Here is a 144179-nt window from a genome sequence, read left to right on the forward strand (position 1 = left end):
GATATCTCAAGGATTTTTTTGTTTTTTTAAATCAAGATAGCGTTCCCTCCATTTAAAGTATTAATTCATTGTATCAAACATTTGTGGACGTTGCTAATCAAAGGGAAGATTCCATGCAAAATTGCTGAACATACATTTATATAAAATCAACTCCCTCAAATGGCAATGCTAGAAAAACTTTTTTTGCCACACTCATAAAAATAAAGCTACATAATCACGACACATGGGTGAATCCCCATGCTAAATTTTGTTCAAACTTATATGAATGAATTTAATTATTTAGTGTTAGCTCATGAGGGTGGTCAGGAACGCGATATATGTATTTATTTTTTAGCCTACGTCTAAGCTAAAATATACTTTGTGTATTAATATTAGCTATTTCCAAAAAGATTTTTCGTTACTATATAAATTGCAAAGAAGAGAGAAATCATAGGTAATCCCACCAGTGAGTCTTCCATTGCACCACCAGTAGTGTGGACCTTGTAGTTCCAATTTTATCTTAATTCATCGAATAAATAAAATTTATAATCGACAGTTTAAATACTTGATAAATATGTCTAAAAAAACAAAGGGATAGTGTTTTTTTTGTTTTGTTTTTTTTACCGGAAATTTAAAATTGTTTTTTTTTAGATTGCTTAAAATATCCTCTTGTGCCCGAAAATTAGAACTATCATTGAAATTTATTTTAAACACCACTCCCTAATCATAGTGCCATAGAGTACCTAGGATGTTAAACAATTTATGCCTGATCAATAGAAATAAATAAAACAAAGGAGTTCATAAGAAAATATTATTTTTGAATGTATTTCATAAATAAAATATTACTACATTTTTTTCTTCATTACAAATTACACCATTTAATACATATAGTGACCAATAGTTATACTCATTATATTCCAATAAATAAATATGTTGTCTTATACATTTTTTTTGAACAAAATATAGTTAATTTGAATAATTTCTATAAACGTTAGTAAATACAAAGACCCTCGCGTATATATAAAGTTAAAAAATATATTCTTCTTGTTGAACTTCATATTCCTCGTCAGAGTCTCCATTCTTTTCTAAATAAGGGGTCAAATTTATTTTTATGTCCATTGCGTTGAAAGCTTGTTGTGTAGGGATCATATCATTGTCTCTTATATTAGCATCCTTATCTGGTCCAAGAAATTGCAACATTCTGAATCGATGAAATACAGAGAGATGTTGAGATCCGTGGATGAAACTGGGTCCAATCATATCTTCAATAAATTCTAGACTTAATTTTCCAGTGCTAAAACTTCTAGCCTTATATTGAGTCTGTATATATGTATAAAGGGCTTCCGTTGATTGTATAGATATGACGAGAGACAGCCCAATGGAGGTGGGCTTCATGCTTTTTGGACCGGGTTTAAGATCATTTTTTACAAAAGACACTTTGGGAAGTAATTTGAGTAAATTGGCTAAGGACTTGGATTGAACACTGAGACGATCTCCATAGAGAGGTGGTCTATTCTCAGAGCTGTTCATTACATCAAACCAATCATTTAAAACCTTAACTAGATATGATTGTTTCTTTTTGCCACAATTAGCAAGAGCTTTTGAGCTAGACCATGACAACAACTGAGCTGCGTATGAAAATCTTTGCTCTTCTTCGTCTAAATGTTCTGAAGTCAAATGATCACATTGCTTAAGGATTTTTTTAAAGTCTTTTACGTTGACCATTTTATTATATACAGTTATTTCCCTTGTCAAAATTTCATTTCGAATCAATTGAAGGATTCGACATGAATCTGGAAAGGCAAATATAGTTTTATCAGGATGGTGAGGATTTGGAAAGGAGAACGTGTTTGAATCAAATCCAAATCCCGAAATACAACTTGAAAGACTTTCAGGAGGAAAAACTAAAGCGCAAATATTGAGTCCTCTCTTCTCCAATTCTCTTATTAATATCTTGATTTCTTCGTGGTCCGTTTTAGTCTCATTAAAATATACAGGTTGTTTCCAATTTTTAAAGAGACCACGAGCAAATCCAACCGTTACGACTTCCTCAGATCCTTTTCTTACAGGTATTTCATCTATACCTAAAATACAAAGTCGATCTTTTGATTCAGTATAAGCTCTAATTCGTTCCTCTATAACATCGAGTGTGTCAATTTGAACACCTTGATGCGTTCTAAACGTTTTCATCCACTTATTTTGATGACTTTCCAGAGGATTATGAATCATTCCCCTATTGCACAAATAATTGAAGGCTTCTTCAGAAATTGACTTTAGAACTAAGATTTTGGTGATTTCTTTTTTATCGTAGGGGATATTAACCACACCAACATGCAAAGGAGATGACTCCGTCTCTGGCGTTATATGAATGATGGTTTCCTCTAATTGAGAATCGGAACTATCCATAAAATCCTCTTCTTCTTCCTGAATGATTTCGTTCCCAGGACTGGATTGAAATGACACTATAAAAATAAATATAAATATATTTAAGTATCAGAAATAAGGACAAGAGACAATTATAAAAACATACATCTGTCTGACGATGTTAACTCCAGGGTCTTGATATTTGTAGTCTCTGCATAGTTATGGATATTGGAGATATCGTATTGAGGTATAATAGTATTTGCATGCTGCTCTTCCATTTGAACTCCCTCGGGTAAGTTGATGGTTGGAATAGCATAGGGCTGGAGTCTCCGTATGTGTCTACAGCCCAGGAGTTCGGATCGCAAATCTCGAACAAAATCTTGTGGCCGAAAATGAAGTCCACATATCCTGGCATTGGCAGTAACAGGGGTCTTACGACCACATGCCTTCATCCAAAGATCTCGTAGTCGAGGTTCCCTTGGAAGTCTATGGAAACTCATTTCTTGAGGACTTCGGCATGTGCTCACAGCACAAACAGAACGAAGTCTGAATTTCTTAGCAGGAACCTGGCTGCTGTTGGACATCCTCAAAACTGGAACAAACTTTTACTCATACTACAACTATTAGGGATGACGGGCCAACTTGGATTCCTTCGGAAGATAATCTGCTCAAAATCTTCTAGATTTAAATTTTATTTCTCGTCTGCTCATGTCAATATGTTGGAGTCTGTGTGTTTACGTTCATAGATGACGTCACATCATCACGTGATTCCCATCTGCTACTCATAGAAATTTCAAATTTCAATTGAATTGGCAATTCCCTCTTTCGTTCATAACTGATTCCGATTATCCTCAATATGAGAGGGAAAGCTATTTTAAAGATGCATACAGTACTTAATTCGTTTTCCTGCATAGCATTAGATGTTTAAAAAGAGACACATTCAGAGCAAGAGGTACATTAAATGGATATATTAGTCATCAAATTCCTGTTACATTTCTACACATAAAATTAATAATAATCAATTAGAAAAAGCTTAAAGTCGTGGTCCACGGGAGAATTTTCCAAAAGATGTACTTAGGCGCATAGTGGACATTCTTGGAAAGATAAATATATGAGTAGAACATGTGCAAAATTTAGCTCACGTACAAATTATTAAAACTTTTCAGCTTCAAAAGTCAATAAAAAAATGAGTTTCTTCTGTATTATATTTTGCGTAAGAGTGGTACGCCGCACACTACATTAACATTCGTTTTGATCTAGAGCTGCAATTAACAAATTTTCTCAAAACAGGCCATTGGACCTTAATTGAAAAAAACAGGGGTAATTCCATATCAAATCGGCGAGGGCATGTCACCTGACCCTCTCAGATTTGGATGATTTTTGGCACACAACCTTAAATTCATTAGTAGATTAAGTGTGCCAAATTTCAGGACATATTTCTGAGCCGTTCATGAGATACTTGTCTCAGTGCTTTTTTGTACCAAAATTTTCAACGTCGCTTTAATGTCCAATTACGGGACGCTACTTTTTCTTGTATATTTTTTTATCCAAAAGAGCTCTTGAAATTTGGTACTTAAATATTTTGAAGTCTGAAAATTCCAAAATAAAAGTCAGAATTAGAATACATTAATTTTTCATGACCTCAATTTTGATTTTAAAAAAATAAAATCTGAAATACACTTGGAAATAATTTTAAGTAATTGCTAGTGTATTTCAGATTCAAAATAAATCAAATCAAAAAATGGATCAAAAATAATAAAAAAATTGCCCAACTATTATGTATATGAAAACTTTGGCAACATGTTCTACATATGTAGGGGTATCACTTTGCCGTGTTTGCTTTTTATCTTAGCTCCCAGAGTAGGATCTAAAAGTCAGGTTACTTTTCTCTGGAAATTTGGTAAATTTTATGTACGTGTTTATATCTTAATGACTTGAATTGCTATTTCAGAGCTCTCCTGTATTTTTTCAAAGAAGATAGCAATAAAGGAAGTTCTTGGATTTGGTGTTCTGATTAGGCAGTCCTTTTCTTCTTGTATGTCGGTAACATAGGTAAATAGAGAATGAGTATAGAGACAAGTGAGGAACAGCATGTCTGATGGAGTTGACAACTCTCCTTTGCTCATTATGTCAATGAACTTGCTCATGTCAATTTGTTTTTCTTCCGAGACTGCCACAAGCAGATGTTCATGTCGTGGAATATCACAAGGCACTTTATTTGATCTTCTTTTCTGCTTCCAGGATTTGCCTGACACTGATGTAGTAGTTGGCTCCGTTGAGTTGTCTGTTACAAACGAATATTTCTTCAATGTTGTCGGACTGGAGCATTACATGCAATATGTAGACGAAGTCTTCATCTGTAAAATGGAGGCTGCAGATTTTTGAATTCTTAGTTATTGTCTAAATTGTCTCTTGGCTTTTTTTGTTAACTTATGATTTTGGAATGGCTATCTCCCACTTTGATTGGAGCTCTTGATCAGGGGGCACATTGAAGCCTGGGAATCTGTGAAAACTGATGCCAGGGTTCTTGGGAGTGCCAAAATATATCTAATGGGCTCCAGGGGCTCAGCATTTTCAGCCCCATCTTCTTCGAAGTAACGATGATTCGATCACCAGGTAAAAAGATACAAAGCTTCGTAGTTATCACTTTTTATCAATACGAAATGAAACAAGCTAAATATCTAGGCCACCTTCTGATACCTGCATACGTTTCTTATTCTAAGAGAGCAGTCCATATGAATTAAGAGCGTCCTTGGATTCAGAGGAGAAAAAGAATAATGCTCATGACGTTTCATTAGATCAACTATAATCAGCTGTGACAAGAGAGGAAGGAGAAAAGGATATAAACAAGGAAATTTGCAGGAATTACTCCAATGTCGATCCCCAATTCTACTCTGAGTCCAACAAGGACTTACAATTATAACTCTGAATTAAATTAAGGGTTAGGCTCCGTCTTTTATAAACACACACGAACGTTCAAACAGGTTTATAATATAATTGAATATATTTAGGAGAGGAAGTTCACTTCTCAGGAATTAAATAATAATGACAACTACTAAGGAAAAGAACATTCATTCTTTATACTACCAATTACTACTATTAATGACTACATATATTGGACCAAAAACTGTTCATACCAATAATTAATCATTTCTAATTTTTGAACACGTAGAAAAAGAGAGTGCTGGACTGGTCTTTGTATTTAAATGTGCACATTTGTTTTCCTTTCCAGTAGTTATATAAATAAAATTGTATAAAATATGGCCTAAAACACGTGTACAAGATTTTTTTTTCTAGTTGGAAAACTGAACAATCTTATTCATTTTCCAAATCTGATAACTGGAGAGAGGACATTTAAGTATAAAGCAATTAATAATACATGTTCTCATGAATAAAAAAAGAGTATTTGTTGGATAGCTATAAGTGTAAGCCCACACTAGACTCAGAGTAAAATTGAGGATCGACATCTGACCAGGCCTGTAACCGATGAGGGAAAAAATTACGATCTGATCAGAAATTCACTGCGATATAGTGATATAACGATCAGTGCCATTTACAATCAGCGATACCATCAATTTAATTGCGATCATATTCAAAAATACAATTTCTATAAATCTATATATGTATATATATACACCTTTTAACTTAAATAAACGATTTATATACATTTTTCAATTGTATTTTATTTATAAATATTTAATATAGTAAAAAAATAAAATATATCTAGAAAGAAAATAAAATATAGTCTGCCGGCGAATAATAAAATATCTACATAGATCATTTTTCGTCTAGCTCTTTATTTGACATTAACAGGAACTGCTTTTCAAAGTTGTCATCTCTCACCCTCTGTCTAGGATCTGTTTGCCTTGGAGAACAAACACTCGCTGCTGGCACTGCTATTTATAAATGTTGGCCAAAATCAATTCCCACGAGATGTATAAGGATTGAGACCAAGTCAAGACCTAGGTTATACAGTTTTAGACGAAAATCAAGACCGAGACCAAGACGAAGTGTATTAGACTTAATACTAAGACCAAGACTTTGATGTGTTGAGATCAAAACGAGACCAAAACCGTAAAAAACAGTCTCGAGAGCATTCTCTAGACAAAGGCCGGTCTTGAGAACCACAGCAATATTACATGATATGTAATTTTGTACAAATTGATCGGATATAATGTGTTTTGCTATTTCTGTTGCGATATAAAGATCAGGACCGATTGTGATACTGCGATAAGCGATATAATATCGCCATATCGAAATTGATCGGTGATCAGAAAAAAACTGGGGATTTGTTTATATTTACTTCCTCTCACAGCTGTTTGCAGTTGATTTAATAAACATTCATGACAGCTAACCTATTAAATTGTTAGGGTGGCCATGTTATAAATGGGTTTCTTTCTTTAGTATACAAGCAGATCATACATTTATACAACTCTATTTATGAAATATTTTATGATTTTGTATAATATGATTTCGTCCTCCCTATTTTAAAAATTCAAATTTCATTAACATTCAAGTAACACTGTAGTCTATAATGGATAATGATCCATGTCAGCACATATGTAATGTCTCTCAAGGTTACCATATTTAGCATTGGCATTCTCTCAGGGATGGTTTTTACAATTGCAAGGATTTCAAAATTTTCACATCTATAGTAACAATTGAATATGTGCTGAAGAGTTGAAAATGTCAATTCCTGCTCATATTTCTTCTCCAAACACAACAATTATTACTTCGGTTTACTAGTCAAAAAGTAGAATTTCTGAAATGCCACTTTTAATACTTAGAAGTATAATTCAGAGTCGATTTACACTTCTAAGGAAGCAAATAGAACCAAAATATAAAAATTAATCTTACAAGTAAAAAGTCATTTTCTGAATTTAAGAAACTGTCTTGGAAGTTCCGAAAAAGCACGCTACTTTTAGTAAATTGTAGCTTTTCATTTTTTTTTTTATTATGATGATTTCAAAAATATCGTTTAATAAATTATCTATAAAAAACCAAAAACTTTTATATCACGGAATTAATTTCTTTCAAAAGGAGTTTTATTTTCAGAGAAATTGATGATTTAGAATGTGAGAAAGTATTCAGAATTTGAGTACAACATGGACACATTTAATATACTTATTGAGAAATTCATTCGACGATTTTCGTCAAACAACACAAGACTATCGAAGGCAATGAAGACATTGTCACCTCATTAAAAAATATAGCTTTTATGACCTTTAAATGTTTGTATATTGTTAAAAATTCCAACCATAAATGAACTTGAGTAAGGAGTTCTTTTTTTCTTTTCTTTTTTCCACTGAGTCAAATTGATACAGCTCAGTGTGGCTCAATGAAAAATAAAAAGATTCGAGAACAAAGTTCTTTTGAAAAAATGTGCACTTTGATAAATTTTTCAGCGTTAGGAAGTCAAGGGAAAGAAAGCTGGATTCGTAGATTTTTAATATATTATCCCAACATTTATATCATCTTATTTAGTATATATGATTAGTAGATTTGTAGGGTATAATTTTTTATTGTATGACAATCTAAATAAAGCTTATATTTTCTAAAGTCTGTTATGATTCTTATTTAATTAATAATTATTGAGGAGAAAACATCTATATTCTATGTTAAAATAGCATTGTTTGTATGTTTGTCGACGTCTCCATTTTGAGTGTGGGCTCAATATCTAAGAACTGAGGGACAACTTGAAATTAACTAAGAAATTAAAATGTAGTAACCAGCTTGTGTAGCTAAGGCTTAGCGTGTCATTAAAAAAAAGAAATGTAGATGACCACAGGTCCATGTGGTTATAAAATTGAACTGTGGAAACAAAACTTTTCTTTAGTTTTGCCTCATCGATGAGACAAGTTGGCTCAATTTCAATTTGGCAACATTAAAATTCATTTTATAAATAAATTAATATTAACTTTGTTATGAAATTGTTGGTCAAAGAGTTACATATTGTTTTGAACTTTAAAATAAAAAAAAACTCAGCTAGATCTCAATATCCTTTCTAGAAGCTGAGTAAAATGCCAAAAGGTGAAAAGTGCGCCAACTAGTCCTGCTCTCCCGTAACTCACTCTTCTGTAAGTACATACATTCTATAAATAGTAATGAAATATGTTTATTTTAGGCCTGTTAAAAAAAGGGGAAAATCAACATGGTAATCCTGACAATTTGAAGAATAGTTTGTAGGAGAGCAGCCTATTTGTCATGATGTTTCATTAGAGGAGCAACAATCAGCTGCGACAAAGAAGGAGGGGAGAAGGAAATCCATAAGAACATTGCCAATAATTACTCCGATGTTGATTCTCAATTCTACTCTGAGTCCAACAAGGACTTACAATTATAACTCCACAACAAATCCTCAAGGTTTCTATCTGTCTTTTATGAGCAAACAGGAATTTTCAATCAGGTTTGGAATATAATTGAAGGAAGTAGACAAGGAAATTCACCACTCAGGAGTTAAATAATAATGACAACAGCTGAGGAAAAGAAAATTCATTCTTCAGATTACCAATTCAAAATAAAAAATAAATGTGCAAGCTAAAAAATACATTGGATTTTCATTATTATCTATATATCAGTAATTTTGGTCCTGACGTATTTAGTGAGCAGAATTTCAAAAATAAATATATTTTATTTAATGATTATTTATTTTTTGTTAATTTTCTAAATATTCCACTTTGTCACCTTACCACCAACTGACGTGATTTGACTTGGATCTAGCATCCATTTATTCTATTTTTCCTTCTAATAATCTATTTTAATTATAAATGCATTTTTCCTAAGCCTGAAACAGTGGAATGATCAATATGGTTTTATTAGTATAAACTTGATATTCGTAAATGTTTTGATATATATATTAATAATTATATAATATATTAATAATTATTTTTATAAGCACAAAAAAAAAAAAAAAAAAAAAAATGCAACCATGTTATGATTTCGAGAGATTTAGGATGCTTCTGTTTGTTTTTCGATGATTAAATATTCTATTCATCCATAACTTTGTCGAGATGAATATGTCTATTGTAAGTAGATCATTCAATAAGATGAAAGAATATAGGAGCCGCACAACAGGGTTGGCCAGGGCTTCCCCACTTTTTGAGAATTTTCAATGATCATATAGCAATAAAAAAGAGATTTGATTTCACTATAATTATTCGCTGCCCCTCCCACCACTATCAAAAACTGTACACGGAGCCTTGTATAAAATGTATCACAAAATAATAATCTTTTATAACTTATGAAGTTCCATTTGTGCTAAGTCCTGTCCGCATATGCATTCAGGACAGGACCATGATTTTTTTCATAAATAAGAAAAAATGCATTAGATGTTGGTATAATTAACCTAAACTGTGTTTTTATGGCAAGATTGACATTATACCCATTTAGATGAGACATGGATAAGATCATGAGGATTGTCACAAACAGTCTGGATTTGAATTATAAAAAGAAAGCTAATAATTCACGAGCAAATTACAGTCATTAGAGATATAATATGTATTTAATTATTAGCTCCTTAACCAAGGTAATAGAAATACATGGTTATACCATCAGAATCAGTTACTAGAATTTTCAATTTGATGTACCGTACCAACTGTCTAGCAAAATAGACAGATTTTGACGTCATAGAGTATAACAACGTTACCAGGGGCGTCCCAGGATTTTATTTGGGGGGGAGGGTTGCTTGGTTTTTTCTCACAACGAATGACCTTTTTTAGAAAAGAGATGATAAAAAATTTTTTTTTACTTAAATGATTAATTTTTTTTATAAAGGAAAATCTGTTTTCTTCTTGATGAACCTTTTTTTTAGAAATAAAGGTCTTAAATGGATTTTTTTCTAGAGGTGAGACTATTTTTTTAATTTTTATTTCTCCATTTTGAGGTGGCTCCAGCCAGTCAATAATACTAGAAATTATATGATTAACAGTAACAGTATATTATACTCTTTGACGTCACTATTAAAAAGCGTGGTAGAAGTCAAACATCAGTTGGAAAAGCGTTATTGTATTGTAGCTTTGTATTACTATTAACCTTGCCCTGATCTCTGATCTATTTATTATACCCCTCCTGCCCTCGTCACTCACAAAGAATAGAGGGTATGGATAACTCAGATAAATGTAGATAAAATCTAACTTTGAACCCACCATAATTAAAACCTGTAAATGTTCGACGCATTAGTTGACAAATGCATTATCCCTCCAAAATATAATTAACCAATTTAAGTATTTCATTTCGATATTCATGACTCTATTTCCCTGGATTTAAGGATTTATCCGACTAACCCTTCTGAGATATTTATTATAGTATATTTTTAATATCTACATAATATGTACTTTTTCAAAAATCCTTAAATTTATCGAATAAAGTAACCCATTAAAAACTATTGTTTTGCCATAGGAATATAAAGAAATTTTGATTAAAAATTATGTTATGCATTAGTTGAAACAAGTGCCTATTCCAAATGAAAAGTATCATTATTTTAGTTTAAAAATTTTATGATAGGGTAGAAATATTTTGCCATGCAAATTAGAAATAACAGAGAGACAATTAATGATGTTAGATGTAATTAAAGAAGAAACAAAAATGTACAAACTATCCACTAAGAACCTGCTACTTTATTTTTCTTTTAAATTGCATTTATCCCACAAGTGAGGTTGCCCAGTTACATCCCCAGTAAGTACCACTCCAGATATTTATAGAAGTCATTTGGAACTATTCATGAATATCTTCAATTCCTCTATCGTAACATAAATATTTTAATTATGTACACTCTACCGGATATGGGACCAAGTCACCCATGTGCTAGTAACAAGTAAGTCTCAAGTCCCGACCATCTAGTCAAAAGTATTATTTTCTTAGACAAGTCAAGTGAGTCGAATCGGTTTATTAGAATTTTATTATAACATGTGAGGATTGAAATCTCAAGTTCAAGAAAAATAAGTTTATTTCAAATCACAAGTTATGAAAAACGACTTGAGTTAAGTCACTGTGACTCGAGTCCTCATACTTGTACTCTAATACCTAGAGTGATCATAATGAAACAAATGCATTCTATTATTTTTTTTTTAATCAAAGACCAACCGTAATTATCGCTATTAATCGGAGGTGGTAAAAAGTCCCTATAATGAAAGTCCAAATCAAGTCTCAAGTTTTTCTCAGAAGTCCAAGCTATTGACTATTTTAATCCAGTTCAGAAATCCATAATTATAATATAAGGTCCATAGTGTTAAGGCTTTTCTTCATAAGTTCAGTATAAAAAAGTTTTTAAGTCCAAGTTGAGTTGCGAATCTTTGATTGTAAGATCAAGTCAAGCCACAAGTCTTCAAAATATGAACTCAAGTTCAAGTCCCCACCTCTTCTATTAAAGACATAAATTATAAATCTTTGGCCTTATACTTTTTTTAATTTAAATAAGTTATAGAGTACTGTGTACCCATGAAAAAATGTACTAATTCTTTAAATGAAACCCATGGCCCATGAATCATGATATATATATATATATAAAGATAATCTTTGATAATGCACATATTTATTAATTCGTAATCATTGAAAATGAGTTTAATGATTAAAATCTAAAGATAATATTTATGAAAAATAACAATATCAATAATTTGGTTTGATCAATTATTGTTAACATAAAGAGTAGAATAATAATGAAGGAGGATTATCTTAATCGTTTATGAATAAATTGGATGATTGTCGTTACTTTAATTTTTGAGCAAAAATGATTCAGAATTGACTTATTTTTTATAGAAGTTATGATATTGTACATGCAAGTATAACTCTCTTAGCTACGGGGGTATTCTTTCGATCCGTTCTGACCATATTTGGTTCACCACCTTCCACAAAGCTACAAAGAAACATATGCATCTGACTTTTACCTAGAGCTGCCCATTTAGTCATTTCTACCATTTCAACGATATTTGGATATTCCCTTAAATGTATCTTCGAGTACACTACTTTTTCATTCAAGAAGTATTCAAAGCAATCTATAAGAAGTGTGTAGTAAAATAATTGTGACTATTTTAAAAATAATTGTTATTAAGGTATGAATTATACAAATCATACCGAGTTGATATACCTACCAGGATCCTTTCCCAATTCAGTAGTAATTGAGACATTTTCAACAGTTTTTCGAATAGTTTCAAGCAACTCTTTTGCCTTTTCATCCCCATCCCTGAAATTAAATAAATCCATACATTTTTCTCAAGAGTGAAAAACGTCTTACACATGTTTGAGATGAACATTTAAAGGCTTCCCTGGGAGATCATAATTATCCCCAACCATCCTCACTGATGTTTGTTGACTTTTAGTTTTTTTGTTGACAATAGGAGATAAGGATTTGCTGCGTCCATACATGATAGCCCCGTCATCCATGTCTCTGATCAAAAAGTGTTAAACCCCCCTGAATTTATCGATTTCACCCATTCCTTTCTTAAAAGAGTATTTTCAGCCTCTCCCCCCTTTATGATTCATAGCTTTCTTCAGCTAAGAGAAGGCCGGAGTAAAACTTATAACGTAAATTAATTATATATTTATTATTGTCTCCAAGCCAAATATAAAATATACAAGAATTTCATTAATAAATGTGAGTATATTGATCAGGATGAAAATAAAAATTAAGCTTCTAAATCCTGTCGGTTGCTCTAAGTTTTTCTTCAACTTGTTCAGCTGATGCTTCGGACTCGTCGGTGGCCTTCGAAAGAAAAATAAAATAAAGAATAATAAGTTTATAATGAATCATATACCTGTATATATTTTTGAACACCAACTAAGCACTTTTTCAATGCATCAAATGAAGAGGAATATAACATTTTCTTTTTGATTTTAGCAGTATCAGGACACCAGGACATGAGCAATAATTTTTCTTTTTTGGTACTGTCTGTCGTTCCTTGACATTGATGCTCATATTCAAAATCGAAGAGCCCATACCGACAATCCTCTGGACCGCAGATCATTATGTCTGCCAAAAATGCATCGTATGTTGCGTCTCTCCCAGCTACAATAGGAAACACTCATTTTATAGATTCATATAATTTAATGATCTTATTATTCAAAGCAGATTCCCACTTAAGTTCATCAAACGGACTCAATAAAACTGAAAACAACTTACCTTTGGGAGATTCTAGTGTCAAAACAGTGAAAAACTAGAAATTATTAACATCCTGAAATACGGGGAAAGGGGGGAGGCTGAGCCCCAACTATTTTTCTGCGATAACAGTTATCGAACTAAGTTGCTCAACTCCCCTCCTGTGACAAAAACGACCCATTTAACACCCCTATCACAGTATATATATACTATGGTTTGAGACAGTCAATAAAAATCCAAGCAATATAATCACTCATTAGCCTACAACGGTTTCCATAGATTTATGGACTTGAGCTTGGGGTCACAAATAAGTTTAACGAACAAACAATAATTTAAAAAATGAAGATATCACTAATGGTAAGTCCCACGAAAAACTAACATTTCAATAATTTTGTTAACTCCCTCAGACAAGACTTTAAAAAAAGAGAATGACTGATAAATCTAATTAATCTTTCGCCCAAATTTTTTTTAGGGTTTGAAACCGCTGTAACTATGGGATAGTAGAAAGAAAGAATCTGTATCCTACAGACTTTCATGATCAGCGAGTATTTATCTGAGCTACAGGTATTAGAGAAGTAACTGTGGTACAGCCACCGAAATTCCACTACATATTATTAAATACAAAAATTTAGACCGTAACTAAGTAACACAAGATCCGTCAGTAGACAGATCCCAAATTTATAAACTCGAATTATTGATTATAACTGAAATATTTGATACTAGACGACGTTTTACAAAAATAGGACTAGGATGAAGATCTATATCTAATATAACTTAAAACTTTTCACGCAAGAAACCATACAAAAGCTCAATAACAACTAGCTGATGACATTTATTGTCTCATTTAAGGTAAAATACAAAATACGTTAGAAACTCTAACTCAAGAACAACAAAGCACTTCAATGCAAACGTGTAATTTGAGATGAAGATGTAATAGGATCTCTAGCCGATGAATATCACTCAAAACAACTCAAGCTGTATTATAAAACTAAAGCAGTCAAAATGTTAGTGAGGGAAAATCTGTTAATATTAACACAAGTAAAAATCAAACACATCACACATCATATCTACCGATTTTCTCAACTGCGATGGTTCTTTCGTCTTTAATATAGAATATAAGATAACGATGATTCTTCTTTTTCTTGATTTCATCAAACTTCACTTTAACATCTTCAGACACAGATACACCAGATGCCTAATAGTGCCGATGTTTATGAATAGAGAAAATACACAAGTTAATAATATCAAACAGTAAACTCAAATAATAAACATGTATGTTAATCCGATAGAAAAAAGTTGATATTACAAATTCTTAAAGATATTTTGGATATCATGACATTTTTACAAATACATAAAAATACTTTTATTTATTTTCCGCAACTCATAAAACGGGTAAGAGGGACATTCCTCAGCCTATATCCCGGGTGAAACAAACCAAATGCTTTTGTATAGGATCAGTTCATTTTAATTAAATAAAAAGGAATTTAAAAAAAAATAACAGGACAAGGGAGGGGGAATAAGTTTTCCCAGGGACTTGAAATTTGGATGAAATATTGGAAAACTTTTTATTAGGCCCTATCCGTAGAACGAAGTTTATCTTCGACACTTTCTCTAGAAGCCTCGGCTGCGTCAGTTGCCTGCAAAAAAAAAAGAAGATAAAATGGATATTAATAATTGAATAATCAAAATCTATTTGTTACTTTTAAAATAATAGAAAAGAGAAGCATTGAAAAACACAAAAGCCCGGAAAGCAAAACCCATTTAAATCAGATCTACAGTTAATTTAACAAGAAATTAAGTTGTTCTTTAAGATCGAAAAAAGTCCTTTCAAATTGATAAAATATTAAAATTTACTTAGTATTTTTTTTCTATGACAAATTGTAATTGAAATGGCTCAACTTATATCCAATGCTTAGTAACTTCAAATTAGTGATCAACCCAGATTTAAATATTAAAATCTAAGTTGAAAAGATAATCCCATTGAACAATAAGACATAAAAGGCTCACCTGAATGTATTTGTGAACTCCCAATAAGGATTTTTTCAAAGCGTCAAACGAAGAAGAATACAACATTTTTTGTTTGATTTTTGCAGTATCCGGACACCAACTCATAAGAAACAGTTTTTGTTTCTTGCTCGTTTCTGTGGTCCCTTGACATTGATGTTCATATTCAAAATCATAAAGGCCGTATCTACATTCACCCTCACCTCCCTTAGTCAAATCGTGCAGGAAGTCATCATATATGGCGTCACGTGCACCTTAATTAAAAATAAAACTTGAGCAATGAAATCAAATTTACACGAAAAATAAAAATAGTCTGTTACTGCATGAAAACTTCCTAGAGTGCTAGTTCTTATACCATTCTTTATCAGCAAAACAAAGCCCAGCTTGTTATCTTGGACTTATAGTAAGTGAATTATTAGTAAATGCACACAAGGAAAGCCAATAGACTTGCAGTCACAACAAAAAACTAACTTACCAACAGACTCGACTTTGATAGTTTTTTCATTTTCAATATAGAAAACAATGAATCGGCTCTCTTTGGCCTTCTTGATTTTCTCAAAGACGATTTTGCATTCATCCCCAACTGCAACTCCTGAAGCCTGAAATGGTCATTATCAATTTAATTAGTCTTATTTTAAATATATATAGAGAGAGAGGAAGAGAAACAAAGATAGAAAAGCAGGAGGAAAACCCACTATTTCTACCACCCTTCCTTTCATTGTCTGATTTAAGGGGTGGGGATGAAAGCAAAATGGTGGGCTTACTACGACCCTCTCACATGCTTTCTAAATGCATCGCTCCTCAAAATAAATCAAATAGAAAAAAGGAAGGGGTGGAAAAGCGGTTACTCCGAGACGGGAGATTGGGGATTATCATTATTATCAAACACACTGAAAATGAGTTATAAAAAGGGGGAAAAAGAGAGAGTTATTTGGATCTATGTATATCTATACGTGAAAAAGGAGACGAGGATGAGTCATCCACCGCTTGCTACAACTTTTCTACTAGTATTATATATAGATCTACATACATTCAAAAAGATATATGAGTCATCGAAAGCTGTACAAACTGAGGTTAGTTCAAGGATCTCATGAGAAATCCATTTCTGATTAGCACACCATTACCTCCAAAATCCCTTGACGTAAGGAGAGTCACCGACTGGCCCTGAATTCACTAAACAACGAAGAGAAGGAGGAGAAAGATCATTCACCTTCTCATTGGACGAGACGAGAGTGAAAGGAAGAGAAAAAAGAAAGAGAAAAAAAAGACAAGAAACACCGGGAAGGGAAGGAGAATTAAGAAACAAGAAGAGGAGGGGAACAAGAAAAGAAGAACAAGGGAGGGAGGGAGAGAGAGAGAGAAAGAAAGAGGGGGGAGACAGGCCGCCGCCACTGCTCCAACTTCTTCTCTAAGGGCATGGCTCCTCTCCAGATCCCCTCCTCCTTCCTATGTTACATATCCCCTTCCATCACCGATATTAGTATGTCGTTGTTCACCCCAACACCCATTGGGAGTGGCGCCTTCCTTCATCTCTGTCACGCACACACCTTCCCTCCCTCATTCACTACATCCTAATCCGAGAGAGGAAGGCACCGTGAATTAAATATTAGACCCATCACCTTTATATCTATCGGATTACCAATGCACATACATGAAATGATTAGACAATGATTCTTACCATGACGAGCGGATGAGGAAGACAAATTCAAATTACCAATTCAAAAATACAAGGATGATAAAGTCCCAGAAGAGAATACAATACAACCGGCCGCTATGGAACAGACAGAGAACTGAGGTCTGTTAAAAAAGAAGATAAAAAACGGAAAAAAGAAGAAATAAAGAACCGGAAAAAGACAGTGTGGCAAAGAGAACATCATTCACGTCTATAGCTGAATTATATCTCTATTCTTCCATATCAATCTAGCCATTTTCACACTTTTCAGTCATTTTCATTTAGCTATAAATAACTTTCCTCCTGCTTTTCGGTTTTTTATGATACTCCTCCTCCTTCAATAACGTCTCTTCCTCCTCTCCTTAATTTAAATTTAGCGAGCCTGTGAGGTGTTCCTTCACTTCAGTAAGCATTAAATGAAAATGAGTTGGATCCGATACTTAGTTGGGATACATTTTGAGTGTATCAAGCCGAACTCCCATTTTGATATTAATGCATCTCGTAAAAAACGAATTCGGGTTTTCAATGATACTTTATTTCTCATGAAGATGAACATATTATTTAAACACATTTGAAAGTGCATATGACAAAGTCCTCAATTTACACCCACTAGTATTTAACTGTATTTTAAACAACTTTACCATGAGTCATTCCTTTTAACGAATGAAAGGAAACATTGATAAGTGAACATCGCCTTACAGTGAAGCTTAACTGCTATATAGTATATTTTATCAATATATAGTACAAGCTTGAGTGTCACTCGATTTTACAGATGACTTCATAACTTTTTACTCATTCTCATAGAAAGTTCCATATTTACTATGGACTAAAATCAATCTTGCCCATTTTTTACCAACCTGAATGTACTGCCACATTATTAGAGTAAAGCAAGATCTAATATAATTGTTAACAATGCATTATATTAAAATATAATCTCCTTTCTGATGTATTCGAAATGACCAACTAAGTAGGAATTAAACGATTTATTTTGTAGTTGCATTTTTAAATATGAATCTTTACTCAAATAATTTATACAATTTCATTACAGGGGGAAGAACAGTTATTAAAAATGTCTAACTAGAAGGTGCCATACAGAGTGAAACTGCTGTTGCAAGCAGAATAAGAAAGTTGGTGAAGTAATCCCATCTTAAAAAAACTAAAAAGTCTCTCTTTGTTTCAATGGCAACTTTAAGCCTGAATTTCCATAGAAAAGAGCCTAAAGGAGTATGAACTGATTGTGATTCCTTCATTGAAAAGTCTTTAAGAGTCCAGGAAGAATTGTCTGAATCCCTAGAAAAAGTTGTATTAGTGACAATAATTTGTCCCGAATCATACATTTGAGCTCTTTTATTGTTGATATCTTTTATCTTCGAGTTTGTTAACTTTGGACGAATTACTTCAATATTCTTTTTCTGACTAACAAGTTCACTGATTTCTTTTTTCATCTCTTCTTCAATTTTAGTTCTTTCCTTCATGTTTTGTTTCATTTCAGCATACCCTGGAAATGACAATGCAACAAATTTGATTTGGCTTGCCTTTTCGACATTTTGCACTCCTTCTATCCATGAAAAAAATATATCCTCGGATTTTACTAGTAATTTTTCTCTAGTTTCATCATTTAATTCCGTCATTCTGCTTTTAAGCTTATCATATATTTCCTTTCCGAACTGCAATGATAAAATTAAAAATAATACTTGAATATTTTATTAAACGTTTTAATCGTTAAAATAAGTATATATTTGAAATGACTAATCAATGCATTTCAGTTTTAAAAAAAAAGTGGGTTTAGAACCCATTTTTACATACTTTTGAATAATTAAAATTCAATTCCATTAATATTTGATAAATAAATTACAATTTTTTGACATTATTAGTTCTAATAATTCTCTGGGTAATATTTTTTTAAAAGATTTACTCGACCACTTTAAAATGTCTGACAAAGAGGGTTTTATAATTGATCTTTTACATATTATAAATTTTAACCCCTGCTTCAATATTATTTAGTTACACATACTGAATATTGCATTTTTACAAAGGATGTTTTAGATTACCATGTCAGAACTATCTTCCAAATTTTCTGCAGCCAATACTTCAGTTGTTCTTCCTATTGCATATTCAGCCCCATTAAAAAACTGTTTCATATCAAGTCCAGGAAGATCAAGAGGTATTGTGGTGCCGTTATAGACAAATGATGCAATGACACCCAATGACGGCCTTGCAATAAAATTGTTATCCACTCCTTGGATCCCTGGAAATTGCGAACACAATCTTCGGCTAGTTAAATAATAAGTTATTATAATAACAAAATAATAATATTATTATTAACATTAATAATAAATGTTAAAAAACTATCTCAAAAGAAAAAAATACCTTTAATTACCCGATATCATTTAAAATAGGAAATCCGAAACGGATTGTAGCCTTCTGCCTGAATAAAAGAGCCATGACTGTATAATTTAAATATGTTATTAAATAATACTTGCAACATTATGAGCTAGGAATCCATGTTGCATTCTGACGTCATTAGTGCTCATGAGTCATACGCATTGGTTTCAAAGAATTATGAAAGAAACTAGAGATTCAAGGTTGGGTGAATTCGACATGTGTAAGTACGTGTACTTTCTCGTATTTATCCATTATGCCTACTGCCTACTATAACTGGAGTTTATAGACTATCAAATACTTAATTAATTATTAGGCACACAGATTTTATTACATTTATAAATTCTGTACATATTTATATTCTATAACATAATATGATATTATTATTTAGCTAGATACGTATAGCTAGATTTGTTTGTATTCTGAAGGATTTATATTAATTTCCATGTCTTCGTTAAGCTCCATCTATTGCTTTTCATCTAAACTAATGTATTTTTCACTTTTCTGACTACACAGTAAAAAATACTAAGGATTTGATTTACAACAAAGTGTGTTGAGGTTGACTCTTAAGTAGTACTCTAATTGACTGCATCCTTGGTGAAACCCGTGGTTGACGTTTTTCATTAATTGAACATCCGTTGTGCATCATATATAGGATGTCCTCTAGGGCTCTTCGACGTTTTCAAGGTAGTGACGAATTCATTAAAGTTGGGGGAGACCTGAAGGACGAAGAAGAGGATGAGGATCTGGATACACCCCCAAGGAAATTTAATCCCTTTGCTTTGGTAAATGTTCACTAGAATTTGAAGTTCCCCCTATTTCATTTGAGATTTTTTTTTACTTTTCAGCTGAACAATGATGAAATTTCTCCTTCCGAGTCGGAAGTGAAGGAGGATGATGATCAAGAAAGTCGATCTGAAGTTAATTTGGAGCACTGCAAAAATGCTGAAAAAACCAAAAAGCGGAAGAAAAATCGTAAAAGAGCTCCGGGAAAACATATTTCTGCTGCTTTAAAAAGCAGTGAAGATAATCTCGAGGTATTTAATGTTATAGCCATTTTCAAAGCCCTTAATCAATACATGAATTAACTACATTTGATAAGATTGAGGATGAAATTGAAAAAAGTATCCGTGACGTGAACAAAATCCTGGGAGATTCGAATGAAAATGATCCATCAACATCTTCTTTCAAACTTGGAGTAAATGTGAAAAAAATGGGAACAAGTCTTCTTTCCATTGATCCCAAAAATTTAAATCATGAAACTGAAATGAAGAAAATATTTGGTTCCAGGGTTGTTCAAGCAGAACAACAAAAGCATCATCATTACCACCATCATGGTAAAGCACGACCCAGGAATCGTCCACATCATATCAGATCCAATCATTGGCTTGTTGTTCCCAAGTCTAATTGGCCAAAACCTGGAAAAACAGGATTAATGATGAAGTTTTTGAAGTCGGAGGATGATGGTGCCCAATATTTCACTTTTGATCATAATGAAGAATATCGAATGGTTCAATTGAAGTTTTTTGAGGCTGTTGATTCGCTGCATCCTGATTTCATTGTACAGTTGCTGCACGAACATCCGTATCACATTGATACAATGCTTCAGCTTAGTAATATATGTAAAATGAGTGAAAATACGGATATGGCAACTGAGTTGGTAGAACGAGCTCTCTTCGCAATGGAATCTGCATTTCATCCTCTTTTCAATTTAGCCGTGGACTCTTGCAGAATCGATTACAACCGCCAAGAAAACAGGTAAAATTCTTTACAAGCATGCTAAACATTTTATATGTCTCTTTAATTAACGATCTAATATTTATTTTCAGGGCTTTCTTCATAGCACTATTCAGACATTTAAACTTTGTGGGTTCCAGAGCATGCTATAGAACGGCTTTGGAATTTTGCAAATTAATCTTAAGCTTAGATCCGGAGTCAGATCCTCTTGGAATTTTTTTGTTAGTTGATTTTTATGCCATCAGATCCCGCCAATTTTCTTGGTTCATAGATTTTTTCAATGAATATGAACAGAGCAGAAATTTGATTCAACTACCAAACTTTGCCTATTCTATTGCTCTTGCCTATTTTCATTACAGTCAAGAGAAGAAAACTGAGTCTGCTGAACTTGAGGCTAAGGCGGATGAATATCTTCAAAAGGCTCTCATCATGTTTCCAGGAATACTTTTACCTCTTATGGATAAATGTTCTATCGAACCGGACGTAGAAATATCATCTGAAACTTTTTTCATTGACTCCCAAATTAAGTAAAGCCAAGTTTCTCTTTCATTTGTATGAAATTCTTATATGTATTTATATTTATCTCTTAGTCAATCACCAGCTCTTCAAATTTTGTCTTCACTCTATATCGGGCGCTCATATCATTTATGGAAAGAGCCTAAGCTTTTACCTTGGTTGAGTAAAAATGCACAAACTGTTAAGTCCATTGCTCAAACCAAGTGCAATAAGCTAATTGAAGAATCTGCGGAAAAAAGAAAAACTCGATATCAAGGAACACCACGCAATATTTATCGACACGTTATAATGTCTGAAATAAAGGATGCAACAGCTTCCCTTCCTAGAGTAATTATAAAATTAAAAAGGATCTTTTTTAATATTTTTTGGAATTATTTATCTCTAACCATGTACAGGAATTAACTGAGGATCCCATTTTGAGTTACGATCCTTTACCTCCAACTGACTCCATTGACGCCTATGTAAGAAATGCAAAAACTTCTCAAAATGAGGACTCGAGCACATTTCAAGCGTTTTTCCGATCTTTGTTACCGAGCTATAACATCCGTGACCAACAAACCAATGAGTGGGTTCGCTATAAAAGTCGTAATTTTGTTATATATAATAATGATTTGTTATTTAGAGCACCAGCTGGCGCAGAAGGAGGAGCGGAAGGTGAAAGAGGGGCCCTCCAAACGCATGTAAATACATTGCTGGATGCTATGCAAAACTTACTAGGAACTCTGCATTTACCTGAGGTTCCTAATGATGCAGATGCTTCTGCAGATTCAGAAGGTGGAGATGTTGGATCTTGGGATTAATTCACGTATAATATAACATGTTATGCTATACCAAATTTGTTAAACTATTTTTTAAAAGAATTTAGGTTATATTTCACACCGAATTATTTTTCAGATGCTTTCCCATTTTTTATCTTTATTAAATTTCATTTATTTTTCTATGAATATTTTTTAGGAAATAAATATAGCCCATAGTTTATAAAAATATTATTTATGATTTTGTTCCTCACTTTATCCATAGATATAATTAAATACATAAGTTTGTTTCAAATCTAAAAAAAATATATAAATTAGATAATAATAATAAAGGAAGAAGTTGGAAGCTATTTTTGGAAGTCAACATATTAGACTTAAAGGATTATAACTCGTGGGTTGACACTTTGCCTAAAAAAATAATGGATATATTTGATAATATTGCAAAACTATATAATTATGATTCCATTTTTGAAAGATAAAATGGTAAAATTATATGTCACGATTTGCAATCATGAAGTTTTCATTAATTAATAATTGATTCATTTCAGACTTCCTCTCTTCTTAAACATTTTTTCTTCTAATTTATTTATTGATTGAACAATTGTCATGATTTTTTTTTTTTACAAATGTTGAAGCATCCTTACAATGAAATGAATTAATTATTGCAATTGTTAGCAGATTATTTAAAAATTGGAGTAACTTGAATGACAAAGTATGTCTAGAACCATAAATAACCATTGATAATGAATTTACTCTGTGTTTATTTGACAGAGCATATTTTTGAAGTGAGAAAATTAAAAAAATTACTTAAGTAATATACCATAATATCTATAATGTATCTATTGTGATGATTATGGATTGCTACAAAACTTAGCTATTATTATTCACTGATATTTAAATTCTACTAGATATTAATAATAGTCTCTAGAAAAACAAGAGAAGGAGAGTTAGAAAGAGTGAATTATCATTTATCACTAATCAGTAATGACTGACTGTAAAAAAAAAAGAAAAAATGGTACGTTTTTTTTAAAGAATCAACCTTCAAAGGAAAAAATAAGAAGAAGAATAATCTAAGGCGTCATAAGATTTACTTCAAGGCACAGTAAATGGAAAAGCAACAGGCTTTCATCTTGTGAATCAATACTGTGTAATATTATCACACTTAGTGAAAGAGTAACATTTTAAAGCGTTGATCAAATTATAGAGAATGGATATAGACTCTATATATAGTTACAAAAAAGATAAAAAAGAAGATTATTATAACATATTGGGATGTGTTAGAAGCTCCACAAAAGAGCAAATTTTAGCTGAATATCGTGCTCGAGTCAAATCTGTTCATCCAGACAAGCAGGGAGAGTCAGAAGAAATTTTGAATAAGTTTAAGATTCTTGCAGAGGTTAGTAAAGTACGTTAATCTCAATATTATATATTATTAAACAATATAGGCGAAGAGTGTTTTAACGGATGATAAGAAACGAAAGGACTACGATGCATGGAAAAGTTCTGGAATGGCGTTAACTTATAAGGATTGGTGTAGACTTAATGGATCTGTAAAGACATCAATGCATTGGGCCGAACCCAATACAGATGGGAAAATGATAGAGTGCCAAAAAGAATGCAATAAAGGGCAATTGAAGGAAAAAGAGGATGATTCAAAAGAGGAAAAAGAAAATTGTATGGATAATCCCTCTGAATTATTATCACAAAAACGTCAGCTCTTTGCAATGAATAGAGGAGATTCAAGTCTGAACTCTATGGTATTAACAGACAAAATAAGTGATAAGGAAATGCGTCGAAGGTTTAGAAATTATGAAATTTAAATTCTAACTATGTATATGGATTGGCATTATTTTTCATATCTAAATTGATTTATATATTTTTTTTTAAATCTTTAGCTCATGTTATTAAATTGTATGTACACTAAATGTGATTAATCAAATTAAATAGGAGGAGTAACCCCTAGTCATGCTGCTCATGTTTTGGCAAATAAATTAGTTGCATTTAAATGTTAATTTATTTGTACGACCGATTTTTTTGTCTTTGTCAAATTGTAAGTATAATTTTGAAGAGGGTTGTTTAATGAAGAAATTTTTTTCTGATTATTTATTAAAATCAATTCTTCGTTATATATTGGTGGGATAACTTATTTAATAATAATAGCCAACCAGACCATAGAGAAAATGGACATGACTCATCAGCAAACTAAAAAATATATATTATTTGCGAGGTGGTGTGACAATTTGTAGCTTATGAAGACAATATAAATTTTTCACAGCTACATTAGTAACATTGAGTTACACTATACTATCACCATGTAATAACTAATAAGTTAATATGACCAAGATACTTAGAGACAAGTGTCACTAAGTATACTGATTATAAGAAGGTTAGTCATCAATGATTTTAAGTTCTCATCATTGAAAATGTACAGGCATATAGCGTTGGATCACTCCTAGGACTGGTCGCCTTATCAGTCTTTTTTCCACGCCCCCCTTCAATCTTTTCTTTTTATCAGTTCGATCTTTTGAACCATTCAACAGTCCTACGGCCCTAGCTATTTTTTATATTTTTCACTCATTCTCTATGGCTATATAACGTACAATAATACGTTCTAGTCAAACATCTCCTACATATATCTTGTCTCTTAGAAAAAGGTAATGAATTATGATGTAACTTCATTGCCTCAAATGACGTAGTTAGTAGTAACTACGTTATTTTAGCTGTTGTGGTTTCTACAAAATACCAATTACGACTGGTCCTAGGACTGACAAATTTTAATGGGACCGGACTGATAGGACCGTAGTCTTTTTTTTATAGATGGATCCAACACTACTGGCATAACGGATGACGACATTGGGACCCCAAATACAAGAATATCGTGATGAAGACTTATTAAAAAACCCAAATATAGCGTTATTAAATAAGGAATCAATACAGAAAATAAATTTAAATTACTACTTGGCTATATGTTTTTCTTTTTATTTATTACATTTGGGCCATAGATAATTTCCAAGGTGACTTGTATATAAAGGTGAGGCAGCAAGGAAATTCTATGTTATAAAATATGGAATTTTCTTTCCAGTTTGGACAGGCCGTCTCCATAGAGGAAGAAATACACTCTCCGTCTCCCCCAAGTGAAAAGTGAAGAATAAAGGTGGCTGCGTCACAACAATAACACGATATTATAGATCGGTGTTAGGAACATAGGGAAAGAGCGGTTCTGGGAAAAATAAACAATTCAATCAAAAGACAAGTAAGATTATGTTCCTAACACTGACATAAAATATCATGTTATTGTTGTGACGTATTCCCCCTTATTCTTCACTTTTCACCGAGGGGGAGACTGCCTGTTCAAACTGGCTGCGTGTCTGGAGGAACATGTAGCAGCTTCTAATTTTAAGCTAATCAGAATTAAGAACTACTAAATCCTAGCTTCCTTGCCTTGAGCGTCTACTCTTTACCTAGAGTCCTTTAGTTTTCCTTGTTTTTATATTCAATTGTTTATTTTTCCCTTAACCACTCTTTCTCTAAAGTCCTTTAGCAATTATAATAAATAAATCACAAGGTCCAACATTTGAAAAAATTACTTTATATTTACCAGAGCCCTATAAGGCCTCTGATATTTACTATATTCAGTATTTTCACTTATATGTCAATTATATGTTGTATTTTCAACAGTGTCAAAAGGGGTGCAAATTTGATTATATTTATATCAAATGGGGCGAAAAAATATTGTATACTTAGAAATTTACCATTTATATAATTTTAGTTTATAGTACATCGTTTTAGTTTAGAATTTTTACATAAATAAGCTAAGGATAAATAAAATCTTTATAATTTTTCATTGGCTATCTTTAAGATAGCGCGTTTGTACTAGCACTTAATAAAATAGTTTTATATTTTAAATCATGGGCAAAATTGAGTAGTTGCCCCTATAAAAAATTATGAATTTTCTGGCATATGTATGCAATAAATAATTGCTGTGTTATTTAGTTTTTAAATGTTTTTTTGGGTTATCATTTATTCAAAAAAATAGCAAATACTGTGATGAGTAAATTTTATAATTTAAAATAAAATATTAAAAAATACTTGTAACGATGAATATCTTAGAATCAGCCCTTCAAAGACACGTAGTAAATATGCTATTATTATATATAAGGCAAAATTAATTCATAATATTTAGTGAAAAAATGAAAATGGGACGTACACAATACTATCTACTATAATATTAATATTATTAATCAAGTATGAAGTAATCATGATTCATCCCTTCGATTCTCTCTTTCTTAATTCACTATTAAATATTTACGTTAATTATTATACTAGCAAAAGATTACCCGGCGTTGCTCGGGCCAAGGAGGGAGACGGAAATCACATTGAAAATTGTCCATTTTGTGGAGAAAATTAAAAAAATACTTATATATACTAATAATTATAATATGAATGTTTCGTTGTTGTCAAAAAAATCCTGATAATTTTAATTCTAATTCTCTTGGATTCTTCATACTATAACCTGGAAAACCGAATTCAAAGGAAGATGTATAAATCTTATTGACTTATTTTAGAAAAAATATCCGAATAAGTCCCGGGTCTAACTACCAGATGGCGCTCCTAACAAAATAAAAAATATTTTTCGGCAGTACAAACATTCAAAGGTTCAGGTTACTGTCAAAATTTCATGACGTTTGGTTAATTATTGATTGAGTAACAGTGGTATTAAGTGACGGTACTTTTTTAAATATTTTTTGATTTTAAGAACGATGGATTCAAAGCAATTTCGTGTGTTGATTTATCATTGCTTTTTGATGGAAAAAAAACACCGTTCAAGTCCAAGCTTGGCTTGAAAAATGTTATCCGGACTCTGCCCCCATCGAAAACAACCATCAAACGATGGTTTGCCGATTTCAAACGTGGTCGTACGTACACCAATGATGCTGAACGCCCTGGTCGTCCAAATGAGGTGGTTATTCCGGAAAACATTGAAAAAAAATCCTGGGCAATGGCAAAGTGAAGTTGCAAGAAATAGTTGACACTCTGAAGTTATGAAAAGGTAGTGTTTACACCATCCTACACGCAAATTTGGGTATGAAAAAGCTGTTCTCCAAATGGGTGTCACGTTTGCTACACCAGAGCAAAAGCAACATCGAGCAGATGATTCAAAGAGCTGTTTGGAGATGTTCACGCGAAATAAGAAGGAGTTTTTGTGTCGTTAGATCTCAATGGAGGAAACATGGATTCACCACTTCACTCCAGAATCAAACGGCAGTCTGCTGAGTGGTGTGCAGACTGAGAAAGCCGTCAAAAGCGTTCAAAAACTCAAACATCGACAAGGAAGGTCATGACCTCTGTATTTAGGTATTCGGATGGAATTTTATTAATTGACTACTTGGAACATGGAAAAACAATCAACATCGACTATTATATCGGTTTGTTGGATCGTTTGAAGACCGAAATTACACAGAAAAGACCTCATTTGAAGAAAAAAAATGTGCTCTTTCACCAAGACAATGCACCATGTCAAACGTCAATAAAAACAGCCGCAAAGTTGGTCGAATTGGGTTTCGAATTGCTACCGTACCCACTTTATTCTCCAGATCTGGCTCACAGTGACTACTGGCTCTTCGCAGAACTCAAAAAGATGTTCCATGGAAAGAGATTTGGCTCAGATGAGGAAGTGATGGTCGAAACTGAAGCATATTTTGAAGGTCTCGATAAATCGTTCTACACCCTTGGTATCGAAAAGCTAGAGAAACGTTGGAGTGATTGTATCGTTCTAAAAGGAGATTATATTGATAAATAAAAATGAATTTTGACAATAAAATGTTGTTTTCCTATCTAGGCCGGGACTTATTCACCGATGTTTAGAGGTATTTTCACTCGCGCTCAATGCCTCTAACCATAGACATATATCAATCCGGTTAAGTAAGGAAATCCACCAAGTAAAAAAAAAAAAAAAAAAATATAATAATACTCATATTAGTGGTTATTGTAACCTTACTAGTATTATTATGAATTTTAAAAAAATATTGCGTTTGTAACTTCAAATAATATACCAAGATATATGCATAAAAAAAAACAGAAATATTCAGAAAATGACAGATATTTCAGTTGAACATCAATTTTTATTAGTCCAATTGATATGCAAACGAATCTCCAGACAAATTTCTACGAACTTTATTTATTTACTTATCCAATATTTGTAAGTTCATTTTTTTGAGCCTGAAAAAAAGCGAAATTGCAATTTTCACCGATTTCTTTTTTTTGCCCATTACTTTTTTGATTTTAAATAATTTTAGAAAATGTAGGTATTCGTGTAATTGTTTTTTGAAACGCAAATCACTTTTTAATTTATAACTCAACCCCTATCTAGTCTCCTTGAGCTGCAAAAACGGTTTTTGTGTTTTGGATATAACATAAGAAATCTTCTAGTTGTCTTTGCCTAGGTTCAACGGTGTGGGTACCTACAAGGTTAATAGAAATGCATTTCTTTTAACCTTGCGTACCTATATAAAGAACATACACACATTCTCTTTCATTTATTTGTACAGATATTGTACATCGTTTGCAAAGAAGATGACGCCTAATTTTAACGGATAAAATGTTCGATCTAAACTTTACTTTTGTTAAATTTTTTGTAATTATCTTGTAGAAAAATGTTAAAGATAATGTCTGTAGCAATACCAGGTTGAAATATTAACTCTACGCAAGTTTTTTAATCAAAAACTTTTTTTATTTCAGATCAAAAATGTTGTCTTCGTTGAAGAGATATTCATTGTAGCATGTGACATGTCACATACGACATGCCAGATAGATTATTTGATAAAAAATACACTTGCCCCTTACATGAGGTTAAGTGATTATTCCTTGGTTCAGTCCAGATATTATATAGTAGAACTATATGCAATGAAATTGTTTGTTTTGATTCCTCGGGTAAAAGAAGGAAAGTGCCTGTAAAAACTGAAAGCTTCTTTATTTATGTTTTACGTCAACGTGTGAAGACCACACTGACATATTGACCACATTGCTACACTAACTTTAAGAATGTTTGCTCCTAATGGACAGAATAACTCACACACCTTTCGAACAAAATGCCCAAAAAGAAAAGAAGACCTCTCATCTTTGATGACTCAAAGTCCCAAAAAGGTTAAAGATCTTTGTTCTCTTCTTCAAGAGGCTCCTGACTTTCAAAGCCAAATCAATTGCCTACAAAAAGTAAAAGAAACACCTCAAATTTTAAAGAATCTTATCAATTTATTTCCTATATTTTTAGTGGAAGTCGGATCTCGAGTCTGTAGCGTCTCTTTTCTTTTTACTTCCACTCAAGTCCTCACTTCGACGGTCCATCGCTTCCAAGATAAAGAATTACGCAGATTCAGAAGAAATCCTCACTTCCTATTTTTTAAAAGAACTTAAGAAATATGATGGAAGTGCTTTTATAAGCAATGTCATTAAATGCTGTGATGATAATAATGCTATCCTTCGCCAACTCCCAACCTTTCTTTCAATCGAACCCTTTATGAAAAACATAACACAAACTTTATCTGCAAATAATGAATCGGAATTATCAGAAGTCTTGCGAGCTTTATCCTATGCAAGGGTGAATGCTCAAAATTCCATCTTTGAAACTCATCCTGATTTAAAAATATTGCTTCATAAAATTGTACAAAGACAATGCTTTAGCACAGATACTAGAGGAAAATCTGCGAAAATTCTACTATCTGAAGAGATCCTTTGTCAACCTGGATATGACGTACTTCTAGACGTAAGGTTTCTGTGTCCCAGCTTGTAATTTTATTTTAATATAGTTCCTTATTTCTTAGATTATATCACTTATTAAAAATACTTCATCTCCCTATTTTTGTACAAATATTGAATGTGAACTCATCTACTACTACGGTATTGTGACTTCATCTTCATTTCTTTGCATTATTAAAAGGGTTTTGCTTGAGTATAAGAAAATAAGCCGTCTAAATGATTTGTGCCCTACATCTGTTGTAACTCTTAGTCGAGGCTTTCTGAGGTGTTCAAATGTTCTTTTACCAAAAGCTCAAGAGTTGAATGATAAAGATATATGCTGTATCGAACAATTTATATGTGATTATTTGGATCATCCGATGGACTCCGTCAAATATAACGTTAAAAATGTACTAAAAGATTACATTAAAATGAAATATCAAATGGGTTCTCTGGAAGATCTTGCTCTGAAGGTCTTAAAATGGGATAAACAAGACAAAAGAAGATATGTCGTTTTGACTCCTGTTATCAAATTTGGAGGCTTCAAAATAATTTGGTTTATATTAAAAAAATCTGCCAGCTTCAAAGAAATGGTTATAGGTATTTAATGAACTTATTATAAATTAATAAAACATGAAATGCAATGATTCGTAATTATGGCTCAATGGTATTGTAGAAAATTTGAGTGACTCAATTCTTCGTTCATCGTGTACCGAGTTATATAAGACTTGCTTAAACCACGTTGAAGACTGTGAAAAGTGGACTTGGCTTAAACCAGTGATAGATGGTTATAAAAATGATACTGGGAATTTGTGTAGAAGGAATCATTTAGACCTACTGGTTAAAGAAATTATCAAACGAGGAGGTCCGTCCATTGCGGATGCATTGATTAATGATATTCTTAATGAAGATAATAGAAGTCCCACATCAACGTGCATTGCATTGCAAAGTTTGAAGACAATTAAACTTTTAAAAGGATCGGAATTTCATTTTGAAGATTCTTCTTTCATTATTGAATGTATGACAGATTTGAGTGATGAGGTATGTATGATTAAGCCTTATGATATTAAATTTTAGAAGAATAGTTTAGTTGTATCGTTTTAGGTTCGGTTGGAAGCCTTTGATTTTATTGTTTCATCTTTAAAAACGTCTGAAGTGCTAGAAAAAGTTGAACTAAATTTGATTTTAGAATATGGAGTTAAAACTAATATGTTACTATCCGACCCGCCTCTTCAAATGCAATTCTTATCTACAATAAAGAAGGTACAAAGAATAAACAAAGATATATGCAAGGATTTTAAATTGAATAATTATTTTTTACAGTTTTTATGTCGGTTAAATGAAAGTTTTGTGGCAAGTAAACGTGTAAACGATGAAAATACTTGCAAACTTTACATTGAGAGTTTAAAGAAACTAAATGACTGGATTGTTATGGAGAATTTATCGAAACCTTTAATACATCTATATTTTCGCACTTTGGGGTATGAAATTTTGTTGATGTGCTGTGAAATCTTTGGCAAAGAAAACAAGCTATATAGCCTAAACTCTGAGCATGGTATTGTTCTAGTTGATTGTTTAAAGAATGAATCTCATGACAAAAACTGTGATAATATCATAAAAATATTACATAAGTATTATGAAGGGAATCGTAGCATTGTAAGGTTTTCCACTGAAACTATTATAAAACTTCTAAGAACACCTATGCCTAGAAATGCAACCATTGCTCAATATCTAACCAATGTTTTAAGAATTTGTAAATATGATGAAGAGTTTGAAAATGTTTTATTTGAGGAGTTCGTAAGTCAAGTAAATCGAGCCAAAAGTTCTTTGGTCAATGCATCTTTTGAAGGACCTATATATGGTGTGTTAGGCTGTCTCAAGGGGGGCCCCTTGATCAAATCTCTAGTTGAATATTGTTATGAAATATGGAATTTAGTGTCGCCAGTTGTTAATGATTCTTCCCCGGAAGGATTTTCTCAGGAAAGTAATAACTCATTAGAATGTGATCCTCAGTTGTTGCTTCTGTTAGCGTGGAGAACGACTAAAGAAGTATGTGATTTATTTCAAATAGTTGCTACTCGAAATGATGTCAATACGGATATTTTGAAAATTTCAAAATTTTTCATTCAAGTTTTTAGTGAAACTAAACATCGCGGTGTATTTGAGAGAGCTTATACTGGATTTTGTGCTATTTGTAATTTATTATGGTTACATGATGACTTGAAAATTCGACAATTTCCCAGAAAATTGCTTGATGAAACTCTTCAAACAATTTCGCTTGTAAGAGATGATGTAACGGTTACAAGAAGAAGTGCAGGCTTTCCTTTTCTTATACAAGCCCTGATATCCTCTGAGCCTGGTATGTCTAGTTTTGATCATGTTATGAAGCAATTATTAGGATGGTCATCTTTATCTTCTTCGAATATATCCTTGAAAGTCCATGCTTACAATATCCTTCGAGCAATATACAAAGATTCTCTTTTAGGAGATCAAGTCATGAAATATATTTCGTGTGGAATAAAAACTGCTATATTGGGATTTAAAAGTAGTTTCTGGCCGGTAATTATGCTTTTTTTTTTGAAAAGTTATTTGTTCTCCCAATTTACATTTGAGTAATTTTAATATAATTAAAAAAAATATTTTTAGATTGATGATCGGTAATTATACACACACATTTTTTCTATTATTTAAGTGATAAACTAATTGTGATCGTTAATTTGTTTTTCTTCATGCTATGAAGCAAATTCTCAAATGTTTAAGAAAAGCTTTATTTAACTAATTATATCAATGATCTTTTTATGGATATTTACATCATAGATTCGAAATTCCTCAACTTTGTTATTCAGCAGTCTCATCACTCGCCTGTTTGGTGTGAAAAGAGACCAGGATGATCTCTCAGAAAAAAATGGCAGTTACACCTACAAAATATTTTTTGAAAGATTTCCTGAATTATACAATTTCTTCCTTGAACAATTGGATACATCCAAGGACAAGACATCTCCTCCGTCTTTGAACTGCACAACAATTTTCCCTACACTTCTTATTCTGGCTAAATTAAAAACGACGCCCTGTCTTGTTTCATCTAAAATAACTGTTGAGGTAATCATGTATTTTTTTTTTAATATTAGCGATAATGAGTTTTATTTGCTTGGGTTAGTAGGGGCGTCCGTAAAAACAAAAATCGTGCGGATACCCCTGGTTAGTGTTATATAAATTATTTTTTAAACGTATAAGATTATATACATATAGCTATATCATAAATATCTTATCAGGATTATTCACCAATCATTTTTTTTTCATTATTGATAAGGCTGATAAATTATAAATTTAAGGTATTTGTGCTTATAATTGATAAGCATTCTTTGTGAAAATGTCGATTTTTGATACTAGAAAGATAGAATCCTTGGATATAATTCATTATATTGTTTTTAATGGTGGTCGTGTAACCAACAGTGATTTAGTAAAGCAGTTTAATCCTTATCTTTGTAAAAATGTGGAGTTGTCCGAAGTGAATCGTAGTATTTTACGCAACATACTCAAAGAAATATGTTTTATTCAAGTAATTCAAAATCAGAAGTTCTTTGCCCTACGTGAGTCATTTCTAGGATTAAAGCCCAGGATCATTTTAGAAAGGTTAGAAGAAATAAGTAAAACAACAAGTTTTTCACGATCCCGAAACACTGTTTACGAACCTTCTCTTCAAAATGAAAAGTCTTACTTCGTTAGACCTTTATTGTCTGATGTCTCAGTCGTTGCCATAAAAAACGAAGATGAAAAAGTTCCTAGTTTAATCAAATCATTTGATCAACTTAATGTTCAATCTTTAGAAAATAAGTATGTCGATCGCTCAGCCAAATCAAGAGTATCACTAACTAAATGGAGAAGAATAATTAGGGAAAATGTGGAGTCTGAAGAGCGTCTCTTTTTGCTTAGTGAAAAGAAAAAACGCTGGTTAATCAATTCAGCCATGAATAAAACAGAAGTAATCCTCAAACTATTAGAAGAAGATCCTTCCATGGTTGAAGCAAAGGAGCCATTGAGTGGGTATACTGCCTTACATTGGGCTGCAAAACACGGGAACTGTGTCCTTCTATCAGAGATAGCCTCAAAGGTGGAAGACATTAATCAGAAATCCAATGGTGGTCATACCCCACTTATTTTGGCTGCCATGAACAATAGGACAAAGGCTTACAAGATGCTAATCGAAAAATATAATGCAAACATAGATATAAGAGACCATTCTGGTAACAAAGCGTTGTTCTACTTAAAGAAATCCATGATGAATAAACCAAAAAAAGTTACTTTCTCAATACCCAAGCAAATACAGACTACTTTATAAATGTTAATAAACCAATTGTTACGATTTTCAAATAGATTTTCTCTAATACATAGCTTCATCACTTCCATAACCAAATTATTGGCTTCTTATCCCATCCTGTTCTTAAAATACGACATTTGGCCTCATATGCTTTATGTGCACTATCATCTGAGGAAAGTGAGCTTAGATTGGCCAAAGCTTTAATTGATCATATGACCACTTCTTGTTCATCATCAAATGCTTTGCATGGAATTTTATATTCTGTAAGCGGTTAATAAACATATATTAATGGCTGTACGTATAAATCATAAATAATTTTATTTCTAGCTCAATTTAATGATTAAAAAGAACCCCAAGATAAAACAAGTCATCATGTCTTATTTTCAAGATCAAGCGAGTGCTATTCCCATTCGATCTCCTATGATACTCACTGAAAGGTTAAATTTGCTTGGATTATCCGAACCAAATAAGGTGGATTTAATGCAGGAATTGTCTCAAATCAAGGGATCTGACTTTCCACATCCTGGAAAGCATTTATATTACAGTCTTCTCTTGGAAAAATCTGTTGAATGGACACTTTTATCAAGAAATGAGAATATGGCTCATTTTCTTATGGCTCACAATACTCCAATGTATTTTGAAATACTCCTTACAAAATATACACAAGTTGAAAGTTTTGCTCTTTGTCTAAATGAGGAAAATAAGGAGAAGCGAGTAGAGTTATGCAGTGATCTTAATGAATTTCAATGCTTTCTGAGATTGTTTTTGAACACGGATGAACTTGATTGTCCAAGTTCTATATGGAATAAAATGATCCATTTATTGGAGTCTCCATCAATTATGTCTCCAATTAATTTTGAATTTTTACAACTCTGCGTAAACGCATTTACAAAGCTTATCAAATCTTTTAATACAACCCATGTAGGTTTAAAAAAAAAATATATATATATATATTCATAATTATTTTCATTATTTTCATATTTTTAGGAGGAACTACGGATGTGGGGTTCAATTATGAAGAAGTGGGTCTTATTAGACGGTAGCATTGTTCTTAAAAGGAACATATCCATTTCTATTTCTGAATCAATTAATCATCTTAAGTCTATAAATGAATCAAATTCAAGTATGTAATATTTTTTTAAATTTTTATTCAGATTATGCGTGTTTCTATAAAATCTCCATGCAATTTTTATCATTCTCTTAACTTTCATTGAGGTTTTTTATATTGAATTTATAATTGGGGAGAGCCTAGTGAGTTCGTGCACCTGCACATTCTTTGTATCATGAAACATTCATTTATGGGCCAAATAAAAAAAAAATTATATATATATATGTAGTATCTCCAGAATAATACACGCTTCTTATAATTACTAAAACATAAGCTGTATTCTCGAGTAAACGTAAATGACTGATACAGTTTATACAAAATAATAGATTAAGAAATACTCTCGGGAAGAACGTAGAATCAACTTGTATAGCTGAACTCTACATATATATATATCCATATGAAATAAGAGCTATTTGGTTCCATTTAATCATTAAAAAAATTACGTTTTTTTTCATACTATTTAAAAACAAAAATAGTTGTTAAAAATATTTGAAGTCACACAAACCGTCAGGTGATGATATCGTTTTTCTTTTTTTAAACAATAAAAATCCCCTACTTTTTCAATATTTAACCCATTCTTTGACTGATTTTGATTCATTTTTAATTTGTTACAATATAAGTATTCCAATTGAAGTATCATTGAAGTATGATAATTTTATTTAGGTCAAGCCATTTTAGGGCCTTAAAAATAGACAAGTTTAATTCGTATAAATTTTGAATTAATTGAGTGTTTGTTGTCAACCGCTGTTCAAATATCACCACCCGGTTCTCACCCATCTAATTTACTTTTGTTGTTTTTAAAAATTTAAAATTCATGTTTTTCAGCACTTGTGGCTCTTTTGTTATGGTTTGTACTTCTCATCTTATCCTGTGAGGATGACTATTTTATTCAAAAGATTATTTACAAAATTTTAATTGAACTCTGGGGCACGAAGAAGCTTATTGTTCCAAATCAAATGTATATGGAACTTTGTGATTGGTTGTTGACAAACTCTTCAGTTTATGTATCAGAAACAAAATATGTTCTCTACCAAGCTTTTGAAGCGGTAAATAGTTGATTAATTTCTTTATATAATTTCTTATATCACTTGATTTACTTTTTTTTATCAGATGAAAGAGATTGGTCAAAATGAGAAAACAAATGATGATGAACTATCGAGTCTTGCCTTTGAAAAAGGGAATGAACATATAAGATATGACGTCATCTATAAAGTACAGGAAAAGATACGGAGTCATTATGGTGATAATCAATTAAAGAATGAAGAGTTTCAATTACAAATGTTTGCAGATTTTTTTCATCTCCCCTAATGTCTATAAAATAATAATTTTGATAAATAGATTTATACTTTGTCAATTAATCCTTGTATTAATTTTGCACCCTTCAGCTTTAAAAAAGCTCTTCATGATTGGAATATTCGTAAGGGAGAGTATGGTGGGTACTAGGGTTAACCATTTCTCGCGAAATGGATTTGGATCAAGATCCCGTGAAACAAGTTTTTTGAAACAAATTACAGGATCCTGGGAAATATATTGATCTAGAAACCCTAGTGTGTACCTAACTCACATAATTATTTGTTTTATGGAAGGTGGTGTATACTAATATTGTCTAAATAAAACGGTTATTCTGAGACTATCTAATTGAATAAAAGAGGATTTAAATTAGCTTACTCATTAATTTAGTGAAAAAAAAGTTTTTACTTATTTATCTCATGATAAGGTTCCCTAGCAAGAAGCCAAGAGGATACTACTAAAGGACAAAGATTGGACACTCAAGGCAAGGAAGGTAGGGTTTAGTAGTTCTCAACTCAGATTGGATTAAAATTAGAAGCTGCTACATGTTCCTCCAGCTAGACATGTAGCCAGTAGGGGTGGGGGGAGTGAAGGAGTTAGTCTCGCCCTAGTGAAAAAAGAAGAATAAGGGTTCCTACGTTAGGAATATATTCTTCCCTGTGTTTTCAGATTGAATTGTTTATTTTTCCTTGGACCACTCTTTCCCTGGAGTCGATACTACATGTTATACTGTATTTTGTTCTCAGCTGTGAATGTTTCTGCTTATTTTCCCCAGAAAAGTGTTCTGAACGTTGATTGGTTGAATTAAAATTAGCTCTTGTTAGGCTCTGAATAACTTTCAAAAATTATTGAATGATTATTTAATGTAACCCCTGAAATTACTTATATAAGCTGCAACAATGATTTTTTTTGTCATCATGACCCCCCTTGCTGGGTCTGGCCTCCAAGCCCCCCTTAATATAGCCTCTGGACGGTTTATTTGAACCAACAGATTTTCAAAAGCTTCTATTGAGGCGAATTAGTCACCAGAAAAATCGTTTGCCATAGATTGGAACATGTAGTAATCAGTTGGTGCCAGGTCCGGACTATTAGGTGGATGCATAAACTCAACTAAGCTCCCAGAGCTTCGGCAAGTCACAATCGATGTGTGGCCTGGCGTATTCCTGATGGAAAACAATTCCTCTCCTTCTAGAGTGTGGTGCATCTTTGACATCAAAACTACAACAGCGGCATATACAAAATCAAAATTGTGTTTAATTGGCTGTTACCCATAAACATTATTCTCATTTTCATCCACATGGCTTACTTTTCCCCCTTTTCTAGTATTTTCTCTTTGCTGGTGTCCATCTTTGACGCACGCTTAAATTCAGAATACATCGGCACAAACAAAAAAATTCACCCATTTTCATCACACCTTTACCGTGCTACTTCCTCTTGATCTCAAATTTAAGAGATCGTTTCTGGAACCAAGGGAATAGTTAACGTCCGGCATCGCAAGAAAATGATGCCACGGAGTCATTTGAATTTTTCGAAAGAAATTTGACTTGCTTTTAGTGTTTAAAATTTGAGATTTTTTCAGGTTTTTACTGGATAGATGGCGCCCAAGTGGGTATTCTTGTAAGTTAAACAGTCCCTATAGGCCATTGAATGGGAGCTCTTAAAGTAAAAAGTTTATAAAACTAGTTCTAATAAGACTTTTATCAAAATTAAAATGATTTTTTTTTTGTCATCAAAATATATAATAATTGTGATATTTGCCTTTATATAAAACCCCTACCCTCAGGACCAGTGATGGTAGTTTGCCTGCACTTCTATTAGGCCTTATGGGATAAGTAAATCAAAAAAATGAGGAATTTTATTATTATGAACACAATTTAATAAAAAAAGGTCATTTGAAAAATAACCTAAAAAGTAATTAGTAAAATAATAAAATTAAAAAAGGCTGCTAAAAATTATTTTCTTAAAGAAAAAAATATCTAAAAAATGAAAAAAAACCTTGCATATTTATCTTTGTTGATGGTTATTGGCGCCGAAGCCATAGGGTCCATCCCACTTTTTTAGATTAAGTGTAATATTTTTATAATAAAAATTGTAAGGTTGCATGATAATGACGTCACTGTGATATAATTTCCCACCCCTTCCCACCTGTTAAAATCTGGGTCCCGTGTAGTTCGTTTTGCAAATGGCCTTGCAATATCTAAGCCAGAATTATTTTAGGTGGTGAGGGCCATTGGACCTTTTTGAGAACTTTGACATAATGTTTTTTATAAATACCAAATTTGACGAAGAGTTTAAAAAAGCAAAAAAAAAAACAATAAACTTTTTGTAAGAGACTAAATTTGAACGAATAAATAGACTTTTTTGAAATAATGTCAGAATTACATTTTTTTTAAGGTCTACAATTTGAACGAACATCATTTTCTTTTTTAAAGACACGTTTATTTATTTTTTCTCTAAAATTATTACATTTATAATTTTTTAGACAAGATAAATATTTTTATTACGATATCTATAAAAATTCTGGAAAATGGTAACGGAACCATTGAGATAATTTCTGCCCATTTTCTCTAAATGGTGTTGGAATAAGGTCATTTGATACGTACTTAGAACTCATAAATACATTTTGATGTCCAGTAAAATGGTTATGGTAAAAAAGTTGCGTACAAAATCGTTAGGTTAATATCGTTGCGTGCTAAAATTGTGATGTACATTCTCATTATCAGAAAAAATTGTTGTGGGTAATATAATCGTGAAGCAACATCATTGTTGCAATTAATTTCGTTGTAGTTTATATTATATTCAGGTATTCAAACTATTGAATGATTAAAAACCACAGATACACCCCTGCCCTCAGGTTGTACAATTGAAGTGTTGGGCTTAAAGGTAGTTTAAGGCCAACACTTCCTCGCTTAGCATCAATTACCCTTCAAATATCCTATAACACACCCAGGCCACGGGTAGTGACTGTGAACTGCTAGGCCCCAAGGCAGGTTAAATTTCTCCACCACCGCTTCCCTGATCATCAAGGAACCCTTCTAATATCCCAAAATACACCTCGGTCTACGGGTTATGCTGGTGAACTGCTGGGAATGTATTATGGGATATTACAAGAGGTTCATGATGCTCTGAGAAGCGGCGGCTGAAGAATTTAAGATGCCTCGGGACCCAGCACTACAATTACACTACCCGTCGGTAGAGCTGTATTTTAGGATATTAGGAGGGCTTCTTGATCCTCATAGAAGCCTTTGTGGATAAATTTAACATGCCTTGGGGTCCAAGAGTTAACCTGCACATTGCACAATACTGTTGCTTCTCAATGATATTACCCACAACAATGTTACCACGATTTTACTAGGCAACGATATTACCCCAACGATGATGTCCTCAACCTTTTTACCACAATAATGTTCGAGTGAACCGGGGTTAATAGAAATACAAGGTTATGCTATAACGCGTGTACGACTGATGTTTGACTTCCATCACGCTTTTAATATTGACGTCATAGTAGATGAATGGTTGTGTGTTTTGTCAAAATCTGCCTGTCTTGCCCAGCAGTCGATACGATAGATCAAATTGAAAATTCTAGCAAGCCCGATTGCATGAATGTATAACCTTGTATTTCTATTAACCTTGGAGTGAACCATATATTTTGTTTACAATAAATTAAAAGAAAATAAAGCTTTAAAATACAAATACATACCAACATCACTCAACCTCTCGTATCATTTGAAAATGCCTTACTAATGGATCTATTTTCATTAGAATGAGTCTAACTTGGAAGTATATAGCTACATAGACATTTTATGGCTCTAATCTTACTCGAAAATAATGGCCTTTAATCACTAAATTTGAATAGGCCCCTGTATTTTGTATGTATTATTTTTCTTGATTATTTCTACGTGTAGTACATAAAAAAAAGAAGGTTATTTGAGTTTTTTTAAAGAATACATTTAATTAATTACGTAATTTCTATTTTCATTACAAAAATTTAAAAAAAGAGGGCAAAAAATAAAAACTTTTTTAATTACCCTCCTCAGTATATAATATATATGTATGTACATACATTATCCCAACCTTTACAATAATAATAAAAAAAATCTCATTCAATGTAGCCCATTATGGCTCCTTTCATTTAAAGATACAATGAAGCAAAACTCTCATTCTATTGTTTTTTAAAATCACCAACAATATTAACCTAGGTATAGAGTGTAATAAATAATATAATTACATCAAAGGTAATTATAACTCTCTCATCAATATTTTTTTATTCGAAAAAAGAAAGAAAAAAGAGCCCTTTCTATCAAGTACTCATCCACAATAAAAAAAAAGGATGATGAAGACCCAGTAGATAGTTTGAGTCCATCAAAACGGTGTTACCTCGCTTCCACAAAAATAACCTCTGTATTTTCCTGTCATCTGTCGATTCCCTCGTCTCACGTGATACATCATAGCTATTCCTTAATTTATTCTTTTATATAAATACAGGAAGTAATATGAAAAGTTGATATTTCTCCCCGAAAGATAAGATGGGAGTGAGACATATGGTACTACTGAATTAAGACCCTTCTTGATATCTGTTGATAGCTGTCTGTTATATGATTTTGGGAGGAGAAAATGAATTATTGCCATAAAGAGTAGAACCTTCAACATTTAAAATTGTATTAGTGCAGGTAAAATATTATAATTATATTTAAATTCATATAATTGATTTGACTATAATACACTTTTAAACAATTTATAGCAAAGATAGGCGAAAATTCTTCTTTTAGAGAGGTATGTTAACACCAACAGGACTTATAAATTAATAAAAAAAAAGAACAAAAGATTACAGACAACAACCGTTTTTCCTTTTCTAACTTTTAAACGTAGTTTTTTTTCAATACAAATACCGATGTCAATTAATGAGACGACACTTATGCTTCATTTCTAAAAAAAAGTCAGGAATGAATTCAATTAATCCCTCCTGGTATATGCATATATATGTATAGTGGCCATTTTTTTGTTTCTTTGAATAAATTTTCAATGCTTTTAATAAAATATTATTAAGCAATATTATAATATAGTACCAAATAAAATACTATGTAAAATGTTAATATTATGAAATATGTAATTCATTTTAAAAGTTGTAGATAAATGATATTAGTCTCACTTTTTGGCTAATTACCAACTTATTCTGTTTTTTTGAGAAAAAGTTTTGTGAATCTGCTTGCACCTAATATAATGAGATGGCATAACAAATAAGCGGATTTCCTCCAAAATAGTATTCAAATTGTTTAAAAAAAAACATATCATAAATTTCAGTCCAGGCTGGGATCTCAGATTGTAGACCGAAATCTAATTGTTTTCAAATGGTGAACCAATTTTTTCTGTCTAAATATAAAGGCCAATTTTTTAAAGTCTCAATCTCAATCCTTTCTCCCTTATCCGGGTTTATGACATGTACAAATATGATTAATACAATACACTTAATTGCATATGACGGTATTGTTCCAATGTTTACCATTTTGAATTACACATGAGATTCATCAATACTATTAGACAGAATTTTAAATGAGACATATATTTTTGTAAGACAGATCCAAACCGATTTTTTTTATTTAGACCGGCTCAGGAGGAACTTCTATAAAGGACCGAATTAGTTTGGTCTAGGATTTTCATACCAAATCCCAACACACGAGTATATATGTACATCTAATGCAAATCATAATAATGCTAATAATTAATGTGATAAGAAATACTTTTTGGAAGAAGAATGGAGGCCTGTCCATCTTGGTGTTAGAATAAATATGTACATGTGTCATGTAATGAGAGACCATTATTTTAACAACTTCTCTCTCAAAAGCACATATTGAAACAATGACAAACCATCCATTTGACTGTGTATAAACACACAAAAGTAAAGAAAGTAGCTATAAAACAAATACAACAAAACTTTATCCCATTATTATTTTAGCTATACAATAATGTCTGTCCCATTATGTTCTATTTAGTCATATCGGATCTCTTTGGTAATCCTTACTCCTTACGTGTTTAAAAAAAAAAAAATCCATGTGTTCAAAATTGATGTACTTATTCCTCAAAAAATCGTCTATGCCTTGTATTTTGTTTTTCTATTGACAACTCTTAATCTAAACTATTGTTGACACCAAATTATTCATTTGAAATACATATTTTAAATCCTCAATTGATGATGTAATATTGGAATGAACAGAGAAAAGGGAGATTTTATTTTTGGAATATCTATAGCTTATGCCGTCGTCTAACCATATGCTTTCAGATAAAAACACATGTACTCCATGTTCAACATTTAAAGCAACGCATATTTAAAGTAAAATCCATATTAAGAAATAAAATCTGTCTGGTTTTTTGATATTCTTAGTAGTAGACTCACTTTCAACAACGAGCGTGTGTAGCTCTACTGCTGAACGTGTTATATCAAAAAAGAAAAGAAAAAAGGGGGGGGGGTACATAATTTATAAAGCATGAAAATTCATACAAAACACAAGTATTGAGAGAAAATTATGCATTTAATGGAAAAAAAAAACAACGAACAAATAATTTTTTCAATTGTTCTTTTTTGGAATTTTTCTCAAAAAATCATCCCTTCACAGCAATACAAGCTTGAATACAGGACCTAAATTTGTAACATATGCATTTCACTGTAGACTTTGGAATGCTGTTCCACTTTCTGGCCACAGAGGGAGTCAGGGCATCAAAATTGGAGTGGTAGGCTGCACACAAGCCTTAGTCTGTACGGCGCTCCATATAAAATGATCTAAGGGATTCAGGTTTGGTGAATTAGGTGGCCAAAGCTCTTTGGTCTAAAATCTCTTGGATTCTCAATTGTACATGATGTACTTGTGCTTGGCCTTACTTGTATGACATGGAACCCACTCTTGAGTCCAGCACTAGTTACCAAACCAAGGCTTCTGTTAAGGACAGGACATACCTTGTGGGCGACCAAGTTCTTATATTGCGTGGTCTCAACAGTCCCCTTTGTCCAGTGGATACATTTCCGTCAAAATTTAATGATAATTTCGTAGTAAAGTATCCATCTGTAGTATCATTAACGATCTCTATATAAAAAGAATCAATGAATTCCATATTTTTCTTCCATGTCTTAGGTGGTATTTGTAAGAACTACTCTAATAGGTCAAGAATATTAAACAATATGTATGTTACAAAGTCTGAAAAAAAGTCAAAATATGAATTTGAAAAGGGGTTCTTACGTTATGTAATCCATTGGCTATTCACTGATACATCCGGAGATTCGGTGTTGAAAATTTAATCCGTCTTCTCCTTGAATTGCACGTACTAAGAACTGGTTTTTAAGACTGCCATACTAAATATGATGCACAGAGTTTGTAATTATTATCTCACTCAAATTATGTCTTTCTACACTTAGAACTGTCGTAGTTTGACTCACTTAACCTACACTTTCCTAGATGTGAATTGCACGAGGTTCAGTGACAGGAAAATAATAAGCATAGGGCAAACATGACGCTCATTTCATAATTTATAAGCGCCTACAAATTTCAAATTCTCTATTAATTAAAGGGTCATTTTTGGCACAAAACGTTGAAGCCAATTTAAAAATAAAGAAATAGTCCTATTATTTATTAGTGACAACAATTTTCTTAAGGTTAAACGGATTCCGTCAATCAATTTATATATTTTTTTTGACTAATGAAAATGATAAATATTCAAGCTTTGTTAAGTGTTTTTAAAAAAAATCTTTGCCAACTGGAAGGGTTGATTTTTTGCCCCAAACTGCCGCGCAAGTCTGCAGTTCATTACATCCTCTATTTATTTGTGACTACAATTATTTCATCTAATAAAAACTGATGCTCTCAATCAATTTATATATTTTTTTATTCATGAATAGAAAAATGTTCAAGCTTCCTTACGTTTAAAAAAAAATCTCTAATAATTAGAAGGGTCATTATTGGCTCAAAATGTCAAAGCCAATTCGGAGGACATTTTAAGTTATTAAAAGAAGCTGTATATTTCAACTTTTTCTTGAATTTTTGAACCCTTTAGAACATTCTAAAGGTAATTTTTTGTAATGCCTTTAACAAAGAGTCATCAAATTTATGATTTAAAAGATGCTCATAATTATGGCGTTTAATGTGTCACGAAACTTCTCATCGATCAGCTGTTGGAACAACTTAATACGTGTGGAATAAAAGTTTAGAACCTCTATTGTAACATGATGATGATGATGTTCCTCAATAAGAGTCTAAAAATACATATTCTTCTTTGCATTTACAATGCTATTTGAAAATCTTATAAGTATTACTGCGAGTGTGTGTGCCCATGAATAACGTTAAGGAACGCTGAGGAGCAGATATTACAATTATAGTATCTGTAGTATACTATATGTAGTATGCTAAAAAAATCTAAAAATTGACGTGGCCATCCTGGGGCGTCCGCAGGGGATGGACTGGGTGGGGCAACAGCCCCTTCCCCCCAAAATTAATGAATTTTTGCTTTGAACTAGAAAATTTAGTATTTGAAATTTAATTTAATTTTTCAATCTTTTTTCCAATAAATTAATTTAATTTTTCAATTTTATATTCCAAAAAATTTAATTTCTAATATTTTCTTCAAAAAAATTTAATTTTTTCTGAACAGGTGTGGATTTTTGAAATTTAATAAATTTAATTTTGAGTTTTTTTGCCGAAAAATTTAATATTTGAAATTTTTTGGAGAAAAATTTAATTTTTATTTAAACAACTGTGGATTTTTGAAATTTAATTTTTCAATTTTTTTTCCCAAAAAGTTCAATTTACAGTTAATCTTTTCAAAAAGTTCCAAAAACCAAGCATCCTACAAAATATAATCCTGCCAACACCCCTGTCATCATAATAATTTGAAGAATGTTCGAATGAAAAGTTGCATAACTGTTATTAGGGGGGTGGGGGAAAATGAGAAAATTACATTTAAGACTTATTTGTTTAGTCTATTTTAAAAGTAATAATAAGAAATTCACAAATATTTTGTTCATTAAAGCCTTTTATTGCTTAAAGCAATAGTTATATAATGTAACATTTAAAATTTATGAAAGTGTAGTTTAAGGTCATATAAAAGGTCAGAGGTCACAAAACATGTCAGCTTCTTCTAAATTTTTATATTTGCGTGTGTACTAGGGTGTCCAATTTTTTTTTAACGAAGTTGGGCTAAAATTAAATTTGATTTTAATACCTCCCCCCTCTACTTTCAGGATTTTCATTGAAACAGCTGCGAGCAGCTATGAAATAAACTCAAATCTCACTCCACTATGATATAGGCAAGATTTACTCCGATGTCGATCTTCAATTCTACTCCGAGTCTAACAAGTACTTATACTGATAACTCTTCCAAAATCCTCAATGTTACTTTTCGTTTAACACACAATTGTGATAACTTTATACTTATATGTTATATTTTTTCCCTTCAAGAATATAAGAATATTGAAAACAGCTTTGAAAAATAAAAATAAACATATTCAGAGTGCAACTACATGCCCTGTTCTATTATAATATTGTTTTCACCCATGATGGTGAGTTATAATAATAGGTGTTTGTTGAACTTAAAATATAATTGAGGATAGAAAACAGAGTAATTCCTTCCTCTGTTTATTTTCTTCATTTCATGGCTGTTCGCAGGTAATTCATTGAAATACTATGCTGCTTTTCTGCTAAACACTTTTTAAATTCTAAAATTTTTATTTTTACATACAGAAAATACTCACAATTTACAAACCTTATATATGCATAGTTGTAGGAACTAGGAAGACGTACTGGGCGAGCACTTTCCTTCCAGTTAAAAAAAATACTTATAATAGAAGCAATTCCTAGCTAAAAATTGCTTCTTACGACCCTGTGTTGTTTCTTGAAGATCCCAATGTCTTAATTTTTACTATCCACATATATACTTTTTTTTCTTAAAAGAGGAAAGCAAGGTAGTCTTTGAAATGTCTTACGTATTTATTACACGTGTATCAGCAATTGAGGATCTTGCTACGAAAAAGTACTCATTTAAAGTTTTTAATGTACAGAGTCGATTAGACAAATCTATACTATTTTAAACACGTATTAAAAACAACATGTAGAAAAAATGTACAACCATTATAATTAACCTATTCCGACCTAAAATTGTACATTTAGCCGCTTTGATAATTTTGAGCGAAAATTACACTCAATACGAAGTCGAAAAGACTTAATGACATTCACCACTTCCATAGGAGAAATAGCAGCTTAGTGTTACTATTAGTTTCGGTCTGGAAATCGGAGACAGATCTGAGACTTTTATATATTTTTTGTTGGACTGAATTAGTTCGGTCCCACGAAAAGCTCGGTCTGGACTGGTTTCACATAAAAATTCAGTCTAGATCGCTTCAAAGCAAAAATTCGGTCTAGTTCGGTCTCAAGAAATCGGTCTAGACCGATTTTACTGATAAATTGTGTATTAACATGACATCATATGTTTTTTTTTAAGTAGTATGAGATTATACGAAGTCTAAACAGAGATAGCTCGGATTAATTTTGACCCTGCCGTCTCTAATATGTATACAGTGTTTGTTCTAGAACTTATCGTGTACTTTTGAGATTTTTTTGAAAGAAATGAATGACAGTTGATCTAGATAAAAAAATTGGTCTCTCATAATATATGAGATTGAAAATAATCGGTCCACAGTCTAAGACAGGGGTCTGGACCGAAAAATCGGTCTAAATCGATCTAGAAAAAAATCACTTAAGACCGAACCAAACAAAATTCGGTGACGGATCGAGTCTCATCACTAGTTACTATCACTGCTTTTAATACCACCCAAGGTTGGTTAATAGAAATACAAGGTTAGACCATCATGTAATCGGGTAATTCTCAATCTGATTCATTGTACCGACTGCTGGGCAAGAGAGGCAGATTTTGACAAAACACGCAACCACTCATAGTCAATGACGTCACTATGACTAGAATTTTCAATTTAATGTATTGTACCGACTACTGGGAAAGAAAAATAGATTTTGACAAAACAGGCAACCACTCATCTACTATGACGTCAATATTAAAAGCGTGGTGGAAGTGAAACATAAGTCTAACACGCATTATAGTATAACCTTGTATTTATATTAACCTTGATACCATCTAAGATCAGGAAAGACCATAAACTTCAACATGTGAGAATCATCATCTCTCTACCGATTCAGTTCATCTCATCGCTAAATAAAATTATTCTATTTCCATATTATCATCATTTATTGAACACTGTTATACTATTTGTGAACCTAGATATATTCTCAAACACCGAATCTCTTGGTTAAAAAAACAACAAATATTGCTACTTTTTCCAGATTAAGTTTTTCATGAGGTTTAAAATTTTCCAGATTTATTTAATCGACTCTGTAAAATTTCATAGCATATACTTTATGATTAAAGAGATAAAGAATATATTGGCTTAGAATCTTTGAATCTTAATGAAGTTTTTACAACTGAAATTTAAAACCTAGACGGTGCTTGTGCAATAATTTTTTGAATGTTGGGTCTTAATTAACTTTGTTGTAGTCGAAGTATCAATGATTAACTACGAGTATTATAAATAATTTGAAAATATCCTATATGGCTTCTATTAAAATGGTACTCATTTGGGAACATGAAAACAGAAAAAATACAAATATAATAACCAGTTTCCTTAAGCGCTTTCATTTTAGGACTTTACTAAGATTGTATCGGTCAGTGTAACAGTTTTTGAGACTTAAATGAAGGAATTTAAATATGATGTATTAATTTTTATACATTTAATATCTAAAACAGTTTTTTTAGTACAATTTATAATAATGATATTAAGGATAATTAATCTTGAATATGACCATCGTAGTCAGTAATACCAGTTCCCAGGTTTTGGCCGAATTTGCTACATATGCTTTTGAAGTAGGCCTCTGACATGGCAGTTCACTGCTTTTTGACAGAGCCCTTCAAGGCATCGAAATTTGGATGTCTGATTCTGAAGGCTTAGAACTCTACTTTTCTTCAGATACTATAACCCAGGGTCATTGGGGACGCCAAGATTTGTTCTTGTCCCAGAATTTGACTTCAGCTTCAGTGTTCAATTTTCTTGGGCGACCACTTCTGGGGGATTCTCTCCGAGATCATCACCCTTATTCAGGGGGCCCTTCACTGGGTTGATGGTTGCCTTTGAGGCATATTTGGCATAAATAATTACTGTTGTGAGATTCCGCTGTCAAGTAAGTCACAATCCTTTGCCTTTATTGTTTTTAGAATATGATAATAAACTCTAATGTTTTGAATTTAACGAAAACAAAAAGATGAGACACTGGGTCAATGTTTCTAGAACAAGATTAGGCAACATTAAAATGGTTGGGTAAGCACAGTAGATTTATTAAATAAATATCTCTCTTTCTATTTCAGGTGACGTAATTGGGACGAGTATTGATTATTAATGCTACATAAATTTAAAAAATAAAAATTTGGGATTACTCTATATTTCTTAAGTTATATTTTACTTAATATAATCCCAAAGGTAAGTTTTTAAATTTAATACATTATCAAACACTTAGGATAAAAAAGATAAGGCTTCATCAGTATTGAATTCGTATTTTCTTCGAGAAGCCAAAATCCAAGCCTTCCCTCTGGCATGGTCTTTTGGTAATCCGTGGTATGAAACACATCTTGGGTTTTTACAAATAACCACTGCACTGCATATTAACATATTATTTTTAACATGTGTTACGTCAATGTTTTAATAATTTGTGAAATTTAAAAACGTATTTTTGGCATTACATTTAGTAAAATATCGCTTAAAAAATATGGAGTAACCACTTCTATGATCATGATATCATTTATTAAAATTTTTACTTTTTAAATTTATGTAGTATTCATAACCAAGACTCGTCCCCATGACGTCACCTGAAATAGAAAGAGAGATATTTATTTAATAAAATTAACTGTGCATGCCCAGCCCTTTTCTTGGTGCCTAACCTTATTCTAGCAACATTGCTCCAGGCTCTCTGTAGAAGAGGAAATAATGAATTAGTTGTAGTTAGGGGTGTCTGCAGACGGGGGAGGGAGGGAGGCTAATCAAGGAATTTATGTCTTAATCCAGGAAAAATTATCAGTATTTTTTAATGGAAAATAAATTTTTATGGAATTTCTTTCTAAAAAAGTTCATTTGATAAAATTCAGGCCCAAAGGAAACATTTTAAATTTGATTAAAAAGAATAAAGCCCCCCAAATTTAACATTATAGATGCCCCTGGTAGAATACGCTGACTTATTAAATTTTATATTTTAAAAATGGTATCAAAACTTTTAAACTCCCTGTATAGCCAATAATAACACTCCAAATCTTGCATGTAACAATCAGAATGTAAATATTACTATGCATGCAACAAAACTGAAGAATGAATTATGTACCACGGGAATGGACCGTGGTAAATTATTTCAAAAAAATCCTGTTGGGAATGACCCTTTTTTAAAAAAGAATAACAAGATAAAACATTATTAAACCTGTTTTTTTTACGTTCCATCAACTTAAGGAAATCTATGTCGAAATATTCATTTTCTTAATTCGTCAAAAAATTATATATATATACATTTTTTTCTTCAAAAATTGAATTATAATGTCTACAATATTAAATAAACACTATAAAATTTTGTCAAGTGCATTGCACCTTTTCCATTTGGCATACTTCTCTTATTTAAGCAAGCATCCTGTTTGGAATCCTTTAGTTTACCAAACTACGGCCCACAGGGCCAGATACTGCCCACAACGTCAATTGATCCTACCCACCGAGCGTTCTTGAACTTGCTTGATAATACGTATGAAGCTTTGTCATAAAATATAAAATTGAATATTATGTGTAGAATACTCAGAGATCCTGATTGCTATGTGCCTTAAATTTACTATGGTTGTGGTGTTTTTATTCGTATTATGTTGTAAATTACCATAGAGTACCTTGGTTCTGTTCCATACATTTTAAGAAATATATATTTAGTGCACACGTAACAACAACTACAGGAACGATATTAATTTCATCCATCTCCATTTGCCTTTGGTTATCCAAAAATTACAAATTTTTCCCCTTTTTTCATTTTCAGATAGCGTTTTCTTCATTATTTCTTCTAAAAAAAGAAAAGTGAACCCTGAGTGTTACGTTTTCAATAGTGATGGACCGATTAATCGGAATAGGAGAGTCGGATGTTTTTCTGGAATCATAATTAGCATCGGGAAAATAAGGTTTAATTTGCGATTCCAATTCTTATTTATGAATAGTATTTTCTAAGTTATGACAACCCCCCCCATTCAGGAATTTTTACATATTAATAGAAAATTTAATATTTAATTTATTACTAAATAGATAACCTGGTTTCATATATAAAATAAATAAATTAAGGAGTTGCCCCGCTAACACAAAAACATATAACATATTTTGTTATCAACTGTCGATGTTTGGATTTATTGGATGAATATTTTGGGTATTGTTTTTTTGCAGTGTAGTATCAGTTTTTGACCGAATGATAAACACATCTTTCTAATTATAGAGTCCGAGACGATAATTAATTAATGAACATTTAATCATTGCAATACGTGGCGAATAATCAAACATTCCATTGTTTAAAATTTGAGTATGATGAATGGTTACATGTATCATGAATCGTCATCAAATATATTAATATTTTACTTTCGGCAAATGACATTCGTCTATGTGGCTTTTGAGAAAGTATTGCAAGACTGTATTCTACGTAGGTATATGAAGATTAATATTCACAAACTCAAAAGAAATAGTATAATGAACGTTTGAACACATTGCAAGAGTTATCTAAAAAATGATAAATGATATCAAAAACATTATACTTTTTAAATAGGTATCACTCCCAGACTGACACAAGTAAATTTGGTATTAAAACTTTTGTTCTTAAATCCAAGAGGAATTGGAGTCTTCAATCAAGCTCAATATATGTACATTATATGAGTACATATACACTATACAGTGATCAAATAAGTGTTTGACCCCTTTCCAATTTTGTAAAGTTACCCACTGACAAAGAAAATAACAGTCTATAATTTTAATAGTAGGTTTATTTTAACAGTGAGATATAATATATGAACAAAAAAGTATTTGCAGGAAGAAAAATACGGAGTATAACCCAAAAACACATGGGAGTGGAAGGATTCGAAGTACTTATAAATTATATGAAATGTGTGTATTTTGTGTAAATATAGGTACAACCCCCCAAGTCTTATTGGACACTATCCAACTTCAAGTCCAGTAATTGTATCGGCAAATGAGTTATACATGTACATTCAAATTAAAATCTTTTGTATTCGTCTCTTATTTGCATTACTCACATTTTAAATTCATAAGGGAGTTATTTATCTACTCGTAAGACAAAGAGCTATTTTATATATAAATTGAAAAAGGCTACACTTTAGAGGCTGATATTAGATACATTTTTGGAGTATGGGTGTTTGTGTCGTGTGTCAGGCTGATGCGGAATCGCAGTGTTCTTCTTGTTACTCCGTAACTTATTGCAATAGGGAGCATCAGAAACAAGACTGGAGCTCTCATAAAAAGATTTGTAAAAAACCATACAATGTACAAGAAGTTCCGAAAATGGGTCGGTAAGATATTTAAATAACTATATATGTGCATGTAACAATAAAATTTATGTTGTTGTAATTGCTTCCAAAACTTTTTAAGGCTGTTTAATTGTTTTTCATTGATGTCTATATTTATCAATTTGGAGAGTTTTAAGAAAATTTATAGAGTAGTTTTTTTAAGGAAATTGATATTTTATGTCCAATAATTCATTTTTGATTGGCTCAAAAAAAGTTGAACTGCAATAAGTCGATGACAACTCGAGGTTTACAAAATATATATAAAACTAAAAGTGTAGTACTATGTAGTACTACATTTTTATTTAATGATCTTAAAGTTTCAATAAGAAGTACTAGGAAATCTAATGAAAAATAGAGATAGCTGAGGCAATGTGCTACGTTGTGAGATTACTTATTAATAGTAAATATATCTATTTGTGTTTACATTGTCGTTCACCTAAGTCTCAAATGATATCTAAGGTCCTTTTATTGATTTTTTTTACAAAATTAGCTCTTACTTAATGTTTATTCGAATGTATAAATATTTGAAAGAAATTATTACCTTTTTTATACATTTTGGATAGTTAGATATTTTCTCTTAAAAAAAAGCGTCTAGTTTAAAGTCATCAAAATTATCACTTTTTTGTTTATCTAAGTCTAAAATAAACTGTACATTTAAAATTTTGATATTAATCAGTCAAATCGTTTGTAATATGCTAACTAACAGAGATGTAAGCAGAATGATTCATTAGTTTAAATACTAATATCGTTCTTTTAGATTGATAAATACTGTGTGCTTATTAAAACTTTTTAAAACAATTTTATTTAACTAAATTTGGTAATTTACGAAAAAGCAGTAATATGTAGTATACAAAGTTAAGTAATATTCATATATATGATTTAAACTTTGTCAATCATATTTTTTTATGAGGCGGAACATTTTTAAACTTGCATATCTTTACTTATTCATAAAAATGAAATAATTGACACCCTAATCTTACATCATAATAGTCAAAAACAAAGATGGCAATAACTTAAATGGTTTTACTATTCTAGAACCATTTTTATTACTTTATATAATAAATGTATTATCATGATTGGAGCTTTCAGTAAGAGTAATAAACTGCAAGATACCAATAAATTGCTTATTGAGGATTTTTTTTTGTATACAAAAATCTAAGCTCTCATCTAATTTATGATGGCAATTTAACCTACCTTGTACCTACCAACATCCAAAGTAATGTATAATCCTTCCACGCAGATGCATGGTTGCTGCAAAAGATATTCAAATGGGAGATATCATCCTTAAGGAAAAATGTATCGTTCATGGACCAAGTCTTGAAGAATCCACAACTCCACTATGTTTAGGATGTTATAGACCCCTCTCAGAAAGTTCATTTGTCACTTGCAAATTATGCAAAGCTCCACTTTGTTCCTCCAAATGTGAAAGCTCTCCAATCCATACTCCCGAATGTGAAGAGCTGAGAAATGATTCTTTGGGCTATTATAGTTTCTGGAACAAGACAACTCTGATGCGGAGTCAAAGTCCCAAGTTGAATTACATCAATCAATCCATAGTTCTTGTGCTTAGAGCATTTGGATTTAAAAAAAGGGTAAGTGGATACGTTATTAGGTACGTATTTTTAAGTATAATTATGCAATAGGGCATTAACGTTGTTCATGTAAATAATATTTTGTAAACAAAGCGTGAGAGTGGCCCGTCTTGCAGCAAAATAATACAACTCCCTGAATGATAATATTATTTAATATAAAATATAGGTGACTCCCAAGCAACAGATTGTCACACTACCTTACAGATAATATTTTCTTATATTTTGATTATACCCTATTGGTTGTTAGTTGTTATGACGTTTCAATTAGTTAGCGGATATCCGCTCTGAGATGAAGTAAATAAACAAAGCCATTTCAAGCAAGGACATGAGGAGGAAGGACTCCGTTTTCGATCTTTAATTCTACTCAGAGTCCAACAGACTGAATAATGAACCCTCTGCATTACTCTCCTTTATTCATGAGCAATTTACTCGTGGTTACACCCTATACTTCGACGTTTGTTCATCAAAAATGAAAGTATAGCGATAACATCTATAGAAAATATTTAAAAACACACTGTTCAGGTTGCCGACAACAACCAATATGGCACGCTAAAAAAGGCTTAGAATTTACAACACTTTTAATTTACATACAACATACATGATCATTTAATTCTACGCAGTTAATATCTAGATTGCACAACAACAACTGATATAAATCTACACATAATTTTTAATATTACTTAATTCGAAGTAGTACTTAAAAACAGGAATTTATTCGACATAATATATTATTTAGATTACAATTTATATATACATATTATATATGTATATACAGACTCAAACAACTATAATAAATGATCATAACCTTCTTAATAGTACAAAACAATGTACTTTTTAGGTCTTCTTATTTCCTGGAAAATAGTGTGTTAACGGAAAATAACGTTAAGTAAATAATAAATACTATGAAATTAAAGTATTTATCTCCATATTTTAAGAGCAAATAATATATATATATATGTTAAGCTAGTCTTACTCATATGTTCTCAATTCTCATTTTATCATTATCGCTAATTGCGTCCGGGATGGTTTTTTAGAGCCTGTGAGTCCCGTTTTTTTGGAATTTCAAAATCCATTCCAATCTGCAACAAAAAAAACAACTTAAATTGTGAGTTATGAAATAGGTATATTTTTGGGGTTGGGGGTAGTATTATTGTGAAATACAGAGCCCCACATGCAGGCTAAAAGACATGCATCACTAAAATCCATTTAATTCAAAGTATAACTCGTAAAAACTTTAAACCAAGTGATTCTTTAATTAATATGTCTTTAACCATTAACTAAAGGATTTTTATAGCTAATTATATGGAAATAATACAATGCACAAATTTATGGAGGTGTAAAGCCCCGAAAAATCCTAGGATTTCGGGAGAAAACCCCTTGCTTGTACCTACATACAATTAAAATATAACAAATTACATTTATATAAGGTGCATTTAGATATTTTTTACAATCTTTTATAGAGTATCGCAAAATAGCTTCCTTATTTATGGCAATGAGGCTGTAGAGTAGTGGCGGAGTCCCTCTAGGGACGAGATTCATTAAATATACTTTTCAATTTTCTTAAAATACAATTAATTGCTATCATGTGTTGGAGTAGTAAGGACCCTTTTTTGTTAGTTATATTGTCAAAAAATGGTTTGACAGATTTTTTTTTAATAAAATGAAACAAATTGAAAATTAGTTATGGACTAGATATTGGTACAATTTATGAAAATCAATTAGCTGTTTCAATTTCTAGTATTAAAAAAAACGATTTTTTAAATATTAATTGTGCTAATTTGAAGTTTGTGAAATTTTTTGAGCCTAAATAACTCTAGAGAGCTAAAGGGGAACTATAAATTGTGTAATTGTAACTGTCTATAAGTATTTAGGAAAAACATACATTTTTATTACTTTTGCAAAATTCCAAATAACTAATTACCTCATCAACTAATAATTCGGAATAGTGGAATTTGATAACTTGCCAGTTTTAGTTCCATAAAATAAGTATCCCTTAGAAAACCTCTCAATGCAAATTATTTAAAGATAATCAAAAACGGGAAAAAAATATTCCGTTTTTGAAGAAGGAAGTTATATTTTCACACGCTTTATTTGAATGAATCTAAATTATGTTTATTTATAGGGGGATATAAAGACTTGGAAGGAGATAATGAGCCTGGAGTCCCATGAGGAGGATCGGGAAGGAAGTGAAAGAGAAGCATTTCTGGATAAGAACATTGTAAAAATTTTGAATCAGTATTCCAATTTGGGATCACATGTTACTCCCAAAAATATTCAGATGCTTGGAGGTATTTTTGATACAAATATGTTTGAGTTAAACGTCCAAGGAGGGAGTGTAAGCATCTCAGGCCTCTTTCCCAAAGCTGCCATGATGGCACATTCATGCTTCAAGAATACAAAGGTTACTTTCAGGTAAGATGACTCTATTTATCAAATTTGAGATGGAATCGCCCTAGCACATGGACAACGCGCTTGGGAGAAGTTATTCTCTTAAATTTAATATGTGTACGTTTGTGCTCAGGTGATTCCTAGAGAAAGAAATATATTTCACCAAAAGATTCTTTGGTTAGATGGATTAAATGTAATAATATAATTTTTACTCATACTTAATCAGTGCAACTCTATTTAACCAATTAAATGAAAAAAGAAAAGAAAAAAGAGACCTTGAATGAAAGGAACTATAGCAACAACATATTTACCTTTTTCGATACAGAAATTTAATGAACATTTGTATAATCTATGTTACCAGTGTCAGTTTTATGGGATGGGAGTGGAGAGGAACTTATCTCATGCCCTGTTCTTGGTTATAAAAACTAAGGTACCTGCATATAAGTGAAATGTATTCAAAAATCTCATTCATATGTTTTTCTATAGAAAGAAAGTAACCAAATCTCAAAAATTCCTTTTATGAAAATATATAACTCATCGAAAAAAAGTCAAAAAGGTCGTTGATACAAAAAAGTATTCAATAAAGTCACAAATTTGTATAAATATCACCTTTTCCATAAAAAAGGGGTTTACGTACTTTCAAGTTTAAATAAGGAACCCCTTGAAATTATTCTCCAAAAAATAATATAATTAAAAAAGTACTAGCAAAACTGCCCGTGGAAGATTGCCCTTGAGAAAATTGCCATGGAGGAAATTGCCCGTATTTTTTTCAAATATCATGATGGTTTTTAAAGATCCAGGGAGTAACACGAGGGTTTGGAACTATTTTTTGATATTAGATGGGTTCCTTGGATGTATGTGATGAATTGGCGCGAGTTTTTATGGATCTCACACAACCCCCAGAACCCCAGCCAACCCGAGAGCTTGGAACTATTTTTTGATATTAGATGGGTTCCTGGAATGCATTTAGTACTTTGGCTGTGTGTGTCCGTGAGTAATCCGAGGGCTTAGAGCTATTTTTTTGGTATTTTTTTAGAGGGGTTCCTTGGATGTTTGGGATACATTGGTGGTGGTTTTTAGGAATCCTACACTACCCCGGGCCAATTCAAGGGCGGATGGTATTAAACCTTAGTTTAAGAGGCCTTCAGCAATTTATTCCCCGCCAATCTTCTCGATCCTTTTTTCTTAGAAGATTGGATTGAATTTAAAAAAATGCTAGGAAATTGTATTGCAATAATATTACTCACACTTGAGGTGATGGAACAAACATATATGTTTAAATATTTGTCATAAATTATATTAAGCGAATTTATAATGTGTTATTATTCATCATGAAGTTTGAATAAAATAGAGGCAATTTTCCAAACTGGCAATTTTCCTACATGACGATTTTCTCTTAGGAAATCTTCTACTCGCAATTTTCCCCATGCCAGTTTTCCTTACACGAATTAAAAAACTTAAAAAAAAGGGCCCAGCACATTTATCTTTTCCTTCAGACCCTTGACTACGGGGAGGGGGGTTACTACAGCCAGCTGACTAAAAGCTTGTTGTCAAATTTGTCGGAATGAAAAATCCTTGTCACGGCCTCGTTTGCCTTATTCCCCGTTAACAGAAAAACCAGCCCTGTATAGTACACAATCCCCTTCTTCTAAAATAAATAAGTTAAGTACAATTATATATAATATGAAAGTCTATGAACTGCTCCTAAATTCTCTTGCTACGGGATAATCTTTAAAGGTCTGAAAGATTCAGAAAAATGTATAGTAGTGTTATAGAGTCAATCAGACATCTCCAAATCTGTTTCAAAAATGAGAAATTTTTTATTATTCCACTGACATGATGTAATAGGACTCTTAATGTTTAATGTAATGCATTAAGTTAGCGATAAGTACATTCAACTCAATTAATGTTTTTTTTAAGTAGCCCAATATACTTTAAGAAATTTGTTTTCAAATGTAGGTCAAACTTTAGTAAAATCGGTTTTGTTTTTGTGGGCTAAAAAAAATAGAATAATGATTTTATCTTTTATTTGTAAACGGTCGTTCAACTATATATATATATTGGGTAGTATATAAGAAACCCATTGAGTATATTTTTTTACGATCAAGCTCATCGTTAGCAACATTATCAGTTACTAATTGGCCCATTTATTATTTTACTTTAATTTTTTTGTTCATGTCTTTTTGTTTGAAGGTAATTTTGAAATATAATATACACATGCATATAATTTGAAATAATTTTGACTAAAATTACGCACAAGGAAAATATTCAAATAAAATTGGCAAATATGAAGGCTAACAAAGTTAATTATAAGGGTGCTCTAATTTCTGGATCCCTATGCGATAACTATATAAATTGAATTATAAAATTTATTAAATACTTTAAAGCAAGATGAACCCGTTTTCCCGTTATAACAATGATTAAATTCCAAGATATAAATACTCTCAAAGATGATCAAAAGATATTATCTACATCATCAAGTTTTTTCGAAATGGGATTTTGTCATGATATTGTTGCTGCTTTAGTAATTGGACCAGTACCAATTACTAAAGGGTATGTCTTGGGATTAATTCCATGCTTTAATGCAAAAAATAGGGGTTCATACATTGTACATGAAATAAAAGGTTCCTGTATGCAGATGAGTATTTTGTATTAATAATTTGCCTAAGAGACAGTGGTTGTTGCCAAACTTTTAAGAACTTGATTTCAAAACGCTTAATATTAAATCAGAATTTTTTTTATTTTATCGAAATTCGAAAGACATTTATATGTCTAAAAATGGAATTAATTTTGTCAAAAAAAAAAAAAAAAAAAAGAGAAAAAACTTTCACCAATGTAACATTAATAATTTTATTTTATCAAGAAAATTTTGCATTTTGTCTTTCCTTAAGCCTCTTTCACAATAAAACCAGCCTTGCCTGAGATCAAGGACATCTTCCAAGATCAAGGAAATCATGAATTGGAGCTTATTCACCTAAATATATTTAAATAAGGAGAATTGTGTCAGTTCTTATTTAAGACGGAAGACTGCAGTCCCGTCCATTTCAGTGTCGGTCCGGTCCATTTTAGCACCCCATATAAGTCCTAACACTAATAAAGTTTGGTCCTTAATGTAGTCACTCAACTTTATTTCTTCCTTGTTTAATATGTTCGAGTACTAATTGTCCTAAGGACTTATAAGGCCGGTTAATACTGGACTGAACTGGACCAAATAAATAAGGAATGACAGAATACTACCTGTATTAAATTTATAGCATTTTGTATAAAACTTTCAAATATAAAAATAATACCTTTGTCTCATGCGGCTCTTTCCGAAACCGTGGAATAGAAAAAAAAGAATAAAATTTACTTCATTTCCTCGTACGATTTCTTTAATATTATATATGCAGTACAAACATATATTTCAATGGTTTTATATGCCTATTGAATTTATGCACTACATATAACATCTGAATATACAAAGGGAATAGAGCAAAAATCTTTATTTTTACTACATTTTTTACATCTCCAATAATTATATAATTAATTTCAATAAGTAAGCATAATCTGATGACACATGTTTATGAGATTTGTTTTTATGGACAAATATTTTTTTAATGACTTGACTTTTTTTTTCTTAATACTCTCAACTTTAGACACATTTAGCTTCAACATAAATACGCAATTCTTCTCTGGAATTTTACAAATGTGCTATATGAAAATAAAAATTATATTTGATGCTCTTTATAAACAATGCTTAATTTGTAGGATTGACAATTCTTTCACAATTTTATGAAATGAGGATACATGTACGTTTCATTTGAATGATTTGAAAAGGAGAAATTGAGTTTTTTGAAAGGGGGGTCTCTCAAACCATGAAATGGGTTTCAATGTATCATTTGAATGAGGTTTTTACTTTTCGGAAATGTGAATACATAATGAATGTAATATTACATCATTTAACTTTCATTGATTTATCTTTTCTCCACTGATTTACTTCCCCTCCTGAATTAATTTTCTTATTAAACGACACTGCCCCCCCCCCCCTTGAAATACATCTATATTAATATTAATAATGATAAGATGTTACTTCTTCATTCAATGATTTCTTGTCATTTTCTTTTACAATAATACATAAAAATCATAATGGATAGTGAGGATCACGTAATGACTATTTATGCTCGAGTTCCCATTTCGAAAGGTGATCTTATCTACCATAGCTATGCGAAAACTTTTCATACAACGACTCAAAGAAGAATCGAACTCTATTATGGCAAATACTTTTCTTGTGAATGCAAAAGATGCTTAGATCCTACTGAAATGGGATCATATATATCTGCGCTTAAATGTCAGGTACGTTTTTCGGCTTTCAACTAGTCAGTAAGTATATAAATTTATAGCTTAAAGTACATATAGATAATTTTTGATGTATAAGAATGGCCACTGGCCATTCTTATACATCAAAAATGGGTGCTGCGTGTTATTATAACTTCATTGATGTGGTTTGGTTATTTTTGTTTATTGGTGTTACTCGTCGAATAAAAAAATAATTCTCTTTGTGTAGGTTATTAGATATATTAACTTTGGGTGTTAAATAGCTTTATTAATTCTCTATTAGCTTGTCAAGATAAAAAAAAAAGAAAAACCTTTCAGTCAGAAAAACTTAAGTTAATAATAACTATTTGTCTTCAGAACTTACAATAAAGATTATTTAGCTTTTGATTAATATAACTTATGTCTTTTCACATCTATCAAATCAAAACTCACAGAATCTCAAATGCTAAACCTTAGCATAAAGTCTGAATTTTTATACAAAAATTTAAATTATTTCGCGGCAAAATTTTCTGTTGATGATGTCAGCATGATTTTTACATGCTAAATAAGGTTTTCATTCATAGCTATTGTTTCAAATCCTACGAGTTTTTGCCGAGATACTGGGGCTTTGCATCAGCTGACAAGACATGTTGAACGTTAAAAAGTACATATATCAAAGTGTTTTGATTCGGTCCTGAAATCCTTGACAGTTCTATGACCTTCATAATGATTGTTGCCCTATACCGATTCCGATGCGATTCAGGTAAAAATAAACAATAACGATTCCAATTCTTTAATATTTTAAATAATAGTTAATAAATACCATTTGGCTGTCAGAGGCTTCCACAGGATTATATTTTATTGGAGCTTGTTTTTTGGAATGTTTTAAAATAAAATAAAATAAAAAAAAATAAAAATTCAAATATACAATTTGATATTTTTTTTTTTCCAAAATCCACAGCTATTCACAAAAAATCAAATTTTTTGGAAATAAATTTCAAAAACCCTTGTGTATTCCCCACCAAAAAATTCAATAATCCATAGTTATTCACAAAAAATCAAATTTTTTGGAAATAATTTTCAAAAACCCTTGGGTATTCCCCCAAAAAAATTCAATAATTCATAGTTATTCACAAAAAATTAAATTTTTTGGAGAAAAATTTCCAAAATCCACATTTGTTCACAAAAAAATTCAAATATTAACTTAAAACTAAAAAAAAAAAAATCTCCAGTTCTCAAAAAAATACTATTTTTGGGAAAAAATTTTGAAAAATTAAATTTTTAGTATAAATTTTTTTTTTTTAAATAAATTCTAATGTTAAAAGTTTTGTAGAAAAATTTCAAAAGTACATAGTTATTCATAGAAAATTAAATTTTTGGAAAAACAATTTGATAAATTAAATTGAATTTAAAATATTAAATTTTCAAGCAAAAAGTAAAAATTCCTTTTTTTTTTTTTTTGGGGGGCTACCTTTTTGTCATAACTTAACCTAAAAAAATAATAAATAGTTAAACATCAGTAATAAATAAGAATAAGAAATTAACATTATTTTTCCAATGTCGATCCAGATTCCAAAAAGACAAAACAAGGTGTTACCTGCCTGAAACAAAAATATAGCGTGTTTTTTGTTTTCATCTGTACATGTTGCTTCTCCTTTATCTTTAATCAGTGTTTGAACTTTGATTGGTTCAATTAGAATTATGTTTTGTTAAGGTGTGAACAATTTGCAACAATTATTGAAGAAATAATTCTATAAAAGAAAAGAATTGGCCTATTACCAGTTGTTTTTGGTCCTTTTTTTTCTTTTCTTTTCAAAAGAAAGGTTGCAAAATACATAAAAGTTAACTATCAAACCTGCAAAAGCTTCAAATGTCATAATTTTATTTAAGGAAGGTGGGGATTATATAGTCATGGGTAGTGTTGTTTCTGTCTATATTTAGAGGCGAGGCCAGTCCCATTTTTCGGTACTTACAGAAGGTAAAATCGATCCCTCGTAGTGTCAATGTGCGTATTTTTCCTTTTTTTAAAATAATTATTCCGTTATATAATAGAATAAATCATATAAATTACAATATAATATGTTCGTATTACATTGTATTTTATTGAAAAAACTATTTTTTTCTGAAAAATATGTGAAATAATCTTAATACATACTTCATATATCTTATTTGTCTTAATAAACCATTGATATATTTATGAAAAATACCAAGGACTGACAGTTCTATGGCCCGGTCCCAAGGAGTGATAGGACCTTACATATTTTCACATGGATAAGTTCCATTTGTGCGAGCTTAGGTTTACCTTAAATATGATTAGTTATGCAAATAGTTGGTTAAGTTTATGACAAATATGAACCGATTTGCTCACTTAATTCCAATATTGGTAATCATTTAACTGATTAGAAGTTTAATCCGTCCTTTAAACAACTTAAGAATTCGGCTAATGACTAGAAATCTATACCACAACAGATATTTCCTTCACTATACCTTGGGTTTTGCATGTGTATATATGCACGAGTATAGTACAGATTGATTATACAAATAAACTCTTTCAAAAATGAAGTTGACACAATTGAATGATTTTATGTTTTGTAATTGGTCAAATCAGTCAAGTTGTCACTCATTTGTTTGTTACACATAAAAATGTCTTAACATATACACATAAAAAAAACTTCAATTTCCCCTATTGACAATGAACTTTGATCCTTTTCCACATTTGAAGAAAAAATGGGGGAAATGCGTACAAATAAAATTTACAAATGGTTATTCACCCAAAGTTGTGCATGCATATGCATTGCTGGAATGCATAGCCCATATATTCAATGAACTTGATGAATATATGCAATTAAAGGAAAATCCAGAATTATAAGAATTAGGGATATGCTTCTTACATACCCATGGGATGAAAAATAAATGAATAAAAACAATTTTATATTATGTACACAGTATTACATATTGGATGTGCGTGTACGTAAGGAAACATCTCTAAGCATACGAGAGAGTAGAACGGATTACGTCACAGCATGAAATGCATAAATGTAGAGTGTGTTCAAAGATATAGATTCATAAAACATGTTTGTATGTAGAACGGCCCAACCAATCGTACGCACATTTTCATTCCAAGTTCTTAAAAAAAAAAATACAAAATTAATTTTTGCATGAACTTTTTAATGATTGTTATTATTTATAAGCCAATCTTTGTTGACACAAGTGCTAGCTGACTTATTAACTACATAACATAACATACAAACGAATATAATTTTTGTATAACCAGTGGCATAATCATGTATGATCCTCTATTACTCCAGAATTGCAAAGAAGGTCTTATTCTCTCAGAAAGTCCTTTGGATCTAAACAGTGCATGGAGTTGTCGTCACTGCTCCTTCGTTTTGAACGGCGTTCCACTACTAGAACGAAATGTGAGAATGGAAATGGAGTCTATTCCAAAGACGGATTTCCGTGGACTCGAGTTGTTTATTGAGAAATATTCAGATACTTTTGGATCCTCACATTCCTTCATACTTAAAGCTAAACAGCTTTTGTCTGTTGCTTATGGAAGGTACGCTGGTTTCAAAGAAAATAACACAATGGATGCAGAAACGCTTGAAAAGAAAGTTGAATACTGTAGGCTCGTTCTTAAAACAGAAAGGATTATTGAGAGTGGAATTTCTACTAGAATAGGTAAATCATTAATTACTTCACTTTACAACTTTTGACAAAATTAATATTAAATAGTAAATGTATAAAAGGAATTTTTAACACTCCACAAGAGCTGCAGACTAATTTCTCAATTAAACATATAAAACATATTCGAATTTTAATAGTTGATCCATGATGTTGAACATGTCATTCAATTTCCATTAACTCAAAGTTCATTCTTTGATTATCTCAATCTATATAAAACTCATTTTTATTATTATTTCAGGAATGGCCTGCTATGAGCTCGCAATGGCCCTTAAACTCCTTTCTGAAGTTTCGCAAAAGTCAATTCCAAAACATGAAATCAAAAATCTTCTAGAAGAAGCAGTACAGTCCCTTAGCTATGAACCCCTTTCATCTCATTATAGAAAACTTGGGATTCAAGCAGAAATGGAGCTTATTGAGTTAAGGAGTAACTTATTATCCAAGACTCGGTAAATAAAAATCCTGAGAACATCCTCTTCCCTAGTCTTACATTTCATATCAATTACCTCATCATAAGCTCTGCTCTGTTAAAAATGTCAAATAATTTATTTTGTTACTACCTATAAAATATAGGTACATAATTGTATTAATGTGTAAAATCAACCTCAAATGTCTCTATTAATTGTATTCATTAATTTTATTCTGTGAATTAAATATAAAGTATTATATTCTTTGATTTTAAAATCTAATTAAGTAAAAACAAAACTTGGGAGAATAGCTATTTAAATACAAAGAATCAGGTTTTTCTATTAGTAGGTGGATATTTGTAGTAATATATAGCTATCAGTATAAAAACAGTAAAAAATATTAGTGTTAACAACACTATTTGATCAGCTTAACTTTTTCTCAATAAGAATGAATGTATTCTTCTTTATATTAAAAATGTTTGCAAATATTGAACGAAATGGTCGAAAAATAATGACATTTCTAAATAGTTATATTCGGATAAATTTGCAGGACCTGTTGGATTTATTATTGTTGGGGTTGAAATGGAAAATTTGAGATTTGACTATGATAACTTTCACTGGACCAAACTGACTCGGTCGTACGAATAAGTTTAGTCTGGACCGGTCTCAATGAAAAGTTCGACTAAATCCGCCTTATAAAAAAATTATTCTCATTTAAAATTCGGTCTTGATTGATTCTATAAATGAATTATCGTTGATGACGTCATGTGTGTTTCAAAATTGTGAACATCGATCTACAATAACGACATATGAAATTCAATGGCTTGCATAAATCAAAATTTGTACAACTCATCAATTAGGATAAGGGAGAGAATCGGTCCATAGATTGGGACCAAATAAAATCGATCCATTTATTGAGAACGAAACAAATCGGCCTATATATTGAGACAGAAAAAATCGGTCCAAGATTTGGGAAAAGATTACAATTCCTCTAAGGTCTGAGATTGTTGTTTGGACCGAAATTTCGGTCCAACTCGTTCTAGAAAAATCCCTTTTGACCAAACAGGGGGAAAAAAAATGTTGTAGGATGGTGTCTCAACCTAACTATTCATCCATCAACAAGTGTTGCAAATATCATTTTGCTATCTCACAAACATAAGCCACAGTGAACAAAGTACAAAATTTATATGAACAAATTTTCACAAATGATAAAAAGTTCATAATTATTGTTCATGGTTCAAGTATATTAAATTAGAATTTAATTTATTTTAATTTGGCCAATATCTTTTTTCTATTAAATTAATTTAACTATTTACAAAAGTATTTTAGGACACAATTTAAGTCTTGCCTTTATGACTAAAGTTGCGTAAAATATGACCTGCCAGTATGTGAAAATAAAATAATCCAAAAAATAACATGGGGACTCTAACAATTAGAAGAATGTTTGGGAGAAAAAGGAAATAAACACTCTGTATCTAACAAGGACATAGGCAGGAATTACTCCAATGTTGATCCTCAATTCTTCTCAGGTCCAACAAGGCTTAAAACTATTGTTGTAAGAGTACTTATATATTAGGTCCATTCCAGTTCTAGGACTTGTCCTTAGGACAGTTTTGGACTGTTTATACTGGAACTGATTAAAAAAAGTTGAGTTGATCGAACTTTATAAGTTTTAGGACTGATATGCACGGCTGAACTGGAACGTGACCGAACTGAATGGGACTGCAGTGTTCCGTCCTACATAAGGACCGAGACAACACTACTTATAACTCCTTTCAACAAATATTCTGTATTAATCTCCGTCTTTTATAAGCACAAACACTCAGGATTACTTTATACTTTGTTGTTTTCTCTTCAATAATTGAAGAATAATGACAACAGCTTTGGAAAATTTGTAAGAAACTCTTTAAATTACCAACTACACGTGTTAAGGTCATATTTTATGCAACTCTATTTATGACCGTTCAAACTCTTAAGTTTATATATATACTATCTCTAATTAAACATGTCCAATAGTTTATGAATATTATCTACTTTAATACCAAGACCAAGAGATCTAAATATATATATATGTATGTTCTCAAATGAACAAAGAAACCACTCATCAACCATATTTTATACACATGAGCTGTAGAGTTGGACATACTACATATAGACAAACTTAGTATAAGATTTTCATACAATATGATCGCATGTACCTTGACAAAGATCATATTATGACGTATATTTTATTTGAAATTTGACAAAGTTATTAATTTGCAATTCTGAATCAAGTGTCAACTCATTAAACCCAAGTCAATATTATGATGTATCAAATCAAATCACAAAAGTTTTGGTTTATATTATAGTTAGAATAATATTTTCGATGGTATTTAAAGAAAAAACAATTACTTGATCAAAACGTGTTAAAGAAGTCATTAAATATAAAATTTTTATATTTATCAAATAAATAGACCGCAATTCTGCAAATTCTATGAAATGCCATCGCAAGAATAATTTTTCTTCTGCATATCTTATATATACAAAAATAAACTTTGGAATCTTCCTCCTCCTCCTCTTTTTTTTTCTACCTAGCAACAGTTTTTATTCTTTATTCTACTATTAAAAATAAGAATGGAAGGGGAGATTGCATTAGCCAGTTAATTCGTCTTGGATGAACGCTTATGAGAATTCAATGTGTTCAATAATTTTTCAGTTGTAGGTTAGTTTATTGACATCACATCACACTTTCATTATCATCCCCCATGTGTCCGTTGAACAGGCAGGCTCATACTAGTATTAGATGGTGCGTGGACAAAATGTCGACCGTCAAAACGTTGACCAACAGAACGTCGACCGACAAAAAGTCGAATGGAAAAAAACGTTAAATAGACTTAACGTCGAATAGACAAAGCGTCGAGCTGGTTTTCAGCTATTTTCAGTCACCACCGTGGCCCAAAATGGGATGAAACCCACTGTCGTGTCCCAAAATGGGATGAAACCCAATGCCACTATATAAGGAATCCCTAAGAGCCCCTCACAACCAATATGTACCTCCCAAATGTTTGAGTTGTTTTCGGGTATGGGATGTCTCCAAAATGGTATTAAACCCACCGCCACTATTTAAATTTACCTCAACTCTATTTACACCCCGAAAGGTCCCCCGAAATTCGAGACTGTTTCGGGTTTCATCTCATTTTGATGCGGGTGGTACCCGAAATAGCCCCAAACTTCTAGGTATAAATGGGGGTTTGTAAGGGTCCCTTACTGTTTGTTTATGTAGGGGAAGTGGGGTAAATATATCGGGCTGGAAATGTCTAGAGTGAAATGTCGTAAGAACATTTTTTCTTATTTTGAAATGTATACTTGCCGGTCGATGGCTTGTATGGTCGACTTTCTGTCGGTCGACGTTTTTCTATTTGACGTGTTATCCATTCGACATTGTCCGTCGACGTTTTGTCTGTCGACTTTTTGACCTACTACCGTATTATATAAATATATATTTCTAGACTATAATACAAATATTTTAATAATTTTAAGTTACAAATGTGAAGGTCAAAGTGGAGTTAAAAAATTGGCAAATCTAGACGTATTCATGTGATATTGTTCAGACATAAGACATGTACTAGAAAGGGGACACGGCTTTTTCTTGTTGTAAATCGGAACAGGCTTTTTTATTTTACAATACTACTATCTTTATTATTTAATTCTTAAAGACCAAACATTTATAAAGCATAAAGTAATCCCCAGTGCTTGTGATCATGAATGAATACATATAATATGTTGATATGATTTTATTGAGCTTGTCCATAGTTACCAAATATTAATTTGTATTTATTATTGAAAACGTAGTGTTTTATCAATAAATAATTGTGCAGGGGGGGGGGCAATTTTCGAGATGTGTATTATCTGAAGTTTCAGCCCTAAAATAAGTCGTTTTTTAATGACTCTAGTCCCAACATTGTCCCAAATGGCGGTACTAAGAATAATCATCTCGGATCCTACTCATACTCAAACAATAGAATTGAGGATCGTCATCGGAGTAATTCCAGGCTCTATGTAATAAGGAGTGCAGTTAGTGTTTAATTCTTTCGTCTAACAGCTGCTTGCAGCTGATCTTATAAAATGTCATGGCAGCTAAGCTGTTTTCCTCCCAAACACTCTTCAAATTGTCAGGATTATTGAGTTATTTTTCGTGGGAAGTATTTTTTCATATAGGCATGACATATTTTCTGCTTCAAAGATAATGTAAAATCAGATTTTAAATGACAAAATGGCGCTGAGAGGACCGGTTTCACTGCAATTTTGTAAAGTATCGTTTTCAATGCTTGAGTATCTTGGAACAACTACAGGAGGTTATATATAACTATATATATATTTTTTTTTTTGGTGGGTGGGGGTGTTATTTGGATTTTTCTTTGGAAAAATTGTACTTTTTGGAAAAAATTGAGAAATCCGTAGCTATTCTCAAAAAGTTGATTTTTTCTTTTTTTAAATTTCAAAACTCTACAATTGTTGTCAAAATTTTAATAATCTTTTTTAATTATGTGGACAAAAAATTAAATTTAAAGGAAAAAAAAATCAAATATTAAATGTTTTTGAGAAAAATTTCAAATTCTATAACTATTCACAGAAAATTAAGTTTTTTTGAAAAAAAAAAAAAATTCGGCAACAAAATTTGATAGATTAAGTTAAATTTCAAATTTTTTGAGAACAAAATTCAAATATTAAATAAGAAAACAAAACAAAACAAGTAAGAAGCAAAAATTCCTTCAATTGGGGGGTACATCCCGTCCAGCCCACTCCCTGTGGACGCCCATGCACAATAGTATCGATATATTAGATTCTATATTAAATCTAATGTAATATTAAAGTGTAACTTTGGGTGTAAAAGTAAATAATTATTGGCACGGTGTTATCTCACAGGCACGATTTGGTTGTTTTTGCTGTCCATATTTTTGCATATTTTCCCTAAATCATTGTCCTGAACGTTGATTGGTTGAATTAGAACTAGCTTTTGTTAAGTTCTGAACAATTTTCAACAATTATTGAATAATCATTCCATAGTTAGGATGAATTAGCTAACTACCAATTGATTTTAGAACATTTTTTCTGTCTTTTTTCGGATGAAAAGTTGTGTAGTACAATATCGGTAAGGACGTGTTGCATATACATATTTCAATGTTATTAACAGGTACTTGCCAGAAGGTCAATTTACAGTTTGGATAGATAGATTTATATTCGTAGGATTTCATTCAGGGCATCCCCGGTGGATGTTCTAGAGGGGCTTTAGCCCCACCAAAATTAAAGAATTGTATCACTTAGGAGGACTGTTATAATAATTAGAGGTATAATTCACCTTTATTCTTCTTTTTACTAGACATTTTAGCATTGATTTTTTTTTTAAATTCAAATAAATGAAATATAGTTTAATTTTTTCAAAATTCTAATATTTGAAATTTATATTGCTCAAATTTTTTGAAAGAAATTTATAATACAAAGGTAATTTTTGATTTTTTTTTGTGAACAGCTGTATATTGTTCAATTTTTGTTTCCAAAAAATTTATTTTTCTGTCAATTGCTATGAATTTCTAAATTTTTTGAAACAAATATATAAAACAACTGTAATTTTTGAATTTTTTTGTAAACAGCTGTATATTTTTGAATTTTTTTGTAAACAGCTTTATATTTTTTTGTGAACAGCTGTATATTTTTGAATTTTTTTTTTAAAAATTTAATATTTTAAATTAAAAAAAAAAAAAAATTTTTTTACTTAGGTGTTTTGAATTTTTTTCCCAGAAATTTAATTTTTCTGAATAGATATGGATTTTGAAATTTTTTCCTAAAAAAAGTAATTTTTGAGAATAACTAAGGATTTTTAAAATTTTCATTCTAAAAAATTTATGTTTTGAAACTTTTTTTACACCAAATTTAATTTTTCTAATTTCGATTTTTGGATTTTTTCGATCCAAAAATTGGATCCCAAAAAAAAAAAAAAAAAGTATATATATATACATATATTATCCTGTGGACTCTCTCCTGACATAAATAGAAGCCATCAAAATGCAGCTGAGAAGAAAGAACATGATCAAAATTCATATGCTCCTCGAATGCAATTACGATTTTGATATCTTGCATTATGTAACACACAGTTTTAAAAATTATTAGAATTGACAATTCTTGGATTAGGTCGATAAGAATTTGCACTATTTTTGTTATTGTCATTAGTTACAAATAAATACGTAGAAAGAATGAGTAAACAATATGCAGAATATATTTTTAGCAAAGTACCTCCTCGAAGATGCTGAGCAACAATAATTTGATAGTAGATATGTAAATATCAAGCTATGTTTACAAAATACTCTATTGACTTAATGTCCATTAAAATGAAATAAATTATGAAGGGGGAAAACATGCTGGGAAGTAATTTCTAATTGACAGTAAAATATAATTACATCCATAAATTGACACAGCATTCATGGAATGACCGGTTATTCCTATTCATCAGATTGTTTTTATTAGGAAAAAAAAAAAAAAAAATACTCGTTTTTTTTTGCTCATCCAATTTGATTATATAATAACGCTTTGAGCTTAATTTCAATTCATATTAAGATATCTTCACATCGAATCTTAACTGAACTAACTATTTGTTGTATGTTTTAACCATTCAAGTTTGTAGTAAATTGTTTAAGAAATGAGGTATTCTTTTGTTCAATATTTCTCCGTAGCCCAATACTTTTTTCGATCCCAGGATAAGTACAATGCATTACCTGATGTTGTTTCAACAAAGTAGAATAATTCAAATTAATTATTTAGAAGCGGTACTCACACGTAGTTATTCATTTCGGAAGTAGGTCAAAACGTCAACCGACAAAATGTTGAATCGACAAAACGTTGAATATATATCGAATGGACCGTAAAAAACTTCGACCGGTAGAACGTAAACCGGAAAATATTAGATTTCAAAATATGAAAAACTGTTTCTAAGACCCTTTCCTGCAGACATTTCCAGCCCGAGATATTTACCCCACCATCCATACATAAACTAACAGTGAAGAACCCTCACAAGCACCCATTTATCCTTCAAAAATTTGGGGCTATTTTGGGTACCACAGGGCCTCAAAATGAGATGAAACCCAAGACAGTCTCAAATTTCAGGGGCCCTTTCGGGGTGTAAATGGAGGTGGGTAAATTTAAATAGTGGGGTGGGTTACATCCAATTTTGGGGCTAGGCCGTACCCGAAAACAGCTCAAATATTTGTAGGTTGCATATGGGTTGTGAGGGACTCATAGTGGTTGCTTAAATAGTGGGGGTGGGTTTCATCCTATTTTGGGACATGGCAGCAACTGAAAACACCCCCAACATGTAAAAGGGGGATTGGGAGGGGCCCTTACTAGTATTTTATATAGAAATGGTGCTGCTGGTTTATGGTTCAGGCGGAAAATGTCTGAATAGGATATATTGCAACACCATTTGGAGTAGTCCTTTACTTTATTCTCTACGGTCGATCTTCTGTCAGACGACGTTTTGTCTGGTCCACGTTTAGTCTATTGGACGTATTGATAGTAGATGTTCTATCGGTTGACGTTTTGACGGTTGACGTTTTGTCCACACACCCTCATTTCTTAGATGTTCTTCCCTCACACATCGTTAGCTTTATTGTATCCCACAAACTTTATTCCAAAAAGTAACAGGAAGAAGGCATGAAATCATCTGGTAGTTAGCCAAATATGTCAATCATACCAACTGCTATTTATGTCCTAAGTACTCCCAGACTACCATTGTCTATCCTTATTTCTCCATCTTTTTTTAAAATAATTTCATGAATAATTCCAAAATATTTTATTCGATACTGTATTATAATATTGCATGTCCATGCAATTTCCAAGAGATGGCACTACTGGGGCGTATCAAGTTTATGTTTAGTTAGTAGCATCTCTTGGAAGAACACACATCAATTTTGAGCCAGGTCGGTCTATTTCTTGCAGTTAAAAGGCGGGGCTTTTGAAGGACTATCCACCTTTCAACATATCAAGAAGATTTATCTTCCCCTGAAGTACCACTCATAATCTTCTTTTGTCGCTTAGAATCTTCGGTAGAAATAGGATAAATATTAGTAACACGCTTAGGTATGATGGAACAAACAAATATTTTACTAAATCCACGTCGGAATATTAACAAATCAAATGATAATAATAATAAATGATTATTGATTATTAATGGTTTAAACATTGTCTACTTTGATAAACAGTAAGATTTATATATTTTATTTAGAGGCAATAGTTTAAAAAAATAGATGGTAAAAGTATTGGCACCCCTTTAATTAATAGTCAATTGTGATAACTTCAACTAATATTTTATTATAATTTACAAATATGTTCAAACAAGTTGTAGTAAGAATAATTTGCCACTCTTCAATACACAAAGACTCGATTTTTTGATATTTTTGGGTTTTCTGGCATGAAGCCGATTTTAACTTAACCTAAAAATTTTCAATAGGATTGAGGTCTGGAGTGAAAAAAAGGGCAATCCTAAACGTTAATCTTGCTCCTTTAAATCTACAAGTGTGTAAGTTTGCTGGAATTCTTTGGGTCATTGTCCTATTGAAATAATATTTTACGACCAAGGCCTAAACTTTTTGTAGAGGATTTCAAATGTTCGTCTAAAATATTGACATGATCTTCTTTTTTCATTTTTCCATTCACTCTGAGAAGCCTTCCAGTACCTTTGGAAGAAAAACAGAACAAAAATGATTGATCCACCACCATGCTTTACTGTAGGTATCGTGTTACGAGGAGAGAAGGCCTTTCCAGATTTTCTCCAAACGAACTGGGTAGAGCTGTGCCCAAAACCTGGATTTTTATTTCATCTGACAACAATACTGTTACCCAGAAGGCCATATCCTTCTCCAAGCGTTCTTTGACAAACTTTAATCTTGATCTAAAGTGTCGAGGTTTGATTAATGGTGTCTTTCTTGGACTTTTTGCATGATAGCCTTCTTTGTAAATCATTCTAGATATCTTTCTTCGTGAAACAACAATCCCATTCTTCTCTAAATCATCTTAAATCACCTTGGTATTTGTTCTGGAGTTAATTTTGAATTCCCTGACCACTTTTCTTAGGGAATCACGAGATAGTTTTGATGGCCGACCAGTTATTTTATGATAAAAAACTTATCCATATTTCTTGATGATATTGATAACAGTTGTTTTAGAAACATCCAATTTTCTTGGAAATCGATTTGTACTCACTGCCTTACTTACAAAATTGAACAACCTTCTGTCTGACTTGAACACAATGTTCTTTGGAATTGTCCATACTAGACAATACTGACGTAGTTCGTCACATCTAAAAATATTCTCAATGGAGGATTTAAAGTACTCAGATGAAAGAAGCTCTCAACTTTTCTGATCTTTTTGTTTGAGTAAAAGCATATTTAAAGTGATATTCTAGACTACGATGAAAAAAAACTACAACAAATATCAAGAACTGACCATGAAATTAGTCGAAGCATTTGAGGGTGCCAGTATGCACATACTGGTATCTAAATAAGCGAATAAATCTTGACGAAAAATTATCTTAAAAACATCATTTAGTATTTTTTAATAAATATTTATAATAAACAGTAATTATTTCTGCCCAATATATAACTTGGAATTAAAAAAAATCAAAATATCATAGGTTTGCCAATACTAATGCTGTATATGTATTAGGATGATCAATATACCCTAACCTTTTTTGATCTTGCTGGCTATTTGCACAATCTTGAGTTTTGATATACTAAGGATAAATCTGGAATTTTGAAATAATTGGCAAATATCGAATGTTGGCATATTCTTATTTTCAATCTGAATTAAACAGCCCAAAAAATTATTTGTTCTTTTATCCTCTTTTTTATATTCTTTTAGATAAGAAAGACTAATTAGCATCTGTGATTGAATAATCAGTTAGTAGAGATTATAAATGCAAAATATTAATCCACAATCAATTTTATTAGAGTGTTTTAGTGAAGAGCACGTATAACAGTATCTAAAGGGATCAAACTTACCAAGCTTGAAATAAGTTTTGTTTTGTAATTTAGCAAACGTTAAACACCTTCAAGTTGATATTTTCCCTTCCGTGAACGAAGAAGTGATGTATTAAGCAACTCAATGTGTTATGAATCGCACTCAACGTTTCTGTTCTAAAGCAAGAATATCGAAGATCAATAAAAAAATAATTACAAGAAAAGTTATATCCTTCCATGACAATTAAAACAACAATTGTTTTTAAATTCCTAATAATAGAAGGTCATCTCCAAAAAAACTTTTCCGTTTTCATGAAAACCTAAGCAAAGCTATGCCGAGGAAATTATACTGAACAGTCTGAGGAGAAAGTTTGAAAAAGAAAAGAATATTGTTCAAGATATAAAGACAAAAGTAATATTTACTCTTGGACTTATTTTCTATTTTCAGATAGAAACTCTTTTACATGCACACTAAGGTCTAACCCCTCAACTATGTGCTTACTTCGAGAACATCGTCAAATTATTTAATATGGAGGTACAAGTTTCTAGCCACATGATGTTCTTACAAATCTTGGGGTTATTGAGTCTGCCGTCAGCAACAATGTTTCATTCAAAGTCATGACAGACATAACGTGAGCATTAATCAAAGTAACCAATGCTGACGTAAATAAAATTGATTTAAGTTAAGCCCCCCATTTATTATGACAGCGCACGGAGATGGAAGACCCATGAAAACTCTTGAAAATCCTAATTAATTTGAATAAATATTACAAATACTTGTTTCGGGCATTGGAGGAGTAAAATTTCTATGTGTTCATACACTATCACACAAAACAAGAGACTTACTAGGAGAGATAGTTGCTAAGACTACTTTGAACTTCGTGAAGTATTAGAAATGTAAATAAAATGTTTGAGCAATGTATTTTTGAACCAACAGCATCAAGCACTAAGAAACTATCTGCAGGTTACATATTTATTCAACAATTGTGGAAAAGAGAGTAATTGTGGCTTGCTTGTAGACATCGTACTGGAGAAAGATTATTTACAAATTCTTACGATCCATTAAAAATTGTAATGAAGTTTCTTAACTTGGAAAATTTAAAAAAAGTTTATAAATATTGAACAACGAAAAATCGGATTGTCTTTCTACACCTAGAATAAGAAGGGAAATAGAAGCAAAGACAAAAAATAAAAAAAATATGATAATTTTACTCGGCAAGCAATCTCTGAAGTTTAAAAATTTAAGAGGGGACCATAAATAATTCATTTAAAACACTCATCCATCTTTGTGGAGCAATTCTGAAATTCAAAAAAAATCAAAGACCTGGAGCTCTTCACAATCCTTGGTGGATACGATTGTTATACTCAATTAATATGGTACTACTATAAAGCCAAATAAAGTCATTACCTTAAGGAACAGTCTTTTACCCTGGACATTTGGAAAAATTAAAACCATTTGTACATTTCTTTGTACATTTTTATATTCCTTTATGAATAACTACCCAATGCTCAACTTTTGATCCAAACATCTTTACATACCTGCATAATGACACCAATTTTGACCAGTACCTCAACATGTTACTAAATTATTGTCGATTATACATTTTCAACGTTACGCCCTACCTTGACATTTACCTCTCAAAATTTAATCGCCTTTTACTGTGACCACTGACCATATATCATTTTTGTAACAAGTAAGAAAAAATCGCTCTGTAACTTTTGCTGCAATCCTCGTTACCTACAGACAAAGAAACAATGGGGGAAAAAAACTAACTTTGTTGACGGAGGTAGCTAAATTATATTTGAGATCTGTCAATCCTGAAAAAAAAAGGTGTGAATTTAAAGTAAAGGAATCATGGATTTTGAAAATTTACTAAAGATTTCGTAGATTAAAACCTTATGGTCAATAAAAACACAACATTAGGTCCATAGCTTTAAAATTGGAATGTTACAAGTCTTTTTAAAAAGGGCAAATTTTGACTAATAAATGGCCATTTTTCTATCTTTAGAGTGTCAATACCAAAAACAGTATGAGGGAACCTAAATTTTGCTTATAATATTTTCTTGTTTGTCCTGCAATAACATGGACATAAAAAAAAAAAAAAAAAAAAAAAAAGAACCTTTGTCCACCATTTATTCAACTTTCATAGTATGAATGCGAAAGTGTGGCAAAACAATAATACCTTATCCTAGAGTGACAACTTACTTTAATCTAATATATAATTATAGGCATTTATACTAATTATACTCATGACTTTGCAAAATCTTAGAACTTTGTTTTATTCCTTATATTTGATCGTTTTATTTTGTTTGACAATGATTATAAGATATTTTTAAGTACATAAGACCAGAACCACTCATCCCTAACAATAAATCCGCTATTTGAAAATGATGCTTTCTTTTTGAAAGCCCTTGATATCCAGGATTAACTAAACCCATCACCTTTACCCCTCCTCTTTCTATTCAAGAGAGTAAAGTGAACTGGATTTATAAAAAAAAAGTAGATATGAAGAAAAATTCCTTGCTTTGGATTCACTCAAGCGAAATAATTCGGGATTTCAAAAAGTATACACATATGTATACTTTAAGTTTATTGTATTATGTATATGTATTCAAAAATAACAATAAGAAAAACAATAAAAGCCTCTTTATCTTATTGTTGATATTTTATTATTCTTCTTGAGTGCTTTAAGCACCCACTGAGAGGTAAAACGACTTTGGCAGGTTGACTTGTATTTATATCTACTGCATATATATGTACTACGGCCCAAGATATGTATACCTTTGGGAAAAGTACAATTATTTGGCCAAAAACGGATTTAATCAGCAGATTTTTTTCTTCAAATTAATCCCTTATAGAACAGTGCTTAATGTTGACAACACATGATGTTACGCTCATAATAATTATTAGCTTACATTTGGAGAAAATATGATCTCAGTGTTATTTTTTAAAAGATATATCCAAGGAGAAAGGTATGAAAAGTAGAAATATCATTTTAACAGCTTAACAATCTTGCTTTCTTCTACGTTTTTGTTCTTATAAAACCTTATCAAACCACGCTCCTTCCATGATATTGAATTATGTTTGAATTCATTTCCCAATTTTAATGTTATTCTTGAATTATGACCATTTACAAGAATGAAATATGTTCACACAATGACGATCGTCAAAGCTACAAACCAAGTGGTGAACGATTAATATTTGTACAAGGATGTGTTTTTAGTAGGGTTGGTACGGTACGGGGCTATGCCACAGTTCGGTTCGGTACGTTTTACATGCGGTACATATAAATCACATATTAAATATTTTGATGTTATAAACATTTTGGTTATTTCTTTTAATTAATAAATTTTAATTAAGGTGAAATTGTCATCCATAAGCATGCTATTATATAAGAAATAACTTATGTATTTGTTTAAACGAAAAAGAAATAATGACTAAAAAATTGATAAATACATCCCAGTTGACGAAAACTCAGTTTTATGGGGAAGGATAGTTTAAATAAATTTTCCAATGTTTCCAAGTTAGCTTGTCGATACTTGACAACTATAAGTACATCAATATCAAGGAAAATATTCTTTTTGAAAGCTGGTGATATTGTGACTACTAATTGGTCTTGTTTATTAACAGAAAATGTAGACAAGCTCATGTTTAAAGCAAAAAAATATTATAAATTCATGAGTAATAGTATTTAAAAACCCGTAAATATTTTATATCCAACCTTGTTTTTTTATAGAGAAATTAAGTTTATTAATACAGAAAAGGCATTCTTCAAGAATAAAATATCAAAAACAACTTGAAAAACTACATTAATTCTATTAAAAACACAATTTTACATAATACCGTACCGAACTGTGTACCGTGAAGGATGTATTGCAGTTCGTACATAACTCTGGGTGAAGTATTACATCCTAGCCCTAGTTATTAATCATACTTTTTTGTCCGCTAGGAGCGTTGAATATTACGTAAGTATGGATTTTGTTATTTTTCTCGAAAAAAAAAAAATATTTGTTTATTTTTTTCGAAAAGTTTTATATTAAAAATTTAATTTTTGAAATTTCTTTTAAAAAAATTAAATTTTTTGTGAGCAGCTGTAGATTTCGGAATTTTTTTTTCCAAAAAAACTATTTTATGGAGAATAGTTATGGATTATAGATATTTTTTTTTCCAAAAATATTAATATTTGAAATGTAATTATTCAAATTAAAAAAAAATAAATCTCCAAAAAAATCCTCCTTCCCCCCCCCGGAACTGTACCGGACTGAGACTAAACTGGACGGGACTGTGGTCCTCAGTCCTAAATAAGAACGAACACAACTCATGTTGAGATTGTTAATATGGAAAGATATTTCATGGCTACTTTATTTCACACCCTCTGGCTTCCACCGGATACCGTTTTCTTTAAAATAAATACATTTATTAAGATATTCATATGGAGTGTAGTGGTCGTCCTTATTTATATCAGTCATTGGGAGTGGTCTTTAAGACGGTCGGTGCTTCGAACTATCAGTACAACCGGAATTGATTAAAAGAAGAAAAAATAAAGTTGAGTGATGTTATCAAGGACTTGACTTTAAAAGTTTTTAGAACTGACGGTTAGGACTGACCTGTACCGGACCGAGACTGAGGTGGGCAGGACTACAGCCTTCACTCATAAATAAGGTCTGACATAATATTACTTATATGTCTAATCTTCAATTTCTTCTTACCTATTCCATACATATGAACCTAAAATCCAATCATGTGTACAGAGTATTTATAAAATCCTAACATTTCAAAATTATTTCATTAAAAAAACTGTGAAAGTATAATGTCTACACATGAATACAGTTCAGTAATAGGAAAGAAAGCATTGGGGTGTCTGATGCTTAATTAACTAACTCAATTGTCTGGCTCTGGATGGGATATGTATTTCCCCCCATATTTTTTAAGGGATTACTCAAAAACATTCAAGGGATTAACAAGTTTTTATTAATAAAAAATAAATAAACTTCAAGATTCACAATACTTTTATTATTTATACGAGGTAGTGAATCATGGCCCTTTTCTTTTGAGAAGTATCATATTTATTATTTTCAAGAGAGCGAGAAAGAAAAAAAAAGCATTCACTTTCAGATGATTAAAATGATAAGTAAGTATATATGAAGAAATATAAATACTTGCCTTCAAAATTCTTTATGTGTGTGTGTGTTTCTAATCATTATTTGCATGGCTCGTTTTTTTGACAAAAAATAAAAGAAGAAGAAAACGAAAATCATTGTATGTAAGTTAATAATGGACACTACTATTAATAAGATGAAAACGAAGGAATAGAAGATGAAATCTCTTACTTATTGGAGAAGAAGGAACGGGAAAGAGTACTTCATAACTGATGACTCAAACTTTTGGTTACTTCTCATTCTTTATTTTCTTCATTTATGTATCCATATGCATGAAGATTGAGCACAGCATCAAATAATTTGAAATATGTTGCCCGTCAACACAAAAGCAACCTAAAATTGTGAATTACATATTTGGTATTCCTTGATAAATATTCTTCAATTTACATCAATATTTAATTCTGATTAACCCTTTGGGCATGACGTAAATTACATTTAAAGTACCCAAAACTGACCGTCACAATAAAAGAATGAAAAGATTTGCTATATCGTGGCTAATTTAAGTTCTCTTGAATCAAATAAAGGTTCAAAACTATGGCTGCTGAAATTCCTGGGTATCTTAACTCATACCCCAATTTGAATAAAATGCCTATAATCTCTTAAATAGGTCTATGAAATATGGGCTGGGGGGGGGGGGTGTACAGACTTACCGTAGCCTATATTTACGATTTTATACTATTTATTTTTAATTACAAGGGATCATTGCGCATCCAAACGATAGTTGAAACAAAAATAAACAAGTTTTATTGTGCAACACTTGTGCAATCTCCTCCGCGCGGGTGTCAGTTGTTTTGTTTGACCCAGAGAAAGAAGAGTAAATACGCGGAGGAGATTTAGCGTTGGTGTAAACGTTTTATTACATTGTCAAACTACCTGGCAGTGACTAACCCGCCAGTATATTTAAGGGTAAATACAAAGGATAAAATTACATCCATATAAAACTGACTAGGATAGTAAGGAGATTGAGAGGCAGGAGAAACGGACTAGTGATAATAAGCAACATCAGTGCTGAGAAGGCTGCAGAGATCGTTGGCATATATATCCAGTATATATGCCATCAAGAAATCTATTACTGCCCCATACAGTCAAGAATCCAAATCTGTATGGCTGACTTCTGGCCTGCCTCCCAGTGTCCATCCTCTATCCCTGACCTCTAACCCCTGGACTTTTTAGTTCAGGGAGCACTGGATAAAAATCTCTCCCACACTTCCCATCCAAATTTGGATTGTCTCCGAGCTGCTGTCATGACAGCATGGTACGCCATTGACACGGCTTTCATCATTAAGAGCTGCTATTCTTTTCGCCGGCGTGTCAAGGCTTTTATTGGCTTGTGAAGGATGACATATCGAATAAAAATAGAGTATTTAAATATATCAGAGATATGTTTTAAGTAGAGGTTGATTGACCTAGAAAATATAGGCCTTTGGGTTAAGTCAGGCTAAGAGGTGTTGAGTTTCGTGCCAGCTTGTGTAACAAAATGTGAGAATCTATACAATTAATGTATTCCGATATATACTCATGAAAGCTAAATATATTTAAAATATCATAATTGAATACTTAATGAAATAGGTGAAATATCACATAACAGGGGCGTCCGCATGATTAAATATGTATATATATTATTTTTTGGGGGAAAGGGGCTTGTATTTTAAATAAATAAAAAATTATAAAAGGTTTGTTGATTTTATTATTTTTGTTGTCATATGAAATATACAAAAACTGTAATTTATTTATTTAGATTTTTTTTTTTTTGACAACATTTGATTGACAAAGAATAATTATTATATTTATATATTTACATATTTTCTGCTTTGTAATCCATATAAATTAAAGTTTTGATCAGTATACAGATCTATAACTGTTGTTAATTATAAGATGTGAAGACTATTTACATTTTAATTTTATATTTGCCTTTTTTTAGTAACCTAGATAAAATCAAATTATGTCATAACATGTAGTTTATTAAAAGAAGAAACATTCAAAACAAATTCTACATACATATGTGGCCCGTCAACACAAAAGTAAACTTAAATGATTTTTCCCAAATTTAAGTCTTGATTACATTTGTAACCTTTGATGAATTATTGTCACTTTCTATCAACAAAATTTATCATTCATCCTTTGACTTGTGCCGACAATTGAACTTAAATTATCTGTTTCATGGAACGTGCGTTAAATGAACGGAATGGATTTTTTTTGAACGATGAATGCTAAAAATGAGATTTTAGCGCTCCGTTACAATAATACTTACAAAAAAAAATCAAATCAAAGTTATATATACTTTTTTCTTTTTTAAATATGATTGAGAGGGTTGATAAAGCAAAAACGAACGCTTGGTAAACCTACTTTGTGACAGTGGGACAGGGGTGAGGGCTAAGGGGCACTTTTTGAAGACTCTTATCGAACATGAAAGTTTTTAGTACTCTACCTGATCTCGAACCTTTGAATTGACCAGTTGAATAATCTTGAATCATGGGGCTGAGGCTCATCATTTGGTTGTCAATTTTAAGAAAATGGGCCTCTAAAAATAAAAAACTCTTCTATCAAATCAAAGTAAGTTATTTTCTCAATGTGTTCCAAATTTATGTTCGAGTATGTATTTTTTACATTTTGAGTAAAACCTACCTTGAACTATGATCTTTACATCTCAAAATTTAATGGCCTCTTAATGTAAGAATATATGATTTTCGTACCAAGTTTGATCTGCTATAATTCTGGTGACCAACAAACTCATAACCTCTATTCAACTTCGTTGATGGAGCGTCAGGGGCATTCTCAGGGTTATATAGAACTTTTTTTTTTTTTTTTGGGGGAGAAAGAAGGATTTGGATTTTTTTTGAAAATAATCCAAAATTTAAAATTTCAGACAAAAGTTCGGAAATTAAAAATTTCAAAATCCATAGACATTCACAAAAAACTAAAATTTTTGAAAAAATATTTCAAATATTTAATTTTTTGGGAAATTTTTTTCAAATATTACATTTCTTGAAGAAAATTTCAAAAATCCACAGGAATTCACAAAAAAGTAAATTTTTGAGGAAAAATTTTCAAAAATTTAATTTCAAAAATATAAAGCTATTCACAAAAAAAAAACATTACTTAAAAAAAATTCCAATTTAATTTATTTTTGCTCTGCTGTATAAATTCGTTCATTTTGTCCCCCCCTCGTAATAAAACATCAATGTATGCAAGATGGTGCATATATACAAGTTGTCGTATTAACAAATAAGTAAACACACTACTAACTACGTAACTATCATCAGATGTATAAACAAACTTCTAATTAGTAAACAACGCTCAAGCCCCATTGATACAGCTCTTCCACACTATACATACCTATGCATGAACTCAATTCTTAATGTAACCAAGAACGGCTGTAATTATATTAGATACGTCTTTAATTATAATTTTAACGACTTAACAAGGGAGACGTTACGAATACACAATTATGGCTCATTGGAGGATAATTAAAAGCCTTCTAAATGTGTATATGTATGTGTATCTAATGAGCAGTTTGTATTAATTATAGCTTTGGGTTTCAATTCTTCAATAGTATTTGACAATATAATTAAACAAATTATTAGTATATCATTTATAATGTATGACCAAAAACCTAGTGGAACTAGGGAACCTTTTAAAAATAACTGGTTCTACCTGAGGGCTCAAACAATTCTGTGAATGGAGAATCGTACTTCATTTTATAACATAGAATACCTTAATCACTTTACTCAGGATCCGAGCACTATTTTGGAAAATGGAGGTGTCACTAACTTTAATGTAAAATAAAGATATTTCTTGTGATGCTATTAATAAGTTGCCAACATCGTCCTCCTTCTCCGTGAATTGTACTCTTTTTGGATCTTATTCAGAGGGACCGGGGGAACAACTTTCTTTATAACTTCATAAAATGTCTGGTGTTTATGTGTAAAGTTGATTTTACGGATTTTTTCGTAAAAAATAAAAGTCAATCAACTCTTTACGTCCGTATGTGACTAATTCGTCATATTATAAAAAAATACATATATCAAGAATAAATAAAGAAGTAAAGCTTAGAAACAGAACGAGGCTGGTAGAAAAAAGGTTCTGTTTACGTTTTAAGTTGGTGTTGCATCCCTTTTCATTAAAAACACAACTACTTTGGAGGTGCATTGATATTCATTTCAGTTCTCCTTGACATCAATTTCATTTTCCTGGATGGACAAATTTCCTGGAACGCTAAGTAGTTGTAAACAATCATGTACTTTTAAAAAAGTATCCATTCATGCCACTAAAACCCATTATAAGTTGAGATTAAGACAAATACAACAGTTTTTATCGGCGGGACTTTTTAGTAACATCTGCGGTACCAACTGGCAATTATTACTTTTCTAAATGTAAACTTTTCCCAACTTTCGAAAAAAAAAAAAAAAAATACAAATATGAACTATAAACACTTTAATTTTCATGTTTGAGTAATTAAAAAAAAAAATCAAATAAAATTTAAATAAAAGGTTAAAGAATAAAGACAGATGAAAATCAAATATTTAATTTAATAAAAAAATATCCAAGATAGTAAACAAAAATCAAAATTCTACATTATTACTAATTTCAAAATATTTACCCTCTCACACAAAAACCAGCACTAATTGGACCTCATGTCCTTTCTTACCCTAGCTATATAATAGTTGTATACTCTTCAAAAGTGGTGATGCTATGGACCCCCTGTACCCCTCCTGTTGCACCACCCCGCTACTTTTATTTTACAAAATAGTTTTGTTTAGTATACGGGTACTTTATCGGGGGAGTGGCTTTAAAATAGTACTATACTAAATTGGTCATAGCTTTGATATTTCCTAGTTGTTTAAATATAAATTTGTTTCATTGTGGGATCCTTCACTAATGGGTTCCAGTGTTTCTTAATAATCTGTCAAACACATGCTAACTGTGGGTAAAATGTGATGGGAAATACAACTCGATTACATTCCACTTTGACACTGGGTTTGAGTGCTTCTTCACATGGTATCGCCATGGTTCTTCTCAGACAGTCTTCTAAAACTCTTCCAGAGTAATGTTGTTCTAACGTAGCCCGAGAGTCCACAATGCCCTAAGAATGAATAAAATAAGGAAAAATTTCAAAATCAATGACAAATTTAAAAGAACACGGTTTTTACTTTTACCGCCGGCCAAAGAGGATGTGTTTAATGTTTATAGCAGGAAGAAGTACGAAGCTAAATTATATTTTTTTAAAAGAAGAAAAAATTAAATTTATCTCCCTTCTTTCTATTATCTTTTGCAATGCATTATTCAAATGTTGCAGTTAATATGCCTCATTTTTCAAAGGGAGTTTCATTCTTTGTTTATTGAATCCATTTTTCTCATGGAATACAAAAAAAAAATTCATGATGAATAATTTGTAGCAATAACTCAAATTGTTTTAAAAAACAAATCATGTCTTCAATGCATTGATCACACGTTCATCTATGAAGAGATAAACAAGTTTAAAAGCAGAGGTCATGACTTCTTGTTGGGAGATTGATGTAGAAATTAAAAAAAATTCTTCATTATGATAAGTTTGTAAATATGTCATTGAAAAGCTTTATAGATAATTCAGACAAAAGATAACCATAATATACCAAAATTGTTCATCCAATTCCCTCTTTTCTCGGACATGCCCCTTTTTACATTTCCCCATAGGACTTTTTATATTACATTAATGAAATTACACTTGTTTAAAATTTGCTTAAATAGAAAATAAAGTTTAAATTAAGGAAAGACAAAAATCCAAAATATTTATTAAAAAAAGTAAGATACAAAATATGTTGTTAAAAAAATTAAAAAAACAAAATATATTTCGACCTATAGTCATTTATTATAAATTGATATTTTTCCCTACATAAAGCATCTTCATAAAACCTACATAAGGACATCAATGTGTCCTCTGTACCTTAATATGTTCCAAAGTTAGAGCCAATTATGTATTTTGAACGTTTGTACTACCTTGACCTTTTATCTTTACCTCTAAAAATTTAATAGGCTCTTACATTGACCATATATAATCTTTGTACTAAGTTAGATCAAAATTATGTCAAACTTTTGCAATCATCTTGGTGACCAATAGACAATCAGAGACAAGAATATAATTTACGTTCAAATTGGTTGGTGGAGGTAACGATACTAAATACTCTTAAATTTATTTTATTTCAAAATATTAAACTCTTCCCCCGTAGGACAATTGTTCTCTTTTTCAAAAATCAAAATATAATCACCCTATTTATTGAATATTATTAGAGGCCTGCCTAATGGTGTGGCTCTAAATTCAAAAAATTAGCGGGAGCTAGAAAAGGATTTTACGCAATTTTTAACATATTTGGAAGATTTTATGAAAAATTGGAGGTACAAAGAGGGTTTAAAACTCCAAATGGACCTTTTTTTATACGCTCATGGTAATGAAATAGAAATGACTTATAGTATAACCGCTTGCACGATCTTTTTAGTATGGATTTACTTTTGAAATGACATAGAAACATGAGGGGTTTTTAAAAGTTTGACATTTAAAGAAAATGCTGCTATGTTAATAATCCATAAAATATGTCGTATCTGTATGTAAAAATAAAAGAAACCGAAAATTAACGTGGTAATCCTGACAACTTGTAGAATGTTTGGGAGGAGAATAGCTTCGGTCTCATGGCGATTTATTAGATTTGCTACAAACAGCCGTGAGGGAAGGAAATCAATGCAAATTTCACTGCGTATATAGCAAAGACATATAGGCTGGAATGCCTCCTATCTTCTATCCTCAATTCTTCTAATATTTCAATCATGACTTACAATGGTATAACAAGTCATAAAAATCGACTGTATTATGGGGATGTTAAAAAAAAGTAACTGGAAATTAACATGGTAACACTGATAATTTGAAGAATATTTTGAAGGAATCAGCTACATTGAGCAGCTGTGACAAGGGAAATAGTTGCAGGGAGGAGAAATAAATTAACAAGGAAATAGGCAAGAATTACTCCAATGCCAATCCTTGATTCTACTCTGATTCCAACAAGGACTTTCAATTATATCTCTACAAAAAATCTTCAGGGGTAGGCTTCGTTTTTTATAAGACCACACAAATGTTCAATCAGGGTTTGAAAATATTTGAATCTATTTTGAAAAGGAAGTTCACTACTCAGTAATTAAATAATAATGACACTTGCTAAGGAAAAGAAAATTCATTCTTCAGATTACAAATTCCAAAAAAACGGGGATACTAAAAAATTCATACAATTTACATCACTACTGATAGCTCCGGAGGAGTAAACGTCACTTTATGTCACTCATGACCATACGTACTAATGATTACTTTAATGTTCTATTTAAAAAAAAACATTAATAATGGTAGCAGCATTGGAAAATAAAAATGCCTGTTCAGATTGCTGCATAGAAAAAAACCGCTTCCATTTTTTAGGGGATATTTTATACACCTCTGGAAATAAATATACGTACCTACAATCTACGAGTACAATGTATATACCTACACTGGTTTTTATAGTACATATCGTTCATCCATATTACTCACGGTACAATACTCAATTTACTCGACATTTTTATTAAGAAAGTTTAATATTAAAAAGTAATGGATCGTTTTTGGTCTTGCAAAAATTACAATGAATTAAATTTTTTTTTTCTTAACTGTACTGGAAAGTGCATCACTGGTTCTCGGGATTTTTTTGTTCGCTATTCTTCTGTTTATTTCCTGTTTTCAGTTTTAGATACGCTGACAGAAGAAATTAGTACAGCGTTTCTCAATCTTTCTTACTTGTACCTCCTTGGGAGCTCCCTTTATTATAAAAATTAATTTTTTTTTAAAGTAATGATACTTGTTGGAAATCTTTTTGCCACTTCTTAGAATTGCTCCACGGTCAGGGCGTTAGAACTAATGAGGCGTTGAGTTTTGTAAAAATGACGTCACAAAGTGATCATTCTTTAATCACTCAACTTTCGTTATTATTGTTATTCAATAAGAAAATAAATTGTCTTTTTTTGTTCCCTGTTTCCGGTTGCCACTGTCCATACCTCCCTTGTGGAATTCTTCTTACAGGTTGAGAATCAGTACTAACTCTTTTCATACTTACTATTTTGATATTTGTGATTTACGAATAATCTGCTGAGTTTTTCATTGATAGAGAGATGAGAACTGCTGGAATCTTGAAGATGGTAAAAACTGGGTATGAGATTATGTCATAAAAAGAAAAGTAACCCCATTTAAAAATATATCTGCTCATGATATTTGAATTTTTAAAATAGGAAAAAATACTTAATCAAAATACAAATACTTTGGAAATTGCTAATTGGTAGGGATATAAATATTGAACAAATTGTGGTGAGCATAAATTAAAAAAAAAGTATGGGTTGGTAAGAGCAAAATATGATTACTAAGATGAATTAATCCTTCTTATTAAAAAAAAATTTAACGTAGTAGGTAGCAATGAGCATCATAGTGTGTAGAAAGTTATGCTAATCAGTAGATTTCGAGTATATTAAAAAAATAAACCAAAAAGCAACATGGTAACCCTGAAAATTTGAAGAATGGTTTGGAGAGAGCAGCTTAGCTCTCATGACGTTTTCATTAGATCAGCTACACGCAGCTGAGACGAGGTGAGAAGGAAATAAACAAAGATATAGGCAAGAATTACTTCAATATCAATCCTCAATTCTACTGTGAGTCCAACAAGGATTATAACTCCAAAACAAATACTGATTTCTCAAGGTTACTCTCCGTCTTTTATGTGTACAACACAAATGCTCAATCCCACTTTGTATATATTTGTATCTGGTACATAAAATGAATTTCACTCCTCAGAAGTCCAAAAATAATGATATCAGCTCAGGAAAAGACACTCGTCATTGTGTCTACTTAAAAAACGGGCGAGCTAGAAAATACATGCGATTAGTGTCACTGTTTAATGTTAATAGAAATCTATTTTAGCAGATATGTCGTCGTGCAAAATTACTGTATTTTTTATGGCATCATTTTATCAGGCTTAGTTTTACACAAATTCGAAGAAAATTATTCAGATACCATCTAATGGGTATGTGTTTGGGGAAGTTTTGGCTCATCGGGATTCCTTTATTTTTCATTGTATATCTCTTTTTAGATCACTTTACTCCCCCCCAACGACTCCTTTTCTTTTCGTCACTTACTCCAAGATGAACTCATAATGATCCCTAGGGACTCATTAGGAACAGCATATCATTATTACATGGAAACAATAATGAAATAAAGGAAGACTGCCAAAAAGAAGAAAAATAAAAATAGAAAGTCGTTAACTCTGACTAACTAATGACAGACATCCTGATCCGAATAGGATGGGAGGGGAAGGACACAGAGGCATTTACCAAATATGTATAATATTATTAATAATCCTACAATACTATGAATTGTTACTCCATCTCCTACAATAAAATAAATATGAATATAATAATAAAATTATGTGAGTGTAATTGTAGGAGAAAAGTTATATGTGAGTACGTCCAAAACAGGATTCAAGCCATTATTCATACTATTATTCACTTAGTTATTATAACTTTAGTTGTTAAAGAGAGAGAGAAAGAGGGAAAAAAATCTTATTCCCTCTCAAACATTCATTGTGCGAATTGAAAGGTTTAAATTATAATTTGTATGTATGTATGTACATAAATATAATATTTAACGGGTAAAAAAAAACTTTAACATCCCTTGAAGTTGACACAATAATTTTTTGACAAAAAAAAGTAAAAAAAATTACAAAAATAACCTTTTTAATAAAATATATAATTTTTAACTTCAAGATACTATATGAGGTCCAGCAGCTTAAAAACCATCTTGAACTAAAAAAAAAAAAGGATAATGTATACATACAGCCCAATATTTCTAAAACATATTTGAGTCATTAATAGGTTCAGTTTTTTCTAATTAGGGGGATGACTTAAGATAGCCATGAATTTTAGCTATATTGTGTTTTGATATCATTATTTGATTTAAGAGACTTATAACGGCTCCTATATAGTTTTTCAAATATACATAATCTATCAATTTTTCATTCTCTTTTTGTTACGATCATCACTATATATTATGAGTAAGTTATACGGGTCTAAAGAAGAGTGTCGTTTTTCATCATTTCCAGCCTAAAAATGGAAATATATCGAGTTCAGAACAAGATACACAGTCAATAAAAACCACTTCCTCAGAACGATAATAGTCCCGAATTACTATATTCCCAGATATTTCAAAATTCAAATGACTGAGAGAGAAATTAAGATCTGTTTTGGATTCTACCCTGGAACATAAATTTCTTTTTGGTAAGACTTCATTTATACAAAAGGAATGTTCCCGGGATAATTTGTTGATAGAAATGGACTAATATTCGTCCAAGAATCCTCACTCAATTTTGAGAAAAAATATTCAAGCTTACTTTTGTATTGACGGGTCACATATGACATATTAATATTCATTTTAAGAGCCAGTCTTTTATAGAGTATATTAGACTTGTTCTAAAAGGTTTTTTTTTCAAAAAGTTGGAAAAGACATACTTCAAAAATGTTCCTATTGGTAAAAAAACGAAAAAAATATATTATTATATTTGATCAACTAGTGGTTGTCTCTGGTACTAAACGGAGTTATTAAGCGTCGACAAACCGTCGAATTTTGATTTAGTATTATAGAATATACCTCCTCAAGAAATCATCCGTGTTTCTCTCCGTCTTTAATGGGCACTCTTACACGTAGTTGCTCTAAATTAAAATGATGTTCACTCCTCAAGAATAAAAGAAAAATATTAACACCATGATATTTTTTATATGGCATGATGCCCAGTCTCTAGAGTGCAACTTGGCTGACCTTAAGCTACACACGCTTGATGCTAAACCGAATCTAAAGTCAGATTAATCACTTTTTATTTTATACTAGTTGTAGTACAAAGACTTATTTTTCTTCAATAATATTAAAAACAACTCCCCAAGAAATCCTCAGCGTGACTCTCTGTTTTTTATAGGCCACTCCTACGTAACTACTCAATACTCATATCAACTCATATGTCTTCTTTCCTTTAGAATGAAAGAAAAAAAATATGTTTGAAGTACTTCCGTCTAATGGAGTACTCCCTAATAAAAAAACAAAACAAAATTGCATGTCGAGGGAAAGGCATCACAACACAGAGGCCTTCAAAGCCACTGTCAGCCAGCACAGGGATTCTTACATAAAAAAACAGTCACCATTAGTCAAAATAAAGCAACTTGTTATAATTTTGTTCCTTCAATAATCTTTTATTAAATGATTATTTTTTGTAAAAAAATGACAAATAAAATATTGCTGTACCCCGTATAGCACGCACTTTTTTTTGTCCTTAATGTATAACATAAGACCTAAACTTTTTGAAAGCGTTTTTCAAAGTGAAAAAGTGTATGGGGTTATCGTATAAGTTTGCCCCCCACACGTCATACTTTCTCCTTCTCTTTCGAAATTGGCGACAGCGATGCCGGATAGTTGGAATTCAATTATTGCACAGCCTTTTAATAATAAGAAAATCACTTTGAGAAGCAAATAATATATTATTAGAGTAGATTTCGATTTTTTTTTGAGGTATTTTGGGAATTGGCACTTTAGAGTATCAGGAAATTAAAGGAAAGTTCTTCAATATGTATTGGAGGTTATTAGCTTGTCTATTATGATGTACTCAGGGGGTGGGGGAGTAAGTCGTAGTCGATCCGTGGACTGAGGGATGAGGTGGGAGGGGTTACATCTCATTAAGTAAAACACCTTTTTTATCTACCATTAACCCTTACAGGATAGTTGCAGGACGAAAGTAATATGTATCATAGAAATGAACTTCCATATCATCAAATCCATTGACTCCTGAAACAGAAAGTTCTATAAACATAAATAAATACAAGTATATTTGACAAACTCCAATAACTGTCTAAGTCGACGTGTCAACTAATAATTATTATTTTGTGAAGCGTCGATTCGTTGCACTTGGCAAAGCTATTTCCTTATTATGAAAAGGTTTCAATAATTGAATTTCAACTTTTCGCTGTCTCCAATTTCGAGAGGGAAAGATAAAGTTTGACGAGCGGTCAAACTTATACAATATACTCAATGTGCAAATTTTCTATTTAAAGAAATTGATATTTTTAGTATAATGGATACTAATACTTGTCACTATACGTGTAATACACAATATAATTATTAATGCCATACGGATATGAGGTGAATATAGCTTTATTCTAGTGCCATCTCTGATTTTTTTGCCCCGTACTCCACAACTAAGAATACAATTTAGCTTTACTAGAGTAATGAACTTTCCTGAGTGGTTGTCATAAGGGGTAAATTCACATTGAAAAAGGTCTTTTAAAAAAGTTTACGAGTCTAATGTATTTACATATATGTATTCTATTAAAAATAAAATCAATTTCATTGCATTTAAAAAAGGTATGTACATAACTTAGGGTTTATTAATAGCGTCATTAATCATTTATGGGCTTGGGAAATTAATTATATGCATTTTTTTATTTCTTATTTCGAGGGTTCATTTGCAGAAAATTCAATACATGCATTTGTATACCAATCATAATTTACACTTACATAATTGAATAGTCGCTATAATAAATAGTAAATTAATTTATCAAAATTCATAACGTCTTAACTATGGTCGGAGGGATTTACTTATATATGCTCCATAAATATTATTATGCTATGAATATAAAATAAAATCTGCCAAAATATACGTAGACATCATAAACTTTGAATATCTTATTTTTCCTCAATTTTTTTTCTTAGAATTGTTATTATAGAAAGGATGTTATTCCACTACTAATAAGAAAATTTATTGCTCGAGTAATCTCTATACTCAAATCAAAACTATAAAACAAAGGCCAAAAACGCGCCTGTTAGCTTTAGAAAATTTCCTTGCAACATGAAAACTTTTTTCCCCTACAAGTTGTCACTTTTCAGATACGACAGTAAGACATTACTTTATCATTTTCTCGCGTGACGTATGTAATGTTTTATATTTTATTAGCCGTAGAATGTACCTTGTTAATTCAATTAAAAGGGTGAATTTATAACTGCCTAACTAGTTATATCAATGTATTGAGTATTCTTGAAGCCATTTTAACAGATCCCGTAGTCATTTTTTCCCCGTTTTACTCGGACTTAATCAGTTGCAGAGACTAGTAAAATAGACAATTGTAATTAGCTCTCTGAAAAAAATATGGACTGAAATGATTTGTCGTCTCATATGATCATGTCTGATAACTCGATTCCTATTGTGCATTCACTGATCCCAATACATAAATAGAGATGGGATTTTAGCTTATTTTAATTCTTCGCACTTTCAGAAAATGTATCTTTTTTTTTTACATCTCTATATTGTTGCTCTCAGTACTAATACTAGTAGACTTGCCTTTGATTACAGGCAGATACCTGTAGAGGATGAGTAGGACTAATGGATTTTTGTTTGAGTTCTTCTTTGAAATTTTGGATTAACAATTAAACAATTTAACTACTAATAGGTTCAAATATTCATACTTCATTGCATTTACTTAATGTCAGCTGTCGATTTGTTTTCTATTCTTGAACATTATTCACGACAACCTTCTTGACTTGATTTTTATCAATGTCAATATATTATAGCTATAACTAAATAATAAACCATATAATACAACTTAAAAAGATTTGTCGTCAAAAAAGTGTTATATATGAAAATTGAAAGGAAAACACAATTGATAAAAAACATTCCAAGATAAATTGTTTATTAAGTTATCTTGAACATATCTCTAATCATAAAAAATACAGTCAAACGAAGAATCTTAAATGGAAGCTAACATTTTTTTATTGATTTTTTCAGTTTAACTTATTTTATTTTACTTGTTGTAATTCGTTATCAATTTTTTAGAAGCAAGAAAATTAACTCATATTTAAATATGCATCATACACAATGTATTTGATTAGTATTAATTGATTAAATGTAAGTAATCTAATCGAGTCTTATATTCAATTTCTGAAATTTTCCTCCCTCAAGAATATTCAGTACTTCTTACAATTTGTAAAATAATTGACTTAATCATATTTAATTTCAAACACTCATGCACACGTATATTACATATTTATTTATTTAATACTATAGAAGAAAATCAATGTTAAACTTACAAAAATCAATCAAAAAGTAACTGAATGTTTTTTTCCATTTTAATTTTTATCCGTTTAATTATTTCATTTCTAAGTATGGCTCTGAATCGAAATGATACTCTAAAAACTTGACTTGTATTAAAAGGCTTTGAAGGCCAAATCTATTGCAATTGAAAATTTAAAATATCCTTTTCGTGTTTAATTGCCTAAATAACACACACTAATAAATGTAGGGTATTGCCGGCGGGTGTTCCAAGACCTGCTTTTTTTTTTGTATAGTGTAATTAATAACTATTCTTTAACTAATAAATAAAAGTTGGCAACAGCGAAAATACAAAAGAGAGGCTACTTTATGTTTATTTTACTTTTTAATTTTCCTTCCTGTTTTAGAGTCGAGGTTGAGAGTGAATAAAAAAGCTAGTCGTGTATATCAATACACATAAAAAAACCAGTGGCATATGTGGGCTAATGTTTTTTTTTAATCAACTTCTTCTTTTCCTTTTGACGTCACCTTCCTGTTGTGCTGTTTTTTTTTCTAATAATGAAAAAGGCTGATGATCATCCATCCCTCCTTCGTTTTTCACCCCTTCTCCCATGACTACAGCATACAATGTATAACTAACATATATTTCTATATTAAGTTATGACAAACTCATTTATGTACATACATAGCATACTCCTGGATAAGGAACGTTGCAAAGAGATAGGGAATAGAGAGAGATATATTTACTATAAGCAAAATAATTGTTTGTGTCTCGTTAAGAGATGAGGGGAATTCCACAACATACACCAAATACTCCCGTAATAATATGTATTTTACCCCTCCTTTCTAATTGATAATATATGAGTCTTTTATATATTATATAGTGGGTCCTTTTTTTGTTTTTCTTCTTCTTATTGTTATTATTATCAATATTATTCTAGAAAGCAGAACGACAGAAGAACAATAAAAACCATTTGTGAACAATTTGCTTTAATGATAATATCACAAATTTACTTCATTTTCGTAGGATTAGAGAAGTGGAAGTATGTAGTTTGTTATACCTACAATATGAGGGTGGTCTGAAAAGTTTCACAACCAACAAAGATACAATAATTTTTTTTCTGAATTTTTATTTTTCAACATGGTCTCCTTGTAACACCACAAACTTCTTCCAGCAATGCTCCCATCTCTCTAAACCGTCCAAATAGTACTCGACGTTTTTCTTTGCAAATCATGGAAATTCATTGGATCGGGACATTGCCTCAGATTAGTTTCATTATTTTCCTTATTGGTCGGCTAGATATTACCATAAAATAAAGGCCATTATAGATTATATTTCGTAAAAGTTAAGATAGATTTGAGAAAAGTCTTTTGGGTCGTTTATTGTAATTATTAGGAACGTTCTTTAAATCTAGTTTTTTTAGTTGTGTACAGTTACTCGGTTGTATGTATATTTTTTAATTGTAGAAAGTATTTATAACCATTACTAGTTTTACTTTCGATGTTAGATACAAGGTTAACCGAAAGTTCTGTTAAATGTTTATTTAAGTACTAATGATATAACTAATTACATAATTTACATATAATTATAGAGATAACTTTCTTTCGAAATTGTCACCCGTGGTCCAAAGTCTCTCTGGAAAGGACTTGCATACTGCACGCCCTATTTCTACGGAGATGGAGTGCCAGGTAGTCAGTTTGACCGTCAGGTTGTCTTAATTCTTGCTGTGTGTCACACAGGCTCTGCTCTCAAGATTGGGCCATATGGAGAAATCCATGATGTTTAGGTTGGGTTTTTAGGATGCCAGATTATCTTATCTTTGAAGCCACTCAAATTGGCTTCACACCACCACTGCATCTCTCTGGATGTATGGGAGGGGGGAACCATCCTGTTGGACGGCCTATGTCTCATTCTTGAAGTGCTGTAAGGCCCAGGTAGCAAACCATTCCTCCAGGATTGTACTGATGTACACCTTGGTGTTGATCTTCACCATGGCCAGCACAAACACCAAGGGGAACTTCCCTGTCTCAATCACGGCCATCCAAACCATCACAGACTGTGGCTTTGGCACTCTGTTGACTCTATAGTCACCCAAATTACCTTTTTTGACCAGAATCCGATCATTTTGGAGGTTAAAAGCCTGTCCCGTAATGAAAACTTCTCATCACCGAATACAATGTTGTGAGCCGTGCCAGTCCTCAGCTTCTGAAGAATGACATTGTTTCTTTCAAGTCTTTTAGCCTTGACCTTGCTTGACAGGTAATGTTGCCGCTTCAATTTTTAGGGATACGTCCAAGGTGATCTCAGATAAGGTCTCTCATGGTAGTTGCACCAATGTTGAAATCATTGGCCATCTTGGTGAGGTTCCTCCTGGAATTTCCTACAATCCTTTCCTTGACGACTCCAGGCGTCCTTTTTGACCTTGGTCTATCCTATATAGATTGAGTCTCCTCGTACCTCTCAATGGTTCTCTTAATGAGCATGGGGTTCACTTCCAGGCTCTTCAGGTTCCTCAAGATGGCTGGTAGAGATTTGCCCTTCAGGTTCTCCTTGATTATAGTCCCTCTCTTTTATATGAAAATATTTCCTATCCGATAACTTTCAAAAGAAAAAAATACGATCCGACATTTTACAAATCATTATATGTATCTGTATCCCTGATATCATTAGTTTTGTTGTGTCACAATTTGTTTGGTACGTTTGTCAACAGTTTCATTTCCTAAGGGTACAATTTAAAAAAAAAATCAAAACTAAATGCAAGATAAACTGGACAAATCTTCCTAATGAATAATAATAGAAGATAATGGGAGCAAGTGGACCACGTCAAGGAAATACGGAGGTAAAAATACATTTATCTAGGTAAATAAGAAGAAATTTGGGTCTAAATAATATAAATTATGTTTTAAAATGCAATGAAACTACTCACTCTGCAATACCTAAACCCATGAACGTGGTTATGAATGTTCTAAATCGCTCAATCAAAAGAAAACTGCGTATGCTAAATCCAATTCCGGATGAGCTCCACATTTTTATGAGGGCTCCAATGAAAAAAGAGAAGGCAAGAGAATATGTAAGAACAATATAGGCCCCTTTAACTAACAGCAAAACAAAGTTCAGAATATTGTCGGGCCCCTATTTCACGTCGAGAGCATTTCACGATGAGTGCCCCTGTAGTCACTGTAATGAGACGCAGACATTGGCGCACTACTTCGGGGAGTGCAAAAGAATAGAGAAAGCGGTGGGTATTCTCCAAAACATTGGGAGATCACGAACGCACTCGAACTACTTTATGGCTTCTTGCTGGACAGCCAAAATGTTGCTTTGAGGATAGCGTATAAAGCAGTGACAAAGTTTCAGACGATGGTGGCGAAGAGAACATCTCTGGGATGTCATATATAAAGAAAACTGGCCCAGGTTGCAACAGGCGAATTTAATTTTTAAGAAGTCCTTTGCTGGCGAAAGTATTGAGGATCATGGACGGGTGTGTATAAATAAGTTTGGATATGTTTATTTATATAATCAGTTTGAAAATTAATTTATCGGAACACTTTTTTAGAAATCGACGAAACCTCGAATCCTAAAAAAAATCTTATCTTGTATTTTTAAGTCTAATGTAATGACCAGAGAAGCAAATTTTGTGTCTCACTCTTTTTAAGAAGTACATTAGCCATAACAGATTAATTTTTTTATTCATATTTGTGTCTTACAAAATTCATTCTCTGACTTTTCATTCCTAGTAATTTTATTCCCTGCGAAATTCATCCCCGGACATTTAATTCCCATTTTGAAGAAGGAGAACAATGATGGGATTGACTACTACCTCTCAAGGTACCAATAAATAATAATGTATACGGATTCCACAACAGCGTTACACAAATACTACAAACTAGTTTAATAACATAAATCCTATGACTTCACAAAATGTTCCTCTTCAAAATGATAATGAAATGTCTTGGAAGGAATTTACTTGGAATGAAATTAGTATGAGTGAAAAGACAGGGAATTAATTGACTAGGAATGATTTGCATAGCACTCAACTATATATATTTTTATTATATTAGTATATTCTTGATTCATTCATAGGCGGAGTTTGTGGGCGGGGGTAGGTCCCCCTGACTCTTAACATTTATTATATCAACATGTATAAATATGAAATTAGCCCTTCTAGATACGTTTAAAACTCCACCAAATGTTTATTGTATTAGCCCAACAAAGATCTGATGCCTGGTGGGCTTATTTGGAACCCTGATACTATAGTGGTAATTATGTTTTTGTTTTTTTACAAGTATATGATAATATAGCACAATTTTTCCATCAATCCATGTCAACTTAGCCAATAATAAAAATTCATGTTTAATTAATCATTTCAATTTGCTTTTTCCGTTCTCCAGTGCACATATTTCTTAGAAACGAATCTTATTAAAATGTTGTTATGTTTTTAATTTCTGTACATCAATTAATTAGACATATCATGTCATTCATCGACCTTGACAAATATGATTTCTTAAACACATAATTTAAATTGTGGAATGCATGAATGTTTATATATTATAATGATTATTTTTTTGTTTTTGACAAAAATAATTTTTGTATATTGATGTTGCTTGAGAATTTCGAAGATCAGATTAATTTTTTATTTTTCCGTTTAATCTACCAATGTGCAATCTGATTGGCTTAAACTCAATCCCAGATGAACTCCGAAAATTATATTAAAAAATATGAAGAAAAAAATCCCACACTCAGGCATCATGCATCAATCAAGGAAGACGGTTGGAGCTCTTTCCAATTAATAATATACGCCGTTGCAAATTCCCTAGAGCCTAAGCAACTTGATAAGACTTAATATCGTTTGAATATACGATCTGGAAGCTTTATAAGACTAGTGCTGTGACGACAAGGCAAGATATCGGCTTTCAATGTCAGCAAGTACCCAGAGGAACATCGATAAAAAATTTATCGAATCCCTAAACGAGCCATCTGCAAAATTGTGCAAGAAGCCGGAATTTCACAATCGTCAATTCATTGGTTGGTCTGGAAAGATTTGAAGATGAAACCTTTTACGCTATGTTATGGTCAAAAACTGAAAGATGGTAAACGAGCCAAAAGAATGGAGAGGTCCGAAAAAATTGACAGAAATTTGTGCGTGGAATCTCTGGACTGTCTTTACTCATAAGAAAAAAATGGATATCTATCAAAAATTTAACCTGTTCCCTTTTCTTTGTTTAAGGAACATGCCTCATGTAACAAGAAAATATTTTTACTGCAAGATAGAGCTCTATGTCATACTGGTCGATAATCTCTGGAATATCTGAAAGGAAGAATTCTATTTTTGAAAAAAATCGTTATGGCCTCCTTTGAGTGTAGATTTCAATCCCCTCGACTATTTTGTATAGGGTTAGCTAGTGTCAAAGATTAAAGTTCATTACAATAATAATTTGTTATCCTTTCGCAATGCCATCGATTAATTGTGGGTGGAACTTCTCGTTTATCGTATGTATTGGCTGACAACTAAATACTTTGAGAAATATATTCTAGAACTTTTATTTGAAATAGTTTCCCAAATATAATTTTGTTTGATTACTTATTGCATAAAATTATAGGCTTAACACCTATGAATAACCTTCTATGTTTATCTAAATTTAATAGTGTTAAAACTCGGTTCGAACGTAAAAATCAATTTTTAATCGTTCTGGTGATTTTCTTTATACCGATATTTCGTAAATAAATTAAATCAGTTTTCAACAGTCAAAGCTACACAAGTAGTGATGTAAAAGGAACATTTTTTAAAATTTAATAATATCTGAAGTGGTTAATTACTTAAAAAATAGTAGATTACTTAATTCATAATATAGTATTAAAAGATTATGTGTATATTCGACAAAAACATTTTTACCAAAGGATATTTAGCAGAAAAAAGATATTTAATATTAAAATAATAAATAGCTACTGTTTTTACTCTCTTAGCTTTACTAATTCAGTTTAAAACAATTTAGTTAGATTAATTTGTGTTATTTTGCAGAATAAATATATCATTTATTGAGGATCATTATTTCAATCTTTGTCCTTTGGAAAAATTTCAATTCGGCAAATTCCCCTTAAGCAAAATGCCTGTACGGTAAATTGTTCTTTGACGTCCTAACTCAAAAAGTATATTATAAATTAAATAAACTCCTTATTTCTTACGTGAATGGCACTTTAAATATTGTTAAATAAAAAGAGGTTACTTTTCCGTCATTACTGTCAACTAAAAATATTTCTATTGCATCGAATTTTGAAAACGGATTAAATTTCTTGCCAAAATATTGGTTTAAAAAAAAACATCATAACGAATTAAAAATAGTATAAGGTTAATGAGTGTTATTTTGCGGAAATATATTTTTTCATTGAATATACAATATATATATTTTTTTTGTACCCAAGTACAATTATATTTCAATCCTTTATATAATAAACTACATTGTGTAGGTAAACTCATCTTTTTATAAATCAATAAATAATTTGGACAGGAATATTATTTTATAGTGGATCTGAATTTGTACAAGATATTCGATACTTTTTTGGTAATAACATTTTTTTTTGTTTTTTTCATACGTAAAATCTTAAGTAATTAATAATATTTTAAAATTCCAATATAAAAAAAACCTACCTTAAGCGATCCCATAACTATATGGTCACATTCAAATAAAAAAATACTTAACCGTTCCCTTGATGCCTTTCAAACAAAGCAAATTCTCATTTAATTAGTGTATCCGTAGGATAATAAACAGAAACAAGGTTATTATGAATGATCAAATAAAGGGTTATCCAGGCCTTATACTTTATCTTGAACCAAAACATCTAACCCAGGGATTATCAAGCTACGACCTAAAGGCCAGATATGTCTCGTGAAGGCCGTTCATCCAGCCCCCGATGGTACTTGAACATACCTGTTAAACATATGGAACACAAAACTCTGTGAAAAATATAAATTTGAATATTCGTTACGAATACAAAAGATCCTGATTGCTATGTGCCTTAAATGTGCTCTTTTTGTCGTATATTTTATGCATATTATCTTGTAAATAACTATAGAGTACTTATGTCCTGTTTCATGTATTTCTAGAAATATATATTCAATGTACATTTAGCACATCTCACAATTGCACATCTTTCCCGTTCCTTCTTTTTCGGATACCTTTTTCTTCACCCTTAATTATGGCTACTAAAAAATGAAAAATGGATACCGAGTTTCGCTTTTTCAATAAAGAGTGGGGAGTAAAGTATTTGTGTGTGGAAACAAAGAAGAAAAAAGCTCTAAGCATAATATGTAGCGAAAGTGATGCAGTTTTGAAAGAGTACAATCTTCGGCGTCACTATGAAACAAACATTTATCAACATTTTTAAAGTTTTCTAGGAAGTTACGCTCTGAGAAATATGTGCCCATGAAATGTGGTTTAGAAAATGAAAGAAACTTATTCACGAAAAAAAAATTACTAAAAATGTATTTGTCACTCTTACAAGTTAGAAAAAAGAGTGATCACGCGGCCCGTACTCGTCATTCTTTCAGTTATCAGGCCCGCAGTAAAAAAAGTTTGATGACCCTTGATTTAACCCAACCCCATCTTATGTTCTTTCGATTTAATCCAAAAAAAAACAACAACATTACCTGGTTCAACTAGTAAATATTTAAAATTGTTATTTCTAAATTATTAAATATGTTATTCATTTATGGTTATTCTTTTATAAATCTTTGCTCTTCGCCAAAATGTCACCCAGAAAATAGTTTTTGTAAACAAATTTTTCGTCCAATTGTAGAATCAGGAAACTGTAGGGTGTTTTCAATCCATCGTTCAATACGCTCAACAGTCAATGTCGAGAAAGACACAGATTTAAAGAAGCTTTAATGGATAATTTTCGTAGTGGCTACAGAGCAACTAAGTAGGAAAGTATTGAAACTCGACCCAGAAACATAATGAAACGACATTTTTATATGTGTCCTAAGGATGAGTAATTAAGGAAACTTTGGATTCAAGGCGTATCTCGCCAAAATTAACCACCTTCAAAATATTTTTCCCTTTGTGAACTGTCTTTTATCTCCTTTGATTGTAAACATGAATATGAGGATACTAAAAAAATTCTTAGTAAAGACTTTAACATAGTCCGAAAAATATTGAAAAAAGATGTGATTCCATCCCAGTTTCCAAATTTTCCTCTTTATTACTTTAAATCAATTCCAACAGTTAGATCCAGAGCCTTGCCTTTCTTTATCTCGCCTCTTTAAGAAAGTTATTTTTAGGAGCTTTGAGATGATTGACATAGTATCTTCTTTAGAAGACATTTACATGAAGCTTGATTGAGATGGTTTTTCCGAAAGGAATATATGAAAATTTTAATGAAATGAATAATGGAATCATATTCTACTATATATGTATTTACTTTCTACTCCCAACTTGAAATACCAATTTCAAGTTATTCTTTTAATTATATTAAGTTAAAAACCTTTAATAAGTTTATTTTTAATTCAGTATATATTTTCTACATATGAAATTAAAAGTTTAATATCTATCATTGAAGATTGACTTGAAAAAAGTTTGAAGCATTTATGCTAGAACATGATGCCCAAATAAACTTAGAAATGAATATTTAATTTTAACATAAATTTCTAATGTAGAAAATATAAGTTTATTTTGAATCTTCCTAGAACGTATGAAAGGGGTAGGTTTGAAGAAAATGTGGAGCTCTATTATCACAATATAGCAATAGGAAAAACGTGATTTTTATGGCATAAATAATTATTTACCGAATATGTCCTCCTTCACAAGCAACAATTGCTTCGACACTTGGTCAAAAAGATTGGGAGCTGTTGATGATGAAGGCCGTGTTTATGGCGCACCACGCTGTCAGGATGGCAGTTGTGTATGGGGCTGTAATGGACAATTGGATATTGTAGAGAGTCAGGATGGAGTCTTCTCTGTACTGACACCAGAGCGGAGGAAATTGCTCATGCATTGACAATGCATTGACTCGCGTACACAAAAATACCCTATGTACTTGTTTCTCAGCTGTCGATTTCCTATAATACGTCATGGCTAGTTCATATGTAATTGATTCTTTTTGATAAATAAATAAAGTAATAATTTATTTTGTCGTTTTGATCCGTTTCTAAAGAACAAGAATATAATTTCTTGCTGATCCCGCGTCGTTTATAGACTATATATATTGGCCATTTTTTATTATTTATATGAAGAAATAGCCAAAATTTCTTCATAGTAATTAACTATTCTTTTAATAAAATATTAAAAGTAATATTATTATACAGTATCGAATAAAATACAATGTAGATTTGAAAAATATGTTATTTATTTTTAAAAATGCTGAAATAATAATAAGACAGTAATAGTCTGGAAGCATTTAATAAATAAATGACAGGTAGTACGGTTGACTTATTTGGCTAACTACCAAATGATTTCGAGCCTTTTTCGGCTTCTTTTTGGAAGAAAGGTTGCGTGATACAATTAAGGTAAGGACGTGTCTAACATTTACACACTTAGAGATATAGAATAAAAACAAAACTAGTTTATTTAGGTTTCAGCTGTCCTTGGTTCCATAATGAAAATTTGTAATTAAAAATGGTGGGGATAAAATCGTAATTAAATTCTTCGGCAAGTTTTGGGTACCCGCTATGTCCTATCAACTCTACGAAATGCCATCGAAGGTGCAGGGAACGAACTACCCAAAAAAAACTATCCGTACAACATACAACTCATTTCAACCTCGAATATCATCAATAGTTTCGAATGATGGCGGATATATACAATATATTATTAATAAACATAATTACTATGAATATACTTACAGACTTTTATAAAACTTAAATTTAGATATTATTATTGATAAATTAATTATTGTGTTAATAATGAGGTTTAAAACTTTTGAATCACCGTGTATGTATATTGTACTTAGATTTTTAAACGTAAACTTTATATCTTGATAGGTGGAAAAGAACCCCTCATTAGAAGGATGGTTTTGCTTTAAAAAGTTTTTTTTTTTTCAATCAGATTTTCTGAATTTAACGCAAAACCTTTAGTCTCACTACTTTTTAAATCTAATGAATAAGGATTTAACATAAAAAAACACCTTTCAAAAGTCCAAAACTAAAATATGAAAAAAGAATTTGTAAAAGGTTTTTTTTTCTTTTTTTCTTATCCTCTTCATATTGGAGGAAGGGGGGATAGCTGTGATTTATAGCCTTGGTATTCCCCCATTTCCCCCCCCCCCTCATCTTCCTAGTCTTGTAAAGAAAAAAAAAGTATTTGGTATTAAGATACAAGGAGGAGTTGATAGGATAAGGGCAAGAGACAAGTAAGCACGAGAGAGCAGTCTATTGAGATTTCAAACTACCATCATATGAATAAATATATATATATATATATGGCCCATCAACACAAAAGCAGGATAGAAGGATTTTTTTAAAAAACTAAAGGTGTAACTTTATTCACTTTATTTATCTTCTCTTAATTATAGAATATAAAAAAATCCTCTTATATAACATTACTAATTTGATTAAATCATAGAATTACAAATTTAATACATGCCATCAATCTTATATACAAAATCTAAAATATGACATAAATTTATTGCACATGCTTGCTATTTTTTTTTTTAATGTTACAACTATTAATTCCTTGATGAAGGTCAATATAGATCAAACGAAAAATATTTGTCTCTAATATAGTTCTGTATCTCTCATTCAATATCTATGACTCTCGACTTCTTATCCATTCAGTACTCTTACATTTTGAGAATAAAATATTCGGATGTCTCTTGTTCAATTTAACAGAAAAAAAGTTGTCTCTCATTCAGATGCCTTTTCCATCAGTATTTGTTATGGTTCAAATTGAATGTTGATTATATTTGCACCCTTCCTCAAACTATTGTCACATTCTATCATGAAATTATCCTCATTAAATCCTTTGAAGATGCCCCAATTTGCATTTAAATTAGTCAAAATTGCTCAAAAATGAGAAATCGACATATTGTATTTGAATGGTCACATACTTCTAAATCTCTTAAAATCAAATAAATGTTCTAAACTATGTAGACATTTCTTTGATATCTTAACTCATCCCTCAAATTTGAATACAAAGCCTGTAATTGACTCAAATGCTACTAGGAAAACTATCCTGAAGAAAATTGCCATGGAGGAAAATTGCCCGTATTTTGTTCAAAGTTCATGATGAATATAAACACATTATTCATTCGTTTAATGTTATTTATGACAAATATCTAAACATATTTGTTTGCTCCATCCCCCCAAGGGAGTACCTTCAAGTGTGAGTAATATTATTGCAATACATTTTCCTTGCAATTTTTGAAATTCGATCCAATCTTCTAAGAAATGGATCAAGAGGATTGGTAAGTGGAGGGGGGAGATAAATAACTTAGGGCCTCTTAAAATATGGTTGAATACCCTACGCCCTCAACTTGGCTCGGGGGTTGTGTGGTATTGCAAACAACTTACCTCTAATTCATCCAATACAATCCCACACTACCCCCAGGACAATGGCCAACACGACCGTAGAGGGGGATTCAACCATACTTTAAGAGGCCCAAAGCTATTTATTCCTCTTCCTCCCCCCCTATATTGCAATAATATTACTCACAATTGATCACATGGCGGGATGGAACAAAAAAATATGTTTAGATATTTGTCATAAATAATATTAAGGAAATTTATACAGTTTTATTATGTATCATTAAGTTTGAACAAAACACGGTCTATTTTCTCCTGAGCAATTTTCCTCCATGGCAATATTGCACGGGTAATTTTCTCTAGAGCAGTTTTACGCGCTCGGACTTAAATATATCTATGAAATATTTGGATGTCCAGCTCAGTCTTGGTTGGTAGTGCTCAGTCATGCATATCAGTCCAAAACTTATAAAGTTCGGTATTTTATGACGTCACTAACCTTTATTCCTTCTTTTTTTAATCATTTCTAGAACTTACAGTCCTAGACTTGATAACAAAAAATATCTTTGAGTGAGTTCCTCAGGGTTATCAGTCCGGACCAGTCCTTAGACTGTACTGGACCGAATAAATAAGGACTCACACTACACTACTTTTTATTTAGGTATAATATATGAAGTGCATAAAATATTGAAAACGATATCTTCGTCCAATTATTGTTTCAATAAAAGAGAAAGTAAGCTAGCTACATATATTATGAGTCAGAGGCGTCCACAGGGGCTGGGCTGAAGGGGCTGTAGCCTCCTACAAATTAAATAATTTTTCCTTTTTTTAATATAAAATTTCATATTTTTCCTCAAAAATTTAATAGTTGAAATTTATTAAATTTTTTTCCAAAAAATTTTCTTTTCTTATAATAACTAGGAATTTATGAAATTTTTCCCTCAGCAAATTTTATATAAGAAACTAACACGAACACGCTATCTTGAAGATAAACAATTAATAAGATGTTATTTAAATTTAGTTTGTATATGTTCAAATTCTAAACTAAAACGATCTTCCATAAACTATAAATATAGAATATTAAAGTCTATTGTGAAATATTCTTGTATACAATATTTTTTTTTCTGTCCATTTTATGTAAATATAATCAAACTTGCAACCCCTTTTGACACTCTTGAAAATCCAACATATTTGACCATGTGAAAATACTGATTTTGGTAAATATAAAGCAATTTTTTCAAATGTTTGGCTCTGTGATTTATTTATTGTCGTTGCCTTTGCTAACTTGCCATTTCCTTTCTTCAACCATAATGAAGATTGAAGATACATATTAAGATTAACACGCTCATCCTCCTTCTAATTCCCTTTTTAATTCGTATTTAATAAACGTTCACCCTTTTCCTGTTACTACAATAATTTGTTTTTTGGGTGCATTTTGAATCGACAGCCCATAACGTAAAACACTCTTGAGATCTTGTTTTATGAAAAAATCAACTTATTAGCAAAAAATAAAACTTGTCATCCAGAGCCCAGGAATCTAGTCTGATCAGAATTTAACATAATCTAACGTATGTAACTTAAAATTCTAAACAACTTTTATGTTAAGTGGAAAGTCTGTATCTGTCTCCGTTTTTGAAATAAATGCGTTTTTATCATTGTTTTTCAAAGTGAGACATACATCACACACACAAGTTATTTTAATTATCTAGGATATTTATTCAAAATTTTCATATCTTAAATTTTTTTCCAAATTTTTTAAATAGCAATGAATTTTTTAATTTGTTTTCCAAAAGTTTAACTTTTTGCTAAGAGCTGTGGATTTTTGAACTTCTTTCCAAAAAATTTAATATTTTAAATTTATTTTTGCTTAAAAAAACAAGGCCTCCCCATGATCATTACTTTTAAATCAAATACAGGTGGTAAACTATAGCTAAAATTAGTGGGTATCTTAAACCTGCTTATAAATTTGAAGCCAAAGCCTTTAATTGACTCAAATATGTCTTTAAATATTGAGTTGTAAATATGGGGATGGTTTCTTTTCTCTCCTTCTTTTTCTTGATTTTTGTTTTTCTGTTGACGCACAACATATATACAATATATATTAACACTGTTTTTATATAAACAGGAGAAGGAAAATCCGTTCAATTAAGATGAAATTGATCTAGAACGGAGAGCCCTTCAAGGTAAATAACTAATAACTAAAACGGTTCTTATTTATATATATATATACGTTTATAAATAAAACTCATTAATATATTACAAATATTGCCCATAGGGGCTAAATAACCCATGTATCACCAAAACAAACAACAATTTATGATCCCTCCTACATAATATACCTTCTTCTTCCTCCCCTCATTTTCCGTCTTAAACAGGAAATGAGATAATACTGCTTACTTACTTTCTTAGAAATTTAAGAGGTTTCGCTAACGTCATTTGATATGTATGGATGTGAGCCATGTTTTTTCCCTTCATTTTTTATAGAGATATTAAATAATAAATTAAAAAGAACATATTGAACTGATCTAAAGCTCTACAGAGTGTCTCACTCTCTAGAACTTACTATATAAGTACATATAAACTACAGTCATTTGCATTATATTTTCATAAAGCATTTTTAAGACCACTTCAAAACTTATTTGAGTTTTTTTGGGTGTAGACGTACTCTATTTGTAAATACATACATAAGCAGTATACTTACTATTAAATCGTTATGTGTATTGTATTTATTTTGCTATGTATATTTTAACAATTTTTTCTTCCATATTTGCAGTTTATATTATTATAATACTTTCATAATTAATTGAAAATACTTCTCCTTCAGAAAAGCAGTTAGAAAGCATCTACTTAGCTCTTGGATTTTTTTTTTTAATTTACATTTTTACTCTTTCAAAATGTAACTATACATCACATTGTATGTTTAAGCTTATCCCCACCAAAGAGGTTCAAAATAAGGGCGGAAGTTAACTGTAGTTTTCCATAACGTCATTCTTAAAAATTGGTGGACTTTTCTTGATTTTAAAGCTGGAGCATGCTTAATGATTAGCTTGATTTAACCCAAGCTACACTTTAGAACAATAACAAGGGAAAAGAAAAGGACAATAGACAGATGTGAGCTAGAATACAGTGGAATTGTTGATGTTATGGGGAGACTACGCTTGTAAAATGTACATGGTTGATACATAAACCAACTAAAATTAAATGACGCGGGTCACATTACAAGTGAAATTTCAAGACTTATTGGAGTTTCCAGGAAGACTGTCTACAACATCAAAAAGAAGTTTGAATCTGAGGATAATTTTGGAAGGAAGGATGTTCAACCTTCAAATACCCTTGATTGGGGAAAAGTTAGAAGAGAGAGGCAGAGAATAAGGAAACTGAATGATGAGCTTTCAAAAAGAGAAAATGCATAAATTAAGATGTATTGGTTTCGATTCAAGGATTGACAAGACAAAAGTGATTAAATCTCTCTATGAAAAAAAAAAAATGTGAACTATTAACTTATCTGCTCCTCCTATTCTCATCCCATAAAGACCTTAAGAAAACAGAAAATAGGCTTTTGCAATTTGAAAACTTTCCTTGTCATGCTCAGTCCATAGAGAGAGAAAACTTGTTTCAGAGGCTTCTGAAAAAGTTTATGGCCACAATCATAGACAGGGCTATATTTTATTAACACTTACATTGAGAAAACGACTCAAAAAATTTAGAACAAAGAAACAATACACCTTATTTTTTTAGAACAAAAAAAATCAATATAACATTATTTTGTCAATATGCACTCATGCACTCATATTTTAGATTAAGGCTATTTATTAGAAAGTATATTTTTATGCAGGTATGTGTGATTGTATTATATTTGAAATACAGTAGTATCTAAATTAAGAGGCACATAAATACTATTTTCGTTGCAAAAAGGTCAAAGGGTTTTGTTTTTTCTTCTTCCTTTTTATTATCAAATGATAGAAGTTCTTCTTTATCAGACGATGTGCACACAAGCCTTTATTGCTTTTGAAACCCTTGGAAAGTCCCTTAACCATTTAAAAAAACAACCATGAGATATTCATTAAATGATAATACACACATATTTAAAAAAATATATATATTTTTATATGACGCTGACGCATAACCAAAAAGTTTTTACTTCATATCGAAACCTTTGAATGCAATATGGGGGAGGGGGGAGGGGGGTTCGCGAGGGTACCTTTGTATGTCAGTTTTTGTATTTGACGATACTCTCTAGTATACATATATTAAATAATATTATTATTCAGGGAAGAGTTGTATTAATTTACTGCAAGACTCACGAGCGTTTTGTAAACAAATTAAAACAAACAAACAACGTTCATGCCTCATTAATAGTGTTGGATTAGTCCTAGAACTGATCATCTTATTAGTCTTTTTTCCCCATCCCTTTCAGTCTTTTTTTTTTATCAGTCCGATCTTTTTTACCATTCAACGGTCCTAAGGAATGATACATCTGTGTTTCAGTCATACGGTCCTAGCTATCTTTATTTTCTATACTTAGGATTGAAGAATATAAGAACTAAGAAAATAATGAATGATAGCTAAAAAGGTATAATAATACGTTCTAGTCACACATCTCCTTCAGGTATCTTGTCTCTTTGAAAAAGGTTATGATTTATGACGTGGCTTCAGCGACTCAAATGACGTAGACAGTCGTAACTACTTAATTTTAGTTGTTGTACTTTCTACAAAAGACCGATAAGTACCGGTTTATTAGGACTGGACTGATATGACTGCAGCCTTTTTAGTTTTTTTATACCGATCCAACACTACTCATTGGTGAATAATTCCTTCTCACTCAATCTCTCTTTCTCCCCCCTCTATGCTTGAATAAATTTTGATTTTGAAGTAATGTTTGGTTGTCAATGGGAAACTCACATGAGTGATACATACATGTAGATTGTAGGTAGTAGTATTTAAAATACCAGAGTGAAAGCAAGTCTTTTTGATACTTTTTATATATCATATATATTGGTTGCTCCTCTCTATGTAGTTTGAATAAATATTTTTTATCGCATTCCTCAGATTCTTTAGTTCGAAAAGGATATTATGTACAAATAAAACAATATTTGATTTATCCACATAAACATTGTTTTTACATATGTTAGCATGTAGATGAGGCAGATTATAATTAAACTCTTCACTACGTGTATAAAAAGGATGACATATTGCGGAAATGGAATGCAGAGAAGACGTCCTTTCCTGCAATCTCATGAGAATCCTTTTTTGAACACTCAATATGCAATGAAGAGATTCAAATGTGGGTCGCTCCCAAATAAAATATTCATTTTTTTTACATTTAACATGAATCCCTTACGTCTTCCTACCCTAGTATTATGTTCATCATTTAGTTCAAACCTATAAATATACATAATAATATATGTATAATTTGTTTCCAAATATGTTGTGTAATACTATTTTTTTCAAAAAATAACAGTTTATTTCAACACTTCTAAATTGACATACTTTTGAACATAAAAAATACTTAAAAACACACGACTGAGTATCGTTTCTTAAAAAAAAAACAATACTATATAATGAGAACTTGATTAGTTGTGGACAATACCTAAAACCTCCGACTCTAAGCTGGAGCGAGGACTATGCAGCTGGTTGATCATTGGGCCTATCTGTAGAAAAAACCAGGGTTCCCTTTTCCCTAAACTTCTCCAAAAGATGAGGTCCTTTTCCGACCATCTTATCGATGACTGTGGAAATCATAGACTTATTTGAACATGCAGAGTAATGGACAAGTAGGACTTTTGAAATGAAGCTTTTATAGGAAGGGGATGGCATCAACAACCAATCAGTCTTGGAGGTCGATGTTTGAAAAAACGAAGCCTCAAAGAAATTCTTCAGATTACCAATTCGCCCCCCCCGAAAAAAATGGTTCAGCTAAAAAATACAATGATTTATATCACTAATAATGAATAGTTCACCATCCTATAGAGGAACCATTTCTTTTTTTGACTTGTGAAGGGGGTTTCGATGAGTTTGCTTGAGCCCTCGACAACATTTTCATTTCAAGGCATCTAAGGCACGTTGAAGCCTCCTTTTAAGTGTTGTGTCAGCCCTTATTTAGGACTGAGGACGACGGTGCAGTCCGGTCCCATCCAGACAAACACATTTGTCGGTCCTTACAGAATGTAAAATTGATCCCTCGTTACGTCAATGAGGGTATTTTTCCTTTTTTTAAATTATTCCGTTATATAAGAGAATCACTCAAATAACTTAATATATAATATGTTCGTATTATATTGTATTTTAATGAAAAAACTAATAATTTTTGAAAAATATGTGAAATAATCTTAATACATATTTCATATATTTTATTTGTCTTAATAAACAATTGATATATTTATTAAAAAATCCAAACACCAAAAGTTAAGGACCTTCCCCAAGTACCGATAAGACCGGTCCTAAGACTGGATTGGCCTGGACCGAATAAATAAGGACCGACAAAAGTACTTTTCTTGACTAAGCTTGCTGGAGTTTCCTTTATAAAGCTTACATTGATAGGCTTAAAAACCTGCCTCAAAGCCATGGCCTCCAAAAACCATTTAATAAATTGGCCTATAATATCTATATACATATAATTATCATAGTTTTTGCCATGGTTTGAAACTGTCATTTATGTTGAATAATACCCACTCGAAATGACAAAAAGATATATGAAAATAATATACATAGTAAAAAAATAAATATTTTCAATTTATGATATTGTTCCAACATCACCAACTCAGATATTTTTGCTGTCTATTCACTTTTATCGTAAAATAAATAACTTTAAATATATTGTATGCATACTTATTGGTAGTCAATGTGTGAATAAATAACCCAAATATATGAACTCAAAATATTAATAATCTGTAAATATTCTTAACATTATTCATTATTTATGGATATCTAATATGTATGATTTGGTAGTGAGAAGTATATTTTAAAATATTTGGGTTTACAAATTTGCCATGAACATACATAGATTGCAAGAAAGGTTGAGAGAGTTAAAAAAGGTGGTTAAGTCGTTGGGATACTATTGTGATATAAGTCCATTGTTTTTTCTTATAAATGTACTTTTTTAATAAAGTTTGAAAAATCATTACTCTCTTCAAGAGAGCAGCTATTAAATGAAGTTTGTCACAAAAGCAATGTACACTGCAGTAATTTAAGGCCCCTTAACCCATGTATTAACATAACTTCCTTTATCTAACAGGTAAAAAAACAAGTTTTAAAAAACATTTTCGCCTTTTAGAGTTTCGCGGTGTAACACGGTGTCTAGATAACAAGGAAACTAGCATGATATTTAGTTAAAAAAATATATGAGGATATTTTTCTTTGTAAACGTGACGATATCTTTTTATATTTTGTGGAATCAACGTAGCTCATGGACAACGCGCTACGAAGAAATTATTCTCTTGAACTCAATGTTCGGTTCGCGCCCCGTTCATTTCTAAAGAAAGAAATATACTTTATATAGCTATATGGACTTCACACAAGATTCATAGGTTAGATGGAGTAAATGTAATACTATAATATTTCCTTTTAATTAATCAATGCAACTCCATATCTAACCAATTAAAGGAACATTAAAAAAAAACCTTTTTTGTATTTTCACCAACTTTGTATACAAACATTGCACAGCCATTAGACAACCTTTCAAATTGTCCTTATTTTGCACAATAGGACTAGACTCTAAATGATGGAAAGTAAAAAAAGGTCATTAGGAAAAAAGGTGGATAACCATTACTTTGGTGAACACAAAAGTTGAAACGGTCCAAATACCAGCTGCTGACTTTTCTATTTTTACCCCCTTATCAGTGTTCTAAACGATTATTGGCTAAATTTGAATTAGATCTGTAATTACTCTGAGTTATTCATTTTTTTGGCAGTGCATCCGTTATCATATATGTACATCTTTTAATTTCAAATCCCTTTGACCACTGTATAAAATAATACTCATAATCAGATACATTAAATGAGATAAATTGCACGACCTTCAAACAATCAAATCAGTTATCTAGCTAAACAAAGAATGAGAAAAAAGATGGGAGAACAATATTTTAGAAAATTGATCAACATATCTATATATATGTTCGTTAGGATGGATCATATTTTTAAATGTTGGATCTTGAAGATCTTGATATGTTCCTTTTAGTTCAAAGATAATCTTTGCAAATTTTGCAGCGCTTTGAAATATATTTAGAAGTAGCGCTCAATGCTCTTAATATTTTGAAAATGTAAATTTTTTTTAGAAAAAATGTGGAATTGTTAAAAAATCATCTATGTGGTTCACATACATTACAGCTTTTCTAATAAAACAACAAATTTAGTCAAATAAATGGCTATTAAAGATATTTCTTATATTTTTCTAAAAAAAATTTATTTATCTGTTCAAAACAACGATAACTTTACTTAAAAAGTATTGTAGCTCTCCGCCTATCTACATATTTGTTTGTTTATTTATCACAGTCAAACAACTTGACTGATACCAAAGACGTCTTCAACCCAGGCCATAAAAGAAAATACGTGCCAGTTACAAAATCAATACACGCACTTGATATTTTTTTCATTTTAGAAAATGTCTGTGGACTGATACTTACAAAAATTTGTAAACTAAACAAAACATTTGTAAACTAAAAAGTGTGAATTTGGTTCTTGGTAATTTATGGTCTGTATTTGAGTAAAAAAAATCTATTTTTTTAATAAAATAAACGCAAAAATTGAATAAAAAATGCTTGCAATTTTCTTTAATAAGAGTGTCATTAAAAAATAATTTACTTTGAAAGTAATTTGAGGTCGAGGGCATCGAAGACTTAAACAATATATATATGTTAATATAATTATGTATCAAATGTAGCCTATTTTTTAAAACAACTCAAAATTAGCAACTGCTATCTTTGTACCAAATGCTCATTTTGAGACCTTAAGAACTCAACATTTGGGAAGCTTAAAATAAGTTCCACCTTAATCTATGCTCACATAATGATGAACACTCTGAGATCTCTTTTTTCTTTCAATTCCTAAGAAAGATAAGACAATGTCGTATTCTTTGATAAAGAGGCCTAACTCTTCATAAGGTAAATCATATCTACAAAGAACTGACCCTCTGAAACGACCCAATTAGACTTTTCATCTCTTTTTCTTTTCATCACAATCAATGCATTAATATTGAAGTACCTCGTTTTCTTTTTCATCATAAGTTCCTCTTAAAAATAAGGACAGATAAAAAAATCGGACACGAATGATGGCTATAAATGAGTAATAAATCCTTTAGGTTCGTGATTACGAAAGAATCTTCTCCAACTTAAAAAGCAATGAAATAAGAAGGTAGAAAACCTCATAAATACCTATCTCTTATTTCACCTAGGGGTTAAAACTCGGTTCAATATCGTATTTTTTTATTTCAGTTTGGTCTTAAGGGATTTTTTCTGGATCAATTTGAATCTATATTTTGATTCCGACCACAATAACAGACCATATACCGAAATTATGCATTTTCCTGCTATATGAGTTATTTAGTTTATGTAACACATTTAACTTAATACGACGTTATTGTAGGTTGAAGTCCACTAAAATGATTGTGGTAAAAAGGTTCCGGAAAAAATCGTTGGGGTAATATCATTGTGTTGTAAAATCGTCGTGTACAGTATCATCGTGAGACAAAATCATATTGAGTAATATTATCTAGGAGCAACATCATTCTAAGCATAATTATTGTGGGTAATTTCATGCAAGATAATATTATCGTGTGCAATTATATTCTATTCGAACAATCAGACTATGGAATGATAAAAAAAATCCATCGCAGCCACTTCCCTGAGCATCAGGGCACATTCAAATATCCAAAAATACACTCCACCCTGGCTCTCAGGTTGTACAGATAAAGTACAAGGCCCATACACTTATCAATGACTCATCTTATAATTCAATCCAGCCCACAAGTTGTTCAGGTGACCCACTGTGCCCCTGGGTCTTCACTACCCCTTTCCTGAGCATCCAAGAACCCTCTCCATATCCAAAAATACACCTCAGTTCTTAGGTTGTAGAGGTGAAGTTCTGGGACCCAAGGTAGCTTAAACTCCACCCACCCTCATTTCTAAGTATCAAGGACCCTTTCTAATTTGATACAATACATTCTAGCCCACTAGTTGTGTAGGTGAACTGTTGGGTCCGCAGGCAGGACGCCTCTCTGAGAATCACGTAACCAATTGGGGGGGTACTTTGGGATATTATAAGGGGTCCGTAATGCTTAAGAAAGCGGCAGTAAAGGAATTTAATAGGCATTGGGGTCCAGCTGTTCACCTGCACAATCTGTGGGGTGGGGTCTATTATATTTTTAAATCACACAATAGTTTGATTGGCTGAATATACTTAATATAATTACAATGTAATTGCACAAGATAAAATTGCTTACAATGTAATTCTACTTGATAATATTGCTTGTACAATGATAATGCTTCATGATGACATTACCCAAAAAACTTTTGTCTCCCAATGATAATGTACACCACGATTTTACCACACATCCATATTCCCCAAATGATTTTGTCTGCTACCTTTTTAACAGTACATTTAACCCATGCGCATAATTTTGAAACAGAGCTGACATTATCAACAATTCATCTATGTATCCGTCTAGAATGAATTTAAAATGAGACCAAACTAGACTGAATTATGTCCACTAATAATCAAAACGGTGTAGACCACCCTACGATTTTCAGACGAAAACCCAACACTAATTTATACATACATCTCTTTACGGTCTCAAGTCAGACACTCATGGTTAACTGCACATAATGTTAATAATTATGAGGATAATAATCATTTCACATGATAAAGTAAAAAAAAAGAAAGAAAAAATGGCCAATAAATGAAATTTATAGTCGAATGCAATTTGCACCTCGTTCAACATCTTTTTAGAGCCCTTTTTATTCGTTTGTAGTGCTTATATGTATGTAAGTATGTAGAATCGCGAAACCTTCACACAAATTAATTTTTTTAATTTTCTACACTAAAAAATTATTCCTAGTCTATTATCTCTTTTGCTTTAGAGCGATAATGTACGATAATAAATCTTCATTCGACTAAGAAAAACGTTTTATCAAAAATGGGGTTTCATAAATATTATGTTCATGTATATACATCTAATAAAATCCTTAGCCAGAACATCCATCATTTGAGTCATAAATGAAATGATGACGTATTTGTTCTAAATAAATTTATATGTACAAATGCATCCATTTTAATCAGTCAAATGGACTCTATCATGTACAATCGCCACTATTGCAACTCCCTCTAGTGTCAGAATATGGTATTTACATGCATACATACATATATGTAAGACTTATGATGAAAATTGCGTGTATTTTGGGGATGTTAACATGAAAGAAACCGAAAAACAACATGGCAACCCTGACAATTTGAAGAATGTTTTGGCAAAAAAAAGAGCAGCATAACTTTCATGACGTCTCATTGCATCAGCTACAAGCATCTGTGACAAAAAAAGGAGGGGGAAATTGAAAGAAACAAGGACATGACAATTATTACTTTGTTGTTGATCCTCAATTCTTCACTGAGTCCAACCAAGGACTCACAGTTAAAGCTCTCCAACAAATCCTCCAAGTTACTTAGCGTCTTTTATAAGCACACTCGAATGTTCACTAAGGTTTTGAATATCATTGAACTTATTAGAAAAGGAATTTCCCCTCTCAGGAGTCAAATAATAATGACAACAGTAGTGGAAAAGCAAATTCACTCTTCACATTACCAATTCCAAAAAAGCAAAATATACATCACTATTTACATTTTTCCTTGATGTATGTGAGCAGTTCATGCCATGGATCCTCAAATATGTAAATGTTGGCAGAAAAAGTTTTGATGTCCAATCATTTTATTGTATAATATGTAAGTATGTATGCGCCCTGTATATAATTTATTCAGTTATTTTATTTGTTGTTATTAAGGAATATGTTTGTTTTATCTTCTACGAGATGATCACTTATGCATAAATAACAAAGGCTCTCCCGGGTATTTGTTTGATTATTATTATAATTTATTTACATGAATGATTTGAATAAGAAGAAGTCCTTCTTGAGAAGAGAAATATGCCTAAGCAAACAAGTGACCATCTTATCAACCTACTAAATGTATAACTATAATAATGTACTTTATGATAAAATAGTGTTTCTTCTAACTTTTACATAGGATTACAAAATCGTGGTGAGTTTTATTTAAAAAAATAAAATATACCAATATACTTATCAGAGATGTGTCAAAATGTATACAAAATTTTAAATACCAAAAATTAATATAACAATCCAGACATTTGAAGAATACGGGGGAGCAGATCAGCTTAGATGTCATTACGTATAATTAAATCAGCTGGAAGCCTTTGTGAGAGTAAGTAAATAAACACAAATCCCACTCCGTATATGACAAGACCTGAAATAATTGCTATAAAATGAGAAAAATTGAATGGCTTGTATCAATCAGAGGATCTATCCATTAGCTTACTAATATACCCAAATATATTTAATATGAGACAATATTTTATAGTCTAAAACCCTTCATAGAAAAAGTTATAAAGTATTATAAAGATTGTTCTACAAAAATTGACCATCATTTACAAAAATCTCCGAGTCAACTTTAACTCACTGAAGCTTCATACCATTTAATATCATTTGAGAATGATTATCAACGTCCCCCCTACCAAACAACGCTAATGGTCCAAAGTACATCATTGTTCTCTGAGGTGAAATGGGTTGATATTTATAGTGTGTCACAAGTAAGGAAATTTGATTCTTATTAAAGAAAATTTATCCAATTTGAAAACGGGGCCCATGATCCCAAATACTTGCAATCTGAAGTAGTTGTATATATTTACTCGTCTACAACGATTCCTTATCCATGTGTCCTGATCATCAAACTTGATGGCACGTTTTCATATAGACATTATGTACACAGATATATATTATTTTATCAAGTTTCTCTTAATAATAATCATTATCGGGAATATGCATCATCGTTTTTTGTGAATAGAGATATGAGGAAGACAGTCACTTGATATTATGTATGAACACTACAAACATATATCATATGATTATTAGTATATTAACACTGTCTTTAATATTTAAATAGTAACTAATAAAGATAAAACCCTTTTTAAGCTTTTTATAAAGAAAATCCTAGAATTTAAGAATGAAAAATGAATCTTTGTGCGAAGGACGTAATAAACCATCACTGCATATTTCGTCACTTTGTCATTTCACGCTAAAACAACAACGGGAGATAACCACATATCTCAGAATTGGCTTATAAAATATAAAAGCCATATTTTTATAACAAAAGAAGAAAAAAACATATTACCGGGCCGTGCAGAATTTTTTACCGATTTTTGTTCAGAACATATCGCGAACAATAATGACATTTCGAATGACTTGAGAAACACTTTATTCATACATTTTTAGAATAATAAAATAGTTTGTGATCAAATTTAATCAATGTAGCCACCATTTGACTCAATGACACTGGTCAGGCGACGTCTGAAGCTGCCACAGACTTGCTGGAGGTAATCGGCGTCCATGGAGACCCAGGCCTTGTTGACAGCAGCCTTTAAGGCATTTATGTTCTTGTGTCGTTTTTTGCAGGCCTTGGTCTCCACGTGCACCTAGATAAAGAAGTCTAGTGGGCTAAGATCTGGGCTCTGAGGGGGCCAGTAGTCCTTGGGCCAAAAGTTCATGTTGTCCTTGACCTACTCCTGAGCTTTCTTGGAAGCGTGGGCGGGTGCTCCATCTTGTTGAAAAGCCCAAGGAGAGTTGCCGACTATGGATTTGATCCACAGAAGGACCTTGGACGCCAAAATCTTCACATAATCCTCCGTTGTTAATCTGAGCCAGTGGGGAACCATACCGGCTTCATGGCCTTCCCGTTGGATCTCCAAACATCTCCTAAGCTCTCAACACGGTCATTTTGCCTGTTGAAAACAGGATCGACCGTAAAAGTTTTCTCATCTGAAAAAATGATGATGCGTTCAGATGAGCTCTTGATATCATTCAAGATTTTCTTGGCACGCTCAAGTCTGACTTCTCACTGACGTTCAGTTACCAGAGGGCGTTCAGTACGCCTCAGGGACTTTCCTCCAGCCTTTTTCAATGCCCTTGAAACAGTTGATGTCGACGTTCCCATCTTTCTGGCCATGTCGGCAATGGACCTGTTGGGAGTCCTCTTGAACACTGCCTTTACTTGCCTTGTTGAGACAGTGGGCTTCCTGCCAGCCACAGGGGAATGCTTGAGATCACCCCCAGCCTCTAAGTGCTTGCAACGTTGTAAATTGTCTTCAACGAGACCCCAACCTGTTCCTTAATGTTGTTATGAGGTACTCCCGCTCGGAGGAGGGCTTCAATTTCGATCCTCTTTGTTTCCTGATTGGACATGGTCTCACGTGGAAGGATTTTTGTTTATTTTAACAGTAAAAATACGAAACAATCAGATTGGTTGCCACAAAACCTCTTAAAAAGTATATTTACATCATCGGTAAATAATTTTGCACGACCCGGTAGTATTTTATTAATAAAATTTGAAAAACTAAATAATAGTAATAAATATTGCTAAAATAAATCTACACACAAATTTTATTGATTTTGAAAGGAGAGTCTAATCAAATTTCTACACCTAATTTTGAAGAAAATACGTACCTACTCTCGCTAAATTAGTGAAACATAGGTTTTAGCTAAAAATAATTACTTTCACAAGCATCCAATATGGTTTGTTATGTTATAACAATGGTTATTTTTGTTTAAGACCCAGAAGCCGCCGTAGGTTATGGTGCAGGGAGCAGTAACCTCAAATGGAGGGAAATCTCCGATATTCCAGATACCTGATGGAGTCAAAATCAGTGGATTTGTTTACCTGGTCTTCACGAAGAGATATGTATTGCCGCGTGGTTCCAGTAGAATGGTGCTCCAGCACACACAGTATTTGTCAGCAATTTTGTGTAGAAAATTTTGATCACTTCAGGCAAAAAGGATTTTTACCCTCTTTCCTCACCACACTTATATGCCATTTTGCAAACTAGTGTTCAAATTCATAGAGCCAATAAGGATCGGTTGATGGTTGCAGGTAAGGTATCAAGGAAGGATATCCCAGTTGCACTAGTGCCTCCAAATGTTCAGGGCTGTTGTTAGAGCAGAAAGGAGTCATATTGAATAAACTTTAATTTAATACTAATAAAGAATATATTCTGGAAATTGAAGACTATAGAATATATATCATTATATCCATGTTATACTACTTTAGCGGGAGACTGTATATTTAATTTTTCTAAAACTATATCCCCATATCTCTGGAATTAAGGAACTGATTGATATAACATTTTAGGATTTCCAAAATTAAGTACATTGTGCGTAAGCAAGTCGTACCGCGTCAATTAAAGCTCCATAAAGTCGTTATTATTTGCAATCGATGCTTGGTTATAAAAAAGAAATTGTTTCAAAGTGTATCAGTTTTAATGCAGTGTACTATTGGTTGGGATACATAAACAAATAATAGCAATAGAGGGAACAAGACAACGAATGGCAGATATTCTTCCACGCCAATCACTCTGTAAAGGAGAGTGGGCATTTCGAATTGCTCTGTTGATGTTGTCGTAAGTTCAGGAAAGAGTCTCTCCAGGAAGACAGGAAGAGGAGAACACAACAAGATTGTTACTGAAGACTTATTGACCGGCGTGTTCTTTGAAATTGAAGTCAAGGACGCCCAAGTGGTAATGAAATAGGTTGTGAAGTCCTGATTTGATGCTAAAAAAATCCAAAAAGTGTTATTGTTGCCAACAAAACTCAGCATATTAACTCTAGCCTGTTGCAAGAAAAAAATCACCGATCTATGGCCTCCAAACTTGTGGCTCTCCTCATCACCGGAATTTTCACCACTGGACTATGGAATGTTGTGCTTCGTGTAGAGCAATACCTGCAAAGTCCCCCAACGCAATATTGATTCCTTGGATACCTTCGTTGAGAAGGAGTGGGCTGGTATATCCAATGACTACGTCATCAATGTGCGAAATAATTGTTGATATTTCAGGGTATAATTATAATAATAAATGACTTCTGATACTATGTAATACGTTGTTTCTAATGACATTGATGTAAATTTTATTATAAAAACGGTACTATTTGCTGAGGCAGGCTCTAATGTCTACATCCTGTTAAAAAAAAAGCTAATTTGGGGATATATCGTTACATTTTTTGTAATTTTTGAATATTTTGGCGTGAAATGAGCCCAATGCATTATACAGGATATATAGGAAATGAATGAATAAATGAACGTATAAGTACGTATGTAAGTATGCCATGATGTAATTAAATTAATTCCCTATTGCTATTGATAGAACCAAATAGAGTGATTGAAATTGGATGTTCGTTTGAGGTTAATATAAATATATATGAATATATAAATTGGTGGTCCTTATAATATTTCCCCTCCCTTTTTTAAGTACTAGAAAATCTTAAAATGTACTTGGATTTTTATTGCCATTATCATTACTGGCATTATTACTGCTTCACGGAAGGGTTCCTTCAACGAGTCTATTCATAGAATGGAAATAATAAAAAACTTTTAATAAATAAATGGAAACCTCGATCAGGGTTATTACTTTTATTATTGAGAACCCATATTTCTAGACCCAGTTATTTTTCTATTAATATAAGAGGTCGATTGAAACAAGACTACTAAGTACAAAAATATTTTCTTTTGAGAAGTAGGGGAGAGCACAGCTAGTTGGCGTTCATTTTTAGCTAGTTTCTACAAGTCTTACTCCAGCCCTTATGTAAGATAACCACCTAAGGGTGTGTTATATTAGCTACTGCTTTTCGTGAGTACACTGTGACTCATTCTCTAAATTCATTTTGTACTGAAGCTAAGTGTTACCCTAAATACGTAAGCTATTAATGCTTTTATGGAAATATAATACTATGCAAGAAAATGAATGTCTTGGAGTGCCCGTAGATGAAATCAAGTTTTAAAATTATATACCCTAAAAACTTGATTTTTTTAATAAGGCTTTAAAGACCAAACGGATATCTCTTGAAAGTTTTAATGGTCATATTCAAGTTCTATGGCTTAAGTAACAATAATAAATGTTGGGTTCAGCATGTGGACAAAATGATGTCGCATGGTGTAATCATTTTTGATTAATTTCATTGTTGAATGTTGTTAATCAGTTAAGTTTTTTTGTGAGATACTTTATATATATTGTACGTAGTCGAACCAAAGTCACGAAAATTCCAATTTAGTACAGTAACTTATATTCTAGACGTTGAGGTATATTTCAGTTCATTTATCTTCTAAACACAATCATCATATCTGTACAAAATCAAATCAAATAAAAAAAAGTTATCGTCAATTTAAAACATATATCACTTATAAGATTAAACATAATGAGTAAAATATTTTTAAGGTATAAATAAATATATATAATGTCATTTTCACGAAGGTTGGCAATTTCATGTCCTCCTCTCCTTCATATCTTCCAGCCCTCACAACTTGTATCACTCCGCCACACTTTCAACTAAATGGAATTAATGACGTTTCTTATTTCTGTCTTTTCTGTGACATATAGGACATCCAGGTTAGATTTTTCAGTCCCATTTTAGAGAGTGCATCCGCAGGTTTAGTGAAATATTAGCTTTTGGAATGAAAGAGTAGCGGAATCATGATAATTAAGGCAACAAAACCAAAAAAAAACAACAAAAACCAAAAAAACGAAGCAATACAGAGTCAAAAAACCTTAAAAAATGTCAAATCCTCGTAAGATGAAATACGAATTTGTGATATCACTTTAATTATGTTAGGCTTAATATCTTTAATAAGTTTATTTATAATTTATTATATATTTTCTTTATACCAAGTCGTGAATCAAAACTTGTTGCAGCACGACTAAATTACTAAAAATATGATTATTATGGAATTGAAAAGAGACAACTCAAAAATAATTTGTAATATGTTTTTACACAATCTTTAATAATATTTTCAATTCGATATGTCCTCCCTCACAAGCAATAACAGTTTCGACACGCTGGTGAAGAGATTGGCAGCTCTTGACGATGAAGGATGTGTCAATCGCCTACCACGCTGTCCTGATGGCAGCTCTGACCGAATCAAAGTTTGAATGAGAGGAACGGCAGACATTCTCCTCGATGGTGGTTAATGCTAGGGCTGAAGGAGCCCTACATGTAAGAAGGCCATAAGTCAGCTGTTGTTGAAGAAGTTTTGTTTCTTCTTGGCTGTGTGGGACTGTAATGGACTTTTAAATATTGTAGGTAGTCCAAACGGAGATGCCAACAGTTTCTGCTGCCTTGACTCGGACAGCAGTTCAGAGGTGACGTTGGCCTTTTGTTGTTTTTCCACCATTTTTTCCTTTTAGAGACATGGGATAAAACCAAAACTTGTTTGTTTTTGTTTCAGGTATGATTTGGTTCTGTAGAGAATTAAATTGTAATTAATGTTACTCCAAGTTATGGGCCCCTACTCTGTCCATTTACATATGTTGATTAGATTATTTAAAATGTATATTTTGATTTCAATGGTACGACTATTTATCAATACTCACTACGAGTTTCTAACATTCCCCATCCATAGTCTCAATATCCCTTCTACAAGCTGAGTAATATGCCCAAAAGAGAAAAGTTTGCTAAAAAGCCCTACTCTCCCCCTCTCGTATTATACTTTTAATGAGGCTCTGAAATGATTGCAGTATTAATATTAAACATATCTTCTACCTTACATACATATTACATATGTATATATTTATTTGAGCAAAGTGTTTTTGCAACAATTTTCCCTCTGTTTTCACATTACTCTCAAATGGCGTTATCCTTCCATGTATTTATTGTATAAATAAATATATATACGTTTTTAGATGTAGGTATAATATATATATTATCTCACAATTAGTGATTGTTTAATGACCCATTGTAAAGTACATATACTTATTGTTTTTTGCCAAAGATAAAATATGAATATGAAGAAAGGCTGTCAGTCAGGCAGTAAGAGAAGTCGTGAAATTACTATTAAAAGACTTGCCAGTAGGTGAATACTATTGTTGAGACTAAGTTTAAAACCGATTTTTTTCTCGGTTCGGTCTTAAATGATTTTTTCTTGACTGATGAGGACCGATGTTTTGGTCCAGACTGCAATCTCAGACCGTAAACCGAAACTTAATCGTTGTCAAACCGTACACCAACTTTTTTTTCTTGTCTCCATGTATAAACTGATTATTATCTCCGCTATTCTTATTTATGATTTGTTCAATACAAGGTCTAATTACGTGGAGGACGTTGTAAGTTTGTCTCTTATTGAGCCTTCGAAGGTGGGGCTTTAGAGTCGATCCGTGGACTGAGGGATGAGTGTGGTGGAGATATTTATGTAAGGCACCATATAATTACTTTCCAGAATATCTTGTACAGGAGTTGCAGTTTGCCATTCTGGCTCTTCTATTCTCCTCCGGTATTTTTATTCTTGAACATCGATGAATGAGTAATTAGTGAATTCTCAATATAATGCAATTATTTTTAAACTTAATTTTCCATCTGTAATCATATCTCGTGTTCAAACTTATTATTTGTTACCTAACTAAAGGGTTTATATATATTATTACACAATAAAGTATGCATAAACTGTGGTGTGTACACCTTTCAAGATCATCGGCAGTACTAATTATCTCGAAAAAGTCGAATCACTCTACATGTACTTCAATAATATGGTAACCGGAAGTTACACCCTATGCAGTTCAGCACAAATAATTTTCGTCCTGCAGAAGTTACACCCTCATACATAAATTATAGCATAAATGTATCTTATGGAATCGACGTAGCTCATGGACAACGCACTCAGAAGAAGTTATTTTCTTGAACTTAATGTGTGTACGTTTGCGCGTAGGCGATTCCTAGAGAAATAAACATATATCATGTATATGGATTTCACTAAAAGATTCCTAGGTTAGATGGAGTAAATATAATACTTCACATACAACATTGTAATTAATTCTGAAATCATGCATTTTAATTCAATTTGGATGTAGTAATTCATACATTGGTTTTACTGGGGAGGGACACAAGAATTAATTAAGGCTTTGATATATATAGCAGGGCTATTCCTTATATTAGTATCAAAGTTAGAAGTAAGATTAGTTCAGAGCATTGTTTTCATATTATTCTTATGAATCCTTATACGTTTTTGAGACTTACGCTAATTGAGTAGTGTAAGAAAACTTTAAATTGTAAATTTACAAATATAATTTGTAAAATAACGAAAGGAAAATTTACCTTAATAAAATACGACAAAGAATGAATTTCTTCTTCCTTTTGCTTTCTCACCTATACTTTAATATTTCATCATAGCTAATTAAAAGGATTTTCAAAACTAAAAAAGGTTGTTTTTGCTACATTTTTTTGTTTAGTAAAAATTGTTGGATAATTAAAATTAAAATATCCAACCGGGATTTAAAAGTTCTAGTTAACGGCCATTGTTGGATAAAGTTGCTAAAACAGAGAATTATTTATCGAGGAAACATTCCAAATTTATTGGAATAAATTTCCTGTTGCATCTACTTGATATCATTTATTGGACTTTGTGATTGATTACCTCTATTCGAATAGCCCTAGCAAGGTTCGGATCTGTGACCACTACTCAAATCTATTTTTGAGGTCCTAACTTGTGGATTGTTGTTTACCTTTTCTTTAACCATTCTCAATGATAAATAGTAGTAATAATAAATGATAACACATTCGTATATAATGTGTACAGACGTTTCTTGCTCTTTGCTACAGAACTTGCAATCTACACTCTCACCTCAGACCAAATTTCTTTAAAGGACGCAACTATTTTGATTCACTAAGAGAAATACTACGGAATATTAATATTAGGGTTATATCTGAAAACCCTAGACCGTGTTGAAACTTTAATAATGAATAGTAAATCGAAATAATTCGGTGCTGTAAAGCATTTCTGTCTAGAAGTGTCTCAAAAAAAAATAAAAAAAAATTGGTCTGGATTGGTCTTACAAAAAAAATGTGTCTACGGTTTGAAAATGATTACCACTCAGGCTACCCTCTAAGATGGGGGCATGGAACAAATTATCGTCCCAAATTGGTATAGAAAAAATCACTTAATACTATACTAAAAATAAATTTGGTCTTGGACCGAGTCTCAACACTATTAAGTACAAATAGGAGGTATGTTCAAAAAGTAAAGGGACTTAGTATTTGTTTAAGAAAAAATATTTATTTATTCATTAATATTTATGTTGTCTCCTTCAAAATAATCCCCCTTAGATACAATATACTTGTACCAACGCCTTTTCCAATCCTCATAGCACTTCTCATAATCACTTTTTGGTATAGCCTTGAGCTCTTACAGCGATGTGGACTGTATCTCATCAATCGCTGCAATCTCCATCCTTTCATAGGTATCTTCAGTTTTGGTTGGATGAGGCATGATTGTAGTGCTGTTTTTGGCCAAAAATGAAAGGATTATTTTGGCCAAAAATAATCAGATTCAGTTTCGCGGACACTCGTCTCATGCACAAGAATGTTCGAAAAAAAAATATTGTACGAGCCAACCGATATGTCAATATCCTCAGCAACATTTCTGATCGTGATTCGACGTTTTTTAAAATCAATTTTCTTTACTGCTACAACATTTTCATCTGTTGTAGACGTGTTTGGGTGTCCAGATTGAGGCTTGCCATTGGCATCTTACTGGCCATACTGGAAGTGTTATACTCTTAAGATAGAGGGCATCATTCGCAAAATAAAATTAATTTATATTCAAACAGATACAACTGGAAATCTATTCCAATAAATTTGGAATGTTTTCTCGATGAATAACTGCTGTAAACATTTTTTTAAGTTCAGAACAGTTTCACTGTACTCTATGCTCAATATTTCAAGTGTTTTGGGAGCAATTAATTTCATTTTTTACATAAAATTTCATATAAAGTCTTTGATTCATGTTTTTCAATGGCAAAAAATCGGCAAACACGCAAAATACTTAAAACCGTTATGCCTTGCTCAAACAAACTGAACATATTAAATAGCTGAACCAGTAAATATATCTTCGTGGCGGATGTACTAATATCAAAAATTAAACATACCAAATCTACTTTACCTGCAAAATTTGAGAAGTGACCTAACTTCTTGAACACACCTCGTATCTAGAATCGAAATTCCACACAAATATATATTGCAAAGAATGATGATATATTTGTATGTCTTGAAATTTGAAATATTTGATAGTATAAAATATAAAAATATTTTTAAGGATTATCCTTCCTGGAAATGAGGACAGTTCGATGTACATATATGTTTATTGTACATATACGTATGTATGCTCGATTCGTAATATATTTTTGTTAAAAAAAAGAGATAGAATTTACGCATGAGTTGTCTCTTACGTTTTACGACTTTTTCCCTGTCGTCATCATCATGCACATGTCAAAACCATTCCCCTCTTTTCATCTCCTAGGATGATTCACCCCTCTCTTTCCTTGCAACCATTTACTTGCTCTGTAGCCGTCAAAAACTATGATTCATGAAATCAGCTTTAATAGTATTACGACTTAGGAAATGATAAAGGCATAAACACTTTGTTAAAAGACTCCGTTTTCTTTTTATGGAAGTAAATTATTTAAGCCAATTATTGTAAACTATGGATCAAAGAAGATTAAGAAAAAGATGCTAAAATATGCTCAAGTCCATTGTTATGTGCTTAACTCTAACCAATATTCTTTTGCAGAAAAAATAAAAATTGACAAAAGTATATATTATTTTAATATATTCAAGACTAGCATTTAATTTTAATTTATATAGAAAAAAAAGCAAAATTGTCAAATTTTTTTTTGTTAAAGTAAAATGACATTTTCTATCATAACGTTGCATTGGAGCAATAATATCAAAAAGTATATAACCTGCAAGGAATGTCGTGTTAATAGATGTTTAAGGATAAACATTAATATATTTCAGCATCGGAAATACTGGAGTTTACCTGCCACACGATTGTTTTCCTTCTTTCAGTTGCAATATCCTTTGTATAATTATTTCTATGAGCTTGTAAGTAAATTATTTATTATTAGAAAAATAAATAATAATTGAGTTTAATGAAATGAAATTTCATATTAAATAACGATTATGGAATGTGTAATAATATTATTTCATTTTTGTAGCAATTATGAACCTTCATAATGTTGCTTGAGGGGAACCTTCCCCAATTTTTTTTTCTTAGGAAATGTTTCTTATAGTCAAAACATTGCAAAAAAGAAAGTGAACTTTTATTATTTCACCTATTTTTAATTCATGAGATAAATTGTTAAGGATTTCTGGATTAGGAAATAAAGTTTTAATTTATTAAAATATTTTGTTGGTGCTCCTATTCAAAAATTAAAAATCCATGGACAATTATAGTGGAATACTGCCTGATTATTTTCCATATTAACTCAATCATAAGTAGACAAAACCATAAATATTGAAGAATAAATCCTATAATATTTCAGAATAAACCAGAAATTATGAAGATAAATCAGAAGTTGAGATTGAGAGAGGAGAAAAAAATTGTAAAAAAAGAAAAAAAAAAGCTCATAATTTTTACAATCATTAATTTACTCCACCACTTTATACTACGTTATCAAATTTGAATCTAATTTTCCTAGTTGGATTGTAAAGGGTCCATAAACACATTTTCCACTCATGGGACATTTGTGATTAGAAACATTTCCAAGGCACACAATCCCAAATAAATAAGTATAAACCTAACATGTTTGTATAACAAATAAGGATGATGATATGTGTTGTGCCACTGTCGGCTATAATGAACAGAATGCAGCGTCTGCCCACCTTCAGTGTAACACTTAAGCTTTCCCCTGGGAAATAAAGAGATATAGTCGTAGTGGGATGGGGGAGAGGCTGATTTGAAACTATTTTTCCTTCTTATTAATCCTAAATTTTGTGCATTCTCACGTGAACTACATAGTTGAAAATAATTTGATCTACAAGTATGCTTTAAAAAAAAAAATAACCTGGGCACTCTGACGATTTGAAAAATGTTTGGGTAGTAGTATAGCTGTCATGACGTTTTATTAAATGGGGAAATATCCTCAAATCCCACTCCACTCCCTATCTAGCAATGATATAGGCAGAAATTATTCCAATGTTGATCCTCAATTCTACTCCGAGTCCAATCCATGACTTACATTTGTTACTCTTCAAGAAATCCTTAGGGTTATTTTTTTTTGTTTCTTTCACGCACTAGTGAATACTTTATTATTATATGTTCTCTCTTCAAGAATAAAATAATACTGACAACAGCTTTTAAAATAAATAACAGCTTTCAGGTTGCAACTTTCATTATTCCATTATCATATTTTTTTCATTTATAGTTGTACCTAAAATATGATCCATGTTGCCCGTGTCTCAACCTCCTTTAATTGGCTTTGCTATTGCAGGAGCTGACATTTTACCTCTGTTTACTTACCTAAAATATAATTTAGTACCTCTGCTTCCGCGGCACATATGTTGAGCACCCCTGGTGTGGAGTATATTATATCTTAGAGGTGTTCAGACATACTTTCACGCTTGGTAATTTCACATCACTGACTGATTTTCTGTTTAGTAATAATATCAAGTACTTCTTTTATAAATATATACATAGTTTACTTATATTTACATACAAGTAAGATTCACTTAAAAAAATATATACCTTAAATTATTCATTCATATACGTCACTAATTGGATGACGTAAAAACATTTTTTTTCATTCGTATTTTGATCTGAAAATAAATAAGACCTCTATCTCCACTCAAATCATTTTATTGAATGAATGCCTTTTCAATGGAATTAAGTGAAAGCTTAGAACGTAATATTAGTTCATCACATAAAAAATACGTAGATACATACATATGTACTATAAGTATAATCTATGGTTTACCTCCAGCGATCCCAGAATTTATCGGAGTTTATCACATATGAGAAATTCCCAGGAAATGCCACATTAACCTCCGTTAATGAACATGGATTAAAAGTTAAGCTTAATAATAAGCAAATTTTATTTTTTGGTACACAGTTGACATAGAATCAAAATTATGCTAATAAATAAAAACAACAATAGGATAGGGTATTAACAAAATATAATTTGTGGTTATTATAGTTTAAAGGCTATAATTTCATTTTCGATAAAAACTTATATTAATTATTCTTTAATTATAACGAACTTTAAGTAATAAAAATTTACTTATTAATTTTGATGAGATTGAGTGTGATATATGGGATATCAGTTGAATTACATTTGTAACATGTTGTATACATTAAAATAATAAAAAGAGAGAAATAGACAAAGCCAAACAATGAGTTAAAAGTGAACAAATTAATCAAATTCACAAAACCTTGATTAAAAATTGCAAAATTGGCAAATACTTCCAAGATAATACATTTATGCAACAGTAAAAGGGACATTTGTTCCGAAAGATGTTTCATTTCCAGTATTAAAATCTATTTTATCATAATTGGGGTACTTTGGGGTATATTTGACAACTGCTACAACACTAAAAAAAAGGGTTGAGAATCCCTGCCCTAGTACATAGGTACATAAAGCCTAAAATTGTATTATAAGTGTGCAAATGTGTATGAGAGAACATCTCCTTAGGGAGAGTTTGTTTATTTAAATGTTGTTGTTTATTTTGGTTCCTTCCTCTAGGAGGATTTTATGAAATGAAGATATTGTGTGTATTTTTCTCAAGAACTTTTTGGAAATGGATTAGGATATATGTATACCTATATAAAGATAAATAGACCAAGTATATGTATGTACATGAATGGAGTAATAAGTGAGTGAGCAAAAAATAAAAGAATCTTCTCTTCACTAAAGGCCATTTAAAAGGGTCAGGCATGAATGTGAATGATGTAGAAAGAATGAAATTAAGGGGGTGCAAAAGGGGGGGGGGAGAATGATTATCACTTAGTTCTCTTCGTACAAAGCATGGAATCACGCTTGAAGAAACACAAAGTAAAGGGATTTGAATATTTCCTTTTTGTTATACATACATATAGGAAAAAAAAAGTATAGATATGAGGGAAGGCTTTTTATTGGAGGAGTGGGTGTGGTCCTTGGACTCAAATTCAAGAAAATGAAGGATCATAATATATAAAATAGTAATATCTATAACAATAATAAGATATCTATACATAGAATACAAAAAGAATTGATGAGCTGTAGAGACGATAAATCTCTTATATATATGTTATATATATATTCCATTAAGGAAATAAAAAAATATATATATGTATTTATTATTGATTTGTTTGAATCGAAAGTTTAAAAAAAAAAAAAAAACTCAAAATAATAATGACACAATACTGCAGACTCATTCTGACCTCGTTAGGGTTGTTTTAAGAGCTCCTATATTGTACGTACTCATTCTTTCCTTTAGTAAATAAGGAATACTGTAAAATTTAAGTAATTTTTTGATATTTTAAGAAGAAAGAATATCTTTTAAGCTTTTCTTTCCCATATATCGTCAAATTTTTTTAAAGACGATGGACTTGACTCAACCAACACAATAGAACATAGATGTTTAGAGGTTCAATAACATTTAATCGATTTTGACTCCATTGGAGACCTCTTCAAAAATAATAATATAACAATATTTTAAATTCCTAAGTTTTTACGAAAAAATAAAAACATTATAATTTAAAAATATGAATATATAAAATAGTATATCAATAATATTAACCAGTACATTACTATAATATCTTAATGTTTTCCGTTTACAGGATCTTAACCTGACATAAATTCAGGATGATATTTTAAAAACAGTGATTTAAAATACCAAAACAAAAAAAAACTGATTCATAGTAAATTAAATGAACGTCCAATTCAATGTCTATTGTCTATATTATCAATTTTCATTTTAGATTTTGGTAAGAGAAATAGTTTGAATGAGTGTTGTTCTTAAGAGAAGATAAATTGGTCCTAGGGATAGTTTTTTTAATTGAATGCAAATGAAAGGAAACAATAGGCTGAGAATGCTTTTAGCGGGTAAATCGAAACAAAATCAGATAAATAAATAAAAAGATAGGGTTGGCTTTAAAGGGTCTGTCGAGGATATAATCAAAGGGCTTAATAAGATGACAGACTATTGATTATTTTGGTTGAAGTAGAGAGTGTTTTCCAGCTTACTAATCTTGTGTAGTTTATATGGTAGAACATCGGAAGAGATAACTTGTTTCTTCTCTAAACAATCACTGGAGACTTCCCAACATTTTTTTAGTTTTAGTGTACTAATATATGTAATAAGTATAATGCACCAATTGACTGAGATTTTTTTTTTCAATATTAAGATAAGTCTTGAGCATAAATACTTGTGTTATTTTTATACCGGGCCATATCAAGTTGAAATAAATTACATCACTACAAAAGTACAATTTCGGATATATAAATATAGATGCCCAAGAACAACGTTGCCCAAGGATTTTACGATAATACTGTTTTTATAAAATATTAAGTTCGAATACAGTTGTACCGAGGTACAAAAAAAATAATATGTATATATATAATTTCATAATTATTGCGAATAGTCCTGGGATTGGTTCTTTCAGAGCTTGCAGTTTCCACTTTTTGGAGTTTCTGTAATTAAATTTTTTTTTGATTTAATTCTGTTTTTGAATCTTATAAATGTGTGAGTTTTTTTAGTAAATTCCTAATTTTTATTTCCTTTTTCCAAGTATTAAATGTGCATTATATGACTATATGCGTGCCCGGAAACATACTCTGGGGAAAATGGCCCGTGGAAGATTTCCCTCGAGAAAATTTCCATGGAGGAAAATTGCCAGTTAGAAAAATTGCCCGTATTTTCTTCAAACTTCCTGATGAATAATAATACATTATTCATTCCCTTAGTATTATTTATGAAAAATATCTAAATATATTTTTTTTGTTCCATCCCCAAAGGAAGTACCTTCAAGTGTGGGTAATATTATTGCAACACAATTTCCTTGCATTTTTTAAATTCAGTTCAGTCTTTTTGAAATAGATCGAGGGAAATGGTTGGTGGTGGGGGAGTGGGGCAATAAATATCTTATGTCCTCTTGTTTTAAGGTTGAATATCCTACTCCCTCGGATTGGCCGGGGGTTGTGCGGTATTGGTAAAAACTACCGCCAATTCATCCAAAACATCCAAGGAATCCCTCCAATACCAAAAAAAAAGTTGCAAGGAAATTTTCTTGTAATAATATTACTCATACTTGAAGTTAACACTTGGAGGACGGGGAAAAAGAAATTTGTTTATATATTTGTCATTAATAATATTAAGCAAATTTATAATGTGCTATTATTCACCATAAAGTTTGAACAAAATACAAGCAAATTTCCCTCTATGGCAATTTTCTCCAGGGCATTTTTCCTAGTACCGATATAAATCAATCTAGCAAAGTTGGTTTGTCTGTGGAGGAATCATTTTTAAAGAACAATCTTGTATAGCTAATGTTCATTGCATCGCTATTAAAAAAGAAAAGAAAACAAGAGAAGTTATATAAAATAATGAATGTGATTTTAAAAGAGGTTTAACAACGTGCATATGTAGCTACAACTCAACATGCTATATAAAAAAAAATTGAGTACACATCTAGTAGGACGGTTACGGTATGGGGTTGTACCACAGTTCGGCCAGCTTTTACCAGAGCAATTGCTTTGTTTATATTTTTTTACAAAATCAAACATATATTTTGACTCTTAATATTGTGGCCTAAATATTTAGGGAACTAATATTAATGATTTCTTCGATTCTTTATTTTTAGTTATTTCGAAGTAATCTGTATTGATAAAAAAACACATTTCATTTATGCACCATCAACCAAAAAATAGTTATGGATAGAAAATTTGATATGGAGATATGATGAATCCCCGCCTACTAAACAAGCCTACATGGCAGACCTACGCAGAAATAAAACATTATCAAATAGAAATTGAAAAAGTTTACTTACAAAATGATTAAATCCATCCCAGTTGACGGAAACGCAGAGGTATGGTAGAGATATAATTTAAATAAATTTTTAAATAATACTTCACAACTACAAGTACGTTTGTATCAATTGAAATAATTTTTTCGTCAGTTAACGATGTTGTGACACTAATCAATTCATGTCTATTATAGGAAATATAGATAAGCTAATCTTTTTGTCAAAAAATATTATTACTGAACCCATGCATAAATATCAATCTTTGTTTTTTTTAGCTAAGTTAAGTATATTTAGGAATCATTTATTTGTACAGAAAATAAATTATTAAAAAATAAAATATCGAAAAAACATGAAAAACTACATTGATTATATCTACTACAGACTTTAGACATAAGATAAAAGTTGTTCAGAACATTGAGCTACGTACTTAAGTTAATGTGAATTTATTATTGTGTGTATGGACATAAAAAGAAAGAAAAGACTCAAAACGTAAAAGATTGTTGTTCTACTAAAGTTTCATTACTCAAAACATTTCGTTGTTTTGTTGGGCATCATTTATTTTCCATGCATACACCGCATCATTTCCAAAGCATTAAGCATATTAACTTTAAATAGAGTGATTATTCAATTTGTATTTAACGTTTAACTAAAATAGTTATAGATTTATGATAGTATAAAATAATGCATGCCGAATTTCTGGGGTATACTTTTCTTGGTGTAAAACCTTGAGAAATCCGGGAAAATATTCTCCTGACAGAAAATATAAGTAACATCATGATATTGGCTCGAATAATGCAAAACTATGTTCATACAATGTATTCTTTCTCTTATATTTTTAAAATAATTTTACAAGTTTTATATATATATATATAAGCCTCAGGTTTTGATTCATCTACATATGAACTCTAGGTATTTATCGATAAGTATTATTGCATACCCTAAATGATTTGATATATAGTTTATTTCAAAGATATTTATTGATTGAAATAGTTGATTGACTGATTTATAAAACTTTTATTCGTTTTATTATTAAAGATATTTGAGTGAAAGCACTTGTTCAAAAAGATTTGCCCTTTAATTATTATTAATAATGATATATAGTCGTGTACTATCAGAGCATTTCTGACTAATTGAAGGTCAATAATGATTATGTATCAGGTTAAACGCTCCAAAAATGCTATGCTATTATTGCTGTTGATGGTCTAGCTCTTTTTGAGGTAATCAATTAATATTATACCATGCCCATTAGGGTGCATCAGACCCTCAAAGTAAAAAAATACTGACTTGGCAGTATGATAAAAAGGTTCAACCTATAATAAAAACACACTGTATGAAATATTTTTATTCAAATAACTTTTACTGGTGTCATCTTAAGTATTTTGAAATGAGAATATTATAGTTTAGGGTTATATCTTCAGTGGGATACAAAACTTATGGGTACTTTAACAATCAAGATTGTTAATGAAGAGCGGCAGACCGTATCGATCAGTGATGGGATTCCATCTAACAAAACAGGTGCTGACCGACGGTCAGGAAACATTATAACAGAAATGAAAAAACACGGAAATGTAAAAAATCAGTTGTATCGAGGGTGTTTGACTCAAATGCCTGTGACACAAGTCGTGGTAGAGTTGCTTGTATTTGTATTCAAAAGCCCTTAGGACGGCTGGATGTTTGAAGTTGCGGGTTTCTTTTACAACACAATATATTATCATTGTCAATTGATACCATTTATTCCAAATATCAGAGTGAGAAGTTATATATCTATGTCAATTTTGTATGTTTCAATTCAAGTTTATGACACAGTTCATAGTGGAACACATGTACAAGAGCTGTGGATATCCTGGGAATGATTTGTGTCTGTAACAGAAATCCAAGCAATATAAAGTAATCAATCTAACCGTGTCTAAGAGTACAATATCTGCTTTATCTCGTCATCTGTGCTATTTAACCCCGGAAAAAGGTAAACTTGCCCTATCAGTGATTTAACTCCATCAAGTGAGCGATACTATATTGCTAAGAGTCTCATAGTAATGAAGTATAAACTCGGTAGCAGGCAGGTCATAGATATACATATATTGCTTTGGTATAGGTTTTGGAAAAACAAGTTTTCCAATAAACATAACACAGTCTACGACACTTGCAGATTTAGTTTCATGCAGCTCATTAATTTGTCGCTCTATTTGTGTTCCAAATGAAAGAACAATTCCATTATGTCATTAATGACTGTACAAAATTAGAAGAATGTTTTACATGTAATAAAAACATATATGATTACGTACGAGAAAGCTAATGTCATAGGGAGTAAACATGAGTAGCTTTGAAGATTATCACTTTGTAGTACCTTTGATTTGTTTATTTTGGACTTTGACCATCAAAAAAATTAATTCTAGTAGTTTTTTATTAACATCGAAAACAAATAATACTATTTGAAGTCTCATGTATTGTGCAAGAAAGTATTAACAGGAAATATATCTTTATCATTTAAATCACTTTTGCCTCATTTATTTAGTTAATGGACATGAATCTTGTTATATTCCAATTCTTTAACCTTTGGTGTGGGCCCGGTAAATGTTACCCAAAATTTATGAAATTTCTACAAAACAAAAAAATTATGAAGTAAAACACGTTTGGTATACCTTTATAACGAAATAAAAACATTTTTAAAATCATGGGGGTTTGATGCACCATAGTACCCATATGTTTTGAATACCACTGAAGTGATGCAATTTCTTTTGAAAAAACAAAATAAATGGTTAGCATTGCTTGCCATATTAAACTAACCATATACTATAATTTTCTCATTTCAAAATGCTAAATGTGAAATCGGTAAAATTTATTCTAATTTATAAATATCTCATAATGTGTGTTTTTATTATAGGATGAACATTTTTATCATACCACCTAAGCAATATTTTTTATTTGTGGCTAGGGTCTCTAATGCCCCCTAATGCATATTGCACATGCTATAGCATTCCCAGTAGGCTTTGCGTCTTTCCACCCTTTAGATTCGGGTTATCAACTGCAGTCTACTTGACTGATTGTCGATTGGATTCTGAAGTGTAGCGATGGAGCCATGTTTCATCAATAGTCCAATATTGTCTAAAAAAATCGTATTTATTATGGTTGTATTTCGCTATAAATTTCTCTGAATCAATAATAATTGCTTTTGATCGATTGTGAGCTCGCGTGGCACCTACTTAGTACATAAATTTTGCATATCCCAAAGGTTCATGCTTAATATATGTAACAGACTCCTTTGATACCTGTAGTATCTCAGTTAAGTCAATCAAATTCCCTTTAAGATTTTTCAACAGTATTTTTTTTTTTTACAAAAAAGCAATGCTTCATTATCACACGAAAATCTTTTTTATCAATTTTTTTAACAATAACAAAAGTTAACGTGTATGGTGGAAAGTTTGATACTAACTATTACTCTCTTTTTACGAAAGAGTAATGTCTCTGGTGTTTTTTCCTGAATTTGCAACGGAAGTATGGGTCGTCTTGATACCAAACTGTAACAAGGATCCTTGGTACCTGAAGAACTACCGAACGTTAACTATGCAGAATTCTAGATATATACCTAACTTCTAAAAGGTAGACTAAGGACAACATTCGTTTCTCTGTACAGACCTTGCTCAAATCATCGAGTAACACCTCTGTGAGAGCTCTAGATTTTTACAAAGGCTTTGACACGCTATTTCATGAGTTCATCATTCATTTATTTTCATCAATATGTAACAGAAAAGCCTTTGCCGCAATAAAATATTTGTAGAGTTGTTAATCACGATATGTTAAAAAAAAACAAAAAAAATCAGAACAATGACAACTTAAAGAGGAACAGCTAAGCTGTCGTGACGTAGATTAGCTGCAAGTAGTTATGAGAGGAAAACGATCAACACGAACCCCACTCAATGAAGGACACCATAAGCAGAAATTACTCCGATATCGATCTTCACTAATGATTACTTTATACTTAAAAGATGTCTCCCCAAATATGAAAGAAAATGATAGGATCTTTGAAATAAAAAACATTCTTCATATTTGAAACCATCAAAAATCTCGCACGCACTTTACAGGATTGTTCAAAATGAGGTAAACATTCAGTACAATGCACTTTAATTCTTCTAAAAGTAATTTTTTGGGTTCCAAGAATAAATAAAAAAGTGATCTGCAAACCATTTTGTTTTTATAGACTAAATTTTTATTTGAATCAAAACAAGAATATCGAAACGATGATGCTTTTTTGATCAAATGAAATTTGGTCTCATCCCTTGTCTGATTGCAATCCCAATGTAGGGGATGGTGGAGAGGAAGATCAATGCTGTCTCAAGGACCAATAAGGACAATTTAATGGCTATATGAAGGGATAACCCAGAGGAGATGGTGCGTACTGGCTTTGTCATTCCTGTCAAGAGGTTTCAGGCCGTGATTTGAGTAAATGAAGGCAATTTTGAATAAAATTTTAATAAATTATATCAGAGGCGTTGCTAGCTTTCATAATTGAAGGGGTGCGTAGCCCCAAAAATTATCAACAACGTTATATAATTACTTATTTAAATAGGTTTATTTTATATATAGTTATACTAGTGGGGGGGGTAACTGTGTTACAGGGGTGAATAGAGGGGATAGAAAAAAAAAAGGCAGAAGTAAAGACACAGATAGATAGATAGAGATTTCTCAAGCCCTTCCAAAAATGGGACTAGCAACGCCACCGTGTTCTTCTATTAAATATTTGCAATATATTATTATTTTTATCGCCTAAATAGAAAATTTAGCAATTTTCTATACTAATTTACGTGTTGTACCAATTTATAGGAACCCTATATAACATATTTTCTATAATCTTAATAGTAAGGGATACCATCATAAACTTACCACCCTAATTTCTATCTATATATATTAAACCGTTAATGGATTGTGTATAAATAACATTTTGGGAAATTATCTATATTTGTACTTCCTACTTTTATAGAAAAACATGTGCATTAAACTGCATTGTCAAAATTTATAGCTATGCATATTTGTTTTTATTCATTATACATTAATTTTTAGGGCAAAGAGATACTGGGTATGTATGTACAATATCTATAAATTGTAAATCTAAGGAATGTGGTTATGTATTTTCATTTGGTCTAAAAACTTGGTTTTAAGTACAATATTTGTTCCGTTTGTCTTTTCAATTAGGTGGTTATTGTTAATACTATTGTTTTTGAATAAAACTATTTCATTATTGCTATGACGGAATTATTGCAATTTGTCTGAATTTAAAAGTTTTTAAAAGGAAATCCATTATTTTTCAATTAGATGGCTATAGGAATTTGTATCTCGCATTGTATAAGTGCGATCGAATTACATTGGATGGTGTTAGAAAAATAAGATTTTCTACTAAAAAACAGTTTTGCGACTATTTGACTCAGTCTTGTTTGAGCAGTTGTTAAAGATGGACACTAACAAAGAGAAAATAAACCATATTTTATAATTTTTCTTCGATAAAGACGAAAATGCAAGGCATGTGGCTTAAAAAATTAACAATGTGAATAGTGTTAAAAACTCTGATACTGTAACGGTTAATCAGGCAGAATTTTGGTTTCGTGTATTAAGTTCTTGTATTTTTTTAATGTTCCTTTAATTAGTCAGATGGAGTTGTATTGATTAAGTATAAGCAAACATTTTAGTATTACAATGACTCCATATGACCTAGGAATATTTTTTGAATTCCATCTCAATAGTGTTTATTTCCTTCTCTAGGAACCACTGGGGTACGAACCTACGGCCATTGAATTTAAGAAAATAACTTATCCTGAGTGTGTTTTCCATGGAGCCACGTTCCTGTAATTTAAATATTTTCTATTAGAAGTATATCTTCTAACAATATTCGAGCAACATGGCTCTTATTTGTCTCAAATTATAAGTATTTTAGTCCTTTAGATATTGTAAGTAAATAAATATCATTAAATGTCGCATTTTTAAGAATTTAAAAGACAGTTTTTTAGTACAAAATGTTAATAATGTACAATGATGCTCATTATTTGGCATAAATGAAGTTTGGAAATGTATTTGATAGTCAAATCTAAGACAATTGCTTCCAAAAAACTAGATTTGAGTACTAAAAATGAAGAAACACATCAAAATATGGATTTACTTGCGACATAATTAGGAGTAAAATACTCATAGCTAAAGGCAAATTAGAGCAATGCTATTCCAATATTTTTGAAATATATACTTCCACCCTCTTTGCCTTATCCACACTCAAGTTAACAAACAGTAATAGTGGAATTAAATCATTTTTTTTTTAATATTAATAATTTACTAGAAAAAAATTAATTTTTTTTTTTTGTCAAGGCCGTAACATTTATTATTGAAAAAAGTAATCAAAACTGGACACAAAATTGTGTGACACTCACTAGATTGAGAAACTTCTTTTACAACAAAAGACTCATCCAATTTTGTTGACACTAATTTTAAAACACACCTTTTCATATCTGAGCCGTTACATAACTTCTAAAATTCTGATAAAATCACTTAGGACAGGAAGAGTTACACGTTGTTGCGAAAGTGATTGTTAGATCCTATAGACACGTTCCCGGAATTCTATACACATCAAAGACAGGCTATGTGCTTTGTTTTTTTATTATGTGTATTATTGCTCTCTTGTACGTAACAACGAAATTTGGTATTATTCCTTATTTTTTAATCTGGATTGAATCCTTGATAAAGCACTCCATATCACGGAATATTTTAATAATTGTTTTACCAATATTGTCGAGATTGGAATTATGGGAAGCTAGTAAGAAAATTTATGTAATTTAATAAAACTGACTCCATAATTACTTGTTTGAACGATTATTATTACATTAATGATAATAATTTTTTAAAGAGACAATTATTTGGTCTTAGTTGCATAATATACTATGTACCTAGTGAATTTAAAAACACATTTCAGATCATTTTTCCTAATACCAACCTGCAATTGTGTACCAAATCATCGGAATGTATATAGAAATGCACCAAAGCAATTCATTTTGCAGATGCCCCATCACCTCAAGGTCTTTGATAGGGACTTCTGACCTCGTAAATAGTTGCCTATATCCCCAAAAATGCATAAACTTCTCCAGATCTTCTACGGAATCATCGTATACTACTTCATATGAGAACTATGAAGTGCAATAAAACGACAGAATAATCGATTGAAATACCCAGTGAGTAACAGAAAGAGTTATTATCCGACCTCCAATGCTCCTTCATTGAAGTTCTTGAGTAATTTTCTCCTTAAATTCACTCTGCGTTGTATCCTACTCTAAAAACTCTGTTTCATTAATAAGTGTTATGATGTATATAACGCAGACATAACTCATCTTAATCACATTGATATCAATTGTATTTAAAAGATGGACTTTGATATGTATGGGCTCTATGAGTAATTATATAACCTGGACACTTTAAGCTTCATCCCTCATTAGTTATTTCTTTAGTAATTATTAGTCTCTTTTGTGATTGGAAAACAAGTGGAAGATGATTCTATACTCTTTTCTCGATAGTTTTGTCTGAAAAGTATATTCTATTCTGCTATTGCATATAAATATCTTGTATCAAATCATCCTATATTTATATTATTGAAGTAAAGAGTTATACAAAGAAAAATAGAATAGAAAATACAGTAAGGAACATAGAAATTTGTCATTCTTCACCCACAAATCCTTCATTGTAACTTTTGTGTTCAATCCTCTTATAGTCAACTTCGCTTCAACTCCTACTTTAAGTTAACTCTTTCCTTGATAGGAGTCCTTCAGTGTCCTTAAGGCCTATAACGCACACATCACAACTAAATAGTCATTGTCGTAAATATCAATTCCATCTATAAGTTTTAATTCGTGCATTGTTGACTAAAATATAGGGAGAAAAGAGGAGCATATTATCTTTGAGAGTTTAAAATAATCTTCTACTAGTTTTCACACTGGTTGGGTTGTCTTCAAAGCATGCTTAACAATGAGAGTATTACTGTACACAATACCTGTTTAGGAGTATTTCTGACGAACACAACCTTTATTTTAATCAAACCCAGGAAGCTTCCCAATTTTTTTTTCGTTCTTGGATTTTTAATTATTGTTCTAGAATAAATTAGGTTCTTTAACGTTTGATTAAAATAGACAAATATAAATTATGAATAGCACTATTATTTTTAATTTGAACTTTTAAATTATTTGACCACCACCATTTTGTATCTAAATGCGTCCGTCGAACAAACAGGCTCATACTAGTTATTACTACAAATTATGATAATTTCTTTCGCGAGTTTTCCATTTTCAAGAAATATTTACTACATTTCGGAGCTTTAAGGGCATTTTATTTCCTATCAGGAGAATTACGAGACGCATAATTATCTCTCTTCTTTGCAGATTGAGATCTTTTTCCACTAGAGAATATTTTCTAGGTATTTATATATATGGGGTTTCAGTGATCTCTTAGGTACAATGTTATCAATTTCATGTTCATCAGAAATGTCCTCTTCTCCAACACCGTTATAAGTTCTTTTTTCTTTGAGAGTGGAATCTGAAACACATCGGAACTACCTGAAATTGGGCCACTACATGCCGGGTATTATTGCTCTGTCAACATTAAGCATTATCAGAGTCAGGAGAAAAGTTAGGGAAAAGTCCTGTACAATAACCCGAGATATTCAATAAAAATATGTCTGGATCAGTTAGGTATCTCCCCCGACTAATCTATTATAAATAATGCTGAAAGCATTTTGCAAAATTCCTTCACAATCTCGAAACAAAAGTGGTTTCCGTATAAATTAGCTATAGGGTCCTTATTTACAAATAATAAGACCTCGAACCTACTTGAGAAATATTGTACCCTTTGTAATATCGAAGTAGAGTCCTCTCGCTGTCTATTCTATAGTTGTCCTAGGGTGGTCCTCGTCCGGAAGGCAGCAGAAGCATCAGTGCTTTTGGAGTGATGTTTTCGGTGAGCGAATGGCTCATAATGGTGCACCCGGTATTGGAAGAAAATATGAAGTTGGAGTACATCATAACTGACTTCCTATTATTAATTGATGAGCGTAAAAAGAGAAGTAGCTGGTCCTACGTCATTCTAAATAAAAACATTAGAAAATCATATTAATCACCTTTCTTTGATGCACATTTCTTGTATTATTATCTGACTAATATTATATTATTTATGTTAAACAGGCGCGCTTGCTTTGTCAGGTTTTACCTGTTGTTCGTTTCTTTTTTTATTTTGTCTTTGAAGTTTAAAATATAATTATGTATGAAATTATTATCGTTTTTTCTTCTTTTAACCTAATTAAAAATGATCTATTCTATCTTTATAATTGTTAATTTATTATAATTGTTCTTTATCAAGTTAAAGTTGGACCTAATTAAATATTAATTATGATTTAAATTGGCAAAAAAATATAAATATATAAAAGAGTGCAATCTTTATGACCTTTGACCTTTAACTGTACGTCTGGTAATACTTCAATTACTTTATCTCCATTACACATTTC

The 144179-nt window shown here is 31.4% G+C and overlaps 8 protein-coding genes and 1 long non-coding RNA gene across 12 annotated transcripts; 5 read left to right on the plus strand and 4 right to left on the minus strand.

The window, feature by feature from the left end:
* Window positions 1–11850: 11850 nt before the first annotated feature.
* Window positions 11851–12810, minus strand: LOC121121953 (uncharacterized). The gene is made up of 3 exons (XM_040716941.2): window positions 12572–12810; window positions 12429–12520; window positions 11851–12332 (listed from the first exon to the last, which is right to left on the minus strand). The coding sequence occupies exons 1-3, from the start codon at window positions 12718–12720 to the stop codon at window positions 12100–12102; spliced, it is 474 nt and encodes a 157-aa protein (XP_040572875.1). The 5' UTR covers window positions 12721–12810; the 3' UTR covers window positions 11851–12099.
* A 52-nt stretch (window positions 12811–12862) lies between these two features.
* LOC121121954 (Cofilin/actin-depolymerizing factor homolog tsr) lies at window positions 12863–17254 on the minus strand. Its single transcript, XM_071889805.1, has 7 exons — window positions 17115–17254; window positions 15912–16035; window positions 15440–15690; window positions 15007–15069; window positions 14504–14627; window positions 13092–13342; window positions 12863–13039 (listed from the first exon to the last, which is right to left on the minus strand). Exons 1-7 carry the CDS (start codon window positions 17115–17117, stop codon window positions 12971–12973), a joined length of 885 nt encoding a protein of 294 aa, XP_071745906.1. The 5' UTR covers window positions 17118–17254; the 3' UTR covers window positions 12863–12970.
* An 822-nt stretch (window positions 17255–18076) lies between these two features.
* LOC121121952 (uncharacterized) lies at window positions 18077–19674 on the minus strand. Of its 3 annotated transcripts, none has more exons than XR_011781160.1 (4): window positions 19588–19642; window positions 19489–19536; window positions 19160–19382; window positions 18077–18775 (listed from the first exon to the last, which is right to left on the minus strand). XR_011781160.1 is itself a non-coding variant. In XM_071890031.1 (4 exons), the coding sequence occupies exons 1-4, from the start codon at window positions 19594–19596 to the stop codon at window positions 18182–18184; spliced, it is 870 nt and encodes a 289-aa protein (XP_071746132.1). In that variant the 5' UTR covers window positions 19597–19674; the 3' UTR covers window positions 18077–18181. The 3 variants fall into 3 exon arrangements, 2 of the variants coding, with proteins under 2 accessions (XP_071746132.1, XP_040572873.1); XM_071890031.1 differs by having other exon boundaries at window positions 19489–19532; window positions 19588–19674; XM_040716939.2 differs by having other exon boundaries at window positions 19489–19633.
* Window positions 19675–19752: 78 nt separating this feature from the next.
* Nulp1 (Nuclear localized protein 1) lies at window positions 19753–22727 on the plus strand. Of its 2 annotated transcripts, none has more exons than XM_040716938.2 (7): window positions 19753–20275; window positions 20339–20527; window positions 20593–21248; window positions 21320–21754; window positions 21818–22070; window positions 22139–22308; window positions 22366–22727. In XM_040716938.2, exons 1-7 carry the CDS (start codon window positions 20147–20149, stop codon window positions 22541–22543), a joined length of 2010 nt encoding a protein of 669 aa, XP_040572872.1. In that variant the 5' UTR covers window positions 19753–20146; the 3' UTR covers window positions 22544–22727. The 2 variants fall into 2 exon arrangements, with proteins under 2 accessions (XP_040572872.1, XP_071746131.1); XM_071890030.1 differs by having other exon boundaries at window positions 19938–20275; window positions 22139–22312.
* An 843-nt stretch (window positions 22728–23570) lies between these two features.
* On the plus strand, window positions 23571–24510 carry LOC121121938 (dnaJ homolog subfamily C member 12). Its single transcript, XM_040716929.2, has 2 exons — window positions 23571–23894; window positions 23944–24510. Exons 1-2 carry the CDS (start codon window positions 23706–23708, stop codon window positions 24316–24318), a joined length of 564 nt encoding a protein of 187 aa, XP_040572863.1. The 5' UTR covers window positions 23571–23705; the 3' UTR covers window positions 24319–24510.
* A 4908-nt stretch (window positions 24511–29418) lies between these two features.
* Window positions 29419–37016, plus strand: THADA (Thyroid adenoma-associated protein homolog). Its single transcript, XM_040716138.2, has 12 exons — window positions 29419–29710; window positions 29769–30260; window positions 30319–30832; window positions 30909–31273; window positions 31337–31495; window positions 31556–32791; window positions 33050–33331; window positions 34625–34813; window positions 34878–35471; window positions 35538–35673; window positions 36484–36704; window positions 36769–37016. Exons 1-12 carry the CDS (start codon window positions 29540–29542, stop codon window positions 36964–36966), a joined length of 4557 nt encoding a protein of 1518 aa, XP_040572072.1. The 5' UTR covers window positions 29419–29539; the 3' UTR covers window positions 36967–37016.
* Window positions 37017–52256: 15240 nt separating this feature from the next.
* Window positions 52257–60955, plus strand: LOC121121638 (SET domain-containing protein SmydA-8). Its single transcript, XM_040716605.2, has 4 exons — window positions 52257–52569; window positions 53807–54158; window positions 56281–56570; window positions 60680–60955. The coding sequence occupies exons 1-4, from the start codon at window positions 52409–52411 to the stop codon at window positions 60900–60902; spliced, it is 1026 nt and encodes a 341-aa protein (XP_040572539.2). The 5' UTR covers window positions 52257–52408; the 3' UTR covers window positions 60903–60955.
* Window positions 60956–62857: 1902 nt separating this feature from the next.
* LOC139905931 (uncharacterized) lies at window positions 62858–65199 on the plus strand. Its single transcript, XM_071889934.1, has 2 exons — window positions 62858–64520; window positions 64765–65199. The coding sequence occupies exons 1-2, from the start codon at window positions 64124–64126 to the stop codon at window positions 64974–64976; spliced, it is 609 nt and encodes a 202-aa protein (XP_071746035.1). The 5' UTR covers window positions 62858–64123; the 3' UTR covers window positions 64977–65199.
* Window positions 65200–132580: 67381 nt separating this feature from the next.
* On the minus strand, window positions 132581–134874 carry LOC139905940 (uncharacterized). The gene is made up of 2 exons (XR_011781099.1): window positions 134687–134874; window positions 132581–133331 (listed from the first exon to the last, which is right to left on the minus strand). It is a non-coding gene; the product is annotated as an uncharacterized lncRNA (long non-coding RNA).
* Window positions 134875–144179: the final 9305 nt, after the last annotated feature.

The sequence above is a fragment of the Lepeophtheirus salmonis genome, chromosome 7, assembly GCF_016086655.4.
Source record: "Lepeophtheirus salmonis chromosome 7, UVic_Lsal_1.4, whole genome shotgun sequence".
In the NCBI taxonomy this organism is placed as follows: Eukaryota; Metazoa; Arthropoda; class Copepoda; order Siphonostomatoida; family Caligidae; genus Lepeophtheirus; species Lepeophtheirus salmonis.

Bases quoted from the DNA above. Each gene is read 5' to 3' on its own strand.
- LOC121121953 (XM_040716941.2), bottom strand. From the start codon at position 12,720: ATGGATGACGGGGCTATCATGTATGGACGCAGCAAATCCTTATCTCCT. The intron at 12,521-12,571 runs GTAAGACGTTTT...ATTTAATTTCAG, and splicing joins AATGTTCATCTCAAACATGT to GGATGGGGATGAAAAGGCAA. The intron at 12,333-12,428 runs GTAGGTATATCA...CACTTCTTATAG, and splicing joins TGAATTGGGAAAGGATCCTG to ATTGCTTTGAATACTTCTTG.
- LOC121121938 (XM_040716929.2), top strand. From the start codon at position 23,706: ATGGATATAGACTCTATATATAGTTACAAAAAAGATAAAAAAGAAGAT. The intron at 23,895-23,943 runs GTTAGTAAAGTA...TAAACAATATAG, and splicing joins AGTTTAAGATTCTTGCAGAG to GCGAAGAGTGTTTTAACGGA.
- LOC139905931 (XM_071889934.1), top strand. From the start codon at position 64,124: ATGTATGATCCTCTATTACTCCAGAATTGCAAAGAAGGTCTTATTCTC. The intron at 64,521-64,764 runs GTAAATCATTAA...TTATTATTTCAG, and splicing joins TGGAATTTCTACTAGAATAG to GAATGGCCTGCTATGAGCTC.
- LOC121121952 (XM_040716939.2), bottom strand. From the start codon at position 19,553: ATGGCTCTTTTATTCAGGCAGAAGGCTACAATCCGTTTCGGATTTCCT. The intron at 19,383-19,488 runs GTAATTAAAGGT...TTATTTAACTAG, and splicing joins CCTATTTTAAATGATATCGG to CCGAAGATTGTGTTCGCAAT. The intron at 18,776-19,159 runs GTAATCTAAAAC...TTATCATTGCAG, and splicing joins TGGAAGATAGTTCTGACATG to TTCGGAAAGGAAATATATGA.
- LOC121121638 (XM_040716605.2), top strand. From the start codon at position 52,409: ATGGGTGTTTGTGTCGTGTGTCAGGCTGATGCGGAATCGCAGTGTTCT. The intron at 54,159-56,280 runs GTAAGTGGATAC...GTTTATTTATAG, and splicing joins CATTTGGATTTAAAAAAAGG to GGGGATATAAAGACTTGGAA. The intron at 56,571-60,679 runs GTAAGATGACTC...CATAATGGATAG, and splicing joins AATACAAAGGTTACTTTCAG to TGAGGATCACGTAATGACTA.
- Nulp1 (XM_040716938.2), top strand. From the start codon at position 20,147: ATGTCCTCTAGGGCTCTTCGACGTTTTCAAGGTAGTGACGAATTCATT. The intron at 20,528-20,592 runs GTATTTAATGTT...ACATTTGATAAG, and splicing joins GCAGTGAAGATAATCTCGAG to ATTGAGGATGAAATTGAAAA. The intron at 21,249-21,319 runs GTAAAATTCTTT...ATTTATTTTCAG, and splicing joins TACAACCGCCAAGAAAACAG to GGCTTTCTTCATAGCACTAT.
- LOC121121954 (XM_071889805.1), bottom strand. The intron at 14,628-15,006 runs GCCTAATAAAAA...CGGCACTATTAG, and splicing joins AACTTCGTTCTACGGATAGG to GCATCTGGTGTATCTGTGTC. The intron at 13,040-13,091 runs GTATATGATTCA...TTTCTTTCGAAG, and splicing joins GTGTTCAAAAATATATACAG to GCCACCGACGAGTCCGAAGC.
- THADA (XM_040716138.2), top strand. From the start codon at position 29,540: ATGTTTGCTCCTAATGGACAGAATAACTCACACACCTTTCGAACAAAA. The intron at 34,814-34,877 runs GTAAGCGGTTAA...TTTTATTTCTAG, and splicing joins TGCATGGAATTTTATATTCT to CTCAATTTAATGATTAAAAA. The intron at 36,705-36,768 runs GTAAATAGTTGA...TTTTTTTATCAG, and splicing joins TCTACCAAGCTTTTGAAGCG to ATGAAAGAGATTGGTCAAAA.